General features: G+C 45.2%; 1 protein-coding gene across 1 annotated transcript; it reads right to left on the bottom strand.

Annotated features, from left to right (window-relative positions):
- Positions 1-21399: 21399 nt before the first annotated feature.
- Positions 21400-107527, bottom strand: NPTXR (neuronal pentraxin receptor). Its single transcript, XM_075833559.1, has 5 exons — positions 106751-107527; positions 64205-64436; positions 35460-35701; positions 25029-25208; positions 21400-24819 (listed from the first exon to the last, which is right to left on the bottom strand). Exons 1-5 carry the CDS (start codon positions 107309-107311, stop codon positions 24595-24597), a joined length of 1440 nt encoding a protein of 479 aa, XP_075689674.1. The 5' UTR covers positions 107312-107527; the 3' UTR covers positions 21400-24594.
- Between the last annotated feature and the right edge of the window lie 35550 nt (positions 107528-143077).

Here is a 143077-nt window from a genome sequence, read left to right as displayed (position 1 = left end):
GGTCAAGAGTTTGCTATGGGGTGCTGTCTTTCCTGGTTACGCCCCTGAGCAGCGCTTACATGCCGACTTTGAGGAGATCTGTGATAGAGCTGGTTAGCAGCAATTTCTCACATTTTCAAGAAAATTTCAAAAGGCTATTTTTTCACAGACCAGTTCAGTTGTGAAGTGGCTTTGAGGGCCTTATATATTAGAAACCCCCAATAAGTGTTAGGGATCTGCCAGGTACTACGTCTAGGTATACTCCTGGGATTAATCAATCCACACCTGAGGCCAGACCTGTTAGACTGACACCGTCTCCCACCAACCAGGGTGGCAGGCTCAGGAGTGGGAGAGCCTATCGCGGCCTGGTCAGTCGGAGTTAGCTCCGCCCCTGTCCTTTATTACCTGCCGTGTTCTCTTCCTCAGTGCTTGTAATTCTTCTGGATTCCTGGCCCCACTGCTGCTTGCTCCAGCCTGCTTCTGCCGTGCTTCTGCCTTGCTGCAGCTCTGCTTAACCTGCTTCGCTTTGCCCCTAGCTTGCTTCCTTCTCCGTGCTCACGTTGGTATACTCCATTCAATCCTGGTCCTGACTACTCATTCCCCGCTCCGTTTCCTCGCGGCGTTCCTTGGGCTACTGCCCCTTCCCTTGCGTGTTCCCTGTTTGTTCTCCCGTGCACTTAGACAGCGTAGGGACCGCCGCCCAGTTGTACCCCGTCGCCTAGGGCGGGTCGTTGCAAGTAGGCAGGGACAGGGCGGTGGGTAGATTAGGGCTCACTTTCCCTTCACCTCCTTCCTGCCATTACAATAAGTCACCCCATTTTAAAAACTTCTCCCCTCAAAGTATTCAAAACAGCATTTAGAACGTTTCTTAACCCTTTAGACGTTTCACAGGAATTGAAGCAAATTAGAGGTGATCTTTACAAATTTCATTTTTCTTTGCAGAAATTCATTATTAATCCATTTTTTTTTTTGTAACATAGAAGATTTTACCAGAGAAACGCAACTCAATATATATTGCTCAGGTTCTGCAGTTTTTATAAATATCCCACATGTGGCCCTATTGTGGTAATAGACTGAAGCACCGGCCTCAGAAGCAAAGGAGCACCTAGTGTATTTTGGGGCCTTCTTTTTATTAGAATATATTTTAGGCCCCATGTCAGGTTTGAAGAGGTCTTGCGGTGCCAAAACAGTGGAAACCCCCCACAAGTGATCCCATTTGGGAAACTACACACATCAATGAATTTATCTAGGGGTGTAGTGAGCATTTTGACCCCACAGGTTTATTGCAGAAATTATTGGAATTAGTCTGTGAAAATTAAAATCTACATTTTTTCAAAGAAAATGTAGGTTTAGCTAATTTTTTCTCATTTCCACAAGGACTAAAGTAGAAAAAGCACCGTAAAATGTGTAAAGAAATTCCTCCCGAGTAAAACAATATACCACATGTGGTTATAAATGGCTGTTTGGACACACGGCAGGGCTTAGAAGGGAAAGAGCGCCATTTGGCTTTTGGAGCTCAAATTTAGCAGGAATGGGTTGCGGAGGCCATGTCACATTTGCAAAGTCCCTGAGGGGACATAACAATGAAAACGCTCCAAAAAGTGACTCCATTTAGGAAACTACACCCCTTGAGGAATTCATCTAGGGGTGTAGTGAGCATTTTGACCCCACATGTGCAATCCCTTTTCTTCAATAAGACGTAGCTTTAGCTCCAAATTTTTCATTTTCTCAAAAAATAAAGGAAAAAAAGAACCCCAACATTTGTAAAGCAATTTCTCCTGAGTACGGTAATACCCTATTTGTGGTTATAAACTGTTTTTTGGGCACATAGTAGGGCTCAGAAGGGAAGGAGCACCATTTGGCTTTTGGAGTGCAGATTTTACTGGATTGGTTTCTGGTCGCTATGTCGCATTTGCAAAGCCCCTGTAGGACCAAAACTGTGGAAACCCCCCAGAAGTGACTACATTTTGGAATCTACACCCGTCAAGGTATTCACCTAGGTGAGCATGTTAACCCTGCAGGTGTTTTGCAGAAATTAGTGTGCACTCGATTTTGCAGAGTGAAAATGGGATTTTTTTTCCATAGATATGCCAATATGTGGTGCCCAGCTTGCGCCACCATAACAAGACAGCTGTCTAATTATTATGCTGTGGTTCCCGGTTTTAGAATCACCCTACATGTGGCCCTAATATTTTCCCTGGACATTTGACAGGGCTGAGGAGTGAAAGAGTACCATGTAAAATTGAGGCCTAATTTGGCGATTTACAAAGTATTGGTTCACAATTGCAGAAGCTCTGAGGTAAAATAATAAAAAATAACCTGAGAAGTGACCCCATTTTGGAAAATGCACCCCTCAAGGTATTTATTAAGGGTGTAGTGAGCATTTTCACCCCACAGGACCTTTCCATAAATGAATGCGCTGCGGATGGTGCAAAGTAAAAATTAAAATTTTTCACTATATATGCCATTTCAGTGGCAAATATGTTGTGCCCAGCTTGTGCCACTGGAGACACACATCCCAAAAATTGTTAAAAGGGTTCTCCCGGGTATGCCGATGCCACACATGTGGAAGTAAACAGCTGTTTGGGCACGCTGTAGGGTTCAGAGGGGAGGGAGCACCATTTGGCTTTTGGAGCGCGGATTTTGCTTGGTAGTAGCTTTGTTTGGAGTTTTACTGGTATTTCAGTTTATAATGTGGGGCATATGTAAGATGTGTAGAGTACATCAGGGGCATAGTCAGATGGTATAATAATGGGGTAAAAAAAAGTAAAATAATCCATAGATGTGTGTTACGCTGTGAAGCAATTCTTTATGCACAGGCCGGTGTCTCACTGATAAATGTCCTTCCTTATCCTCCTTTGGTCCAAACTCGGTACCTTTGCAGTTTGGGTAATTTTGCTGGGAAAGCATTGTCCTGGTATAATACGGGCGCCCACGCTTCCAGCAGATATGTTTGGGCCCTCTCCTTCCTGGTTCCCTAATTTTAGGGCCTTGATAATTCGCCTCTTGAAACAGAAGAAATGTTGCCCTCGGGCCGGCACAACTGCATATTTTTTAATTTCCTGACTAATTTTATTTTTTCATAGACGTAGTGGTATGAGGGCTGTTTTTTTGTGGGACGAGCTGTAGTTATTATTGGTACCATTTTGGGGTACATTCAACTTTTTGATCACTTTTATCCTATTTTTTGGGAGGTCAGGTGACCAAAAAACTTCAATACTGGCCCCGTTTTTTTCTTTTTTTCTTAAACAACATTCACCATGCGTTATAAATTACATGTTAACTTTATCCTGCGGGTCTGTATGATTCCGGCGATACCTAATTTTTAGCGCTATTTCATGTTTTCCAACTTTTTGCACAATAAAATAACTTTTTTTAAAATAATGTCTTTTTTCCGTCGCCAAGTTGTGAGAACCATAATGTTTTAATTTTTTTGCCAACGAAGCTGTATGAGGGCTTGTTTTTTGCGAGTCGAGCTATAGTTTTTATAGTTACCATTTTTGGATACATTCGACTTTTTGATCACTTTTTATTCCAATATTTCAAGGGCAAAGTGACCAAAAAACTCTGCTATAGTTTGTTACCTTTTTGTTTTTACTCTGTTCACCACGTGGAATAAATAACATAATATTTTTATAGTTCAGGACGTTACGGTCACGGCGATACCAAATATGTATGTTTTATTTATTTTTTTCATTAATAAAGGAAAAAGGCGATTGTATTTTATTTTATTACTTGAAACTTTTATTATGTTTTAAAACTTTTTTTTTCCACTTGTTTTTCCACTTTTTTTTATACTGTTTTTACGCTTTTTTTCTAGTCCCACTATGGGACTTGAAGGTCCACTGTCTGTTTTTTTTTTCTAATACATTGCACTACCTATGTAGTGCAATGTATTAGCTCTGTCAGTCATTCACTGACAGCAAGCCGATTAGGCTTTGCCTCACAGCGGGGCCTAATCGGCTTTCGTAATGGCAGAGCAGGAGGCGATTGTTAGGCCTCCTGTTGCCATAGTAGCAGTCGGCAGCCCTGCTATCGCATGGCAGGGCTGCCGATCTGCTAGCAACCTCTAAGATGCAGTGATCGCTTTCGATCGCTGCAATTGAGGGGTTAATGGCGGGGATCAGAGCTAGGTCTGGTTTCTGCCATTACACGTGGATGTCACGTGGATGTCAGCTGTAACATACAGCTGATATCCACCTCTGATGACGCCGGCTCAGCTCCTGAGCTGGCGCCATCTTACCTTCGGCTGCGGAAGCCTTTCAGGCTTCACCTCCGGGCGTGGCTCTCGAATGCTTCCATGCTAGCCAGATCGGGAGGCCAGTATTAGGCCTCTGGTTGCCATTTCAGCCACCGGAAACCCGGCAATTTCATTGCTGGGGTGCCGATGAGCTGCAAACAACTTAAATGCAGCGATCGCTTTTGATTGCTGCATTTAAGGGGTTAATCGTGGGGGTTAATTTCGGTCCCCACCATTACAGCCGGATGTCAGTTGTAATACACCGCTGACATCTGGCGGTGATGGCACCGACTTTGTTTCTGCGCCGGTGTCCACCATTTGTCGTATGGATAAGGGAAGCACTAGCTTTTCATGACGTATCCTTACGACAAATGTCGGGAAGGGGTTAAGATAGCCATGCACATTATTTAGCTGTCACCCAACTATCATTTGCCTGCCAGCTACCAGCCCTGATTCACTAATAGCATGCATGTTAAGTTCAGCCAAATGTGCGTGTTATGTCAATGGAACAGCTCTGGCGCTACTTCTCTTCTAAGGCCTCATGCCCACTTCAGTTTTTTTCGTCAGGGTGCTATCCATTTTTTTAACTGATAGCACCCTGACACATTCATTACAATGGGGCCATGCACACTTATGTTGTTTTAACAAAACCGTGTAGCCGTTCCGTCAAAAGTAGTCCAGGTCCTACTCCTGCCTGTTTTTGATGGAACAGTCTTGACCTTTGCATCGATTTGGTCCGTGAAACAACGGGCTGCACACGGAAGCCATCCGTGTGAGGTCCGTTATTACGGAACCGTCATTAGCGGCCGTTCAACGGCACCCGGAAGTGTGCATGAGGCCTTAGGATTATCAATCCACCTCCAGCATCTACTGTCCCATAGGCTGCGGCTTCTGCAACCCACGCCTACCTATTCTTACAGTGATCCTCCTTCTGCTGCCACCTCATTATGATTGGAACCCCAAGGTTTGCCGTTGATTCATGAATCAGTGCCAGAGCCATTTCTGGGCTGTATGCCCACCACTTCCCCACCAACTAGTCCAAAATCGCATTCAGGTCTCTCTCCTGTCGGGTCTCAGGGACCAGAGAACTCGAGTCTGCAAAGTTTTCTGGAGACATTCAGAACTGTGTTCGAGGAGCCTGGTTGAACCTCGTTGGCATCAGCTGACATCCTGTATATCCACCAGTGCAGTTCTACGGTGGGTCAATATGCTGTAGATCGTGAATTGCCTTCCTCTCTGGATATACTCATCACGCTGGTCATGAGAATTTACTTCTGATTCAGAGAGTGTACCCAGGTGCGCTCACAGGAAGCGGTACATGAAAGAAGGGTTCCCAGACTCGCTCTGTCCTTCCAGAGACCTCTGCTAACCCATGTTTTTGAGTAACCTATGCAGGTTGTTAGAGTCGGACTCACGGAACAAGAACGTCAAACTAGGCGTAAAGAAAATCTCTGTGTGTATTGTGGTGAGAATAACCATTTTGTGTGCAACTGCCTGGAGAACTCGGGAAGGGGTTAGGAGGGATGATCCTAGGTGGAAAGGACCTCTCTCCAAAGTTGACTATGCCCGTGAAGTTGTGCTGTGGTAATACATCTGCCACCGCACAAGCCTTTCTCGACTCTGAGTCCACAGGAAACTTCATTTATCAAGACCTGGTGACTCTTCTTAGCCTACCAGTTGTTCGTCTGAGAGACGCCAGGCAGTGGCATTCATAAATGACCAGTGCCTTCCGGACCCCATTTTGTTTGTCACACAGCCTCTGACTCTGCAGGTGGGGTGCGTCACTCAGAGCAGATCTCCGTCTAAATGTTGCCGGCCTCATTAATCCCCTGCTTCTGGGCCTTCTCTAGCCCCAATCTTTGATTGTAACTCTGGTCAAGTCCTTCATTGGGGTTCAAGTTGCTGTACTGAATTCCTGGCACGGATCGAACCTGCCTCTGCACCACCTGTACCACAGAACTTGTCTGGCCTGCCTCCTTGACCTATGCAGATGTCTTCAGCAAAAAGGAGGCAGAGGCGTTGCCGCCACATCAACTCTATGACTGTCCTGTTTATCTCTTGCCAGGGTCAACTCCTCCTCGGGGGTCGAGTTTATCTGTTGTTTCTGTTAGAGACTCAAGCCATGTTGGAGTACATCAGAGAAAACCTTGAGAGGGGATTTATTAGAAAGTCTTCTTCAACGGCCGGAGCTGGGTTCTTCTTTGTCCAGAAGGATGGTTTTCTTCGTTCATGCATAGATTACCGTTGTCTCAACAAGATCAGGGTAAAAAACAATTAACCACTACGGTTGATTGCAGAACTCTTTGACATGATCCGTGGAGCCAAGATCTTCGCCAAACTAGATCTACATGGAGCATACAACCTGATCCGCATCCGTGAAGGCGATGAGTGTAAGACAGCCTTTAATACTCGTGACGGCCACTATGTATTTAAAGAGTTTATGAATTACATTTTACGGGATCTGTTATACTTCAATGTGGTGGTATATCTAGATAACTTCCTGATTTTCTCGCCTGATTTCACCACTCACCAGAAACATGTTTGTCAAGTCTTTCAGCAGTTGCAGTAGAACAATTTCTATGCAAAGTTGGAGAAGCGTGTCTTCGAGAGATCCTCCCTTCCCTTTCTGGGTTATATAGACTCTGATCAGGAATTAAAGATGGTTCCTGACAAATTGTCTACCGTGTTAAACTGGCCTCGTCCCTGTCACGATTTGAGGGTATGTGGACCCATCAGGCCATACCACAGTAGCGGGATAGCAGCTGGCCAACAGAGTACCAAGTCAATATATAAATAGTCGAAGCACAGGGGTACTTGTAGTGGTTCAGACCGTGGCAACGGCTAGGCACAGGTGGGACCTTGACAGCAGACACCAGATGTGGTGTAACACAGCAGGCAGAACCAGTGGCACAACACCACTCCAACAGGTTTAAGGCACAGGAACAAATAGCACGGGATACAGGGTACAGGTAGCAGGGCATGGGAACAACGGGAACAGGACAATACTAAGGAACTATTTGCAAGACTAACATAGGAAAACACAACAACGCTCAGGCAATGAGTAAAGGGGCATCCAGGGCGATCATGGGCTAATTAATGATAATTCCCATGTGCGCTGGCCTTTTTAAGGACGGGCATGAGCGTACGCGCGCACCCTACTGGACACAGCGGACCGAAGCGCAAGTGATCGCTGGCGTCTCCTGGGGAGGAGATGCGGGCCAGCGCTCGCAGATCCATGGCTGCGGCCGTCGGGGGGTGAGTAATCCCGACGGCCTGCGGCCATGGACGCTACAGTCCCCAAGGTCTTCCTGCAATTTAGAGCTTCCTTGGATTTACGAACGTTTACCGGCAATATTTCTCCACTTCTCCTCATTGCTGGCATCTGTAACAGTCATAACGATGAAAGGCGTAAATGCCAAGAGCTGGATCCCGCAGGCCTCATCAGCTTTTGTTCAATTAAAAGAATATTTTTTCACCGCCCCTATATTGTAACATCCAGACGTGTCCCAGCAATTCTTCCCTGAGGTGGATGCCTCTTCTGCATCCCCCCTTCACATTTTCCCCTTGAAAGCTGCAGTCGGGTTTGATCACAACAATCAAGGAAATAGCGGCGGAGATGAGAGGTTTCTCTGATCTCCGTCGTCAGAGCGGGGCTGTGGCTGTGTAATACAGCCGTTGCCCTGCACCTGACAACAAGTGCACGCAGTCAGCATAAGGTGATGTGGCCGGCGCTGTACTAATGAGTGGCAGCGCAGGCACTGAAGACAGAACATGGGGGTGTTTTGTAGTGCGCCCGGCATGTTCTGTCTTCAGTGGCATCGATCATTAGTGCAAAGTCAACCGCATCACATCATTCTGACCATGCACGCACACTTGTCAGGACTCAGGAGCGGTGCAATGGATGTATTACACAGCCGCATCCCCGCTCTAACAACATTCTTGTGTTACAATACTAAGCTGTGCGGCCGCACACGGCATACTCAGCCGGATATACTATTTTGATACCGTGCACCCTCAAACGGTTCAATACCCTTAATGCTTGTATTTCGATACTAAGCTAGTATTGAAATACATACATTAACGGTATTGAACCGTTTGAGGGTGCACGGTATCTAAATATTATTGAAATTTAGATGCATTGTGCAACCCTAGCCCTGTCACGATCCGTGGGTATGAGGACTGGGCCGTACTGCCGTAGCGGGATAGCACGTGGCCAAACAGTGCACCAAGTCAATTTCTATATAGTCCAACCACAAGGGTACCTGTATCAGTTCAGACAGTAGCAACGGCTAGGCACAGGTGGGACCTTCACAGCAGACACCAGACGTGGTGTAACACAGCAGGCAGAACCAGTGGCACAACACGACTCCAACAGGTTGAAGGCACAGGAACAAATAGCACAGGATACAGGGTACAAGTAGCAGGTACGGGAACACTGGGAACAGGATAACACTAAGGGACCATTTGCAAGACTAACACAAGTAAACACAACGCTCAGGCCATGAGTGAAAGGGCAGAGCCCTTTTTATAGCCCAGGGTGATCATGGGTTAATTGATGATTATTTTCCCTTCAAGGCCGGGCACGAGCATGTGCGCACACCCTACGGGACACAGCAGAAAGGAGCGGAAGTGTGCTCTGGCATCTCCTGGGGAGGAGATGCGGGCCAGCGCTCACAGATCCATGGCTGCGGCCGTCGGGGGGTGAGCAATCCCGACGGTCCGCGGCCGTGGACGCTACAGTTTCCCCCCTCTTACGCCCCCTCTTCGTGGGACCAGAGCATTGAGGTTCACTTCTGGCTCACAGGACCTCTCCTTTGGATGAAACCCCTTCCAATCCACCAAATAAAACGTTCTTCCTCCTACTTTTTTGAAGTCCAGGATCTCCTTAACCTTGAATACATTGGAAGAACCGCTGGGTGCAACTGCAGGGCTAGGCGTTTTTGTTTAGCGGTTCAGGACCACAGGCTTCAGGAGGGATACATGAAAGGAGTTGGGGATCCTGAGGGTAGCAGGCAGCCGAAGCCTGTAAAAAATCTCAAAATGCAGAGTCAGCTGCGGGTACCAGGGATGTAGCCGGAACAGGAAGAGGAAACACAACAACGCTCAGGCCATGAGTGAAAGAGCAGAGCCCTTTTTATAGTCCAGGGTGATCATGGGTTAATTGATGATTACTTTCCCTTTAAGGCCGGGTACGAGCATGCGCGTGCACCTTACGGGACACAGCAGAGCGGAGAGGAAGTGAGCACTGGCGTCTCCTGGGGAGGAGATGTGGGCCAGCGCTCACAGATTAATGGCTGCGGCCGTCGGGAGGTGAATAATCCCGACGCTCCGCGGCTGTGGGCGCTACAAGCCCCAAGTCAATCCCGTACTATGATAATGTTGCCATTCAATAAATTACATGAAGAGTATTCTCTGTTAAAGAGTATTGTTGAATTACACAAGACTTCTTAAAAAGGTGATTCTACTCAACATGTATAATTCCCTGGTAACTGCATGTTATCCATTGTTTTCCTGTACAGATACTTTCATACAGAGTGGGCCATGAAAAACAGAACCCTGTTTCCCTTGTGTGGCTTGGAAAGCATAATGCTTAGCGTCAGGGTCGTATTTGCCACTAGGCACTGGGGGTGCAGTGCCTAGGGTGTCGAGCACGGGGGCTGCATTATTGTGTTAGTAGTCCAGGGTGATCATGGGCTAATTAGTGATATTTTACATGTGTTCGCACTGGCCTTTTAAGGCTGGGCACGAGCGTGCACGCACACCCTGCGGGACACAGCTGAGCGGAGCAGAAGTGAGCGCTGGTGTCTCCAGGGGAGGAGATGTGGACCTGCGCTTACAAGTCCATCGCTGCGGCCGTCGAGGGTTGAGTAGTCACGATGGTCAGTGGCCGTGGATGTTACAGACTGTAAGACGCCCTCTGTTATTGGATTGGCCAGAGCTGCTTACGTGAGTGTGTCTTAGACTCAGTCTAAGAAGCGCTGTGGGGAACGGACGGCAGAGCAGGAGGGCACCGCAGTAGGTCCAGGGCGGATATGTATAATTTATGTACTGTCTAATGCAGTGGTTCCCAACCGGGGTGACCCGGCACCCTGGGGTGCTGTAAGAACCCTTCAGGCGCGCTGCAACACTCGTCTGAACCACTGCCACGGCCGTGCTTTCTCTCCTCCTCACAGCGTGATGTGCATGTGAGGAGAAGGAGATTTTTTTGCAGCCCCTTGTAGGTAGCACCCCTCTTCCTCCCCCTTCCTGTATATAGCGCCACTGTAGCTCCCTGAAAAAGTGGAATCCCCCTGTGGCCAGGGATTCCGCTCCTGGGGGGAGCGCTTGATGTCTCATCAAGGGCAACTCCTGAAGCGGAATCCCCGTCTACAGCGTTGCCAGCGTGGTGGCCGGTGATTCGGCTCCAGGAGAAGGCCCTGGCGTCACTGTCCATAAATGGACAGAGACGTCAGGGGCTTCTCCTGGAGTGGAATCCCCGGTCACAGTGTCGGCAACGCTGTGGTCGGGGATTCCACTACAACTGGGCTATGTAGCACTACCTACAAGGGGGCTGCGTGGCACTACCTACAAGGGGGCTGTGCGGCACTACCTACAAGGGGGCTGTGTGGAACTTACCTACAAGGGGGCTTTGTGGCACTATCTACAGGGGTTATCTGTGAGTGTCAGGCTGATGGTTATTTTACTATGAGTGGGGGCTGATGGTCTTTGTTAGGGATCTGCCAGGTACTTCATCTAGCTATACTCCTGGGATTAATCAATCCACACCTGAGGCCAGACCTGCTCGACTGACACCATCTCCCACCAACCAGGGTGGCAGGCTCAGGAGTGGGAGAGCCTATCGCGGCCTGGTCTCTCGGAGTTAGCTCCGCCCCCTGCCCTTTATTACCTGCCCTGTGCTCTCCCTCAGTGCTTGTAATTCTTTTGGATTCCTGGCCCCACTGCTGCTTGCTCCAGCCTGCTTCTGCAGTGCTTCTGCCTTGCTGCAGTTCTGCTTGACCTGCTTGCTTGCCCTGGCTTGCTTCTGTCTCCGTGCCTGCTCGGGTGTACTCACTTCGTCCTGGTCCTGACTGTTCGTTCGCCGCCCCGTTTCCTCGTGGCGTTCCGTGGCTACTGCCCCTTCCCTTGCGTGTTCCCTGTTTGTCTTCCTGTGCACTTAGCCAGCGTAGGGACCGCCGCCCAGTTGTACCTCGTCGCCTAGGGCGGGTCGTTGCAAGTAGGCAGGGACAGGGCGGTGGGTAGATTAGGGCTCACTTTCCCTTCACCTCCTTCCTGCCATTACATAATTACAAGCCCTTACCTAGTCTACCATTTCTCCTACGCTGACGCTATCATGGACCCCCTTGAGACCCTGACCCAGCAGATGCAGGGCCTCTCCCTACAGGTCCAGGCCCTGGCCCAAAGGGTCAATCAGGGTGACGCTGCTTTAGTAGTACCCCTCACCTCACCTCTAGAACCCGACCTCAAGTTACCTGACCGGTTTTCAGGGGACCGTAAGACTGTAGAGAGACCGGGAGAGTTGCAGACTGTATTTCCGCCTAAAGCCCCACTCCTCAGGTTCCGAGAACCAGCGGGTGGGTATCATCATATCCCGACTCCAGGAAGGGCCCCAAGAGTGGGCCTTCTCCTTGGCTCCTGACGCCCCTGAACTTTCCTCTGTTGATCGTTTTTTCTCTGCCCTCGGACTCATTTACGACGAGACTGACAGGACTGCTTTAGCCGAGAGTCAGCTGGTGACCTTACGTCAGGGTAGGAGACCGGTTGAGGAATACTGTTCTGATTTTAGGAAGTGGTGCGTAGCTTCTCAGTGGAACGATCCGGCCCTAAGGTGCCAGTTTAGGTTAGGATTATCTGACGCCCTGAAGGATCTGCTGGTTAGCTACCCCTCGCCTGACTCCCTTGACCAGGTTATGGCCCTAGCAGTACGACTTGACCGACGTCTCAGGGAACGTCAGCTAGAACGCTTCAGTGTGCTCCCCTCTGACTTTTCTGCGATTCCCCCCGAGGTCCCGTCTCCTCGCCCCTCCACGGAGGACTCGGAGGTACCTATGCAACTCGGGGCCTCCATGTCCCCTCGACAACGTAGGGAGTTTCGCAGAATGAATGGTCTCTGCTTCTACTGTGGGGACGACAAGCATCTACTGAACACCTGTCCCAGGCGCAAGAATAAGAAGCCGGAAAACTTCCGCGCCTAAGTGATCATCGGGGAGGTCACTTGGGCGCACAGGTATTTCCCGTTAATGTGAAACGCAATAAAATTTTGCTTCCCTTTCAGGTCTCGTTTGCTGGCCGGTCTGCCACGGGCAGTGCTTTCGTGGATTCTGGCTCATCTGCTAATATCATGTCTGTGGAATTTGCTATGTCTCTAAAGATGCCTTGTATTGATTTACCTTATCCCATCCCTGTAGTAGGAATCGACTCAACCCCCCTTGCTAATGGTTATTTTACTCAGCATACTCCTGTTTTTGAACTCCTGGTTGGCTCCATGCATTTGGAGCAGTGCTCTGTACTGGTGATGCAGGGATTATCGTCTGATCTGGTATTAGGTCTTCCCTGGTTGCAGTTGCATAATCCCACATTTGATTGGAATACTGGGGATCTCACCAAATGGGGTAATGAATGTCTTATGTCATGTCTTTCTGTTAACTCTATTTCTCCCCGGGAGGAGGTAAACACGCTTCCTGAGTTTGTTCAGGACTTCGCCGATGTGTTTTCTAAGGAGGCCTCCGAGGTGTTGCCCCCCCATAGAGATTACGATTGCGCTATCGATTTGGTGCCTGGTGCCAAGCTTCCTAAGGGTAGGATATTTAATCTTTCATGTCCTGAACGTGAAGCGATGAGGGTGTATATCCAAGAATGCCTGGCCAAGGGTTTCATTCGCCCCTCGACTTCTCCTGTAGGTGCTGGCTTCTTCTTCGTGGGGAAGAAGGATGGTGGTCTTAGGCCGTGCATTGATTATCGTAACCTGAATAAGGTCACCGTAAGGAACCAGTACCCACTTCCTTTGATTCCGGATCTTTTTAATCAGGTTCAGGGAGCCCAATGGTTTTCTAAGTTCGATCTACGGGGGGCATATAACCTTATCCGCATCAAAGAGGGGGATGAGTGGAAAACTGCGTTCAACACACCCGAGGGTCATTTAGAATACCTGGTCATGCCCTTTGGGTTGTGTAATGCCCCTGCTGTCTTCCAGAATTTTATTAATGAAATCCTGAGAGAGTACCTGGGTAATTTTCTTGTTGTGTACCTTGATGACATACTGGTGTTTTCCAAGGACTGGTCCTCCCACGTGGAGCATGTCAGGAAGGTGCTCCAGGTCCTTCGGGAGAATAATCTGTTTGCTAAGACTGAAAAATGTGTCTTTGGGGTACAGGAGATACCATTTTTAGGGCAAATCCTCACTCCTCATGAATTCCGCATGGACCCTGCCAAGGTTCAAGCTGTGGCGGAATGGGTCCAACCTGCCTCCCTTAAGGCGTTACAGTGTTTTTTAGGGTTCGCCAACTATTACAGGAGATTTATTGCCAACTTCTCGGTCGTCGCTAAGCCTCTTACGGACCTTACCCGCAAGGGTGCCGATGTCCTCCATTGGCCCCCTGAGGCCGTCCAGGCCTTTGAGACTCTCAAGAAGTGCTTTATCTCGGCCCCCGTGCTGATTCAGCCCAACCAAGAGGAGCCATTTATTGTGGAGGTTGACGCTTCCGAGGTGGGAGTGGGGGCTGTCTTGTCCCAGGGTACCAGCTCCCTCACCCATCTCCGCCCCTGTGCTTACTTCTCTAGGAAGTTTTCGCCCACGGAGAGTAACTATGATATTGGTAACCGCGAACTTCTAGCCATTAAATGGGCTTTTGAGGAGTGGCGGCACTTCCTGGAGGGGGCCAGACACCAGGTAACGGTCCTTACGGATCACAAGAATCTGGTTTTCCTAGAATCGGCCCGGAGGCTTAATCCTAGACAAGCTCGGTGGGCACTATTCTTTACCAGATTTAATTTCTTGGTTACCTATAGGGCTGGGTCCAAGAATATTAAGGCTGACGCTCTGTCACGTAGTTTCATGGCCAATCCTCCTTCCGAGAAGGATCCCGCTTGTATTTTACCCCCTGGTATAATCGTCTCTGCCACGGATTCTGATTTAGCTTCTGATATCGCGGCTGATCAGGGTGCAGCTCCCGGGAACGTCCCTGGGGACAAACTGTTTGTTCCCCTGCAATACCGGCTGAGGGTACTCAGGGAAAACCATGACTCCGCTCTATCTGGTCATCCTGGCATCTTGGGCACCAAACACCTCATTACCAGAAACTATTGGTGGCCTGGGTTGCCCAAAGATGTTAGGGCTTACGTCGCTGCTTGTGAGGTTTGCGCTAGGTCCAAAACCCCTAGGTCCCGACCTGCGGGCCTACTACGTTCCTTGCCCATTCCCCAGAGACCTTGGACCCATATCTCCATGGATTTTATCACCGATTTGCCTCCATCTCAGGGCAAGTCGGTGGTGTGGGTGGTAGTCGACCGCTTCAGCAAGATGTGCCACTTTGTGCCCCTTAAGAAGCTACCTAACGCCAAGACGTTAGCTTCTTTGTTTGTGAAACACATCCTGCGTCTCCATGGGGCCCCAGTCAATATCGTTTCTGACAGAGGGGTACAATTTGTTTCCTTATTTTGGAGAGCTTTTTGTAAAAAGTTGGAGATTGATCTGTCCTTCTCCTCCGCCTTCCATCCCGAAACTAATGGCCAAACGGAAAGGACCAACCAATCCCTGGAACAATATTTAAGGTGTTTCATCTCTGACTGTCAATTCGATTGGGTCTCATTCCTTCCCCTTGCTGAATTTTCCCTGAATAACCGGGTCAGTAACTCGTCAGGGGTCTCCCCGTTTTTCTGTAATTTCGGGTTTAACCCAAGGTTCTCCTCCGTCTCCCCTGGTTGTTCCAATAATCCTGAGGTAGAGGAGGTTCATCGGGAACTGTGCACTGTCTGGGCCCAGGTTCAGAAGAACCTAGAGGCGTCCCAGAGCGCACAAAAGATTCAGGCGGATAGTAGACGTTCTGCTAACCCCCGGTTTGTCGTCGGGGATTTGGTCTGGTTGTCGTCCAGGAACTTGCGCCTTAAGGTCCCGTCCAGGAAGTTTGCTCCCCGATTTATTGGACCTTATAAGATCATTGAAGTCCTCAACCCTGTATCCTTCCGTCTGGAGCTCCCCCCATCCTTTCGCATACATGACGTCTTCCATGCCTCCCTCCTTAAACGCTGCTCCCCGTCCTGGTCCCCCTCGAGGATACCTCCTGTTCCCGTTCTCACCCCTGAGGGGGTGGAATTCGAGGTGGCCAAGATTATGGACAGTAGGATGGTCCAGGGCTCCCTCCAGTACCTGGTCCATTGGAGAGGATACGGGCCGGAGGAGAGGACTTGGGTACCTGCCCGTGATGTTCACGCTGGGGTATTGATCAGGAGGTTCCACCTCCTCTTCCCCACTAAACCGGGTCCCCTTAGTAAGGGTCCGGTGGCCACTCATAAAAGGGGGAGTACTGTTAGGGATCTGCCAGGTACTTCATCTAGCTATACTCCTGGGATTAATCAATCCACACCTGAGGCCAGACCTGCTCGACTGACACCATCTCCCACCAACCAGGGTGGCAGGCTCAGGAGTGGGAGAGCCTATCGCGGCCTGGTCTCTCGGAGTTAGCTCCGCCCCCTGCCCTTTATTACCTGCCCTGTGCTCTCCCTCAGTGTAATTCTTTTGGATTCCTGGCCCCACTGCTGCTTGCTCCAGCCTGCTTCTGCAGTGCTTCTGTCTTGCTGCAGTTCTGCTTGACCTGCTTGCTTGCCCTGGCTTGCTTCTGTCTCCGTGCCTGCTCGGGTGTACTCACTTCGTCCTGGTCCTGACTGTTCGTTCGCCGCCCCGTTTCCTCGTGGCGTTCCGTGGCTACTGCCCCTTCCCTTGCGTGTTCCCTGTTTGTCTTCCTGTGCACTTAGCCAGCGTAGGGACCGCCGCCCAGTTGTACCTCGTCGCCTAGGGCGGGTCGTTGCAAGTAGGCAGGGACAGGGCGGTGGGTAGATTAGGGCTCACTTTCCCTTCACCTCCTTCCTGCCATTACAGTCTTCAAGTGTTTTCCACCTCTGACCTGCAATTGAAATTAATAGGGGGCAGAAAATACCTTCGGCGCCCATTTGGAGTGCTATTTTGAACACAAAAAATACCACGTCAAATAATGCTGACAATTCAAATTCTGCCTCAAAATTCCTGAAATCAATGGGAGGCGGAAGCTTTTTTTTCCCACGAGCGGAAAAAACGCTAGCGGGAAAAAGAAACGTCGTGCCCTTTCTTCAGGCGTTTCTGACTCTGATCACTTTTGGCAGAGAAACTGGTTTTCGCTGCGCTTTTTGGTTGTGGTGCTTAATAGCCACGTCCGAAAAAACATGCCAAAGTGAGTGCAGACAGGCAGGTTCCTTGAGGAATTTTGAGGCAGATTTTTCTGCCTGCACAAAACTCTGTGTGAACATACGCTTATAATGCTTTTTGTAGCGTCCATGCCCACAGGCCATCGGGTTTACTCACTTCCCGACGCCCGCAGCCATGGATCAGTGAGCACCAAGGAGACGCCAGCGCTCACTTCCGCTTTGGTCCGCTGTGTCCCGCACATGTGAACAATCATCATCATCAACTACACATGATTTCCTGGACTATAAGGGGGGCCCTGCCCTTCTGATCCTTGTCTGGTCGTTGTTAGTGTATCCCAAGTCTGTCTTGCAAATGGTCCCTTAGTGTTTTCCCGTTCCTGGTCCCTTAGTGTTGGTGTCATGCCATACTGCATCTGCTGTCGTTTGCCACGTGCCGTGTAATTTGCCACGTCCAGTGTCCTCTGCCACAACCAGTGTCTTCTTCCACCTCCAGTGTAGTCTGCACGTCTAGTACTCTTTGCCACGACTGGCGCAACCTGCTGTACCTACCTCTATCCGTGCTGAAGCCACAGCCACTGTCTGGAATAGTTCAGGTACCCGTGTGTTACGTACTGCTATAGACTTTTGTATAGACTGTGACTAGGCCAGATGCCTCTCCGCTATGGCGGAGCGGCCTAGTGGGTCCACATACCCTGTGATCGTGACAGTTTTTCTTTTTTTCGTTATTAGTGTTCCAAATTAATTTTTTTGTGTCTCTATTTTTTTACAGGTTCGGTCATTGGACTACGTCGGATTCGATGACAGCGTTTTTATTTTCAATAAATTGGTTAACGATGGGTGTTGGGGGAGTTTTATCTCAATAAAATATTTTTTCTATTTGTCTGTGTTTTTTTTAACTTTATTACTACTGCCTTAGTAATGGTGGCTGTCTGAGGTGGGGGGACCCCATGTCGATTTCTTTTTTTTTTTTTAAATGAAAAAAACAACATGGGGTTCCCCCATTTTTCATAACCAGACAGATACAACATAGCAGCAGGCTAGCATTACCAGGGTGGGAAGGCCCATTGTTTTTGGGCTCTCTGGGCAGTCATTGAATTAGTCCTCGAATCTGTAGTAGTCCAATAACTGAACCTGTGAAAAAACACACAAAAAAAATTATTAACGCTAATAGCTCAAAAAGCAAAACAATTATTATACTTACCTTCCTGTGTCTGTGACAGTAAACGGCTCGCGGCTGTCATTGGTTAGTTTACATAACATTGTCTCAGGTTACCTCAGTTCATTGGCCTACTTTAAATAGCAGGACAATGTACTGATGTAGCCGTGGGGGGTAATTTGCTCCAGTCGAGAAGGGCGGCCGCTGCAGGAGTGTTTTAAAAAAAATAGAAATAAACTGTGACCTGATCAATATAGGGGAAATGGGCCCCAGTGTTCATGTGGGGGCAGGGGAGGGAATGTTAATGGGGTAGCACTGAGCATGATAAGACAGGCACAACATTCCATAGCCGCTGGCGGAAACCACTTCCAGCATCTCCTGTAATGGGTGAGTATGTCGTTCTTCCTTTATTCTCTACGAACCACGCTCTATTTTTGTGGCCCATCCTCTTTTCAAATGAGGTTCAATGTGGATAAATGTAAAGTTATGCTTCTGGGTACTAATAATTTGCATGCATCTTTTGTCCTAGGGGGGGTTAAACTGGGAGAGTCACTTGTTGAGAAGGATTTGGGTGTATATGTAGATCAGCTGAAACTTGCTATGTACAGAGCAGAATCTCCCGACTATGACGTTAAATGTCTGGAAGGGGTTAAATAAACAGTAACTTTTCAAATAACTTATCCTAATCTAATAGTATGCCATTGTGTATGTATATATATATATATATATATATATATATATATATAGCAGATATAAAAAATGGCGACAGCACCCTGCGACACTAATGCCACCTAAACCACTAAATATAAATAAATATGCACTAAAGCTAAATCTACTTACAAATAGGGAGGTTCTTAGTGCACATTTTGATCAAAAAGTGTTAGCCCACCTGCCACGACAAGGCGACCTCTGTAAGGTGGGAACCTACGCTGTACATACACCCAGAACTGGGACTAAGCCTACATATATACCTGGGGATGGTAGGATCCAGCATTGAACTGAGTAAAATCACCCAGGGCAGAATGGGAGGATATATATATATATATATATCCAAAAAAGAGAACGTGAAGCAGCACTCAAATAAAGTGAATTTATTCATCCAACATGGAACCACAACGTTTCACCTCCTCTATGAAGGCTTCACGTTCTCTTTTTTGGATATCTAACACATAAGGAGTGGTCACTCCTTTATTTTTGAAGCTTTGCACCAGCCTAGTCAGGCATTTGTTCACAGTGCTGTTCCAATCCTCTGCTGAAGGGCAACAGCACTCACAATACAATTCCAAGATGGTCTCGGGTGCAAGCAGGTGATCCCGATCCAGGGGATGTAGGGAAATATAGAAGAAAATCCCACAGCACTCTGTAAAGGTGAAAAAATTGGTGGTTTATTAAGCCTGATGCTTGAGAAAGGTCCTATAGCAGGACAGAAACGTTGCAGCTTGTGCTGGCTTAATAAACCACCATTTTTTTCACCATTATGGAGCGCTGTGGGATTTTCTTTTATATATATATATATATATATATATATATATACACTACCGTTCAAAAGTTTAGGGTTACTTAGACATGTCCTTATTTTTGCAAGAAAAGCACAGTTTTTTTCAATGAAGATAACATTCAATTAATCAGAAATACACTCTATACATTGTTAATGTGCTAAATGACTATTCTAGCTGCAAACGTCTGGTTTTTAATGCAATATCTACATAGGTGTATAGAGGCCCATTTCCAGCAACCATCACTCCAGTGTTCTAATGGTACATTGTGTTTGCTAACTGTGTTAGAAGGCTAATGGATGATTAGATAACACTTGAAAACCCTTGCTCTGGCCGGGGACTAGATAGTTGAAAGTCCGACATAACTGTTCATATATGGCCTCGACGAATGGACAGTGAATGCTGAAGCAGGGAGCTTATGGTTCCTAGTTCAGCATTAGATTCAACGGTATCTACGTCCTGAGGACTCCTGAGGATGCAGATACAGTTGACAGTGGGACATACCACCAGCTGCCTGGAGCAGCGGGACTCTGCTGGGAATCCAGGACTGTCCCGCTGAATCCGGGACGATTGGCAGGTATGATGTTTCTCCAAACTGATGTATTGTATATAATGCTCTTACCTACTGATGTATATAATGCTTCTCCCTACTGATATATATAATGTTTCTTCCACTGATGTATTGTATATAATGCTCTTACCTACTGATATATATAATGCTTCTTCTACTGATGTATTGTATATAATGCTTCTTCTACTGATGTATTGTATATAATGCTCCTCCTCATTGATGTATTGTATAGAATGCTCCTAATCATTAATGTATTGTTTATAATGTTCCTCCCCACTGATGTATTGTATATACAGTAATTCTCCTACCTACTGATGTATACAATGCTCATCCCCACTGATGTATCGTATATAATGCTTCTCCCCACTGATGTATTGTATATAATGCTCTTACATACTGATATATATAATACTTCTTCCACTGATGTATTGTATATAATGCTCTTACCTACTGATGTATCTAATGCTTCTCCCTACTGATATATATGCTTCTTCCACTGATATATATAATGCTTCTTCCCACTGATGTATTGTATATAATTCTTTTTCCCACCGATGTATTGTATATAATGCTTCTTCCCACTGATGTATTGTATATAATTCTTTTTCCCACCGATGTATTGTATATAATGCTTCTTCCCACTGATGTATTGTATATAATGCTCTTACCTACTGATGTATCTAATGCTTCTCCCTACTGATATATATGCTTCTTCCACTGATATATATAATGCTTCTTCCCACCGATGTATTGTATATAATTCTTCTTCCCACCGATGTATTGTATATAATGCTTCTTCCCACTGATGTATTGTATATAATGCTCTTACCTACTGATGTATCTAATGCTTCTCCCTACTGATATATATGCTTCTTCCACTGATATATATAATGCTTCTTCCCACCGATGTATTGTATATAATGCTTCTTCCCACTGATGTATTGTATATAATGCTTCTTCCCACTGATGTATTGTATATAATGCTCTTACCTACTGATGTATCTAATGCTTCTCCCTACTGATATATATGCTTCTTCCACTGATATATATAATGCTTCTTCCCACCGATGTATTGTATATAATGCTTCTTCCCACTGATGTATTGTATATAATGCTTCTTCCCACCGATGTATTGTATATAATGCTTCTTCCCACTGATGTATTGTATATAATGCTCTTACCTACTGATGTATCTAATTCTTCTCCCTACTGATATATATGCTTCTTCCACTGATATATATAATGCTTCTTCCCACCGATGTATTGTATATAATGCTTCTTCCCACTGATGTATTGTATATAATGCTTCTTCCCACTGATGTATTGTATATAATGCTTCTTCCCACCGATGTATTGTATATAATGCTTCTTCCCACTGATGTATTGTATATAATGCTTCTTCCCACCGATGTATTGTATATAATGCTTCTTCCCACTGATGTATTGTATAGAATTCTCCTCCTTATTGATGTATTGTATATAATGCTCCTCCTCACTAATGTATTATATATAACGCTTCTCCCATTCAGAACAGCTGCAATGAAGTAGGCATTCCTCTCCAAGCCAATGTAAACAAACACAACTCCATCTTTATTTCCAACAGTGATATTTTACAAAATAAATACAATTCATATCACAAATGTACCAAAAGAGCAAGCGAGGTGAATGTTTTGCAGAAGGAATTTATGATGATATATCTAGAATTGAAAGAGAGGAAAGAACCAGAATAGTAAGAAACAAGCAGATATCCGCTGTTAAATAAACTGAAAAGATAAAGGGAAACTTTTAAGGCTAAAGTAAGACATAAAAAGTAAGTGAGAGAATGGCGCGATATGGCAGTGATATCTGATGTCACAGTGTGTCAAAATAGTGAATGCACAATACAGAAACACAGAAATGGGATGATTAAAAACCCCTGAACCTCATCCTTAATAAATGGGATTCAATTTACAGAATTCGTCCAATCACTTCCGTCTTTCCCTCAAGTACCACCACTTCTGTGGTCCAAAGACCTATCCTGCTCAGTGAAGGAAAATTAAGATGAATGTTAAATGTTTAAATCTCATATCAACAATCTTCAAAAATAAATAGAGCAATATTTATTATTAAGTTTTGATCTAAAATACTCCAGGATACAGAAATATTAATCTATATAATATAAATATACCATATAGCTTTTTCACAGTGACTTGTATTTTCACTATCTATAGCTGACACTGAGGCTAAAATAAAAGATGGCTTACATAACAGAGCTAATAATAACAATCACAAGTGGATAGAGCAGTGGCCTCCAACCTGTGGCTCACCGGCTGTTTTGGAACTACAACTTCCCGCATGTGGCTGTCAGGGAATGTTGAGAGTTGTAATTTCACAGCAGCTGGAAAGCCACAGGTTAGAGACCACTGGTAACAAGTATATGGAAAAGTTCTGTCTATTAAACCCATTGAAGGACTCTGCATAACAAGAATAATTTGTGTTCAGACATACAGAAAAAGGTTAATACAGTAGAACATGGAATATCCCAGTTCAATCAATGTAAGTGGACCTTTACATACTGTATATCTGTGAATGCTATTTATAACCTATTTATAATCTAAGACAATATGTTTCAATTTGAATGGTTAGGGGCAATTTTGGGGCTTTTAGTTTACTTTGGGGGTATATAAAGCATTAAGCTAATTTGGTGACAATTATCACCCCTGACTCCACCAAAAGCATGAAAGTTTTGCTTGTCTGGACATACTCATTACTTTATTAGAGCAGAGGAGATAAACAAAGAATCGTCAGGTTGTATTTTTGATCCCTCTGCTTTTGCGGGCCGGTCTGACAGTTCTCTGTGATACTGCCTGATGAAGGAGCCGGTACGGTTCCGAAACGCGTTGCTTTTATGATCACAATTAAAACCCTTTATTTGTACAACCTCAACGTTACTTTTGGATATTCATTACTGGGTACCATTCAAAGGATTTTTACGAGTAGGGAAAAGCGCCGCACCAAGGTTTCTTTTTAGGTATAGCTTCCTAGGAATATACCTACACAACTTTTTTCCCATCTTTGACATGTAGGCCAAGTATTCTTCTAGTAGCATGGAGTAAAGCTGGCCATACACTAGAGATTTTAGATGGCCAAAAAAAACCCCAAACAATTTAGACCATATTATATTGACTGTTGAAGCCTTTTCATGGACGCCGATTGAAGACACATATGTATGAAATTTGCCATCTTTGATTTTTTAAGCTGTTATCGGGTGCAGTCTTTGGAAAGTCCTCCATGCCATATGACAGATCTGCATCTCATAAATAGAAGCCCAGACCAGATTGTCCAGAATCTCTTTCTTCACAGACCAACCAGAAAAGACATGTTGTTCATAAAACGGCCGTCAAATCAGTAATGAATGGCCAGCTTCAGCAGGGATGTCAGTCAGTAGAAATCTGTGAAGCTGTACTTACACACCTGCTTCTTATTGTACCGTCTAATCATTACAAGCCACGGTCCTTCTTAAACTGATAGTTTATGGCTGACTCCAGTTGCAATCCCCCCCAAATGTTTGCAACAACGTTCTACCAGTTTATATTGATCTTAACTGAAGAAAATCAATTTGGAGTACTTAGTACAGGGTTAGGTATGGTAGACACGTACAGTTTCAACAAGATGCATTGAAAATTGTTTATCCTTAAAGAGGCTCTGTCTCCACCGTATAAGTGCCCTAACTCCTACATAAAATTATCGGCGCTGTAATGTAGGTAACAGCAGTGTTTTTTATTTAGAAAAGCGATCTATTTTCACCAAGTTATGAGTGATTTTAGCTTTATGCTAATGACTTTCTTTTCCGATCTCATTATGTAGGAGATAGGTCACTTATAATGTGGTGACAGAGCCTCTTTAAGTTCATGTACGTATACCATAGTTATGATTTTTTCCCTATTCTGCAATTTAACATGTGATGTAAATTTATGGACGTTATCTAAATGTGTCTACTACATTCTGAATAATCCTTAATACTTAATGGACAGAACATGTGGATTAGGGAGCCTGTTCTATAAGAAGCTAGCAGAGTATATGTCACATGGGTGGCTTGGCATAGTTGATCTAGTACTCAACATCTACAGACTTGGTACCCCTGCATGCTGACAGGAGGGTAAATACTGAATATCTATCAGAGATGATGCAGTTTATAAATGATATATGAAGAGGTACCAGAGTATATCTGTTTTAGTATGACAGGGATGAGAGTCTTACAATGTGTCCATTGTAGACATACCTAATGTCTAAGTGATGATCCTTGTGCAGTAGTTTGTTGGGCATTAAAGTGGACTGTGTCGCATAGCCCTTAAGGTTTTAGTATACATATAAGATGTAATAGTTGGTCGTATTAGTTCCCCTATATGTAAGGTGTTATAAAAGTTTACAAAATGTTAAAATTTGTTCAAATTTATTTCTTAAAATTGTAACACTTAAGTACATTTATATCACTTTTGTGCTTGACTTTTCCATATAGTACTAACTACATAATCATATGTTCCCCTATTTTAAGTGTGTTCAGAAAATGTGTACATATTTCGAAATATAGTGATTGATGAACGTAATTAATTCTAAAAATCTGTAAAATTACCCCAAACACAATTTTGTATTTATCTTTTGATGAATAACACAAGCTTGTGCTGGTTTTATAACCAGATTTTGGAAAGCTGTGAAATCCTGCAGTGGTGAAACTGTGAATAAAATAAGGGTGTAGTAGACTTGTATGCTGGTAAATGTTTTAGTGACCCAAGCGCTCTTCACAGTTCTCAAATGGACTCTTTGTTGTTCCACCGAAAACATCAACCTGACGGTCATCCCACTGGATAAGGTTACCGGACAAAGGGATGGTGCAGTTGGCAAGTCCCTCTATTTCACTGAGAGTCAGAACACGATCCCACATATTGAATTGTGCCACCTCTCCCACAAATGCCTGGGTTGCATCAAAACGTCCACCAACAGCATCCTGTGAAAAGAGTAACCCTTATTGAATGTACTATACAGGTTTATTCTCTGGTGTGACAGTTTGCTAAAGCTGAACTTGAAAACAAGAGATAATAAAGGGCAGATACATACATAAAAAGATACATTACGCTAAAACCAGCGCAAGAAAAATAAAAAAATATAAGTAAGAAGAGAAATTAATGATGTGCTAGATTACCAACCAAAACCTACCTGTTCCTGACCAAAAATGATGACACCATTGGGCTTAATTGGGTGCCAGGCAGATAGGTTATCATTGGATCCTTTCTTTTTTCCATCCTGAAAGGCTGTCCACATTCCATCTCTTGTGGTCCAGGCCACACATATGTGGTGCCACATCCCATCTTTAAGATTGACTGGCAGTTGAGTAACCTGCCAAGAAAACATTCAAGAATTTGAACATGCACATATTATAAGAAGATGCATAGGTATGTGTGTACTACTGGTTTGCAAGACACTAAATACAGATATCTATGCAGAAAATACTAATACTAAATATTAATAATATAATAGCTCTATAAAATGATATTATTACATGCAATCTTCTGTAGATAGTGCCACAGTGCCCCCTGTAGATAGTGCCACAGTGCCCCCTGTAGATAGTGCCACAGTGCCCTCTGTAGATAATGCCACAGTGCCCTCTGTTAATACTGCCACAGTGCTCTCTGTAGCTACTGCCACAGTGCCCTCTGTTGATACTGTCACAGTGCCCTCTGTAGATGGTGCCACAGTGCCCTCTGTAGATACTGCCATAGTGCCCTCTATGCATACTGCCACAGTGCCTTCTGTAGATACTGCCACAGTGCCCTCTGTAGATAATGCCACAGTGCCCTCTGTAGATATTGCCACAGTGCCCTCTGTAGATAGTGCCCCAGTGCCCTCTGTAGATAATGCCCCATTGTCCTCTGTAGATAATGCCACAGTGCCCTTTGTTGATACTGCTACAGTGCCCTCTGTAGATACAGCCACAGTGCGCACGGTAGATACTGCCACAGTGCCCTCTGTAGATATTGCCCCAGTGCCTTCTGTTGATACTGCCACAGTGCGCTCTGTACATACTGCCATAGTGCCTTCTATAGAGCCTGCCACAGTGCCCTCTGTAGATAGTGCCACAGTGCCCTCTGTAGATAATGCCACAGTACGATCTGTAGATAATTCCCCTGTGCCCTCTGTAGATAATGCCCCAGTGCCCTCTGTAGATACTGCCACAGTGCCCTCTGTATATAATGGCACAGTGCCCTCGGTAGATACTGCCACACAGCTCCTTTGTAGATGTTGCCACACATTCCCCTTTGTAGATAATGGCACACTCCGCTTTGTGTACACACACACACACACACACAAACACACACACACACACACACACCCTTAACCCATTAGTCACCGCCCCATAGTGTTTTTACGGCGGCCACTAACGGGCTTTATTCCGATGCAGTAGCATTTTTACGGCGCTGCATCAGAATAAATACACAGAGCAGGGAGCCATTAAATCTCCCTGCTCTCAGATACCAGAGGTAGCTGAAGGCCGGGAGCTTCCCTGTTTGAACCAGCGAGATCTATATCAGTATCGATCTCGCTCGTTTAACCCTTCAGATGCGGCGCTCATTAGCGATCGCCGCATCTGAGTGCTTTTGGAGAGAGAGAGAGGGAGGGAGCTCCCTTTCTCACCCTACCGACACCCTGTGTGCGATCGCAGGGTGTTGGTGTCTTCTATGACTGCCGGGTGGCCTAATAAAGGCCCCCAGGTCTGCCCCAGTTAATGCCTCCTAGGCCATGCCAGAGGCATGGCTTAGCAGATGCCTGTCCGTTTTACACGGACAGGCAGTAATACACTGCAATACAGAAGTATTGCAGTGTATTATAATAGCGATTGGATGATTGCATAGTGAAGTCCCCTAGTGGGACTGGTAAAGAAAGTAAAAAAAAAAAGTTTAATAAAGTTAATAAATAAAAAAGTGAATTTTTTTTTAAAAACCCACTTTTTCCCCTAACAAAATTCCTTTTTATTAAAAACACAAAAAAAATGTTACACATATTTAGTATCGCCACGTACGTAATGACCCCAACTATAAAGTTATTACATTATTTAACCCACTCGGCGAACGCCGTAAAAAATAAAATAAAAAACAATGCAAAAATTGCTGTTCTCTGTGAATCCTGCCTTAAATTTTCTCGCAAAAAACAAGACCTTATACAGCTATGTCGACACAAAAACTCTTGGAATGCGATGATGGAAAAACGTAAAAAATAGTTTGGTCATTAAGATTTAAAATAGGCTGGTCATTAAGGCCTCGTGCACACTTCCGACACAGTTTTCACGGCCGTTTGTGACGGATCCGTGTGCCCGTTTTAGCGGCCGTGTGCACTCCCGTGTGCACTCCATGTTTCCGTTTCCGAGCGCCAAGAATGGTACTGCACAGGGTGCTGAAAAAGTTAATGGGCTGCACTGATCGGAGGTAACTCTTTCAGCACCCTGGATAGTACCATGCTCGGCGCTCGGAAAATAAAATTTTAATGTAATAATAAAAAAATAAAAAAAATAAGTTCATACTTACATTCCTCCTGTCCGGCCTCCAGCGATGACGTTTCATATATGTCGCCGCTGCAGCCAATCACAGGCTGTAGTGGCGGTCACGCACGTCAGGATGACGTCAGAAGGCCGGCCTCCAGGGATGACGCTTCATCCCACGTGACCGCCTCTGCAGCCAATCACAGGCTGCAGCGGCCTCTGCATCCAATCACAGGCTGCCGCGTCAGAAAGGAAGGTCGGACTGGAGGAAGAAGAGGGACTCGTCACCAAGACAACGACCGGGTACGTATGAACTGCTTTTTATTTTATTTTTAATCAGCAGCCTCTTTTCTCTATCAGTGAGTGATAGAGACAAGTGGCTGCCGATTAGTGTAATATTTCTGTAATGTATTTCTGCCCGCCAGGCAATGGCTCCGTCACACACGGACCTGTGTGCCTTCAGTTTTTTTGACGGCCCCATTGACTTGCATGGGCCTCATGGTCACGGAATCTCGGACCAAAGTAGGACATGCTATATTTGGATAGGAACGGTGCAACGGGATCGTCAAAAAAAGTGTGCTTGGCCCCATTGAAATGAATGGGTCAGGGTGCTAGCCGTCAGAAAAACGGCTAGCACCCTGAAGGAAAAAACTGAAGTGGACATGAGGCCTTAAGGGTTAATAAAGCTTAAAGAGGCTCTGTCACCAGATTTTGCAACCCCTATCTGCTATTGCAGCAGATCGGCGCTGCAATGTAGATTACAGTAACGTTTTTATTTTTAAAAAACGAGCATTTTTGGCCAAGTTATGACCATTTTTGTATTTATGTAAATGAGTCTTGCTAAAGTCCAACTGGGCATGTTTAAAGTAAAAGTCCAACTGGGCGTGTATTATGTGCGTACATCGGGGCGTTTTTACTTCTTTTACTAGCTGGGCGTTCTGACGAGAAGTATCATCCACTTCTCTTCAGAACGCCCAGCTTCTGGCAGTGCAGACACACAGCGTGTTCTCGAGAAATCACGCTGTGACGTCACTCACTTCCTGCCCCAGGTCCTGCATCGTGTCGGCCACATCGGCACCAGAGACTACAGTTGATTCTGCAGCAGCATCGGCGTTTGCAGGTAAGTCGATGTAGCTACTTACCTGCAAACGCTGATGCTGCTGCAGAATCAACTGTAGCCTCTGGTGCCGATGTGGCCGACACGATGCAGGACCTGGGGCAGGAAGTGAGTGACGTCACAGCGTGATCTCTCGAGAACACGCTGTGTGTCTGCACTGCCAGAAGCTGGGTGTTAACGAACAGAAGTGGATGATGCTGATTCGTCAGCATCATACACTCCCATTCCTAACGCCCAGCTAGTAAAAGAAGTAAAACGCCCCGATGTACGCACATAATACACGCCCAGTTGTACTTTTACTGTAAACACGCCCAGTTGTACTTTTGCAAGCCTCATTTGCATAAATACAAAAATGGTCATAACTTGGCCAAAAATGCTCGTTTTTTAAAAATAAAAACGTTACTGTAATCTACATTGCAGCGCCTATCTGCTGCAATAGTAGATAGGGGTTGCAAAATCTGGTGACAGAGCCTCTTTAATTGCTGTATAAATAAAAGTTTAGACTACTTTCTAATATACTTTTATATGATGTACATTTATACATTTACTTTATATAACATAAATTAACGTACAGCCATTGATACATCCCCCCAATTGTGTTTCAATTCCTCACTATCTTTAAGATTTTTTGCTGTCAGTGAATGAGATCACTTTTGTTTACATTCACAGTCGGTTCTGTCCTCGGCTGAGAAGTGGATATAGTTTTTGCCAGTCTAGGTAATACTCTGTGCCTAAATATATTATCAGCTATACACATTTCTCTAGGGCTGGATTTGACAGGGCGTGGTTATCAAGTAGTTTTAGCATTTTAATTGCAGTTTTACTGCCGTTTTTATGTGCTTTGAAAAGCTCATTTTAAAAACCCCATGAGTTTTACCACAAATTGCTGTCGTTTTTTGGTCATGCGGCTATTACAGGTGAAGCACATTGAAATTGGTGACTGGATTGGGACTAGGACTCTATTATTCTTGTGATTTGTTGATGCTCTAACTGGCAGATCCCAATTTGACTCCTATAATTAAGTTGAATAACAGGACTAACCCATTCCCCCACCACTAGGACTAACTTTCCGAACTTTCTGCACTATACGTATATTTATGCTGTGGTGACAGCGTAGGCACAGAAGCTAAGTTTAAGGGCTCATTCAGACGAGCATGTATCTCGTCCATGTGATGGCCGTTAAAACAACGGCCGTCACACAGACTCCCATAGGGCCGTTCACGCGAGTGTTGTTTCAACGGAGTGTGTGAAGGGTCCGTGAAAAAATAGGACATGTCCTATTTTCCTGCGTGTCTATGGCGGATCCGTGACAACGCGTCACGCACGAGTGCACTTCGGGCGTGACATACTGCAGTTTTTCACGTCTGAGGTTAGCTACGCTCGTCTGAATGTAGCCTTACACTGACAGACAATAATGCTTTGGTAAGTATACCAAAGCATTATAGAAGTGATCAAAAGATCACATTGTGAAGTCCTCTAGTGGGACTAAAAAAATAATTAAATACAGTTTTATGAAGTGAAATAATGAAAAAAAAAACTGTGTTTACCGTACTATAATACCATTTATTTCCATAAAAAGTGGTTTATTTTGCAAAAGAGTTTAAAAAAAATACATATATATGGAATCATAGCGTTTGTAACAACCGATATAATAAAGTTAATGTGTTATTTTCGCCACACGTTGAGCGTCGAAGACCCCTCCAGAGAAAACAATAATGGAATTGCTGTTTTTTCCATTCCCCACAAAAAAGCTAATGAAAGTTAATCACTAATCTATATGTATTCCAAAATGCTTCTATGTTACATAGATTAAAAAAAAAAAAAAATTCTGGCTCCTGGAATGCGACGATGTAGGAACAAAAAAAGATGCTTTATCGCAAAGACCCAAAATAGACTGGTTCTAAAAGGGTTAAGGAAGGACTAAGCTAGTATTACATTGTAAGTTTGGATCTACATTGATAGAACAATATATTGGGGACAGTCGCGGATTAAGCAGACCATAGGCCCTGGTCTGTTCCCCAAACTTGTCCCTCCCCTTCTCCACCGCTGTCCTGCCACACCATGTCGATAGTCAACACCCCCTGTGCTAGCATTGACAAATGGGTGTTATGATTCACCTTGTCAAAGGGCTGTGTATCTACATACTGGCCGTCTCCAACCATCGCTGACAGTATCACACAGTGTAGGGACACATCCTCCTGACAAGGACCCATTTGTCAATTAGTCAGAGGCTAAACTTTTTGTGGTATACAACGATTTTCTATAACAGACATGTCAGGGACATGTCCATCACTGGATTTATAGAGGAGCTGTCACCTCTACTGACATGTCTACAAAACAATGCAAAAATTGCTGTTCTCTGTGAATCCTGCCTTCAATTTTTTTTTATAAAAATGATACCAATAAAAACTACAAGTCGTCCCGAAAAAAAGTTAATCAATAAATTATATGAACCCCAAAATGGTGCTATTAAAAAACACAACTTGTCTCGCAAAAAACAAGACCTTATACAGCTATGTCGACACAAAAACTCTTGGAATGCTACTGACATGTCTGTTTTAGAAAACAGGTGACATCTCCTCTAATGGTAGTCGTTCCCATTTATTTTCTTCTCCACCAAATGCCCTAAATTGTTCCATAGCCCAAACCAGATCCCTAAGTTATTTCAGACCCCAGACCAGACCCCTAAATTATTCCATACCGCAGACCAGACCCCTAAGCAAAATGCGAACCACAGACCTTCTAAACTATTACAGTCCCCAGACCAAACCCCCTAACCAAATACAGACCCCAGAACAAACACCCTAAATAACTACAGACTCTAGACCCCCTAAATACAGACCCCAGACAGGACCCCTAAATATAGACCCCCAGACCTGACCTCCTAAACTAATACAGACCCCAGACCTGACCCCCTAAATACAGACCCCTAGTCTAATACACAACACAGACCTGACCCCCTAAACTAATACAGACCTCATCTCAGACCCCTAAATACAGACCCCTAAACTAACCACTTACCAAAATACGACCCCAGGCTCAAACATTAACTCAGACCAATAAATTCAGACCACGGAGCAGATCCTAGAATACATACAAACACCAGACCTTGTAAACTATTTCAGTCCCCAGACCAGACCCCCCTAACCAAATACAGACCTCAGAACAAACACCCTAAATAACTACAGACCCCCTAATTACAGACCCCGGACAAGATCCCCAAATAGAGACCTCCCGACCTGACCCCTAAACTAATAAAGACCCCCAGACCTGACCCCCTAAATACAGACCCCTTAACTGATACAGACCCCCTAAAGACAGACACCGGACAAGATCCCCAAATAGAGACCTCCCGACCTGACCCCTAAACTAATAAAGACCCCAGACCTGACCCCCTAAATACAGACCCCTTAACTGATACAGACCCCCTAAAGACAGACACCATAACTCTTAAACGAATACAAACCCCAGGCCAGACCCCCTATATACAGACCCCAGACTCCTTAAACTAATACAGACCCCCTAAATACAGACCCCAGAAACCTTAATCTAATACAGACCCCCCCCCCCCACAGACCAGACACCATATACTTACATAGCAGCTCACACTCTTTAGTGTGGAGTCTTGCTGCTCTACACTCTTGTTTCAGGACCTGCCAACATGGTCATGTGACCTTATGTCTGTAGGTCTTTCAACAAGCCCTGCAAACATAGGGTGATCTGACACTAAGGGGGGATTCACACGAGCGTGTATTCGGTCCGTGCGGGCTGCGTGGTTTTCACGCGGCACGCATGGACCAATACAAGTCTATGGGGCAGTACAGACAGTCCGTGCTTTTTGCGCAGCGTTTGTCTGCTGCGCAAAAAGCGCGACAGGTTCAATAACTCTGCGTATTTCGCGCATCACGCACCCATTGAAGTCAATGGGTGCGTGAAAATCACGCGCACCACACGGAAGCACTTCCGTGGGACGAGCGTGATTCGCGCAACAGCAGTGAAAAGGATGAATGAAAACAGAAAAGCACCACGTGCTTTTCTGTTTCCAAGCATCCAAACGGAGTGTCTTTGCGAGGAGCGAACCCCGACAACCGAGGCAAACTTCACCGGGTTCGGCCAAACTCGTTTTGGCCGAACCCGGCAAAAAAATTTCCGGTCCGCGACGTCGGGAGAGATTCACTGTGCATGGTGCTGAAAGAGTTAAACTGTTTCAGCACCATGGACAGTGACTTGCGATCCCAAAATACATGAACCTGTAAAAAAACGAAGTTCTAACTTACCGATTACTCCTGTCTCCTTCCTGCAGTCCGACCTCCCGGGATGACACTTCAGTTCAAGTGACAGCTCCAGCCAATCACAGGCCAAGCACAGGCTGCAGCCAATCACAGGCTGCAGCGGTCACTTGGACTGCCGCGTCATCCAGGGAGGTGGGGCCCGATGTCAAGAGAGGCGCGTCACCAAGGACGCGTCACCAAGGCAACGGCCGGGAAGTTCTCGGTAAGTAGGAACTTTATCTTTTTTTTTTACAGGTTTTTCGCTGTTGTGTTCGGCATTCACTGTCGAGGGTGCTGAAAGAGTTAGCTCTTTCAGCACCTTGGACAGTGACGGGCGTCGACAAGCCTCATCTCTATGATGCCGGCTGCGCGAAAATCACGCAGCCGCGCATCAGACACGCATGACACACGCAGCTGTCAAATGGTTTTTGCGCTCGCAAAACGCCGCGTTGTTTGCGCGCGCAAAAACGCAACGCTCGTGTGAATCTCCCCTAAGTCTGAGGGTACATTTGCCGGTCATACACAAAGCAGTTTTGTTGCATTTTTTACTTGTTACTCTTTGGGCAGCGACTGATTGGGGACTATTTTGTTAAAGAGGTTGTCTGGTTCGGAAAACAGCTTTTTGTTTGATAGGTCCCTTGGTGATAAAATGGGAAGATTGTCTATGCGCCTATGAACATTTTGATAAACTTCTCTATTAGGACATTAGTTGGTAAAATAAACATACATGCAAGATATCCACAAAAATCAAAATTATTTTCCACAAGGCAAATCATTCCAATCATTGCAGCTTTAGGCTACATTCACAAGACAGTGAAAAAAAATGGCTATTAAAAACTGATCAACTGTCAGTTTTTTACGGCCATTTTGCATCAGTCTGTCTCCAAATTCTCATCCATTTCCAGTCCATCTGTCCGTTTTTAATGTCCGTTTGTCATCTGTTTGCCATTAGTTTTTAATGGCCGTTAGAAAAAAGGATGGATTTAATTTGTTAGTTTTTTTTTGTTCCAACTCCCTGAAAACACCACAGTGCCCATGTAGATAGTACTGCAATGTCCCTGTAACTTAGTGCCACAGTGCCCACTGTAGATAATGCACACATAGTACTACAGTGCCCACATAGAAAGTAACATAGTGCCCACATATAATCTGCCAGTGCCCAGAAAGTGCCACAGTGCCCATTATAGATAGTGCCACATTACCCACATAGTACCACAGTGCCCACATATATAGTGACATAGTGCCCACATATAAAGTGCCAGTGCCCACATAGTGCCACAGTACCCATTGTAGATAGTGTGACAGAGCCCACATAGTGCCACAGTGCCCATGTAGATAGCGCCAGTGTCCCCTGTAGATAGTGTCACAGTGCTCATGTAGATAGCGCCATGGTGTCCCATGCAGATAGTGCCACACTTTCCATATAGCACCACCTCCCCTGTAGATAGCACCCCCAGTAGATAGCACGCCCCCTGTAGATAGCACACCCTTGTAGACACCCCCCCTCTCCTGTAGGTAGCGCCACTGTAGCACACTGTAGGAGCGGAATCCCTGTGGCCAGGGATTCCGCTCATAGATGGAGCCCCTGACGCCTCTGTCCATATATGGACAGTGACGTCAGGAGAGCGGAATCCCCTGCAAGAGCGGACTGGGGATTCCGCTCCAGGAGTAACCCCGTGATGTCACTGTCCATATATAGATAGTGACGCTGGGGGCTTCTCCAGGAGCGGAATCCCCTGCCAGAGTGGGGTCTGGTCACTGGGGATTTTGCTCCTACAGGAAGCTACAGTGGCGCTATCTATAGGGGATGGGGGGGTTGCCATCTTCAGGCAGGGGGGAGCTATCTACATGGAGGGGTGCTACCTTCAAGACTGAAGTCCCCGGCCAGAGATCTTGCGATGCTCTGGCCGGGGATTCAATTGTTGAAAGCCCGATATCACTGTCCTTATATGGATAGTGATGTCAAGGGCTTCCCCGGGCTCAGCGCTCAAAGTAGCGCTGTGTGCGGGGAGTCCTCAGCCAGGTAAAAAGCTAGGTAAAAACTGATCCATTGACTTAGTCTGGCCATGAAAACGGTCAAAAATAGGACATGTCCTATATTATGACGGCCGATATTCATGGTGCGTTAAAATAACGGCCATATGAATACACCCATAGAACATCATTGTTCTGAAAACGGCCGTGTGACGGTCGTTAGAAAAACGGCCGTCACACGGCTGTTTTCCACTGTCGTGTGAATGTAGCCTTAATTTGTGTGCATTGGTGCACATTCATTTTTTCAAACGATAACTGATAAACAAAACAATAATCATTTCTTATAGTATTACTGGAAGTATTAGTTATCATTACGTGTATGAGCATCTTTAGACTGAGTTCACATGTTGCGAACTTGTAACGGATTTTACCCTTTGAAATGCAAAGGCTGAGATCCGTGTTAAATCTGCAACAAAATCAGCAACGAACCCACAACGTGTGAACTCAGCCTAAGGCCTTGCAGATTCGTCACAGATTTTAAAGTATTTTAAAAACCAGAGCCTAAACAGAAGAAATATATAAAGGCAAACCTTATATGTCTGCTCTACTGGATACAATTGTTGTTTATAGCATAAAAAAATGCATGCAAAAGCTGCAGCAAATCTGCACTGTGTGAACAAGGCCTAAGAGGGTTTATGTACTGACGCTAGTCACTTGCTCATCTTTATTATGATTATTGACTCCAGTCTCACCTTATCATTGATGAGAAGTTCCATTGTATTATGGCCCCACTCAAGGAGAACAATCTCATTAGGTTGGCCTTGGACAGAATAAGAAAAGGGAGTCCCAGATCCTGAAGTTATTTTGGATTTCAGCCACAAACACATGGTGAAGGCATAGAGTTCCGGTAGAGTTTTCTTCATCCGTCCATACATATAGTTAGTACGAACTGAAAAACTTAGCTTGAAGTTCTCAGGATGGTATCCAGGGTGACCTGAAAAACAACATTTATTATAAAATGAATCTGTTAGCAGAAAGACATATTCAATAAGATTAAAATTTTACATTTGTAAAATATGTAACAGATGTTAATTTTTTTGGTTCAGATTTTCAAATCATTAGTTCAAAAAGATTAAAGACTTGATATTAATTTTGCTAGTCTTTCCCCCAGACAAACATTTCGTATGATAAACATAAGATAGCTTGATGCAATAATGTGAAAACCAAATATTATCTTTGAGACAGGAAATCTATATTAAAGCTCAGGTTTCTGTTACCTCTGCCCGATCCAGTGCAGCTCACACATTCTGCTCAAAGTCACAGGCTGCGCCAGGCTTTCATGGCAACTACTGATCTGAAGATGTGACCTCCCGCGTCAGTTTATATGAAGGTACAGCATTGGATCGATTGCCTGTGTATCAAGGTATATTTCCTTCCCACTAGCCTGTGTCTATTTTATGTTCTGTCCTGATCATTAATACTGGACCATTACTTCATTCTTGTATTTTCGCTTTCATCCGGCTTCCTCTGGTTTTGTCGCCCAGTTGTTGTCAACTTCATGGTTATTAATCTCTCATCTTCTGGTTACGTTTTCATCTGCTTATCTGGTTTTGCTGCTCTGCTAACTGCTCTCCGTGTATCGACCTCTGGCTTTATTCTTAGTTCCTGCATCTCCTTCAGACGCTCCTAGCAACTCACCCCCCACCAGTCATTGACTTCGCAGGGGCCTGCGATCTGGGAATCTGACCATGAAAGACCATAACCCTTTTACAGGGTATCACATTCACACCTTAACAGCACGGGATGTGGGGATGACCGTAAGAGGTTAATCTATTTCCACTTATTCAATCTTGCACTCATTTTCCACTTATGTTGCAAAGGTTGTCCCAGAATAAACAATCATCACTGATCCAAAGGATAGGTGATAATAGTCTGATCACTTGGGGCCCCACTACTGGAACTCACACCGATCACGAGAACGGAGTTACCGAACCACCAGATCCTTCTCACTGCACCCCCCACAGTGAGGAGGAGATTGAATGGAACAGTTTGAGCATCGGTTGCGGATGCCCCCGCAGCTCCATTCAATGTTTATGGGACTGACTGAAACAGCCGCGCACTGTATTCGGCTGTTTCCGTATTTGCCATAGACTTTGAATGGAGCGGCAGTGCGCATGCTCGACCACTGCTCCATTGAATGACCTCCTCATTGCGGTCGAAAAGTGAGGAGGAACTAGGGGTTCAGGACCTCCCTTCTCGCGATCGGTGGGGGTCCCAACGGTGGGGCCACTAGCAATTTAGAGCATTAAAGTTATTAGACTTTTTATCTTTAATATAAAAAATACAGTACTAACAAAAAGAGACAAAATATAATAAAACAAAACAAACAAAACAGTTACATAATAAGAAGAAATAACAGAAAGACCCACACAATGAGTTGTTCTGCTTCCTTGGGGGTAGGGAGAACAAGGGATGACCTTCACAATGTGAACCACCTTTTATTGTCCAAGTCATATTTTTAGTTAAATGAGATGTGTATGTGAACGGACAGTGAGGTGATAATGGCAAGTAAGTACCATGATTATAAAATAGTTAATTGCATTGGCGTATCCTGATAAGGGTGGTTCGGGCGGCCACCCCGGGCCCAAGGCTCCTCAGGACGCAGATACAAATGAATACTATAGGCTGCAGGCCACGTTAGGCCTGCAGCCTATAAGGCGCTGGGAAGACTCCCTGCACAGGCCGGCGTGATGATGTCACTGCATCATGATGGTCTGCGCAAGCATCCCGCCTGGAGGTTGTGCAGCGCTCCGTCCGTCGTGGGAATGGAGCAAGGTAAGTACAATATATTTCTATTTTCAGGGTCTATGTTTCAATATACAGGAGGAGGGATTGCTGTGTAGCACTATATACAAGGGGGGGGCTTGTGTGGCACTATATACAAGGGAGGGGGAGATGTGTTGAACTGTTTAAAAGGAAGGGGGGCTGTATGGCACTATATACAAGGGGGAGCTGTGTGGCGCTGTATACAAGGGAGGGGGGCTGTATGATACTATATACAAGGGGGGAACTGTGTGGCACTGTATACAAGGAGGCGAGATGTGTGGCACTGTATAAAAGGAAGGGGTGCTGGGTGCCACTATATACAAGAGAGGGGGGAGAAGTGTGGCACTATATAAAATGGATGGGGGCTGTATGGCACTATATACAAGGGGAAGCTGTGTGGCGCTGTATACAAGAGAGGGGGGCTGTATGGCGCTATATACAAGGTGGGAGCTGTGTGGCACTGTATACAAGAGAGGGGGGCTGTGTGGCACTATATACAAGGGGTGCGCTGTGTGGCACTATCTAAAAGAGGGGGGCTGTGTGGCACTATATACAAGGAGGGAGCTGTGTGGCACTATATAAAAGGGAGGGGGGCCATATGACGCTATATACAAGGGGGGAGATGTGTGGCACTATATGCAAGGGGGGCTGTGTGTGCACTATACAAGGGAGGGGGCTGTGTGGCACCTTATACAAGGGGGGGCTGTGTGGCACTATATATAAGGGGTGCTGTGTGGCACTATATATAGGGGGCTATGTAGCACTATCTACAAGAGGGGGAGGGCTGAGTGGCGCTATCTACAGGGGGTGTGCACTATCTACAGGGGGTCTGTGTGGCGCAATCTACAGGGGGCTGTATCTGATGCTATCTACAGGGGGGCTGTGTGGCGCTATCTACAGGGGGTGTGTGTGATGCTATCTACAGGGGTTGTGTGTGGCGCTATATATTCCGTGGGGGTTTATGATGCTATCTACAAGGGGGGGGGTGTGATGTTATCTACAGGGGCTGTATGTGGCACTATGCACAGGGACACTGTGTATGTGGTGCTTTACTTTACCGCGTTTGAGCCAATTTTACTCAGGGGCACAGTGTATGGTGCTATTATAGTTAGGGGCACAGTGTGTGGCACCATAATAATTGTATCTTCGTTTATAGGTGTGGAAAATGTTGGAAAAGTGAGGAGCCAGAAACATCTGAGTGGCAAATTCTGCAGAAATGGGTCATAGCCGTGAGAAGTCGCCATTAAGGAGGCTCTGTCACCAGATTTTGCAACCCCTATCTCCTATTGCAGCAGATAGGCGCTGCAATGTAGATTACAGTAACGTTTTTATTTTTTAAAAACGAGCATTTTTGGCCAAGTTATGACCATTTTTGTATTTATGCAAATGAGGCTTGCAAAAGTCCAACTGGGCGTATTTACAGTAAAAGTCCAACTGGGCGTGTATTATGTGCGTACATCGGGGCGTCTTTACTACTTTTACTAGCTGGGCGTTCTAACGAGAAGTATCATCCACTTCCCTTCAGAACGCCCAGCTTCTGGCAGTGCAGACACAGTGTGTTCTCGAGAGATCACGCTATGACGTCACTCACAGGTCCTGCATCGTGTCGGACGAGCGAGGACACATCGGCACCAGAGGCTACAGTTGATTCTGCAGCAGCATCGGCGTTTGCAGGTAAGTCGATGTAGCTACTTACCTGCAAACGCTGATGCTGCTGCAGAATCAACTGTAGCCTCTGGTGCCGATGTGGCCAACACGATGCAGGACCTGGGGCAGGAAGTGAGTGACGTCACAGCGTGATCTCTCGAGAACACGCTGTGTCTGCACTGCCAGAAGCTGGGGATTTCCAGGGGATTTCAAAAAAATTGGTAGAAGAATTTATTGAATATATTGAATATATATTTATTGAAAATATATATGAAATATATTTTAAATATATAACAATTTAAAAAGGAAAGTTTCAGAGGAGTTTGTCAGAGGCCTCAACACGCACATCATAGGTCCTAAATTCACCTCTTGGATGTAGTCATTCGCACCTCCAATGAGGGCGCACTCCTGACGGAAGTCTATAGGAAACCGACGGCCAGTAATTTCCTTCTCAGATGAGACAGTAACCATCCCCTGCCCCTAAAACGTTGTATTCCAAGGGGACATTATCTCCGACTTCAGAGAAACTGCTCATCAAATAGTGGTTTAATACGCCAAGCAAATAAGATGAGGTGGAGTTGAGGGATATATAAGTGGGATAGACAGATGGTGCTACTGAGCGCATATTTTTGAATGGTTTAGTACTGCCTGTCACTACAGGAGTCAGAACTCGCCTGCTGGACTGTGGCTTCCTGGTAACTTGGTTAGCCTGTTGAGTCCTCTGGGACTTGTGGTTCCACAGAATCTTGGCCCATTATTGTTTTACTGCTGGTCTTCTGTTACTCATACTGCAGACCAAATGCTATTAGCATAACCTGGTATTGACTCCATAGAAGAGGCCGTACTGAAAGAAGAAAAAAGGAATAAGGGAAGGCCTCCATGACTAAAATAGATGGGAGGGACACAGAGTTGGCTGGCCTATGAGAGGAAAGGGGGGGGGGACAGCAGGAGGGCTTGAGTGAGAAGGGGTGGGGATTGAAGGGGATGTACCTGTTTCCTGTTTGTGCTCTCTCTCTCTTCGCCAGGACACAGAAGCAGGAACATGTTTGTTACCCCTGCTGCGTCTGATGAGGAGGCTATGGAGCTGTTGCGGGCCGCGGCAGCCTCTCAGGGTCCTGGATGGCTCGGAGCACGAGTAGCGACGCTGCTGCAGGGACAATCGGGCGCTCCGGTCCAGGAGCGAGCAGAGTCGGCTGGAGCAAGCGGGGAGCGCTCTGTCATGCCGGTGGTCGCGGGGCTGCTGGAGCAGGCCGAGGTACAGGACCGGCGTACCAGGGGGTCGGGCAGGAGAAGAGGAGAGCCCGTTTCCCCCATGACTCAGGCCAGGGCTGGCACTCCCGGCGTGACGCGCAGCACGAGGCGCTCGCGCCCGCCCGCAAGGCTGAGTCCTGAAGACATCCCGCGGGCGCGGCGGCGCAAGAGGAGCCCATCAGTGGACCCTGCAGGCCAGACCCCAGGGCGGCCTGCCGCTGCTCTTTCGTCTGGTCCTGGGAGGAATCCCAAAACGCGGCAGCGCCCGGCGGCAGCGGCGAGGAGGACGCGGCCTTCACTTCCGGTCACATCCTCTCCTTCTTCAGCACGTGGCGGAAGGGCAACGGCGACCCTGCATGGTGATGTGCCAGCCAGAGGGTCGGCTCATGGTGTCGTCGAGGTGGAAACGACCAGAGGTCGCAGGATGAGGTCGGTGGTTGGAGTGCCAGGGACGGAACAGCTTGGAGCTGGTTCAGCGGGACGGATGAGGCAGGAACTGGACCTCGGCCAATTGGATGATGCGATGTCACCCCCCCCTTTACTCAGACGAAAATCGGAATTCCCCGTGCACACATTGCCAATGCGGACAGCGCCAGAGGGAGTCCAGAGCATTGGAGGACGGTGAGCGGCGGGCCTCTCCACGTGGACATGGGGGTCCGGCTGACGGGTTCACAGCCCCTGGGCAGCCTGGTGAGTTGACACCTACGTTACCATTTCCAGCTTTATTGATGTCGGGTATCGGTGTAGAGGGTGTCGAGGCGGTGGGCGTCGCGGCGGAGTCGGGGGTCCCGTCGTTACAGGCGGGTGCGGGGGATAGTTTGGCGGAGTTAGTGGGATGTTTAAAAGTGTTAGTGGGGCGGCTAGGTGGTTCCCCTTCCCAAGAATCGTCAGGTGTGGCGCCGGCCGCGGTGTGGGGGGGCAGTGTTGGAAGCGCCCCGGTTCGTCAAAACGGTGGGGGGTTGAATGCCGGGGCAGCGGTGGCAGTGGCGGCGGCGGTTCAAACAGACTCGCAAAAGGAGGTTGATAGGGTGCGTCTTGATGATCGTGCGCGCGGGGAGGTTTATGTTTGTTATGAGGGCCCGTTAGGGGCGCATTTAAAGCAGGAGGTAAATGAAAGGATTTGGAAGGACGAGTATGTGGAGATTTTTTCCTTGCTTCCGCTGGAGAAGTTTAATTTAGATAAGGTGAAGCGGGATGAAACAAAAAAGGATGAGGAGGAAAAGAGACGGTACAGGTTGATTCCAAAAACGTTCGTCAATTGGATGAGGGCTTTTGCAATTTTGGCGAGCGTTATTGGGGAAAAGGCGCCAGATAATTGTTCCGGCTTGTTTTGTTATTTGGATGCAGTGGGGGAGGCGCATCGGGTTTATGGGGGCCAGGCCTGGCTTCGTTACGATGAGCAGTTTCGGCAGAGGAAAGCGGTGCGGCCGAATATACGGTGGGACCATAAGGACATAGCCTTATGGTTGAAAGTGACGGCACTTTATAAGCAGGGGCAGTCCTTTCCCGGGAGCGGGAATGCAGCAGGAACTTCCGGCGGGGGTAGTCAGGCCTCAGGTTCAAAATTTGGGACGTGTTGGCAGTTCAATGAGGGGCAGTGCAAATTTGGAGCGACGTGTAAATTCAAGCATGCGTGTTCACATTGCAGCGGGCAGTCACATGGAGCGTCTAAATGTTTTAAGAAGGGTAAACGACAAGGGGGAGCCAGCGGTGCGTCTGGTTATGGGGGAGACTCCGGTGAAACTCATAAAGATGGCCCCCTTTCTAAGTAGGTACCCCAATAAGGAGGGGGCGCGGTTGATTAGTTTAGGTTTTGGTTACGGTTTCGTTATTCCGCCCCCTTTGCATGAGGTCCCTTTCACGCAGCGCAACCTTAAGTCGGCATATCAGCATGCGGGGGTAGTCTCGGAAAAAATCCGGAAGGAAATTGATCTGGGCAGAATGGCGGGCCCCTTTAGCACGATCCCAGTTCCAGGTTTGGTGGTGTCACCGTTAGGGGTGGTTCCAAAACGAGAAGGTAACAAATTCCGGCTTATTCAGCATTTGTCCTTCCCGAAGGGGGCGTCGGTTAACGATGGCATTGACCAGGATCTCTGTTCTGTGGTCTACACGTCGTTTGATGCGGCGGTAGCGTTGGTACGTGGTTACGGAAGAGGGGCTCTGATGGCAAAAACTGATATTCAAGCGGCGTTTCGTTTGTTGCTGGTTCATCCGGACAGCCAGAGGTTGTTGGGATGTTATTGGGAAGGGGATTATTACATTGATCGATGCCTTCCCATGGGTTGTTCGTTGTCGTGCGCGTACTTTGAGGTGTTTAGTTCTTTTTTGGAATGGGTAGTCAGGGAGGTCGCGGGGGTGGAATCAGTTATTCACTATCTCGACGATTTCTTGTGCGTGGGCCCGTCGTGTTCGGGGGTTTGTGCAAATTTGTTGGAGACGGTCAATTGGGTGTCAAGGGAGTTCGGTGTACCCTTGGCTGTGGAAAAAATTGAGGGTCCGGTGACGACCATTTGTTTTTTGGGAATTACTATCGACTCCGTAGCAATGGAGTGCAGATTGCCGGAGGATAAGTTGGGGGATTTGCGGTTGGTAGTGGAGCGAGCGTGTCGGATTAGGAAAATTACGCTACGTGAATTGCAGTCTTTATTGGGGAAGTTGAATTTTGCTTGCCGCATCATGCCGATGGGCAGGGTTTTTTGTCGGCGGTTGGCAGCGGCGACGGCGGGGGTTCGGGAACCCCATCATTTCATTCGTCTGGCTGCAGAGCACAGGGAAGATTTACAGGTCTGGCTCCATTTTCTGGCACAGTATAATGGGCGCTCTCTTTGGATGTCCCGGGCGTTGGATAGCTTAGATTTGGAATTGTTCACTGACGCGTCTGGGGCGGTGGGGTTCGGGGCGTTCTTTAAAGGTCAATGGTGCGCGGGAAAATGGCCGGTTGCATGGGTGGAGGCGGGACTGACGCGTAACTTGGCCCTACTCGAACTGTTTCCCATCGTGGTGGCGGTCACCATTTGGGGAGACAGGTTCCGGGACAAAAAAGTGCGTTTTCATTGCGACAATTTGGGGGTGGTGATGGCTATAAATAATACGTCGGCGTCGTCCCCTCCAGTGGTTCGCTTGTTGCGTCAGTTGGTGCTTTCCTGTTTGAGTTTAAATGCATGGGTGGTGGCGGTGCATGTTCCTGGGGTAGAGAATTGTATTGCTGACGCGCTTTCTCGCTCGCAGTGGGATCGTTTCCGGCAGCTGGTCCCGGACGCGGAGTTAACAGGGGTGGACTGTCCCAGTCATCTGTGGGAGCTGGTATCCAGGCGGCAGGTGCATTGATTAAACGTTCACTGGCCAGTGCGACGTGGTCGTCGTATGCGGCTGGATGGAGGCAATGGGAGGAGTGGGTGAGATCTTTAGGTGATGTGTGCTCGGATGATGATAGGATGGTGGCCTTGCTGTTTTGGTTGGGGGATGCGTTCGCCCGGGGTTGCACGGTCGCTAAGGTTAATCGCTTCGTGGCGGCCATTGCTTTCGGTTGTAAGTTACGGGGGTTGGCAGATATCACGAAGCGGTTTTTGGTGGGCCAGGCATTGAAAGGGCTGAGACGGGGTGTAGTGGTGAGGGATAAGAGGCTTCCCGTGTCATTTCAATTGTTGTGTTCCCTGGAGGTGGTGGTGCGGCAGGTGTGTCGTTCAGAGTATGAGAGCAAGCTTTTCCGGTTGGCTTTTGCGTTAGCCTTTTTTGGAGCTTTTCGGGTAGGGGAATTGGTTTCCCCCAGTTCGGTGAGAGCGGGGGGCTTGTTGCAGGATAATGTCGATTTGTATGAAGACAGGGTGGAGATAGTGTTGCGTAGGTCCAAAACGGACCAAGGAGGGGCAGGACGTCGAGTGGTTTTGATGGCGGTCCCAAAGAATCCGGTTTGTCCAGTGTTGTGTGTCAAGGAGTACTTGGCGGGTTTAGATCTCTCAGACGGGCCGTTGCTGCGGCACGAGGATGGCTCGTTTCTGTCGCGGTATCAGTTTATTTCGGTTTTCAGAAAGTGTCTGGTGGCTAGCGGGGTGCAGGCAGAGCAATACTCGTCTCATTCTTTCCGTATAGGGGCAGCGACGGAGGCGGTGAGATGGGGTTTAGATGATGCAGGCGTGCAGCGGATAGGGCGTTGGGAGTCGGCGCGTTTCCGTTCTTATGTGCGCTTGAACATGTTGTGATATATTGATGTATAGCATGTTCCGGGTGCGTGCGTTTCCGCCTGAGTATTAATGGTACGCGGCAGCAAGAGGTGGTGCGTGTATGTTCTTCATTTGTTTTTCAGGCCGTGACTCATGCATGGTGTGGATTATGGGACATTCTTTTGTGTACTGGGGTGCCCTTCGCGCGGATGTACGGCCGGACGGTCGACAGCTCAGGATTCCGCGGGACGCGGCGGTTGTGAGGTGGATGGGTATACGGGGAATGACATGGAACAGGGTATTGCCCGAGTTTCACAATTTTGTACTGCTTGACAGGGCGCCGGAGGTACTGGTGTTGCATGTGGGAGGCAACGATTTGGGTATACGCCCTTTCCGGGAGTTGGTACGGGACGTCAAGCATGATTTGCTCTGCTTATGGGCAACTTATCCTAAATTGGTGACGGTGTGGTCTGAGATGGTCCCTAGGAAGAACTGGCGGATGGCCCGTTCTGTGGGAAAAATTAACAAGGCTCGCATTAAGGCTAATAGGGCCATATCGAGCTTCGTGACGCGTAATGGTGGGGTTGCGGTGCGCCACTGGGATCTGGAGGCTGGGACAGGCAGCTACTGGAGAGAGGACGGTGTGCACCTCAATGAGGTGGGGATGGATATGTGGAGTCTGGCTTTGACCGATGGAATTGAGCGAGCGGTGGGAGTGTGGAGGAGCTCGCAGGCGTGAGGTGGTCAAGGCCTGTTTCGCTTTGGCGGGGGGGAGTCCTTGAAGTAGGTCGTAAAAAGTGGTGGGGGGGAATGCATCACGGGATGCACCCCCAATTTGTCGGCTTCTTAGGGTGTTACCCCTTTGGAAAGCTGGGTTATATATATTTATATATATATGGTGGTCATCTGCAAAAAGGTAATTTGGTGCTCCTGGGCCGGGTTACGGCTGGGGGTAAGGTATTTGTGGGCAGATGGCCAAAATTAAGTATCGGTGGCTTCAAGGACTTGCCCCTGTCATTCTGGTTGGTTTATAATGTTATGACCCTGATAGGGTCGCAGTGGGTTATTTGTTGTTATGATGTATCCCCTTTTTTGGGGGATTCAAAAATTATGGTATTTAAAGTTATTGTTATTTAAATAATAAACGGCTGCTGTGGCCATTAAAATCCAACTCTGTTTCAGTGTCTGCTTTGAGAGGGTAGATTTACATAAGGGGAGAAGCGACTCGACTTATTTGAGTCAAGAAGAGGCCGTACTGAAAGAAGAAAAAAGGAATAAGGGAAGGCCTCCATGACTAAAATAGATGGGAGGGACACAGAGTTGGCTGGCCTATGAGAGGAAAGGGGGGGGGGACAGCAGGAGGGCTTGAGTGAGAAGGGGTGGGGATTGAAGGGGATGTACCTGTTTCCTGTTTGTGCTCTCTCTCTCTTCGCCAGGACACAGAAGCAGGAACATGTTCCCGCCCGCCCGCCCTCATGTGGATCGGTTGACCGCGGCAAACGGTTGCTGCGGATGGTGGTTCTTCTCGTCAAAGTTTATTTGCTTATTGACACTTGTCTTTGGGGGAGGTTAAATTTTGTCATTGCAGCTGCGGGGGGGAGTCCTTGAAGTAGGTCGTAAAAAGTGGTGGGGGGGAATGCATCACGGGATGCACCCCCAATTTGTCGGCTTCTTAGGGTGTTACCCCTTTGGAAAGCTGGGTTATATATATTTATATATATATGGTGGTCATCTGCAAAAAGGTAATTTGGTGCTCCTGGGCCGGGTTATGGCTGGGGGTAAGGTATTTGTGGGCAGATGGCCAAAATTAAGTATCGGTGGCTTCAAGGACTTGCCCCTGTCATTCTGGTTGGTTTATAATGTTATGACCCTGATAGGGTCGCAGTGGGTTATTTGTTGTTATGATGTATCCCCTTTTTTGGGGGATTCAAAAATTATGGTATTTAAAGTTATTGTTATTTAAATAATAAACGGCTGCTGTGGCCATTAAAATCCAACTCTGTTTCAGTGTCTGCTTTGAGAGGGTAGATTTACATAAGGGGAGAAGCGACTCGACTTATTTGAGTCATGTCTTGTGTGTCTGAACAGGTACATATACTGCTGTGTAGTATATATATTGCATTATTGTTAGGCTGTTTCTTTAGGAATATTTTCCCCTGTAACGCAAGGATTCCACGTTGTTTCTAAAATTGTCTGTGTAGAATTCCTTTGAAGTGTTGAATTTTTTTGCATGAATTCCTCAGAAACGTTCCTTTTTAAATTATTATATATTTAAAATCTTTACTAATTCTTCTACCAATTTTTTCGATATCCCATGATGTGTCTTCAATGGGTCCGTGATGCATGAAAAACGCACAAATATAGGACATGTCGTGAGTTTTACGCAGCGGACTCACGCTGCGCAAAAATCACTGACTGTCTGCACGACCCCATAGACTAACATAGGTCCGTGCGAGGCGCGTGAAAATCACGCGTGTTGCACGGACGTATATCGCGTTCGTCTGAATAAGCCCTTAGGCCGGATTCACACGAGCGTGTGCGTTTTGCGCACGCAAAAAACGTTGCGTTTTGCGTGCGCAAAAGGCACTTAACAGCTCTGTGTGTCAGCCCCGTGTGATTTTCGCGCAGCCGCCATCATTATGACACTCCGTTTGGATGTTTGTAAACAGAAAAGCACGTGGTGCTTTTCTGTTTTCATTCATAGTTTTACAGCTGTTGCGCAAATCACGCTCGTCCCACGGAAGTGCTTCCGTGTGGTGCGCGTGATTTTCACGCACCCATTGACTTCAATGGGTGCTTGATGCGCGAAATACGCACAAAGAATGGACATGTCGTGAGTTTTTCGCAGCGGACTCACGCTGCGTAAAAATCACGCAACTGTCTGCATGGCCCCATAGACTAATATAGGTCCATGCGACGTGCGTGAAAATCACGCGCGTTGCACGGACGTATATCCCGTTCGTCTGAATAAGCCCTTAGGGTGAGATAGGGATGGCTAAGACTATCTCCTCTTTCCACAGTCCAACACTGGCCAAGCATCTGCGTTTTCTCCATCTAAATGCCTTGAGCACAGACAGCCTTGGTTGATTCTGGTATGATACACCCATTTTTCAGTAAATATTAACTCATTGTGTGCTGATTTTGGTAGATTTCATATGCATCTGATCTCCTTGCTGTGCGTACTACTGTTTTACTGTTGGTGGAATTTTTAGAGGTCTCCACATACCGTTTATTTTTTTTGTTTGTCCTGTGAGTTTATATACCTGATTTTAGGGGTCATCATTAAAGGGTATATATTTTATAGTAGCTACGTATGCTTTTTTTGACTTTCTGTAATATTGGGGTAACTTTGAGGTAACGCATTTTCCATCTGTTGCATGGTATTTTGGACGGGCTTGTCTATTTATCACGGACACAGGACAGAGGATGCAGGAGACTGACTGATCACGGACACAGGATGCAGGATACCGACTGGTTCACGGGAACAGGATGCAGGACACCGACTGGTCACTGACAAAGGACACGGACTGGACATGGACACAGGATACGGAACAGGCTAATACTTGGTTAGTACAATGTTGCTCAGTGACTGGCATAGTGGGCAGATTCCTTAAATAGTGCTAGATGTTCAGGGATAGGCTGGGGGCACAATTCCTGGTGCGTACTCTGGTCTTTTAAGAAATGGCCGGAGTGCACGCACATTCCCAACAGGTCCTGAAGGCAGGGCACGCCGGTGTCCCAGAGAAGGAGGAAGGGGGCGCCGGCGGTAAGCATGTACAGACCGACGGCCACAGCTGCCGGGATGGGGGGAGTTGTCGACAGTCCGCAGCCATTGGCGCTATAGAACACCCCCTTACAGTACCCCCCTTTTTTAGGTCCAGAGCGTAAGACGAATTTCTTGATGAGAGCGGGAGCATCAATGTTCTCTTCAGGTTCCCAGGATCTCTGCTCAGAATTAAAACCCTTCCAGTCCACAAGATAAAAGGTCCTCCCTTCAACCTTCTTGAAATCCAGGATTTCTTTGACTTCACAAACATCAGCCTAATCTCTAGGAGCTGTAGTAGAATTAGGGGACTTACTGTAATGGTTGAGGGCCACATGTTTCAGGAGAGACACATGGAAGGAATTGGGAATTTTGAGAGTAGGAGGCAAACTTAACTTGTATCACACAGGATTGATCTGTTGCAAGACTTCAAAAGGACCAAGAAACCTAGGAGCAAATAAGTAAGAGGGTTTTTTCAGGTGAATATTATTAGAAGATAACAGGACCATGATTCCGGAAAGGAACTGAGGAGGCAGCCTGCTTCTCTTATTAGCGTGTCTCTTAATGCGATCCACCGCCTGCAGGATCGCCTACTTGGTTTGCTGCCAGATCTAGAGAAAACTCCCGTATTAAACATTAGCTGAAGGCGCTTGAGACGTATCATGTAAAGGAAGAGGGACACAAGGATGTTGGCTGTAAACTATGAAGAAGGGAGAAGCAGCAGTAGATTCACTTGTGTGATTATTATAAGAGAATACAGCCAATGGAAGGAGATGTACCCAGTTGTCATGTTGAGCACATATGAAATGGCGGAGATAATTTTCAAGCACTCGGTTAATTTGTTCGACTTGGTTCTTGGACTGCGGGCGGTACGCAGACGAAAAGTCAAATTTCCAATCCAGAAGTTTGCACAGGGCTCTCCAGAATTTATCGCCCCGATCAGACACATTATGGATGAGTAATCCATGCAGACGAAAAACAAGCTGAACAAATAGACTTGCCAGGCAGGAGCTGAGGGGAGGCCAGACAGAGGAACAAAATGTGGAACAAGAGTGGAAGATCTGTAATGAAATCCATGGCAATGTGTTGCCAAGAACTGTTCGGAACTGGCAGGGGTTGTAGTAGGCCCGCAGGATTGGAATGAGTAATTTTAATTAAGAACACTTGTTACAAGAGCATACATAGTCCACAACATCTTTGGGCAACGTGGGCTACCAATAGTGACGAGAGATAAAGTCCAGAGTCTTACAAATGCCAAAATGGCCTGCCAACTTGGAATTGTGACCCCAGACGTGAACTGTTTTCCTGTCCAATGGACGAACAAAAATTTTCCCAGGAGAAATGTCTTTCATCTGCAAAGGGTTAGCAGTAATAATACAGGAAGGGTCAATGATTTGCTGAGGATTCTATTCTAGGTCATCTGTCTCAAACGAATGAGTGCATCAGCTCTAACGTTTTTGGCTGGGCGGAAATGGATTTGGAAATTAAATGTGGTGAAAAAAAAAGTGCACCTGGCTTGACATGGGTTCAGAAGTTGTGCCGACTGTAAGTAGGTGAGATTCTTGTGATCAGTATAGATTTCTATAGGATGTGCAGAACCTTCTAATAAATGTCTCTACTCTTCTAAGGCCAACTTGATCGCAAGAAGCTCACAGCCTCCAATGGAATAGTACCTTTCTGTTGCAGAGAAGAGTTTTGAGAAGAATCCACAGAAGACATCTTTTCCCTTGGAGTTTCTTTGAAAGAGTAGTGCTCCAGCACCAATGGAAGAGGCATCAACTGTCAACGAGAACTGTCAGGAAACATCAGGATCATGAAGAACGAAAGCAGAAGTGAAGGCCCTCTTAAGATTAGTGAATGCAGATTCTGCTTCAGGGGTTCAAACTTTAGCATTCACCCCCTTTTTGGTGAGGGCAGAAAGGGGAGCAGTAAGTGACGAGAAGTTAGGGATGAACAGACAATAGAAATTTGCAAAGCCCAAAAACCTTTGTATAACACGAAGACCTTGAGGACGGGGCCAATCCAGGGCTGACTTTACTTTTTTCAGATCCATCTGGAGTCCATGATCGCACTTTTCTAATTTGGCGTAGAGGTTGTTCCCCCTTAACTGCGACATGACTCCGCGAACATAATTCGAGTATGTCGTCAGATCAGGTGAGTTGATCAAGATATCATCCAGACACACATCCACACAGACATACAGTAGATCCCAAAAATGTTGGTCACAAATTCCTGGAACACAGCCGCAGCATTCCATAATCCAAGGGGCATCGCGAGATACTCATAGTGATCGTCTCTGGTGTTGAATGCGATTTTCCACTCGTCACCTTTACGGATACGGATCAAGTTATAAGCCCCACGTAGATCCAGCTGTGTGAAAATATTGGCTCCATGGATTCTATTGAAGAGGTCGGAGATCAGCAGTAAGGGGCTCTTGTTTTTGACAGTGATGTTATTCAGACCACGAAAGTCTATGCAAGGTACAATTTTTCTTTGTAGAGAAAAAAAGATGCATCCCACTGATGCATCTTTTTTCTCTACAAAGAAAAATCTGACTCCGGCTTGAAAAGCTGACTTCCTTATGAACCCCCTCTCGAGGTTCTCCTTGACATATGCCGACATGGCTTGGGTCTCAGGCAGAGAGAAAGGATATACCCATCCATGAGGAGTTGAAGTCCCAAGAAGCAACTCCTGGATGATGCAGAGGCAAGGTCTGAGCATCCTTGCTGAACACGTCTTTATAGCAGGCATATTGCGGAGGTAGACCAGGGAGTCATTGAGACACTGGAGGTAAGGCAGGATGAATCACAGACAGACAGCTGTGTTCACAATGAGGTCCACACTGAAGAATTTCTCCAGAATTCCAGTCAAAGATGGGAGCATGCTTGCAAAGCCAGGGTAATCTCAGAATGACTGGGTTAAGACTCAGGAAGAATATAGAAGACTATCTGTTCTGTGTGTAGCGTTCCTAATGGTTCAGTGATGGAGAGTATTGGATCCGGCAACGGAAGTCCGCTCACCGAAGCCATGGTTAGAGGTTTCTCTAGTAGGGTAATGGGTAAATGGAGACGGTCTACTAAGGCCTTTTGTATGAACCTCCAGATCCATAAGGAGTCCATGATCAGACGAGACGGAGTGGGAATCTTCCCCCATGAATATAGAGACTGTAATCGAAAGTCTAGGATAGAATTTTGCAGAGAGCTTTGGTTCACCTAGGTTAGTCTCTCCTATCAACCCTAGGTGCTGGAGTTTTCCGGCTTCTGAGGACATTGACGCACAAAGTGACCCTTTCTCCCACAGTACATGCATAGGTTAGCAGGACGTCTATGCTGTCGCTCTTGGTCTGATAGTCTGACCTGGTCAACCTGCATAGGTTCCTCAAAGGTAGTAGTAAAAGAGAGTAGCAGGGATCTCTGAAAATTAGGCACCAGTTTAGCGGACTTTCTCTCTCAAAGGGCTTCTTGAGAGTGTTCTCGGAACCTCAAATCTATGCATGTAGCCAGGAGAAACAGGGCATCTAGAGTGGGAGGGAGATCACGACCTGTCAGCTGATCTTTGAACCTACTGGCTAATGCTTGCCAGAAGGTTGCTACTAGGGCCTCGTTGTTCCAAGCAAGCTCCGCTGCAAGGGTACAAAATTGTATGGTGTATTCTCCTACTGTCTAACCTCCTTGATAAAGGGACAGAAGGGAAGCAGCAGCTCAAGATGTAGCCTGGTTCCTCAAAGACGGTGGGAAAGGTGTCTTTGAAGAGCTGCAAGTTCGAAGACTCTGATCCCTCACATTCCATGAGGGGATTCGCCCTTGCCAAAGCCTTGCCAGACAACAAGAAAAATGATGAAGGCTATTTTAGTCTGGGCTGATGGAAACAGATGAGCATGCAAATTGAAATGGATCCTACACTGGTTGAGGAAGCCTCAGCAGACTTTGGGATCACCATCAAAGTGGGATGGAAGTGGTAACTGAATTCCGGCTCCAGAAGTGGCAGGAGATGCAACTGGCTGAGGGGTAGATGGAGCTCCCAGAGTAGGAACAGGAGAAATGTCCAGGCGTTTTTCTATGGTGTTAACAGCTTGCATTAGCTGATCTTGGCGTAGACGGGGGTCTCGCATATCCTCCTTCGTGACTTGAACAGCAGTCTTCGGCTTGCCAGCGGGGTACATGGCCTGAGCAAACTGTAAAGTCCAATGGGGTTGTGGATCCACTGGGCTACTCCGCCGTAACGGAGTAGCTGCTGGAAATACAGGTGAAAAACAGTCACAGGTAGATGGTACCTTGGTCGCAGCTGGATACAGTCAGATTGAAGGAATCGGATACAGGCTGTTGCCAGATTACTGGAAGCAGACTGGTGCTGGATTACTTGAAGCAGGCTGCTGTCGAATTGCTAGATGTTCAGGGATAGGCTGGGGGCACTAACTGGTGCATGTGCTGTCCCTTTAAGAAAAGGCCAGATTGGACGCTCGCATCCTACAGGTCCCGGAGGCAGGAGGCAGAGAGCGCCGGCATCCCAGGGAAAGAGGAATGGGAAGCCGGTGGTATGTATGTACAGACCAATGGACGCGGCCGCCGGGATGGGGGAGGTGACGATGGTCCACGGCCATCGGCACTACACTTAGTCAATCAGCCCCAATTTCTCCTTCTAGTGACAGCCCCTAAACTCTGGTTATTGCTCTAAACCATTATCCAGTACATCCAGAACTACAATAAAAATTATTGGCCACTCAGGCTAATTCCAAGTGTTTATTATACTTAATGAATAAATTAACCAAGTTGAATCCAGTTATTTGCAGACATATCACCTCTTTCACTACATGGCGTTTTAGTGTAAAGAACAGAAGCATTCCCTAGACTCCGTACCTCACTTCTGCCATCACCAAACCAATTGCGGTTAAAAAATCCACCTCTCTGTTGAAAGTCATAAGAGTTACACTTGAAATATTGTTTAACCCCTTGCCACCGCAGCCATTTTTCAGATTTTCATTTTAGTTTTTTCCTCCCCACATTCCAAAAGCCATAACTTTTTTATTTTTCCGTCGATATAGTCTTATGGTGGCTTGATTTTTGCGGGACGAGTTGTAGTTTTTCGTAGCACCATTTATTGTGTCATATAATGTACTAGGAAACGAGGAAAAATATTATTTGTAGGGTAGAAAATGAAAAAAAACAGCGATTCCTCCATAGTTTGGGGCGCTTGTTTTTACGGAATTCACTGTGCAATTAAAACAACATGTTAACGTTATTCTGTGGGTCAATACGATTATGGGGATACCAAATAAATATAGTTTTTTCTATATTTTACTACTTTTACAAGTAAAAACCTAAGTGTAAAAAATAAAATTTATTTTGTCGCCAAATTCTGAGAACCATAACTTAAGTGGTATGAGGGCTTATTTTTGGCGGGATAAGCTTTAGTTTTTAATGATACCATTTTGGGGTACATACAACGTTTTGATCACTTTTTATTTCATTTTTTGTGGGAGATGAGGTTACCAAAAAATAGAGATACTGGCGTTTCCCTTTTTTTTTTTACGGCGTACACCGTGCAGGTTAAATAAGGATATATTGTAATAGTTCAGACTTTAACGGATGCGGCAATACCAATTATCTTTATTTATTTTTTTACTATGCTCTAGGGGGAAAATGGGAAAAGGGTTTTTTTTTGAACTTTTAATATATATATATTTTTTTTACATAAAAAAAACACTTTAGTTTACAAATTTTTACTTTTATTATTAGTCCCCCTAGGGTACTTCAACCAGCGATCGTTACATCGCTTGCAGTATATCGTGATTCTGACAGGCTTGTATTAAGCCCTGCCGGAGGCAGCGCTTAATAGGAGCACAAAGATGGCAGACCTGGGGGCCTTCATTAGGCCCCCAAGCAGCCATAGCAACCATAGCCACCACGCAATTGCATTGCGGAGGGCGCGATGATCTGTTAGAGGGGGTCGCTATTGACCACGGCATTAAATGAGTTAAATGAGTGGGATCCCACTGGAGCGCGATCCCGCTCGTTACTCTAAAGTGTCGGCTGTAACTTACAGCCGACACCTGCATCGTATGGAGCGGGTTCACTCTGTGAGCCCGTTCCATACTTCCCCTACCCGACTTTGGCGTATGGATACATCAAATGTCAGGAAGGGGTTAAGCGATATTAACAAAGAGGCGCATCACAAAATTGCATGCAGTTATTTTCGACTACTCTGTAGGAGCAAGCTGCACAAACTCAATCTCACATCATGACTTAACTTTCAACCTCTCTCTCAGCCTGATTTCCAGGACATACATGAACTTCTAAAAAAGAATGACGTGTTATAAGCAGACATTTTTTGTGTGGCCAATAACTTGTAAGATTTTTCCTTGATGGCAGTTAGCCAGAAAAGACATTTAAAAGGTTAATCTAAATATCAATTTTTAGGTCTTCTGTAACTCTGAGAGAATCTCTGTGGCTATGTCTTTCTTATTTTTACTTCTCTCTCTCTCTCTCTCTCTCTCTCTCTCTTAAATTATTATTGTAACTTTTATTTCTAATAAAGCTTTAATTTAATTTCACCATGAGACAAGAGAGTTTGTTCAAGATTTCCGTATGAACTGGTGGAGAATGCGGGCATGTCTAGCAGCCTTAGCCTCCATTGCAAGTGACCCGGACAGGAGGATTTTTATGACAGACTAGGTGGCCGCAGGCGAGATTTCTTACCAGTCTCTCCTCCTCCGTTGTGGGTCTGGCTTTGTGCACTCTGACTACAAGCGACAATGCCAATCTCTCTCTCACAGGTGATCTTTTTTTTTACTTGCCCTATTAATTGTTTGTCTTTGTGTCACACTAATTTTGTTGCAAAGTGTATTGTTGGGACAATTCTCACACACTGTGGCTGTCTAGTACAGGCAGTAACGTGTCTCCAGGCTGTGTTTTGGCAAGTGGTCTTGGGCGTTCCTGAGATGTCAGTGAGCACTACAGTCCCATAATGTACTAACGTTAAATAGGTAGCTTTTATCCCAAGGATTGAACTGATGTTTGCACAATAGCTATGTTATCAGCAGCTTTCTAGCATTTAGTCTAAAGAGGGGAACTCGACAGGGGTATCCCCTCTCTCCCTTACTATTCGCATATAGACCGTTAGCGGTCTATATACGTAGAGATAATGATATTGGGGGTTTCAGTAATATGATGCATGAGAATGTGATTTCTTTATTCGCAGATGATATTTTGTTGTGTTTGGGAATACCTTGTGTATCTGTACCTATTATCAAATCCAAGATTGATGTGTTTGCTAGGTTTTCGGGCCTTCAAATTAATTGGGAGAAATCAAAGATGTTACCTCTTGATGATATAAGCTATGAGCTTGAATCTTTGGTCCCAGTATGCCCACATATTAAATATTTGGGGATCCTTGTTTCAAAAGACCCTGCAGATTTTACACAACTTAATTTAAATCCTCATATATTTGGATAGACTTTTTATTCTTTAAAACTCTAGACAGTATTTTAAACAATCTACTATGGGGACAGGGTAAGAAACTTAGAATTAAGCAGGTGTTCCTCCTACACCCTTTGAATGAAGGAGTGGTAAATCTGCTGAACTTCAGACTCTACTACATTGCCTCACAACCTCAGTACCTGTGGGATGGCATTTAATATCCTTTTCACCAGATCTTGGTCTCAATGGATTCTAATAAATACAATAGCTTTATCCAGCTTTTCGAGTCTGGACAGTTCTCTACTTCTTTGTATCTTAAGAATGATGTGGAGACTCTGGGGCTATCATAAGAGGTTGTTTCATGTGGGTTCGTCTCTTAACATCTCTCCAATATGGGGTAATTTAGCTTTAAACCATTGAGTATACTGAACTGTGCGAAGATTATGAAAAGGATAGGGAACACAACAGTGAAGGATCTCTGTTTTGAGGGGGAGCTTAGGCCACTGCCACTTTTAATCCAAGAATATAGGCGTTCTAGAGACCTTGCATATAGATATATACAGATAAAATCTGCGATGTCAAGTAAGAAAAAAATGTAGAGTTGACAGTTTTCCTGTTCTTGATTGCATTATAAAGAAGATGAAGCCAAAAGGAATGCTATCCATATTATACAGGTTGTTAATTAATGAATTCTCTCATCGATCGAAGCTGAAATGGCAAAATGACTTGGGAGGTCTACCAGATGAGAAATGGGAATTATGTCTTAGAAATATACCCAAGCTTTCACCAAGTTTGGCTTACCTACAATCCCAAATTTATATTGTACAGTACATCAGTTGTACTTGACGCCAAAACTTCTCGTCAAAATGAATTGTAGGTTAGATAATAGTTGTCCAAAGTGTTTATTGGAAGAAGCGGATTGGGTACATTTAATTTAAAGATGCTAGAAGCTATATAGATTTTGAGATAGCGTTATATATTTTCTTTAAAAAATTGGGATATTTTGCTTATCCTCTGAAAAGAGAATGATTTTTTTGGCCTAATTTATAGTGTATATATGGGTTAGGATAACAAATTTAATTAATTTATTTATTTATTTTTCTTTTCTTTTTCTCCACTATATATTGTATTTTCTCTTGATATGTAGACTTATATGATTATGCTTAGAAAAAAGACAAAAAGGAAAGAGACGGCGCTCCTCTAAGGTGATAACGTATAGATAAGGTGAAAAATTCAACATAGGCTAATGTGGTAGGGCTCAACTTAACTTTGTTGTTTGTCAGGTGCTTGTCCACCTTTGGTCCTATTCACACTGTGCTTGCCTCTAGAGCTGAACCACGGCGAGTGGATCCAACAAAGGAAACCTCTTCCTCGTGGTTTATTTGAATAAAGGAATTTGGATGAAAAAGATGCTCCTTGGAACGGGCGCTCTGGCGTGAGTGTTTCACTAATTCCACGGAGTCGTGGATATAAATCACAGGTTTATTTCAAATACAGATAAAAAAAGGTCCAGCATGCCTGACGACCTCGGTGTGAGGTTGAAACGCGTTGCAGCACGACCTTTTATCACTTTTTTTATATGTATTTGAAATAAACCTGTGATTTATATCCACGACTCCGTGGAATCAGTGAACCACTCACGCCAGAGCGCCCGTTCCAAGGAGCATCTTTTTCATCCAAATTCCTCTACTTATATGATTATGTAATGAATATATTGCAAAATAAAGTAAAAATTATTATTTATAAAAAAAAGGATATATAAATTTAATACCCTAGTAACCCATGGTCTAAATGAAGTCACAGAGAACATCATCTAATTCCTAAAGCGTAATCTACATCATCAAGATATACCCTCCGCCCAACTGTCCGCAACTAACTACCTTATCAGCCCACCGGGGGAATTTACTAGTTTCAATAAAAGGAACTGCAGTTAAATATAACAATGGAAAAAAAACGTTCACTGAAAAGTAAAATATTGATTTAATATTGATAACAACCACCGTAACCCTCCATTAATCTAACACCCCAGCTGACCAAATGTATAGCTTGGACATGTAAAGCCTGTTTTATACCAATCTTCCAATTTCCCCTTCTCAGACTCAGTTAAGATATACTGATTCCGAACTTATAACCACTCACATGCAGATGTTGGACAGCAGGTCCCCGCTGCTCGCAGCCAAAACCTCCCGACCTTTTTGAGCCCTACAAGTTTAAGAAGTGGAACATCCGGCATCCCTGGTGACCATGGTTACCGCTTTACATCCCATTCTCTGAGGAGATCGCAGATTCTCTAGATGTAGTGTCACAGGGTCAACACATCTTTGACCCTTCTGGTGAACCCAGATTTCCCATATATAGCACCCCATAGCTGTCAGAATCATCAGCCGTTAAGGCCACTGTTTGACACTGGGTCATACAGCACAAGTAGTTGTAGTGTTGATGAACTGATTTTTAGAACAAGTTTTACCATAATCCTATCATCAAGATCAACAGGAATTTTCTTTAAGGGATCCGGCCCCAGTTCATCCCGCTAACAGTACTGCAGCCCTGCCCGCAACCACTTAACCTGTTTTACTAGATTCAATCTGCGCTAGCGAAAGTAGTGAGCGCAACATCTCCAACGGTAAACATCTAGCTACAAACGTTTGGAGAACATTGTAACATATGAACACTTCACACGTTCTTATTGCCAAAAAACAGGGAGGCCAAGATAAAAATAACTGAATGTGTGTTTATCTGCTTCATGCCAAGATTTGGCTTTATTTTATATTCTTCTTTTATAATTGTCTCATATTTTCTTTCTATAAGCACTTTATATACACCTTTTATCATGCTTTTTTATTTGTTTTTATCATAAACATGTAACAACCAATTGGATGACAGTTTGGCAATAAGTTGTGTCAGACTCACACTGTCTTAGTGAGTTGCATACATTTTAACCCTATGACACCTCACCATGACAATGCACTATTTTGGTTGTTTATATATAAGGGGAACCAACACCATTTGTATTTTGCCTGATGAACAAGCCGATTTAATGTGGGGGCATGTGTAAGATGGGCGGAGAGCATCAGGGTATATGTAAGCTGTGAGGAGTACATCAGGGTATATGTAAGCTGGGCAGAGTGCATCAGGGTTTATGTAAGCTGTGCAGAGTACATCAGAATATATGTAAGCTGCGTGGAGTACATCAGGGTATATATAAGCTGGGCGAAGTGCATCAGGGCATAATAGGATGATGTAATAATGGGGTGAATGAATAATGGAATTGATAATCCATGGATTGGTGGGGTACGCTTGGAACCAATCCTTTATGCACAGGCCGGGTTTTTTGGGTATTATACAAAATATATTCGCTCCAGTATTGCCTAATCTTTGACTTCTTCACTAGCCCTATAAGCAGCACAAGGCCCAAAAGTGTCATCTCCGCTGCATCTACAGGATCCACCTGTGCGGTCTAGCAAATGATGATGTAGGGTTTTTAGTGAGAAACTACTGGACCTAAAAAATTAGTCTGGGCTATGATTTAGAATCATTGCGTTTTGAGAGTCATAACCAGTTGCGTAACTACCGCTATAGCAGCTGCTACGGGGCCCACAGCATTAGGGGGCCCGTGCCACCCGCCGGCACAGGCCCCTGATGGCCGGAGGCTCAGCTAGCAGCCGCTATGGCTGCTACAGCGCGACGCCACTGAAGGAGTTGTTCCTACAAAAGACATGCATCCCCTATCCACAGGATAGGGGATGCATGTGTGATCGCTGGGACGCCCAGCGATAAGGAGAACGGGGGACCGAAAGTCCCCTGAAGTTCTCCATGACAAACATCGGACTTCCGGAGTCTGTCTGCAGCTCCATAGAAATGAATTGTGCACTGGTCGCGCTTGTGCGCATGCGTGACCAGTGCACCTTTCATTTTTACTGAACTGCGCAGACTCCGGAAGTCTGAGGTTAGTCATGGAGAACTTGGGGGGACTTTCGGTCCCCCGTTCTCCTTATCGCTGCCAGCGATCACACATGTATCCCCCATGTATACATCTCTTTTGTAGGACAAACTATAGGCTTTTTTTTTTGGGGAGGGGGCTATATGGCGTTATCTACAGGGGGGTCTGTATGGTGTTATCTACAGGGGGGTTCTGTATGGTGTTATCTACAGGGGGAGGGCTGTATGGTGTTATCTACAGGGGGGGTCTGTATGGCGTTATCTACAGGGGGGGTTCTGAATGGCGTTATCTACAGGGGGTCTGTATGGTGTTATCTACAGGGGGGTCTGTATGGCGTTATCTACAGCGGGGGTTCTGCATGGCGTTATCTACAGGGGGGTCTGTATGGCGTTATCTACAGGGGGGTCTGTATGGCGTTATCTACAGGGGGGTCTGTATGGCGTTATCTACAAGGGGTGGGGGTCTGTATGGCATTATCTACAGGGGGTCTGTGTGGCGTTATCTACAGGGGGGGTCTGTATGGTGTTATCTACAGGGGGGACTCTGTATGGCGTTATCTACAGTGGGGACTCTGTATGGCGTTATCTACAGGGGGGTTCTGTATGGCGTTATCTACAGGGGGGTCTGTATGGTGTTATCTACAGGGGGGACTCCGTATGGCGTTTTCTACAGGGGGGACTCTGTATGGCGTTATCTACAGGGGGGACTCTGTATGGCGTTATCTACAGGGGGGACTCTGAATGGCGTTATCTACAGGGGGGACTCTGTATGGTGTTATCTACAGGGGGACTCTGTATGGCGTTATCTACAGGTGGGGTCTGTATGGCGTTATCTACAGCGGGGGTTCTGCATGGCGTTATCTACGGGGGGGTCTGTATGGCGTTATCTACAGGGGGTCTGTATGGCGTTATCTACAGGGGGGTCTGTATGGCGTTATCTACAAGGGGTGGGAGTCTGTATGGCATTATCTACAGGGGGTCTGTATGGCGTTATCTACAGGGGGTCTGTATGGCGTTATCTACAGGGGGTCTGTATGGCGTTATCTAGAGTGGGGGTCTGTATGGTGTTATCTACAGGGGGGGTCTGTATAGCGTTATCTACAGGGGGGTCTGTATGGCGTTATCTACACGGGGGTCTGTATGGTGTTATCTACAGGGGGGTTCTGTATGGTGTTATCTACAGGGGGGGTTCTGTATGGCGTTATCTACAGGGGGGGTTTGTATGGCGTTATCTACAGGGGGGACTCTGTATGGCGTTATTTACAGGGGGGGTTCTGTATGGCATTATCTACAGTGGGGGTCTGTATGGCGTTATCTACAGGGGGGGTCTGTATGGCGTTATCTACAGGGGGGTCTGTATGGCGTTATCTACACGGGGGGTCTGTATGGCGTTATCTACAGGGGGGGTCTGTATAGCGTTATCTACAGGGGGGTCTGTATGGCGTTATCTACAGGGGGGGTTTGTATGGCGTTATCTACAGGGGGGGTCTGTATGGTGTTATCTACAGGGGAGGTCTGTATGGTGTTATCTACAGGGGGGACTCTGTATGGCGTTATCTACAGTGGGGACTCTGTATGGCGTTATCTACAGGGGGGGTTCTGTATGGCGTTATCTACAGGGGGGTCTGTATGGTGTTATCTACAGGGGGGACTCCGTATGGCGTTATCTACAGGGGGGACTCTGTATGGCGTTATCTACAGGGGGGACTCTGTATGGCGTTATCTACAGGGGGGACTCTGAATGGCGTTATCTACAGGGGGGACTCTGTATGGTGTTATCTACAGGGGGACTCTGTATGGCGTTATCTACAGGTGGGGTCAGTATGGTGTTATCTACAGGGGTTCTGTATGGCGTTATCTACAGGGGGGATCTGTATGGTGTTATCTACAGGGGGGATCTGTATGGCGTTCTCTACAGGGGGGACTCTGTATGGCGTTATCTACAGGGGGGACTCTGTATGGCGTTATCTACAGGGGGGACTCTGTATGGCGTTATCTACAGGGGGGACTCTGTATGGCGTTATCTACAGGGGGGACTCTGTATGGCATTATCTACAGCGGGGACTCTGTAAGGCGTTATCTACAGGGGGGACTCTGTATGGTGTTATCTACAGGGGGGACTCTGTATGGCATTATCTACAGGGCGGACTCTGTATGGCGTTATCTACAGGGGGACTCTGTATGGCGTTATTTACAGGGGGGACTCTGCATGGCGTTATCTACAGGGGGGTCTGTATGGCGTTATCTACAGGGGGACTCTGTATGGCGTTATCTACAGGGGGGACTCTGCATGGCGTTATCTACAGGGGGACTCTGCATGGTGTTATCTACATGGGGGTCTGTATGGCGTTATCTACAGGAGGGACTCTGTATGGCGTTATCTACAGGGGCGACTCTGTATGGTGGTATCTACAGGGGGGACTCTGTATGGCGTTATCTACAGGAGGGACTCTGTATGGCGTTATCTACAGGGGGGACTCTGTATGGCGTTATCTACAGGGGGGGTCTGTATGGCGTTATCTACAGGGGGGGTCTGTATGGCGTTATCTACAGGGGGGGTCTGTATGGCGTTATCTGCAGGGGGCTGTGTGGCGTTATCTACAGGGGGGCTGTATGGCGTTATCTACAGGGGGATTGGGGCTGTAAGACGTTATCTACAGGGGGCTGTGTATGGTGCTATCTATAGGGGGCGCTGTGTGGTGGAATCTATAGGGAGGCACTATCTACAAGGGGGGGTTGTGTGATAACTAGTGGAGGGGGGGCCCCAGTCAAAAGTTTGCTATGGGGCCCACTCTTTCCTAGTTACGCCCCTGGTCATAACGTGTTTTTTTTCAGTTGATAGAGCTATGTGAGCGCTAGGTTTATGTGGAACGAGCTATAATTTTTATTGGTTCCATTTTGGGGAACATAAGATTTCTTTTTTATCACTGTTTATTAAATTTTTGGGGATACGAGGAAACCAAAATACAACAACTCTAGCACTGTTTTGTTTCTTCTTTTTTACAGTGTTCACCGTGCAGTATAAACAACATGTTAACTTTATTCTGTGGGTCAACATGATTACCGTTTTTTTTAAAGTTTTACTACTTTTCTACAATAAAAATATTATTAAAAAAAATAATAATCATATTTTAGTATAATTTTCTGACAGCCATACCTTTTGTATTTTTCAGTTGATATCACTGTGGGAGGGCTTGTGTTTTGCGTGACGAACTGTAGTTTTATCGTGTACTATTTTGGGGTACTTGCAAAATTTTGATCACTTTTTAATAAAACATTTTTGAGACAAGGTGAGCAAAAACAGAAATTCTGTCATGGTTTTCTTTGTTTTTTTATTACGATGTTCACTGTGCGCTAAAAATAACATGATATTTTTATAATTAAGGCCATTCCAAAAGCGGCAATAATTTATGTATAGTTAAACGTGAGCTTGTTCACATGTTGTGGTACTGTGTAGTTGTGTCTGTCTCTGTGGTGCTGCACTGATGGGGGGATGTGGCTCAGAGCCATGGAGGCTTGGCGTGGCCTGACAGCATGGGCGCTTTTGGACCTTTGGGCTGCTCCCTCTGCAGGAGCCGTGTTGCAATGGCAGCGACCGCCAGCGGTGCTGCAACCAGTAGAGTAGGGACCTACTTTTTGAGAGGTCGCCGTGAAGTGGCAAGTGGGTTTATACAGTTTGATCAAAATGTTAACAAGGAACCTCGTTCATGCTTATAAATTTTTGCCTAGCTTCTCAATGTATTACAAGTGGATGTGTGGTCCATGTCTAGGTTCTCATATTGATATTGTAACTATTATGTATTGTTTTTTTTCCAAATATAAAGGACATAATCAGGGAAACAGGGCGATTCCTAATTTTATTACTTAAAACTTTTATTTATTTATTTTTCTTAAACATTTTTTTTAAACTTTTTTTTTTACACTTACTAGGGGACTTGAAGACCTGATCTTCTGATCCCCGGTACAATACACTGCACTACTTATGTAGTGTAGTGCAGTGTACTGTAACTGTCATTTTTCAACTGACAGCCTATTAGGTCCTGCCTTGGGCAGGACCTAATAACCTTCCGTACATGGCCGACCGGGAAGCTGTTGCTAGTCTTCTTGGTTGTCATAGCAACCATCGGCACATGCGATCGCTCGCGGGGAGGTGCGGTGGGGGGGGAGTTACAGAGGGAGCCCCCTCCCTCTGTCAACCACTTAAATGTGACGGTCGCTATTGACTGCCGTATTTAAGGGGGTTAAACGGGTGCAATCCGAGGTAACTGTTATCGCCGCCGTTGCAACAGGATGTCAGCTGTATATTACAGTTGACACCCGCTGAAGATGAAGCGAGCACAGCTCCTGTGACCGCTTCCTCTTCAGGACGTGGCTGGTGCGTCGGATTGCACTAAATTACTTGCAATACCAACAGAAATGTTTATCTTTTAGTACAGTGCTCCCATCTTGAAAAAATGTCTCTTAATATGTTGTGTTTCTTATATATTATTTCTTACCTTGTTCCAACTCTGCAATGCGGTTTTGCAAGATACTCAGCTCCTTCTCTATGTCCTGCTTGTCTCTTTCCCCTGAAGCTGTTGTCTGTTCTTTTTCAAGCTCTAACAGTTTGGCCAGAAGTTGAGCCTCTAACTCAAGTAGCTTAGATTGTAAGGAGTCCCGTCCATGGAGGGGTGAAGGAGAAGTGGATGTTGGAGTGGTCATATTGTTTACTCGCTGCTGAATTTCCAACTACAAAGACAAATACAATATTGTAAAAAAAATAATCTTATTCTATCTGTCATCTGTTAATAATTATCATTAGGTATTAATTGTTATTATGATCTAGAAGGTTCAAATATATTTAACTTTACTGAACTACTGATTTTAAAGACATGGTTGTATTTCTGTTTATTGTTCAGACCATAAAGTAGATAGCATACCTGTCAGGATAAGGTTTTGTCAAAATAATATAACATTATGTATTACAGTATGCAAGAGAGTATGTACTTTATAGGCAGCCCATTCATCTGCTATGGGGCCCCTGGAGATAGGAGGCCCCAGGGACTGTATCCTTTATTTTAATTGGTAGCAAAAACTTGTGCAGGGTTTTTCTCTTCACAGGCCCTACATCGTTAATAAACAAGGGCACGGTAAATCAACTCTATGATCATGGAAAGGAGAAGTGGTGGTGTTAACCTTCACCAAAACGGTGCCCCTTTTAATTACTGCCCCCTCACACTTATGTACGTCTCTGACACTAAGTTTGGTAGCTATGATCAACATGTCTTTTTAGTTTCACAGCATTAGACATCTGCCTGCTCTGTACATGTCACACTAAATGTACTTATGTGTTGAATGCAACCTCCAATGAAGGTAGACCACACCACTGCTATGGGGTTCAGGGGGCTGTTAAATACTGTATATTATGTTATAATATAAATGCTTTTCAATAGAACTAAAGATACATTATGCTGACACTGCAAAACATATATCAGCTATTTCAGTACCATAGGAATGCACGAGTAATGACAATTATAGGTCTTCCAAATGTAGACACAAATGCCACCTAAATGTTAAAACATGACTATATTCTGGGGTATTTAAGACAGCCAGAGTTAGACATGGGTGGGTGGTCATCCAGGGAGATGCCCAGGGACATACATTGATTCCAAGAATGAAGATACACATCCACGGCTAAGCAAGATGTGTCACGGCTATGGGGTATGTGGGCCCACTGTGCTGCTTCGCCGTAACAGAGTAGCAGCTGGTCAAACAAAATGTCAATGACAGTCACTAGGGAGAAAGTACCTGGGTTTCTGGCTTGTGTATCTGTTAATAAAGAAGTTTTTCTATCACATATTACCTTGAGCGTACTTGACCTCTTTTCTCTATAGGTTTCTTAGTAATGCTATGGTCGGAGTACCAGGTCATATTGGGTTATATGTGTGTGTTCTCCTCAGTCTATAATTATAGCTATTTTTGTTACTTTGACTTGTATAGACATATAAAGATATATATTCTTCGAGTTCACACTATTCCTGCTTGTGTACATGTTGGTTATCTATACTAATTCTCTCTGTGTTCCACACAGAATCAGGTACCGTGGGTCCCATGGACTACAAAGCCAGAGATGGCGCCTGGCGATCCTTGATGGATCAAGTTTTTTCAAGATGAGTCTACAGTGTCTGGTTTTAGTGGTTCAGAGAATGTGAGCGAACTTCAGCATAAATACAAAAATTTACTCCATAGACGAATGAAAGTCTGGTGGAACAAAGTATTCTTAGAAAATTACATTCAGAGATGTCTTATTCCTAGGGGTCTTAGGATCCAAATTTTCCCCTCATTTCCAATCAGTGATGAAAATTTCATCACTGGATGGGAAGCTGTTTGCAATAGTAGCTCCAAAAGGTTTATGGAACTTTTGGTGGGACTCAATCAAGACACACTTGTTTTATTGGACGCAGAAATTGAAGATGTTCAATCTCAGTTGATTGCACTTCTATCTGCAGAGAATATGTCTAGATTTAAATTGGGCCTTGAAGCTCAATTTTCTGAGTGGGAGAAAGAGATACAAGCCACAAAATCTAAAAAGTTCACTAGAGATATTGGAGATTTCAAACAAAATCGGGTCTATAGATGGAGGAGGAATAAAATAGGTGGACGGAGTCGCACACCCTCCATATCTTCCATATCCTCCCTTAGTGAAACAGAAAATGCATTCTCTCGCTATAACCAGTCATCTGGCTCACGTCCTAAAAGAAAACTCACGCAGAGACAAATGGCAAATAAGAAAAGACCAGACACGCAGGATCCCACCCATCGCCTGAAGGTGATTAACCTATCCACGCATATTTTTTCAGATACAGACAGAGAAGTCATTGCTAAGGGTCTTACGTTCTCACCTTGTAATCGTTTTGATGCTTTCTCTGCAGTGAAAGATCTCAATATGTTCGGTCGGTCACTTATACACAAAAAATGGTTCCATAAATCCAATCATGCGGACCTTTTTCCAACCGCAGAAGAGCAACAAGCATTAGGGATTCTGGAGGACTTATTGGAAGAACAGGATATTACTGTACCAGGTAAAATCCCAGTGTGTGTCCGTATGAAATCTAAGAAATTTCCCCCACTTAGCTTGTGCCCGGCTGTGGACTCATTTGTTAAGGCGGTCACATTAGTATTTCAAAACATTCCCGCCAATATCAGACATGACAATCTAACTACAGCACAATGGGAAAGCCTTAACAATTTGCAAAAATGTAAGGATGTAGTATTTAAGGCTGCCGACTAAGGCGGGAATGTGGTGGTATGGCCATGTCACATGTACGAGGCTGAGGCCTATAAACAATTACGAGATAGACAGTGTTATAAAAAACTCACATTCAATCCCTCGTCCTCTTTTAGATCTAAACTGCAGCAGATATTATCAAAAGCTTTGCAAGAAGATGTTATCAACAAGGATTTACTAACCGCACTTACAACGACTGAACCCATTGTCCCTACGCTGTATTTGCTCCCTAAAGTGCATAAGAATGACACGATACCACCAGGAAGACCAATAATCTCAGGTAGGGGCAGTATCACAGAGAAGTGCTGTAGATATATTGATCATCATCTTAAGGATTTGGTTATAAACCTCCCTTCATATATTCGTGACTCTGCGGATCTCCTCCAGAAAGTCAGTGGCATCAGCATTGATGATGATATGCTACTAGTCACGATTGATGTTGAATCTCTCTATACTAGTATTAGGCATGCTGATGGCATCAGGGCCACAAAATTCTTTTTGTCTACAACCAATTTAGAAAAACCCATGTGTGATTTCCTTGTTGAGTTGCTTGAATACACATTGACGCATAACTTTTTTACCTTCAATGGTAATTTTTACTTACAGCTCCAGGGAACGGCGATGGGGGCAGCCTGTGCGCCCTCATATGCCAATTTGTTCCTTGGACTGTGGGAAAGGGACCTTTTTTCAGATGGCCAGGATGATTCAATGGACCGGGTCATATTTTGGGCACGGTTCATTGATGACATCCTGGTCATCTGGAAGGGCACCCACTCGGATTTGGATAAATTTATGTTGGATCTCAACAACAATCAAATCAATCTTAAATTCACATACAAATCAAACAGCCAGCATATTGATTTTTTGGACATCAAATTAACCAAGGATTCTGATGGATTTCTGCAGAGTGACGTATTTCGAAAAGAGACTTCCGTTAATTCTCTACTGCACTTCTCATCCTCTCACCCACCACAGACCCTACAGGCAATCCCTATTGGGCAATTCTTGAGGATAAGGAGGATATGTTCCTCTGATATCATATTTGAGGAACAAGCCAAGGATCTAAAAACCCGCTTCATTGAACGAGGCTACATCATGCGGTCCATTAAGAAAGCATATCATAGAGCCAAACATGCTAAAAGAGATGATCTCCTATTCACCAAAAGGAAAAAAGATACACAGACCAAGGTGAGATTTATAACCAACTATCACTCGAGGTGGCCACAAATGAAGGAAATTGTTAAAAGGTTTTGGCCAATCCTGCTCACGGACCCAATTCTGACTAATTATGTGACTAGGTATCCCAGTATAACAGCAAGACGGGGGAAAAATTTAAAAGATCACACTGTGCTGTGGATTAAGCTGGACATGAATGAAGATAAGTGTATGATGCTGATTGGTCAGCATCATACACTTCTCTTTACTATGCCCACTTGATCAAGAGTAAAAAACCGCCCACTTGGGCATTAAGAACAAATTTGCATAACACATAAAATGCTCATAACTTTTTCAAATATAAACGTGTTTTAAAAAAAAAACAAAAAAACACATTACTTATCTACATTAAAGCGCCTATTAGATTAGGTAGAAGATAGGGCAGTTATAAGCTGGTGATAGAGCCTCTTAAAGACTACAGGAGCCAAGTGTTAAGTATATCTCAATACAATGAGTTGACAGCATGTTTACATCAATATTAAATAGCAATGAATGAGAAAATTTTCCAAAAACATATTGTACAGTGCAGAGTAGGTAGTGTTCTAGGCCTACAAGGAGAGCTCACAGTGTATATGTGTATAAAAACAGCCATAACATAAAAAACACAGGCGGGTGAAGTGAATAAGATTGATTATCCTGTTACAATGGCACCTGTAAAGGGGTGGGATATATTAAGCACCGCGGAGACAGTCAGTTCTTGAAGTTGATCTGTTGGCAGCAGGAAAAATGAGTACGTGAATCTGAGCAAATTTGACAAGGGCCAAATTGTGATGGCTATATAACTGGATCAGATCATCTCCAAAAGGTCTTTGAAGTGGTCCAACAAAGGACAACCGGTGTACTGGCGACAGGGTCGCCAAGGCTAGTTCATGCATGTGGGGAGTGCCCATGCTGAACCCAGTCCACCGCTGAAAGTGTCTTCAATGACCATCAGAATTGAACCGTGGAGCAATGGAAGAAGTGGGTTGGTCTGATGAATCATGTTTTCTTGTAAATCATGTGGACGGTCAGGTGCATGAGCGTTCCTTATCTGGGGAAGAGACTGCACAAGCATGCACTATAGGAAGAAAGCAAGCCTTCAGAGGCCGTGTGATGCTCTGGGCAATGTTCTGCTGGGAAACCTTGGGTTCTTCATTCCTGTGAATGTTACTTTGACATGTACCACCTACCTAAACATTGTTGCAGACTAAGTACACCCTTCATGGCAACGGTATTCCCTACTGCGTCCTGCCAAACTGCAAAAATTGTTCAGAAATGATTTGAGAAACACGGACAAAAGTTAAAGGTGTTGATTTTGCCGCCAAATTCCCCGGATCTCAATCTAATTGAGCATCTGTGGGTCGTGCTGGAAAAACAAGTCTTGTCCATGGAGGTCCCACCTCGCTACTTATATGAGGTCCATGACTGGACAAGTCAGAGAAGTTCTGGCAGCACAAGGGGCCTAGACAATATTAGGCAGGTTGTTTTAGTGTTATCAGCGTTCATCAGCGTTTCTGACCTGGCTGTGTCCATTTGTAAGTATGGCCTTTTTCGGTGTTTTTGCATAAATGTCCTTGTTTTTATCTGTTTTGTCTGTACATCAGGAGCTTTTCGCTCCAGTTAGGGACTCGCAAGTCTGGGGATCCTTGTCGTGGATTGCGAGCTTGCGTCCTTTTGGCCAAAATGATCACTAATACCCCAGGTATTTTTCATTATTACTTATATTCGCTTCTTTTGGACACAGCCAGGTCTTTGATGCTGGGAGAGCATGGTGTGTTGTTGTTTGGCCTAGCAAGCAGGGTAGCCCGCTCTATGAATTATCAAGGCGTCACAAATAGGCTTCTACCTGGCTAGTCATGTTGCGCCTCATGACTTACACACTATCCCTCCATGTTTCACACACTTGCATTCCATTATTCATTTATTTTTTAGGCACTTTACTCATTACTGCCCCCTATATTTCACTTACATTATTACACTTGCACATACACTATTCATTTATTATTTCTTACTACACATCCCATGCACCACATACCACTCCCCTCAAGACTAGTGGGAGTGGCTATTATTATTTAAAGCACCTGCTCACTCGCCTTCATCAGCGTTTCTGACCTGGCTGTGTCCATTTGTAAGTATGGCCTTTTTCTGTGTTTTTGCATAAATGTCCTTGTTTTTATCTGTTTTGTTTTAGTGTTAGGGTATGGGCACACACACTAATTACGTCCGTAATTGACGGACGTATTTCGGCCGCAAGTCCCGGACCGAACACAGTGCAGGGAGCCGGGCTCCTAGCATCATACTTATGTACGATGCTAGGAGTCCCTGCCTCGCTGCAGGACAACTGTCCCGTACTGTAATCATGTTTTCAGTACAGGACAGTTGTCTTGCAGCGAGGCAGGGACTCCTAGCATCGTACATAAGTATGATGCTAGGAGCCCGGCTCCCTGCACTGTGTTCGGTCCGGGACTTGCGGCCGAAATACGTCCGTCAATTACGGACGTAATTAGTGTGTGTGCACATACCCTTATGGCTGATTGGTGTGTATGTATATATATATATATATATATATATATATATATATATACACACACACACAGTATATACATATTTAATTTGAACTTTAGCAAAATCTATGTACTGCTATTTTCATACATATCATTTGCTAACACATTGATTTATATTATCTATTTGCCTTAGGTCTACTTGAAAACAACTATACGTACTATATGGAAAAGGTTGATGTAATTTCTTTTAATGTTGGATATTTATCCAGAAACAATATAATTGATTTTCTGGTAAGCATCTGTGACCTTATGCATTGCTGGGTGTATGCTGCCTATGCTGAGAGCGTAACAGCTATACAAATTGTTAAAGTGAGTCAATAGCAGCCTGTGTTGTACTGACTAAGCTCTTTAACAGCAATTGTCATAAATATTTTTCTGGCTGAATCAATGAATATTACAAACCCTTCCCCTAAAACAGTATGCTATGTTCAGGTTTGTGTGCATCTATCCCACTAGCTGTGAGTTATTGATTAATGGAAAACCTAACTAGAATAAATGCAGACATTTATGTATTTGTGATGTAATTCTCGAACGTAGGCAGATACTGGCTTCCAACAAATTGCATTGACTGTTACGTACCGTGGGGAGATTTATCAAAACTTGTCCAAGGGGAGAGTGGAGCTGTTGCCTTTGGCAACCAATTAAATTCTAGATTTTTCAGAGACCCTTTGGAGGATGAAAGCAGCGATCTGAGTTTTCGCTCCACTTCTTTTGCTCTATTTTTGATAAATCTCCTCCACATGTGTCTTTCAGTGTGGTTTTTGAGGCAATACCGCATGGTTGTTTTTTTGAGTGGTTTCCGGGCACACGGCAGGGACGTAGTTTGTACGTTTCAGATATGCAACATATTTATCATTATCTCAAAGCAGAACATTTTCTAACAAAACTTTCCTAACACACTGTAGTATTAGGCTATGTTCACACGGAGTATTTTGGGGGAGGAATATCTGCCTCAAAATTCAGTTTGGAACTTTGAGGCAGATATTCCTCTCCCTGCACGCCGATTTTTGCGGCAATTATCGCGCCGTTTTTCGCCCGCGGCCATTGAGCGCCGCGGGCATAAAACAGCGAGAAATACGCTTTCTCCTGCCTCCCATTGAAGTCAATGGGAGGTCGGAGGCGGAAGCGCCCGAAGATAGGGCATGTCGCTTCTTTTTCCCGCGAGGCAGTTTTACTGCTCGCGGGAAAAAGACGCTGACGCCTCCCATTGAAATCAATGGGAGGCGTTCTCGGGCCGTTTCTGCCGAGTTTTGCGACGCGGTTTCCGCGTCAAAAAACTCGGCAAAATACCCCGTGTGAACATAGCCTTAGACATTTATTATGAGCTGTGCAATGTTTAAACAATACATCACAGACAAGAGACATTACTTGAGACTCTTGGGACCAAATGCAAAATCTGCAACAGTGCTACCATGTGTCATTAATAATAGCAATCCCTTCTATAGTGGCAGGGGGGCCTTTAGACCCCCCTCAGGCACCAAGGTATGGTAGTAACTGCTACCTTTGCACCTTGTCCCAGACATTGTTTAACCTGATAAGCGTTTGAACATAGTTCATTTTCATAAACCTCCCTGTTGTGCCTTAGTTTGGCTTTTTTTTTTTAATTCCCACCCATCTGCTGAAGGCAAACATCAATTCAGTGACATGTAATTCCTTCCCTGCCACTCACGAATGATGGAGAATATGGGCACGAGTGTTCTTATTGCCATGGATAGATGCAGCCATTTACATCATTCATTGACTCTCTAATAGTAGATAACAGCTTTTAATGTTTATAATGTACCATGTACACAATATGTGTAAACATTAGCCACCCTTCAATAGAAACATTAGCTACCCTCAAATTTTGAGGCATCCCTGTGACAACACTGAAATTCTTTGCAAGTTTTTTTTAGAGCATGTATAAAGCAGATAAAGAGGCACTCCTATAGGATTTAAGGATGTCCGGCTACTAGGACCCCCAGTATTGAGCTGTAATCTGTGGGGGAACCCAGCAGCAAGTGATTATTTTCCTTGAAGTGCAAACTCAGGGAAAAATGAAGCCCCTAACTTCATTGTAAGGTAGACAAAGTCCTAAAGTATTCTGTTTGAGAATATTTTAAAGTATGCCATAACACGTCATTGTTTCTTGTTTTCACGGGTTAGCAGCTATAGGATATTGTTATTCCAACTGTATGGTCCTACGGTTGTTGCATAAATATAATGTGCTTGTGTATTACCTTTAACAATGTAGACTAAAGCCTAACATAGATTAATTAAATTTGACAATATCTTGTAGTGTGCCAGAATGGATTGGGGGCACAGCATTGGTGTAGTCTCAAACAAACAAGTGCCAAGGCTCTAGGGTTTGAGGCAGCTTAGGCAAAGCTATAAATTTAGGCGGAGCTATCAGCGTATTTGGGGTAATCAGCATAGGTGTTTCCAGCAATAGAGGTGGGGATAGCAATGGAGGCGGAGCTATTCATTTAGTGTCATATTTGTGGGCGTACTGATGAAAATAAAGGGTGTGGTTGTATAAACAGACACTCTGGTAAGGTATTATATGAATTCTTTGCTGTGTGTTTGAGCCTTTCTAGCTCACAATCAAGGGGGTACATACTTAAGACTTTGGCCATTAATGTAGTAATAAATGTTGCAAAAAGTATGGTTTAAACCTACATATACAGTACTGTGCAAAAGTTTTAGGTTGTGAAAAAATGCTGCAAAGTAAGTATGCTTTCAAAAATAGAAATGTTAATAGTTTTTTTTTTATCAATTAACAAAATGCAAAGTGTATAAACAGAAGCGAAATCTAAATCAAATCAATATTTGGTGTGACCACCCTTTGACTTCAAAACAGCATCAATTCTTCTAAGTACACGTGAACAAAATTTTTGAAGGAACTCGGTGGGGAGGTTGTTCCAAACATCTTGGAAAACTAACCACAGATCTTCTGTGGATGTAGGCTTCCTCAAATCCTTCTGTCTCTTCATGTAACCCCAGACAGACTCAATGAGGTTGAGATCAGGGCTCTGTGAGGGCCATATCATCACTTCCAGGGTTCCTCATTCTTCTTTACACTGAAGATAGCTCTTAATAACATTGGGTGTATGTTTGGGGTCGTAGTCCTGCTGCAGAATAAATTTGGAGTCAGTCAGATGCCTTCCTGATGGTATTTCAAGATGGCTAAGTGTCACGTTAGGTATGTGGCCCTACTGGGCCATACCACCTTGACGGTATGGCAGCTGGCCAACAGGACACAGGTCACAGTCTATAGTTTGTATAGTGTACCTGTGGTAGCTCAGGCAGCAAGACAGGCTCGGCTGGGACTTGGCAGCAGGCGCCAGGCGTGGTGTAGCAGGACAGGCGTGGTACACAGCACAGCATGACTTCAGCTCAACAAGGCACTTGACCAGGATAGCACGGGGATACAGGTTACAGGTAGCACAAACGGGGAACACTGGGAACTGGAAAACACTTAGGAGACCATTTGCATAGACATACTAGGATAACAACAACAAGGCTCACACAAGGCAGGAAGGGGCTGAGCACCTCTTATAGTCCAGGGTGCACATGGGCTAATTTTGTACTTGAATTCAGGTGCGCGATGGCCCTTTAAGAGTGGACACGAGCCTGCGTGCGCACCCTATGGGACCCGGCCGGGAGAAGCGGAAGTGAGCACTGGCTTCTCCTGAGGAGGAGATGGAGGCCAGCGCTCACAGATCCATGGCTGCAGGCATCAGGAGGTGAGTGAACCTGATGGTCCGCGGCCGTGGGCATGACAGTATCCCCCCTCTTACGCCCCCTCCTCTTGGGGCCAGAACGAGAGAGAAACTTCTTCAGGAAGGTAGGGGCATTGAGGTTCTCTTCTGGCTCCCAGGACCTCTCTTCAGGACCAAACCCCCTCCAATCCACCAAATAAAAGGTTCTTCCACCCACTCTCTTGGTGTCTAGGATCTCCTTTACCTCAAAAGTTTCTGATGAACCGCTGGGAACCACTACAGGAGTGGAAGTCTTGGAATAGCGGTTCAAGATTACTGGCTTCAGCAGGGAGACATGAAAGAAGTTGGGGATCTTGAAGGTAGGAGGCAGCCGAAGCTTGTAGGAGACAGGGTTAATTCGTTGCAAAATCTCGAAGGGTCCAAGGAACATGGGAGCAAACTTGTACGATGGCACCCTCAGCTGGATATTCCTAGAGGACAGCCAGACCTTAGTACCTGGAAGAAACTGGGGAGGCTCTCGTCTTCTTGTGTCTGCCTTTCTTTTCATGCGGTTGACCGCCAGCAGAATAGAAGATCGGGTCTGCTGTTAAATTTGCAGAAAGTCCCTGAATGCAGAGTCAGCTGCAGGCACCTGGGATGTAATGGAAACAGGGAGAGGTATTCAAGAGTGTTGTCCATAGACAATGAATAATGGACTCTTAGCGGTGGACTCACTAGTGTGGTTGTTGTAGGAGAACTCAACCCAAGGAAGCAGCTGCACCCAGTCATCATGCTGCCTGGAGATAAAGTGTGGTAGATAATTCTTCATAATCTGATTTATTCTCTCGACTTGACCACTGGACTGGGGATGGTAGGCAGAGGAAAAGTCCAACTTCACACCGAGGCATACGCAGAGGGTTCTCCAGAACTTTGAGGTGAACTGAACCCACCGATCCGACAAAATACACATAGGCAAGCCGTGCAGACGGAAGACGTGTTGGACGAAGAGATTGTCTAGTCGAGAAGCGGACAGTAGGCTGGTCAGTGGAACGAAATGAGCCATCTTGGAGAATCGGTCCACCACCACCCAGACCGTACTGCAGCCAGCAGAGAGAGGCAGGTCCGTGACAAAGTCCTTAGCAATATGCTGCCAGGGGGCATCGGGCACAGGCAGTGGCTGGAGCAGGCTCGCCGGTTTGGAGTGGGCAACTTTATTTGCTGCGCACACCGTGTAGGAGAAGACAAAGTCTGTGATGTCTTTGGGCAGCGTGGGCCACCAGAATTGACGAGCGATCAAGTCTCAGGTCTTACGGATGCCCGCGCGCCCTGCCAGTTTAGAACTGTGTCCCCAGTGGAGAATTCTTCTTCTGTCTGCCAGATGCACAAAAGTCCTCCCCAGGGGAATGTCTCTAACTTGCAGAGGGTTGACAGGGATGATGCAGGACGGATTAATGATATTCTGTGGAGACTCCATAGTGTCCTCTGTCTCGAAACGACCTGGACAAGGCATCGGCCCTCACATTCTTGTCGGCCGGACGGTAGTGGAGCTCAAACTGGAACTGAGCAAAGAACAGTGACCACCTGGCCTGACGGGGATTCAGTCGTTGGGCCGTCTGGAGATAAGTGAGGTGCTTGTTGTCCGTAAATATCAAGATGAGATGTACTGCGCCATCTAATAGATATCTCCACTCCTCCAGAGCCAATTTGATGGCCAGTAACGCCCGATCCCCAATCAAGTAGTTGCGTTCTGCGGAAGAGAAGAGCTTGGAGTAATAACCACATACCATTGACTTGCCCTTGGAACCTCTCTGGAACGGAAGTGCACCAGCACCAACAGAGGAGGCATCCACCTCCAACGAGAACTGTCGAGAAACATCTGGATGATGGAGGATAGAGGCTGACGTGAAGGCGCTCTACAGGCTATTAAATGCGGCTTCCGCCTCTGGAGTCCACAGCTTGGCGTTCATGCCTTTCTTGGTGATGTTAGAGATAGGAGATGTCAGTGTGGAAAGTTTGGAATGAACTGTCTGTAGAAATTGGCGAATCCCAGGAAGCGCTGTATGGCCCTCAAGCCTTGAGCATCTCTCTAAAACACGCACTTCTCCAACTTGGTGTACAGACGATTCTCCCTTAAACGTAGCAAAGCTTGATGGACATGTCTCCAATGAGTCATTGGATCTGGAGAAAAAAATCAAGATGTCATCAAGATAGACCACAACACAAACATAGAGGAGGTCACGGAAGATGTCGCTAACGAACACCTGGAAGACCGCGGGAGCATTACGCAGACCGAAGGGCATTACTAGATATTCATAGTGTCAGTCACGGGTGTTAAATGCCGTTTTCCATTCGTCACCCCGGTGAATCTGGATTAGGTTGTAAGATCCACGCAGGTCTAGTTTTGAAAAAATCTTGGCTCCACGTATGTGATCAAACAGTTCAGAAATCAATGGCAACAGATACCTATTTTTTACCGTGACCTGGTTGAGACCCCGGTAGTCGATGCAAGGACGCAGAGAACCATCCTTTTTATTGACGAAGCAGAACCCGGCCGGGGAGAAAGTCTTCCGTATGAAGCCCCTCTCCAAGTTCTCCTTAACATAGGCAGACATGGACAGAGTCTCTGGCATGGAGAGAGGATATACCCTACCACGGGGAAGGGATTCGCTAGGAACTAGGTCGATAGGACAGTCATACGCCCGACTCTGCCTCTTTCTTGCTGAAGACATCCGAGAATGCAGAATAATGACCAGACTTTTTTTTTCTCCATCTGGCCCAGGCTGCTGTGACGACTTATTCCAGCCATGACTTGTCTCTGCAGAATGTGACACACAGACATGTTGGTTTCTCGCTTTTCCAGCATCCTCCTTGTAGATAGCGCCACACAGCTCCCCCTTGTAGGTAGCCACACAGCTCCCCCTTGTAGATAGCCACATAGCTCCCCATTGTAGATAGCGAAACAGCGCCCCATGTAGATAGCCAAACAGCGCCCCCATGTAGATAGCCAAACAGCGTCCCATGTAGCTAGCCAAACAGCGACCCGTTGTAGATAGCCAAACAGCGCCGCCTTGTAGATAGCCAAACAGCGCCCCCTTGTAGATAGCCAAACAGCCCCCTTGTAGATAGCCACGCAGCGCCCCCTTGTAGATCGCGCCACACAGCTCCCCCTTGTAGACAGCCACACAGCTCCCCATTGTACATAGCAAAAACAGTGCCCCCTTGTAGATAGCCAAACAGCGCCCAGTTGTAGATAGCCAAACAGCGCCCCCTTGTAGATAGCCAAACAACACCCCTTGTAGATAGCCCCACAGCTCCCCCTTATAGATAGCCACACAGCTCCCCTTTGTAGAAAGCAAAACAGCTCCCCATTGTACATAGCCCAACAGCGCCCCCTGGTAGATAGCCAAACTTCGCCCCATTGTAGATAGCCAAACAGCGCCCCCTTGTAGATAGCCACACACAGCTCCCCCTTGTAGATAGCCAGACAGTCCCACCCTTGTAGATAGCCACACACAGTCCCCCCTTGTAGATTGCCACACAGTCCCATCCTTGTAGATAGCCACACATCTCCCCCCTTGTAGATAGCCACACACATCCCCCCTTGTAGAGAGCCACCCAGTGCCCCCTTCCCTTGAAAGTAGTGCCCCCCCCCCGTGCAAACAGAGCGGAGAGCAGTAGCCTACTGCTACCACTCTCCACTCTGCCTGACACCACTCACCGTCAGGAGGAAGAGGTGGTCATGCGGCGAAGCGGCGGAGGATCACTTTTGACTGGGGTCGGTGACGGCACAGGACTGGACCAGTCCAGTCACCTGACCTCATGTCATGTGACTGGATTGGTCCACTCTCGGCACCGAATTCACGTGGCAGCGGCCGGCCTGCATATTTTCAGATTTTGCACAATCTGAAAATATGCCCGACTACAGCCTACTATTCTTTTGCACTGTACATGTACATTTTGGCGCATGCGCAGTGCAAAGTACCGGGAGACTGCCGAAAATCCTGGACTGTGCTTTTTTCTGCCGGATGCTACGGACGGCAGAAAAAAACACCCATTTTTGCAGACTGTCTGTGAATTTTCGGATGGTTGGAAACCCTGCCTGCCAGTGAGGAGAGAGACGATGAATGCAACCCTTGTACCATCAGACGAAAATGCCCTTGCATACAGGCTAAAGTGGATCTAAATAAAAAACACTGCTGTAATCTACATTACAGCGCCGATCATATTATGTAGAAGATAGGGCATTTATAATGTGTTGACAGAGCCTCTTTAAGGAGATCTTGGACACCAAGAAAGTAAGAGGAAAGACTTTTTATTTGGTGGATTGGAGGGGGTTTGGTACTGAAGAGAGGTCCTGGGAGCCAGAGGAGAACCTCAGTGCTCCTACCCTTCTGAAGAAGTTTCTCTCTCGCTCTGGTCTCAAGAAGGGGGGGCGTAAGAGGGGGGATACTGTCATGTCCATGGTCGTGAGCCGTTAGGCTCACTCACCTCCTGACGGCCGCAGACATGGGTCTGCGAGCGCTGGCCCCAGTCTCCTCCTCAAGAGACGCCAGCGCTCAAAACCGCTCACCTCGGCCGGGTCCCGTAGGGTGCGCGAGCATGAAGGGGCAGCGTGCGCACCAGACTTTAATGTAAAATTAGCCCATGAGTACCCTGGACTATAAGTAGGGCCCAGCCCCTTGATTCCTTGCCTGAGTGTTGTTGTCATACCTAAAGTTTGTCTATGCAAATGGTCTCCTAGTGTTTTCCAGTTCCCAGTGTTTCCCATTCCTGTATCCTGTCTCCTGTTTCCCGTGCTATCCAGGTCAAGTGCCGTGCTGAGCTGTAGTCGTGCTGTGCTGCATACCACGCCTGTCCTGCTACACCACGCCTGACGTCTGCCTGCTGCCTAGTCCCAGCCGAGTCTGCCTTGCTATTGTCCGAGCTGCCACATTTACACTATACGAACTATAGACTGTTACCTGCGACCTATTGGCCAACTGCCATACCGTCAAGGCGGTGGAGCCCAGTGGGTCCACGAACCCAACGTGACACTGCCACTGGTTCCAAAATACACGGCAGGTCCTCGCATCTCCATCATAGCGGTCAGGAAGCGGCAAAGAAAAGCGTGGATCAGCACTGCCAGGAGGTGTAGTCAGAGGATCAGTACTGCCAGGAGGTGTAGTAGGAGGAACATCAGCTTGCACCTTCAGTCAACGAGAAATAATGTTCAATGCCTGGAGGAGTTGGTCCTCTCAAGACCAGAGGTCTAGCATATCCGCCCGCATCTCCTGTGACGTCGTAATGGTCTTGGATTGACCAGCGGGGTCCATGGCCTGAGCCTACTGTCATGTTGGGTATGTGGACCCACTGGGCCATACCGCCTTGACGGTATGACACCTGGCCAACAGGACACAGGTCACAGTCTATAGTTCGTATAGTGTACCTGTGGTAGCTCAGAATCTGGGACTAGGCAGCAGGCAGGCGCTATGCGTGGTGTAGCAGGACAAGTGTGATACACAGCACAGCACGACTTCAGCTCAACACAGGACTTGAACAGGATAGCACGGGATACAGGTTACAGGTAGCAGGAACGGGGAACACTTGGAACTGGAAAACACTTAGGAGACCATTTGCTTATATATAGGATAACGACAACAAGGCTAAGGCAAGGCAGGAAGGGGCTGAGCCCCTCTTATATTCCAGGGTGCTCATGGGCTAATTTTATACTTGAATTCAGGTGTGCGTGCTGGCCGGGAGAAGCGGAAGTGAGCACTGGCATCTCCTGAGGAAGAGATGGGGGCCAGTGCTTACAGATCCATGGCTGCGGGCATCAGGAGGTGAGTGAACCTGACGGTCCGTGGCCAAGGGCATGACAGTAAGTAATTGCCTTCTGTTACACCCAAATATTTCAACTTTTTACTCTTTATTTTTTCTGCACCCTAGTTCCTATTTTTTCATGCATAGTTGAGTTGCTTGGTCTTGTTTCCATGTGGAAGCTATGGCTTTTTGGACGCAATTCTTCTATGAAGACCGCTTCTGGCCAGACTTCTCAGAACAGTAGATGGGTGTACCAGTGTCTCATTGGTTTCTGCCAGTTCTGAACTGATGGCACTCCTGCAAATCTTCCAATTATGAAGGGAAGTAACTATGATGTATCTGTGATATGCTGATCTAAGTTTCCTTTGCTGACCACTGTGTCTATGGTCCTCAACGTTGCTTATTTCTTTGCGCTTATTCAAATTGGCTTGAACAGCACATCTTGAAACCCCAGTCTGCTTTGAAATCTTTGTCTGGGAGACACCTTGCTGATGCAGTATAATTACCTTGTATCTTGTTGCTGTGCTCAGTCTTGCCATGGTGGACCTGTGACATGAAACTGTCTTCCACAACCTCATCTTTGTAGAAGAGTTTGGCTGTTCCTCACCCAGCTAGCAAAGTTCCAGCTGATTCACCATCTGTCCCATCCCAAGGGGCGGTCGGTGTACGACGGGATTGACAGTGATTTGGCAACGGTCTCGTATGTTTCATTTGATCGGGCGGTTGAATTGGTGTGTCGGGAGGGGGCGGGCGCCCTTATGGCCAAGTCTGATATTGCGTCAGCTTTTCGTTTGTTGCCTGTTCATGTGGATTGTTTTCACCTGTTGGGCTGTGCGTTGGAAGGGCTTTTCTATTATGATATGTGTTTGCCGATGGGCTGTTCAATTTCTTGTTCGTATTTTGAGGTGTTCAGCTCATTTCTAGAATGGGCGGTGCGGGATCTCACCGGTTCTGGGTCGGTGACTCATTATCTGGACGATTTTTTGTTTGTGGGGCCTGGGTCCTCGGGGCAGTGTCAGTTTTTGTTGAGGTCCTTTCAGTTTCTCGCCCAGCGCTTTGGGATCCCCCTTTCTGAAGAAAAAACGGAGGGGCCGGTGACGGTATTGAGTTTTTTGGGTATTGAAATTGATTCGGTTGCCATGATCTTTCGCCTCCCGGCGGAGAAGGTGGTGAAATTGCGCGCTGCATTGGACATGGCTCTGGCTGCGCGTAAGTTGGAGTTGCGGCAGATTCAATCGTTGTTAGGTCTGTTGGTCTTTGCGGGTTGTGTTATGCCCATGGGGCGAGTGTTTGCCAGGAGGTTGTCCTTAGCTACAGTGGGCGTTTCGGTGCCTTCTCATCATGTTCGGATTTCTAGTTCTGTTAAGGCGGATCTGCGCGTCTGGCGCACTTTCTTGGAGGACTACAATGGGCGGACGTGTTGGAGGACGCCTTCCATTTCCAGCGTGGACTTGGAATGGTTTACGGACGCGGCTGGCGTGACAGGGTCTGGGGCGTTGCTGGGTTCGGCCTGGTGCGTGGAAGCTTGGCCTGATTCCTGGAAAGACAAGGGTTGGTGCGCAAATTTGACGCTGTTGGAACTTTTCCCCATAGTGGTCGCCGTTGAATTGTGGGGGGCACGCCTCTCCAACAGGCCTGTGGAGTTTTGGTCGGATAATATGAGTGTTGTTTTTGCTGTTAACCACCTTACTTCTTCCTCAGGTCCGGTGTTGTCTTTGCTCCGTCATTTGGTGTTGCGGTGTTTGCAGTGTAACATCAGTTTTCGTGCTCGGCATATTCCAGGTATTCATAATGTTGTTGCTGATGCTTTATCTCGTTTTCGTTGGCAGGTTTTTCGCTCTCTTGGCCCGCTGGCAGAGCTGGAGGGAGCCAGCTGCCCCGAGTTCATGTGAAGGATGCTGGATCGGAGCTAGTGCCCTTGGTGAGGTCGTCCCTGGCGCCCTCGACTTGGACCACTTACGGTAATGCGTGGAAGGAATGGTTGAGCGCTGCGGGGGATAGACTGGTTGGAGAGGATCCGGTGCTGCGCACGACGGTGATGCTGGAATATCTGACGGCTTTGCGCGGGTGGGGGGTTTCGGGGGTGGTGGCGCAGCGGCGTCTGGCCGGGTGGCTTTTTTTTTCTAAGTTGAGGGGGTGGTCGGATGTGACTAAGTCCTTTTTTATTTTGCAAGCCTTGAAGGGGTGGAAGAAGATGGCTTCTAGGCGGGAGTCGCGGCGGCCGGTGTCTTTTTCTTTGTTGCAGGAACTTATAGGGGCGCTTCCGTCGGTGTGTTCTTCTCCATATGAATCTGTTTTGTTTTCTGTGGCTTTTTCGTTGTGTTTTTTCGGGGCTTTGCGGATTTCGGAGTTAGTTCCGATGGGGGCGGCGCGGCCGGGGGGTTTGCTTTTGGAGGACGCCGTAGTCTCCTCGGTGGGGGTTCGGTTGCGGATTCGTCGCTCTAAAATGGATGTGTTTGGGCAGGGTTGTTAGGTGGCGCTTCGGGCAGTCCCGGGTTCGGCCTGTCCGGTGGCGGCGGTGTCGGCTTTCTTGTGGGTGCGTAGTTCCAGGGCCCAATTTTTGTCACACTCGGATGGGCGGCCGCTTACTAGGTTTCAGTTTTCTGCTATTTTTCGGAACGCTTTGGTTCAGGTTGGACAACCGCCAGGGGATTACGGTACTCATTTGTTCCATATTGGGGCGGCCACGATGGCCAGTGAATTGGGGTTATCGGATGCGGCTGTGGGGCGCATAGGGAGATTGAAGTCGGATTGTTTTGCTGATTATGTTCGCCCGGACCTTATTTTGCACTAATTTCAGTTTTCATTTTAGGTACCAGACCAGCGGTGTGGATAGTCGGGCACTCTTATGTGTTTTGGGCTGAGAGGAGGGCTGCCATACGCCCTGGGGGACGTTCGTTGGGCTTTGCAAGTGCTGAAGTCTACTGGAGAGGCATCCGGGGCCTGCGCTGGTTGCAGGCACTGCCCGAAGTGGTCGACATCAGCCGGCATCGCATGGTTCCAACTGTTTTACTGTTTCATCTAGGAGGCAATGATCTGTGTTCGGTTCGGTTGGGGGAGTTGATCTCACTGATCCAGTCAGATTTAGAAAGGTTCGCCAGCTTTTTCCCCCGGGTAGTTTTGGTCTGGTCAGAAATTGTTCCCAGGTTGGTTTGGCATGGAGCGCGGGACGTGAATGCCATTGAGCGTGCGAGGCGCCTATTAAACACCAGGGTGTCTAGCTTTGTCCGAGCTAGAGGCGGGGTGGTGGTGCGTCATCGGGAGTTAGAGGGTGACAATAGAGGTTTGTTGTTGCCAGACGGGGTGCACCTAACGGAGATTGGGCTGGATATTTTCCTGTCAGGGTTGCAGGATGGGGTTGAGCAAGGTCTATTTTTGTTGGGGGTCGGTGAGCCGTGTAGTTGAGGAATACACGGTCAACTGGTGGCGGTAGTAGAAGGGGATTTACCTACATGTCCTTGGTAAGGCAGGCATACAGGTTGTTATTGACCTATGTTAAGGTCATTGCGTTTTATATTTGGTAAATTTGTTATTTACATTTATTGTGTTAACAAAGCTGTGGCCGACCCCTGGGCCAACCCCACTTTAAAAGAGAGTTATGTGTCGGTGTGATGTTAATTTTAGTATGGGGAGGGGAGACTTATGGGTTAAATGTTGCTATATGCATACAGTCTATGAAATATAGTGCTTCCAAAAGTTGTAATATTTTCCCCTTATCTCCATACATTTTATCAACAGATAGAATATGTGCTGTGAGCAAAGAGAGAATAGTAGCATTACTGTGCAATCCATTCACATTTGACATGCTGCCTGCTGAGATCTTATTTCACTGCTCTAGGGCGAGCAGAGCCCCCTTTTACTAAGACCACCATTCACCTAGCCTCCATTTACAGATGGAGCAGACAAGAATATAGACCCCTATGTTTCATGTGTTTACAGAAAGTCTTGAGGACTGACAAATAGTTGTTTTGTTCATCTTTTATATTAATGTCAAACTTTAGTGTTCCTTTAAATTTTGCAATGCATTGTGTTTAATCAGGCATAAGATTTTGAGACAGCCCTGGACATTATGCTCTCATATTCTTTTGCTACAAGTCAGGGATATTCATTTCTCACATGAAGCTGCAGAATTGACAGCCTCTGTGAAAATTGTACCAGACACGCAATAAGGCCTCCCTTTTTTGTCTCATCGTTTACCGACCCTTTGTTTTCGTTATTTGTTATGTTTTATGCTTCCCCTGATTGTAAAGCACTGCAGAATATATGCTCTTTAAATAGTAAAGGTTAAAGTTGTTATTACTACTGTCTCCTGCTGCTATATCACTGTAGCCGGGGTCCACTGACTGCCAAAAACGACATGTGACAACCTCTATTTTTAAGCGAGTTGCAGAACACAGAGTATGGTGCTTAAAGTACTAAAGGCTTGATGCACCAGTTTGATTAAAAAATATCTCCTTTACAACCAGATAATTAAATCTGTGTGAAGCCTCTGTGCACATATCATCTATAAAGTATAGGAAAAAACTCAACATTTACTCGATCCTCCAAAGATTAGAATGCACTGGTTCACCCATGCAGGATAAATGTTATGAATAGACACACTGTCAAATGTATTTTCCATTTTAATATATCGGATGGACAAAAAACATTGGATCAACTCTTGCTTTTATAGCTAAGAGAAGATTTTCTATTAATTTCTTCAATAAATGATTCAATAGCACAGAGCCTCCAAATGTCCCTCTTGGTTTTACCTATAAAGTTAGTAGTTGACATTCTGCACTCCGAGACAATCATGTGGACGTCTATGCATAAATACACCAACTCATGTTAATGAGACAGAAGGCTCCACAGAAGGCCGGAAGCTCAGCAGAGCATTACACGCCAGTAATAAAACACACCCAGGAAAGATGTGGAAAGATGTGACTTGTGACTCCAGTGATGCTTAATTATTAAAGGGAGAACAAGGCAGAAAGAGGAGAGCGGTAGTAGTGATAGATGTAGAGCTTATAACAGAAAATGGCTGTAAAATATATCAGAGAAAGCCACTGCCACATGTGATTAATGTGTTGGTCCTGTACTATGTATTTTATATATATATATATATATATATATATATATATATATATATATATATATATATATATATATATATATGTATACAGTCCAGCAATAGATGAACACAGCACTCCACAATCACAAAAAAAATCAGGCCATGTGCTCGTCACCAGGGGATGAATCAATTCCCCTTTTTTTAAAGATAGAAGAAAACGTAGTGACGGCACCAGGACTTCCAGGCAGATGAAAGCAAAGTGGATTTATTCACCTCAAAAAACAGCAGCAACGTTTCGGTTCAACAGGAACTTTTCTCAAGCCATGATAAACTAACAGTGGTGCCAAGTATATATAGGGAGGACGTACATCAATTGGCAATAAAAAAAAATTGACTATACAATTCTCATTAAATACATCAAAGATGTGATTATCACAGTGTATTACAGACATTATAGATAAAGTGCAGCAATGAGTCTTCAAAAAGACATCCATAAGTAATAATATATTTAAAAAGATAAGATACACACATCATAAATAATAAGTATACCAGGATTAATTGGGAGGACAGCAAATATTAAAGGGAATGTGTTGCCAGAAAAACATGTTTTTTTTTTTAAAATTAAACATTTAGTGTGTGGGTGATTAAACATTGTTCAAATTTTTTTTATTTTTTTGCACGAGTCCAGGAAATATTATAAATTATTTCTAATTTATAATACTACCCATTTTTGGTCACTAGATGGAGCTGTTCCCAAAATTGCAGCATTGCAACATTGGGTTAAAAGCCCTCGCTCTAGTGAGCTCTCAGCATCCCCCCCTCCTTTATCCTAGCTAGTGCCGGGATAAACGAGGGGTTTGAACGATGTAACCTCCTACACTGTGTGTCGCCATTTTTTGAGCTAACCCACAGTGTAGTAGGTTTACATACAGTAGTAAACACACACAAACACGAACATACATTGAAATCTCTTACCTGCTCCTGCCGCCGCGGCTCCCTCCGGCCCGTCCGCTCCGTTTGCTGTCGCTGGTGCAAGTGCACAAATCCGGAAGCCGCGACCGGAAGTAGTAATATTACTGTCCGGCCGCGACTTCCGGTCCACAGGAAAATGGCGCCGGACGGCGCCAATTTCGAATAGGACTGTGTGGGAGCGGCGCATGCGCAGTTCCCACACAGACGCCGTACACTGCAGTCAATGGGACGGGAGCCGTTCGCAGTCCCTATGGGACTGTGGCTGCCGTATTCCATGTCTGTATGTGTCGTTAATCGACACACACAGAAATGGAACAAAAAATGGCAGCCCCCATAGGGAAGAAAAAGTGTAAAAATAAGAAAAAGTAAAGCACAAACACACAAATGAATATAAACGTTTTTAATAAAGCACTAACATCTTTAACATATAAAAAAATAATTTGTGATGACACTGTTCCTTTAAATCCGGTGGAACGCATCATGCAGCGCAATCGCTACTGCACATGCGCCGAGACAGAACTTGCGTTCCAGTCCCATTGCGCAGGCGCAAGTGGCGAAATAGATAGAAAATATAGAATATATTGATTGTGCAGAATTTAACCCTGTATGCAGTCTGGAGGATCACATTAAAGCTGCACTGCACAGATCGAAATATTTAGAGATTATTAATAGGAATAGGCATGAGCTTACAAACAAAAAGGTTTATATACTATTAACGTCCCATTGAGAAATAATGTGACTGTAGTCACCAATGGGATTAATATAATGGCCATATTAAATAAAGATTAATGATCCCAGACAACAATGTCCAATTTGTCAAACATCTCATGCTAGGAAAAAAACACATACCACATATATATAGATATGTGTTCTTTATTGATTCATGAGGTGCTAGTCAATAAAAAAAAGTGGCAGATACACATCTGGAGTATGGTCTTATTGTATCGTGTATCTGCCACTTTTTTATTGATTAGCGCAGTAGCGATTGCGCTGCATGATGCGTTCCACCGGATTTAATATCCGGTTTCAACGCCATTTTGGAGCATGAGCAGTCGATGCGTGCTAAACACTACACGCTGCTTACATGGAGAGATCGTAAAATGTAAGTTTATGGATCTAAACTAATTAATAATTGGCCTCTGCTGTCCTCCCAATTAATCCTGGTATACTTATTATTCACTATTTATGATGTGTGTATCTTAGCTTTTTAAATTTATTATAACTTATGGATGTCTTTTTGAAGACTCATTGCTGCACTTTATCTATAATGTCTGTAATACACTGTGATAATCACATGTTTGATGTATTTAATGAGAATTGTATAGTCAATTTTTTTATTGCCAATTGATGTACGTCCTCCATATATATATTTGGCACCACTGTTAGTTTATCATGGCTTGAGACAGGTTCCTGTTGAACCGAAACGTTGCTGCTGTTTTTTGAGGTGGATAGATCCACTTTGCTTTCAACTGCCTTGACGTCCTGGTGCCGTCACTGTGTTCTACGTTTTCTTCTATATATTTATATATATATATATATATATATATATATATATATATATATATATATATATATATATATATATATATATATATATATATATATATATATATATATATATATATATATATATATATATATATATATATATATATATATATATATATATATATATATATATATATATATATATATATAAAAATGTATATATATATATATATATATATATATATATTAGTCTAGACATTAATAACTATATTAATAAATAACTTAGATTGTTCTCCTGAATGTTATCTGTATTGTAATAAATTTGTATGGATACTCGCAAATGTTATTAGGGGTTCTAATCTGTTCCGGACCTGCCATCCCATAATACATGATTTACCATGACTAGCATGTCAGAATACCATTAGATACACTGCTTACTAATATTGAACATTTTCAACCCATGTTCATAACTATAGGGGGCAGAGGTTGCAGCTTCATTTGGGCCCTGGTGCCATAGGGCGCCCATCAGCTTTCTGATACTGGTATAACACATGGCACATGATAGTTGGAGGCCCCGTTACAGATTTGGCATGGAGGCGAAGGAAATTCAAGTTTTTACGTATAATGTCCAGGAAAGCAGCACATTGGAGCATAGAATATATGAAATATACTTTTCATGGCTATTGGGACTGTGGACCCACTGGGCCATTCCGCCGTAACGAAGTAGCAGCTGGCCATACAAATGTCAAACCTGTCACTAGGACTAGAGTACCTGGATAGCTGGCTTGTGCTAGTTTATCGGAAGCTGGCCTGTACTGGAAAATTGGAAGCTGTCTTGTGCTGAATAATTTCAAGCTGACTTGTGCTGGCTAATCGGAGGCAGGCTTGTGCTGGATAATCGGAAGCTGGCTTGTGCCTAGACTAGAGGAAACTGGCTTGTGCTAGACTATCGGAAGCTGGCTTGTGCCGGACTATCAGAAGCTGGCTTGTGCTGGACAATCGGACTTGTCTCGGAGGCAGGACATGGAAACTGTAGACGTTATGGACACTGGACATGGATACAGAAGTCATCACAGACACTGGACTTGACACGGACACCGAAGTCGTCACGAACACTGGACCTGGCATGCACACCGGACATGGATACAGGATAACGCTATGGAACCTTTGCAGACTAACACAGGGTTAGACACAACATTGCTCAGGCAATGAGGAATTGTGCAGAGTTCCTTTTAAAGTCCAGGGAGTGCTGGAATTGGATTGGATCGATATTCCTGGTGCACAGGCCGGAGGAGAGAGCAGTGCGCGTCGGCGTCCCTTGGGAAGTAGACACCGGCGAAGGTTCGGAGTCCTGCGATCGCAGCTGCCGATAAGAGGGGGATACCAGCAGTCAGCGACCACGGGATTTACATTACCCAAACTTACAACCCCCTCTTCTTAGGTCCAGAGCGTAGAAGGAACTTCTTGATGAGAGCTGGGGCATCAACATTTTCTTCAGGCTCCCAAGACCTCTCCTCAGGACCAAAACCCTTCCAATCCACTCGGTAAAATGTCTTCCCTCCTACTCTCTTGTAGTCCAGGATCTCCTTGACCTCGAAGACATCAGAAGAACAGCTGGGAGCAGTTGCAGAGCCAGGAGACTTACTGTACTGGTTGAGGACAACAGGCTTCAGGAGGGACACATGGAAGGAGTTGGGAATCTTGAGAGTAGGAGGTAGACATAGCTTGTATGACAAAGAATTCATCTATTGCAGGAATTCAAAGGGACCAAGAAATCTAGGAGCGAATTTGTAGGAGGGAATTTTCAGACAAATATTTGTTGAAGACAACAAGACCTTAACTCAGGGAAGAAACTGAAGAGAAGGCCTTCTCTTCTTATTGGCATATTTCTTCATGTGATTCACTGCCTGCAGGATCACAGACTTGGTTTTCTGCCAGACCTGAAAAAAACTTCAGATTTTTTTTTTAGCTGCAGGCAATTGAGATGTAGCCGGTACAGGAAGAGGGACACGTGGTTGTTGGCTGTAAACAAAAAAAAATGGATATGTAACAGTAGACTCACTTGTGTGATTATTGTATGAGAATTTGGCCCATCGAAGGAGATGCACCCAGTTGTTGTGTTGAACACATACAAAATGAAGAAGACAATTTTCAAGCACTTAGTTAATCCTTTCATCTTGGCCATTGGATTGCTGGTGATATGCATAAGAAAAGTCCAATTTCACATCCTGAAGCTTACACAGGGCTCTCCAGAACTTAGACGTGAATTGCACACCCTGATCACACACGATATGGAGGGGCAATCCGTGCAAACGAAAAATATGCTGAACAAATAAATTTGCCAGGGGAGGAACTGATGGAAGGCCAGACAGAGGAACGAAATGTACCATCTTGGAGAAACGATCCACCACGACCCAGACAGTGGTACATCCAGCAGAAGGAGGAAGATCTGTAATAAAATCCATGGTAATATGTTGCCAGGGACTATCAGTAACAGGCAGAGTAGACCCGCAGCCTTGGAATGGGTAGATTTGTTTTGTGCACGGTTGATGCACGAGGAAACCTAGTCCTCAACATCTTTGGGCAGCGTGGGCCACCAGTAGTGGCGAGAAATAAAGTCCCGAGTCTTACGAATACCAGAATGCCCTGCCAGCTTGGAATTATAACCGCAGATGAGAATTTTCTTCCTGTCAATAGGACAAACAAAAATTTTCCCAGGAGGAATGTCTTTAATCTGCAGAGCGTTTAGGGTATGTTCACACGATGTGTTTTCAGACGTGATTCGGGCGTTTTACGCCTCGAATTACGCCTGAAAAAAACGGCTCCATTACGCCTACAAACATCTGCCCGTTGCTTGCAATGGGTTTCAGGGTGTTCTGTTCCGTTCCCACGAGGTGTAATTTTACGCGTCGCTGTCAAAATACGGCGCGTAAAAAGAGCCTGCGAAAAAGTCATGTCACTTCTTGGGACGTTTTTGGAGCCGTTTTTCATTGACTCCATTGAAAAATAGCTCCAATAATGGCCATAAAATACGCCGCAAAAAACGTGAGTTGCTACAAAAACGTCTGAAAATCAGGAGCTACATTCGCCTGAAAACAGCTCCGTATTTTCAGACTTTTTGGTCACTGCGTGCGAACATACCCTAACAGGAATAATCCCGGAAGGGTCAATGATATGCTGAGGATCATTTTCAGCATCATCTGTATCAAATGAACGTGCAAAAGCCTTTCTATTTTTATCAGCAGGACAGAAATTAAGTGGGAATTTTAATTTTTCAAAGAATAGCGACCGTCTGGCTTGACGAGGGTTCAGGCGTTGTGCGGACTGTAAATAAGTGAGGTTCTTGTGATAAGTGTAGATGATAATAGGATGAGCAGCCCCTCTAGCAAATGCCTCCATTCTTCTAAGGCTAACTTGATGGCAAGTAACTCACGGTCCCCAATGGAATAGTTTCTTTCTGCAGTAGAGAAGAGTTTTGAGAATAAGCCACAGGAAACCACCTTACCTTTGTTGTTTCTCTGATAGAGAAGTGCTCCAGCACCAATGGAAGAGCCGACAACCTCCATCGAGAACTGCAGAGAAACATCAGGATGGTGTAGAACGGAGGCAGAAGTGAAGGCCCTCTTGAGGTTAATGAATGCTGACTCTGCCTCAGGGGTCCAGACTTTAGCGTTCATTCCCTTCTTGGTGAGAGCAGAGATAGGGGCGGTAAGTGAAGAGAAATTTAGGATGAACTGGCGATAGAAATTTGCGAAGCCAAGAAATCTTTGTATGGCACGGAGAACTTGAGGACGTGGCCACTCTCAGACAGATTTCACTTTTTCCGGATCCATCTGGAGTCCATGATCGAAAACCATATAACCCAGAAAGGGCAAGGATTTCCTTTTGAATACACACTTTTCAAGTTTAGCATTATTTAGAATCCGGCTCCGGCTGGAGAAGTAGATTTTCTGATAAACTCCCTCTCGGGGTTCGCCTTGATGTACGCTGACATGGTTTGGGTTTCAGGCAGTGAGAGAGGATAAACCCATCCATGAGCAGGTGACATTTCATAAAAAACTCAATCAGACAATCGTAAGGACGATCTGGAGGCAGGACCTCAGCCTCCTTCTTGCTGAAGACATACGCATAACAGGCATACTGTGGAGGCAGACCAGAGAGTGACTGAGGTATCGAGTTTGGACAGGACAAACCTGAGGCGGGCAGCAGTGTAGACTTTGGGATCCCCACTGGAGAATTTTTCCGGAATTCCAGTCGAGGAAAGGAGCGTGTTTTGGCAAAGCCATGGTTGTTCCAGCAGGATTGGGTTAACAGCCTTAGGCTGAACATAAAAGGCTACTTGTTACGAATGTAAAACACCCACTTGTAACCTCAAAGGCTCTGTAATGGAGAGAATTGGGTCTGGCAGAGGTTGACCATTCACAGAAGCTACTGCTAGAGGTTTCTCCAGAGGAGTTGTGGGTAAGTGGATACGGTCTACTAAGGCATGATGGATGATGTTCGCAGCCGCTCCAGAGTCCAGATAAGCGGAAAGAGTCTGATTCTTCACCAGAGGAGATAGTTACAGGGATGGAGAGTTTAGAAGTAAATTTTGTAGAAGGCATTGGTCCATCTAGGGTAGCCTCTCCTATCAACCCTAGGTGCTGGAGTTTCCTGGCTTCTGGGGACATTGGTGGACAAAATGAGCTTTGCCGCCACAGTACAAACATAGGCTAGCGGAACGTCTGAGCTGCCGCTCCTGGTCAGACAATCTTACTCGGTCCACCTGCATAGGCTTTTCAGGCACGACAACTGAAGGAGGTAGCAGAAGACTCTGAAACTTAGGCGCCAGTCTGTAGGATCCTTTTTCTCAATGAACTTCCTGGGCGCGTTCTTGGAACCTCATGTCGATACATGTAGCCAGAAGAATCAGAGCATTCAAGGTAGAAGGGAGATCATGATCCACCAGCTCATCTTTGATTTTACTGGCTAATCCCTGACAGAAGGTTGCCACCAAGGCTTTGTTGTTCCAGGCAAGCTCCACTGCCAAAGTACGGAACTGAATGACTTCAACCCGGTCCCTCAAACAGAGTGAGAAAAGTTTCTAAGAACAACTGCAGGTTGGAAGATTCCGGCCCCTCACGTTCGCCCATGCCAAAGCTTTGCCAGACAGTAGGGAGACAATGAAGACAACTTTGGTCAGATCGGAAGGGAATAGATGTGCATGCAGCTGGAAATGGATCTTGCACTGGTTGACGAAGCTTCGGCAGGTTCTTACATCTCCATCATAACGAGGTGGAAGTGGTAAACAAATTCCGGCCGGAGGGGAGGGGACAGAAGCAAGATCTAATCGTGTGGCAATAGAGTTGATTACTTGTAGAAAATGATCCTGGCGTCCTCGGAGATCTTGCATGTCCGCTTGCATTGCTTGGACCGGCGTCTTGAGTTGACCAGTGGGATCCATGGCTTGGACTTGACACAGACACAGGACACAGATACTAAAGTGGTCACAGACACTGGACTTGGCACGGACACCGGATACGGATCCTGAAGTCGGCATGGACACTGGACTTGGCACGGACACCGGACACGGATACAGGATAACCCTATGGAACCTTTTCAGACTAACACAGGGTTAGACACAACATTGCTCAGGCAATAAGGAAGTGGGCAGAATTCCTTTTAAAGAGTTCCTTGTGCTGGGATTTGATTGAAGCAATATTCCTGGTGCACGTGCTGGCCCTTTAAGACACCTGTGGGCACAGGCTGGAGGAGAGAGCAGTGTGCACCGGCGTCCCAGTGGAAGGTTTAGAGTCCTACGGTCGCAGCTGCCGGTAAGAGGGCAATGGCGGCGGTCAGCGACTGCATGTGTAATGACCGGGGGGTAGGGAAACGGACAAGTGAGCCCTAATCTACCCGCCACTCTGTCCCTGCCTACTTGCAACGACCTGCCCTAGGCGACGGGGTACAACTGGGCGGCGGTCTCTGCACTCAGTAAGTGCACGACAAACACGACAAACATACAAGGGAATACAAGCAAGGGAAAGGGGCAGTTGCCCACGGCAACACTGTGAGCAACCAGAGTGGTGAACGAGCCGAGTCAAGCCAGGAGGGTGCGAGGTACCAAACGAAGAGCAGAAGAGTAGTCAGTAAGCCAGGGTCAGTATGGAGCAGGAACAAAATAGAAGGAGCTGTAGCTGGGCCAGGAAACCACACGAAAAAGAATAACAAGCAAGGAGGAACAGGAAATGCAGGTATAAATAGACAGAGGGCGGGAGCTAGCTGAGTCTGGCCAGGCTGCGATAGGCTCTCCCACTCCTAAGCCTGCCAGCCTGAGTGGTGGAAGCTGGAGTCAGTCTCAGGGATGTAGATTCAGGTGCTGACTGATTAATTAAGGGCGTTAACCCCGAAGCTGTGCCTGGCAGATCCTTTACAGTACCCCCCCTTTTATGAGGGGCCACCGGACCCTTTCTAAGTGGACCTGGCTTACTGGGGAAACGCAGGTGGAACCTCCTTACCAATACCCCAGCGTGAACATCCCGGGCGGGTACCCAAGTCCTCTCCTCGGGCCCGTAACCTCTCCAATGGACCAGGTAATGGAGGGAGCCTTGGACCATCTTGCTGTCCACAATCCTGGCCACCTCTAATTCCACCCCCTCAGGGGTGAGGACGGGAACCGGAGGTCTCCTCGAGGGAGCCAAGGACGGGGAGCAGCGTTTAAGGAGGGAGGCATGAAACACGTCGTGTATACGAAAAGACGGGGGTAATTCCAGCCGGAAGGAGACAGGATTGAGGACCTCAATGACCTTATACGGCCCAATAAACCGGGGAGCAAACTTCTTGGACGGAACCTTGAGACGAAAGTTCCTAGACGACAACCACACCAGATCCCCGACCATACACAGGGGGTTAGCAGAACGTTTTCTATCAGCCTGAGTTTTTTGTACGCTCTGGGACGCCTCTAGGTTCTTCTGAACCTGGGCCCAGACTGTGCACAGTTCCCGATGGACGACCTCTACCTCGGGATTGTTGGAACTACCAGGTGAAACGGAGGAGAACCGTGGATTAAACCCAAAATTACAGAAAAAGGGAGAGACCCCTGACGAGTTACTGACCCGGTTATTAAGGGAAAATTCGGCAAGGGGAATGAATGAGACCCAATCATATTGACAGTCAGAGACAAAACACCTTAAGTATTGTTCTAGAGATTGATTAGTCCTCTCCGTTTGACCATTGGTTTCAGGATGGAAGGCAGAGGAGAAGGACAGATCAATCCCCAACTTCATACAGAAGGCTCTCCAAAACAATGAAACAAATTGTACCCCTCTGTCCGAAACAATATTGACAGGGACCCCATGGAGACGCAGGATGTGTTTGACAAACAAGGTAGTCAACGTCTTGGCGTTGGGTAGTTTCTTGAGGGGCACAAAGTGGCACATCTTACTGAAGCGGTCTACCACCACCCACACCACCGACTTGCCTTGGGATGGAGGCAAATCGGTGATAAAATCCATGGAGATATGTGTCCAAGGTCTCTGGGGAATGGGCAACGAACGCAGTAAGCCCGCTGGTCGGGACCTGGGAGTCTTGGACCTAGCACAAACCTCACAAGCGGCGACGTAGGCCTTAACGTCTTTAGGCAACCCAGGCCACCAATAATTTCTGGTAATGAGGTGTTTGGTACCCAGGATGCCTGGATGACCAGATAGTGCGGAGTCATGATTTTCCCTAAGTACCCTTAGCCGGAATTGCAGGGGAACAAACAGCTTGTTCTCAGGAAGGTTCCCGGGAGCTGAACCTTGATCAGCAGCAATTTCAGAGACTAAATCAGAATCGATCGAGGAAATGATTATACCTGGAGGCAAAATACAAGCAGGATCTTCCTCCGAAGGAGGGCTGGCCATGAAGCTACGCGACAGTGCATCAGCCTTAATATTTTTAGACCCAGCCCTATAGGTAACCAAAAAATTTAATCTGGTAAAAAATAACGCCCATCGAGCTTGTCTCGGGTTTAGCCTCCGGGCAGATTCTAGGAAAACCAGATTCTTGTGGTCGGTAAGGACCGTTACCTGGTGTCTAGCCCCCTCCAGGAAGTGGCGCCACTCTTCAAATGCACATTTAATGGCTAAGAGTTCGCGGTTGCCAATATCATAGTTACTCTCAGTTGGCGAAAACTTCCTGGAGAAGTAGGCACAGGGGCGGAGATGGGTGAGGGACCTGGTACCCTGGGACAAGACAGCCCCCACTCCCACCTCAGATGCGTCAACTTCCACGATAAATGGCTCCTTTTGGTTGGGCTGAACCAGCACCGGGGCCGAGATAAAGCACTTCTTAAAGACCTCAAAAGCCTGGACAGCCTCAGGAGGCCAGTGGAGGAGATCAGCACCTTTGCGAGTGAGGTCCGTAAGAGGCTTAGCGATGACCGAGAAGTTAGCAATAAATCTCCTGTAATAATTAGCGAACCCCAAAAAACACTGTAACGCCTTCAGGGAGGCAGGTTGGACCCATTCCGCCACAGCCTGAACCTTGGCGGGGTCCATGCGGAATTCATGAGGAGTGAGGATTTGACCCAAAAATGGTATCTCCTGTACCCCAAACACACATTTTTCGGTTTTTGCAAACAGTTTGTTTTCCCGAAGGACCTGGAGCACCTTCCTGACATGCTCAATGTGGGAGGACCAGTCCTTGGAAAACACCAGTATGTCATCAAGGTACACTACAAGAAATATCCCCAGGTAATTTCTCAAAATCTCATTTATGAAATTCTGGAAGACCGCAGGGGCATTACACAACCCAAAGGGCATGACGAGGTATTCGAAATGGCCTTCGGGCGTGTTAAACGCAGTCTTCCACTCATCCCCCTCTTTGATGCGAATAAGGTTATACGCCCCCCGTAGATCCAATTTAGAGAACCATTGGGCCCCCTGAACCTGATTAAAGAGATCAGGAATCAAAGGAAGGGGATACTGGTTCCTTACCGTGACCTTATTCAGGCTACGGTAGTCAATGCATGGCCTAAGACTACCATCCTTCTTCCCCACGAAGAAGAAGCCAGCACCTACCGGAGAAGAAGAGGGACGAATGTAACCCTTGGCCAGGGATTCCTGGATAAACTCTCTCATGGCTTCACGTTCGGGACAAGAAAGATTAAATATCCTACCCTTAGGAAGCTTAGCTCCTGGTACCAATTCGATAGCGCAATCGTATTCTCTATGAGGAGGTAACACTTCGGAGGCCTCCCTAGAGAAAACATCAGCGAAGTCCTGAACAAACTCGGGTAGCGTATTCACCTCCTCAGGGGGAGAAATAGAATTAACAGAAAAACATGACGTACAACATTCATTACCCCATTTGGTTAGCTCCCCAGTATTCCAGTCAAACGTGGGATTATGCAACTGCAACCAGGGAAGGCCTAGAACCAAATCGTACGATAATCCCTGCATCAACAGTACAGAGCATTGCTCCAAATGCATGGAGCCAACAAGGAGTTCAAAAACAGGGGTATGCTGTGTAAAATAACCATTAGCAAGAGGAGTGGAGTCGATACCCACTACCGGGACAAGTTTAGGCAAATCAATCAGAGGCATAGCAAGAGACATAGCAAATTCCACAGACATAATATTAGTAGCAGACCTACCACCAAAAGAGACCTGAAAGGGAAGCAAGATCTTAGTACGTTTCATATTTACGGGAAATACCTGTGCGCCCAAGTGACCTCCCCGATGATCACTTAGGCGCGGAAGTTCTCTGGCTGCATTCTTACGCTTAGGACAGTTGTTCACTTGATGCTTGTCATCCCCACAGTAGAAGCAAAGACCATTCTTCCTGCGGAATTCTCTACGTTGTTGGGGGGACACGGAGGCCCCGAGTTGCATAGGTATCTCTGAGTCTTTCGGGGAGGAACGAAGCAACGGAACTACGGGAGGCATCATGGGGGAGTCGGAGGAGAAAACACATAAACGTTCATGTTGTCGTTCCCTGAGACGTCGGTCAAGTCGTACCGCTAAAGCCATAGCCTGGTCTAGGGAGTCAGAAGAGGGATAGCTAACTAGCAGGTCTTTCAGGGCATTCGACAGACCCAACCTAAACTGGCACCTTAAGGCAGGGTCATTCCACCGAGAAGCTACGCACCACTTCCTAAAGTCAGAGCAATACTCCTCAACAGGTCTCTTACCCTGACGTAAGGTCACCAGCTGACTCTCAGCAAAGGCAGTCCTGTCAGTCTCGTCATAAATAAGTCCGAGAGCAGAAAAGAAACAATCAACGGAGGAAAGTTCAGGGGCGTCAGGAGCCAAGGAGAAGGCCCACTCTTGGGGCCCTTCCTGGAGCCGGGACATAATTATACCCACCCGCTGGCTCTCAGAACCTGAGGAATGAGGCTTTAAACGAAAGTAAAGCCTACAACTCTCCCGAAAGGAGAGAAAAGCCCTCCGGTCCCCTGAGAACTGGTCGGGCAACTTGAGGTGGGGTTCAAGAGGTGCGGTGAGGGGAACTACCAAGGTAGCATCAGGCTGGTTGACCCTCTGAGCCAGGGACTGGACTTGTAGGGAGAGACCCTGCATTTGCTGAGCCAGGGTCTCACGGGGGTCCATAGTGGTGTCAGGGACCAGGGTAGACTAGGTATGGGCTTGTTATTATGTAATGACCGGGGGGTAGGGAAACGGACAAGTGAGCCCTAATCTACCCGCCACTCTGTCCCTGCCTACTTGCAACGACCCGCCCTAGGCGACGGGGTACAACTGGGCGGCGGTCCCTGCACTCAGTAAGTGCACAACAAACATACAAGGGAATACAAGCAAGGGAAAGGGGCAGTTGCACACGGGAACACCGTGAGCAACCAGAGTGGTGAACGAGCCGAGTCAAGCCAGGAGTGTGCGAGGTACCAAACGAAGAGCAGAAGAGTAGTCAGTAAGCCAGGGTCAGTATGGAGCAGGAACAAAATAGAAGGAGCTGTAGCTGGGCCAGGAAACCACACGAAAAAGAATAACAAGCAAGGAGGAACAGGAAATGCAGGTATAAATAGACAGAGGGCGGGAGCTAGCTGAGTCTGGCCAGGCTGCGATAGGCTCTCCCACTCCTAAGCCTGCCAGCCTGAGTGGTGGAAGCTGGAGTCAGTCTCAGGGATGTAGATTCAGGTGCTGACTGATTAATTAAGGGCGTTAACCCCGAAGCTGTGCCTGGCAGATCCTTTACAGCATGCTTTACAATGCTGCTCAAAAAAACTAAGGTAAGACTTAAGAATCACAGTATAACCACATGTCAAATAAACTTCAGAGATAGAAATTTGTTCATCTAGGAAGCATTGGCGATTGTGAATCAAATAAAAGTTACAACAGGTGCACTGGAGAGGCATTAGCAAGACAACCACCAAAAAAGGAATTGTTTTCAGATGGTAGCCACAGACAATTCCTCTTTCCCTATCCTTCCTGATTGATTCTTTTCTTTTGTGTTTTGCTATTGTCCTTATCACTACTGGTTGCATTAGGCGATACCTGCAGCCCATTTAGGTTGCATAGGTAGTCCGGCTCCTTCAGGATGGCTAATCTATACATTCAGTTATAAGAAAATTTTCTGTGTCTCCCAGCACAGTCTCAAGGGCATGGAGCAGATATTAGGACATGGGCCATTACACAAGGAGAGCTGGACAGGGCCGTAGAAGGACATCAACCCATCAAAAGGACTGGTGGTATCGGCTCCTTTGGTACATGAGGAGCACGGCCAGAGGCCTACTGGTGTTCATGTTTTTTACAAACTGTCAGAAACAGACTTCATGAGGGTGGTATGAGGGCCCAGCGTTCTGTAGTGGGACCTTGTGCAGCTCGATTGGCATTCACCAGAGAACTTCAGAATTGGCTGGTCTGCCATTGTCGCCCTGTTTTCTTCACAGGTGAGAGTAGCTTCACACTGAGCACATCATGCTGCATGCAGCATCATCCAGCATGACTGGTTTGGCAGTGGGCCAGTGATGGTCTGGGGAGGCATTTGCTTGGAGGGTTGCACAAACCTCCATGTGATAGCCAACAGTACCCTGACCGCTTTTAGGTATTGGGATGAAATACCATTGTCTGTCCTTATGCTGGAACCATAGGCCCTGGGTTCCTCATAGTGCAGGACAATGCCCAGCCTGATGTTGCCCAAGTGTGGAGGCAGAACATGGATAATGAAGCCATTGATGCCATTGATTGACCCTGACATTGCCCAGACCGGAATCCAATTGAGAAACTCTGGGATATTATGAATAAGTGCATCGAGACTGCCAAGTAGCACCGCAGGCTGTCTAGGAGCACACTGATGCCCTGATCCAGGTCTGGAAGGCGTGCCCCCAGGACACCATCCACCGTCTCATCAGGAGCATGTGGGGGCAATATATACACTTCTGAACCACATTATGAGTTGCCATGATGAAATTTATGCAAATTAAATCCGCCTGTGATCTAATTTTTTATTTGATTTTTAGGGTCATTTGGAATCCAGCCCTCAACTGGTTAATACTTTTGGTTGCCATTGACTGTTGATATGTCATTTTCTTCTCAATTAATTACACAATTTATATCAGTAAAGATTTTCCACTTGAATCTTTTGTTTATCCAGATTCGATGTGTGATTTAAGGGTTCCCTTATTTTTTTTTTAGCAGTGTACATGATTTCATTAAATACTCTCAAGAGTATATATACATTTAGAAACTTACTGCTCTAATTCTAATAGATGATCTTTGTCCGCAAAATAATTCTAGGTTTCTGAACTGTGGAGTAAACAAACCTCTGTCTGTCATACAAACACAACTACTGATTTGATTATAATAGGGAATTAACTGCTTTTACATTTATTTCGTTACTTTGCTGCCAAAAATAATGCAAATAAAGATTATTAAAGATAGTTTATGTTAATTTACATAGTTACATACTGAAGTGTAACCAGCTATTAACAGTTAATGTCAACACAATGCCATTCAGATCACAACTGGCATGAAAATAAGACAATCAATATTTAACAGTAATAAAACACAAGTAAATTAGGTGCCATTTTCCTAGGGTTTCTAAACCGAAGTAATTTTTCGCTAGGACCGATTGTGTTATTATATTTTCTTAGATTATGTCACCTGTTCCCTACAGTGAGGGCTGGGGCTTAGAAGCTAGGTAAGATTCAGATAGCTCTATCCTTTTTGATCTAATCATTGTAGTCCATTTTTTTTTAAGGGGGTTTCCAAATTCCTTATTTGCAAACAGCGGAGATCGCAAAATGGCCTTCCCCCATTATGCTCACTTGCAAACATACACTTGTTCCCGATCATCAGCATCATTGTGTAACCCAGCGATCAGCCAACAAAACAGCAAATGTTCATTGTCTGCTGATCGGATCTTTTATGTAGGCATTAAAATCATCGGTTGTCAGCAGCACATCTCCCAGTGTAAACAGGGATGTGCTGCGAACAATAAGAAAATGATGTGCCAAACTATCGCATTAACGATCGGGCACATACAGTACTGAAGATTGCTCCATGTAAATGGAGATAAACGAGCACTGAACCACTTATATATTGTCGATCAGCGCTTGTTATAGGCAGAAAATCTGCCCGTTTAAAAGGAACTTAATAAACCTAATATCCCTGGATTTATAAAATCTAAAGGTCATGAAATCTTGTTAAATAATCCCCTGCTTTCCTTTAACAGATATAAAGTTAAAGAGGCTCTGCCACCACATTATAAGTGCCCTATCTCCTACATAAGGAGATCAGCGCTATAACGTAGGTGACAGTAATGCTTTTTATTTATAAAAATGATCTATTTTTACCACTTTATGAGCGATTTTTAGCTTTATGCTAATTAGTTTCTTAATGCCCAAGTGGGCGTGTTTTTACTTTAGAACAAGTGGGCGTTGTACAGAGGAGTGTATGATGCTGACCAATCAGCGACCAATCAGCGTCATGCACTTCTCTTCATTAATTTACACTGCACTAGCGATATAGCTATATCGCTATGTGCAGCTACATACACACACTATAACGTTACTGCAGTGTCCTGACAATGAATATACATTACCTCCAGCCAGGACGTGATGTGTATTCAGAATCCTGACACGTCTGAATCTTTTCTGTGAGATTTACAGCAAGGCAAACGTAATCTCGTTTTAAATGACAGTTTACATCGTAATCTCGCGAGATTACGTTTGACTTGCTGGAAATCTCACAGAAAAGATTCAGACGTGTCAGGATTCTGAATACACATGATGTCCTGGCTGGAGGTGATGCATATTCATTGTCAGGACACTGCAGTAATGTTAGTGTTTGTGTATGTGGCTGCACATAGCGATATAGCTATATCGCTAGTGCAGTGTAAATGAATGGACAGACGTGTATGACGCTGATTGGTCAGCGTCATACACTCCTCTGTACAACGCCTACTTGGTCTAAAGTAAAAACCCGGCCACTTGGGCATTAAGAAACTAATTAGCATAAAGCTAAAAATCGCTCATAAAGTGGTAAAAATAGATCGTTTTTCTAAATAAAAAACACTGCTGTCACCTACATTATAGCGCTGATCTCCTTATGTATGAGATAGGGCACTTATAATGTGGTGACAGAGTCTCTTTAAATGTTAAAATTCTAGCTAAATGCAGCCACCACTAGGATAAACTCATTGTCTATGGATTTATGTAGCTCCCATTCAATTCGATACTGAATATCTAAATCCTTAATATATGTAAGAAACTCCCCATGGTAGCAACAGGCAGAAAACATATTATTGTTTAAATTTTTGTTTGTGGTTCCCTTTCCCAAGAGGGTTTTTTGGGGCTCTAGAAGACCCCCACTAGGTGTACCACTTTACATAGTATATCTGCTTTTGGGGTCCTTAATATATTACAGGATTGCATAAAATTCCCTCAAATATTGTTGTTATTAATGGATGGACTTCTGTTGGTATGGGGAGTGAGTAAAAAAGAAAATTAGTGAGGCATTCCTTAGACCCATCATTAACCAATACAATCTAGCTTATTGCAGTCTATAGTCTATAACTGGGATGCAGGCTATAGAATGGTTTAAAACAGTTTACACATTGCTGATGCGCTGTTGCAAAAGGGAAGCTCTAGGAGTGTCTTATATATTACCAAAATAATACTATTTTCTGAACAGATTGAAACGAAAACATTAGATTACATGTAAAGGAGTGAAAAACCTCTCTTGTAGGTCAATTAAAGCCAGGAAAGTCCAGACGATGTAAGATATAATCTTCCATTGAGCAACCAATCAATGTTTTTACAACTCTTTTATAACACTAGAATCCTGGATTTTAACTGCATTGTATGTAGGAAAATATATGTATTGTCACAATGACTAGACATAGTTTAGAGGGTATTGAAAATAGAGCTGTACAAGTTTACATGTAGTAATAATTCTGCCACCTGTTAATTTCCGTCTTTTAAAACATTATTGTATGATCCGAATTTCATTTGGTGTTGGAAATAGAGATCTCCATTGTCCCATATTACTGTAATGTAATATTGACCTGCTCTGAAGCTGTCCATTACATATACTAATCTGGCTAAAAAACACATCACATCACTCTGTCAGCGCCTTTGGGTGACCATAATATTCATGGCGGTATTATTGTTGATTACCACCCCATACAAATCCATTTTGCTGAATGGGTCAACACGTTAGTAATATTAATTATAAAAAGGGTTCCTCTACAATGGGAGGTGTCGCTTACAATGAAAGGCTAGAAAAATTGGGCTTGTTCAGCTTGGAAAAAAGACGTCTTAGAGGTGATGTTGTTAACATGTATAAGTATATGTGTGGTCAATACAGAAAACTAGCACATGATCTGTTCCTTCCAGGGATTCTACAAAAGACAAGTGGACATTCATTGCGTGTGGAAGAAAGACGTTTCAGACATCAACATAGGAAAGGGTTCTTTACAGTTAGAGAAGTAAAACTGTGGAATGCACTACCCCAAGAGGTAGAATTGGCAGATACTATGTCAGCATTTAAAAAAAAGGTAGATGTTTATTTACTGACAAATGTCATTGAGGGTAATAACTAATCTCGCAATGAATGATGTGTAATTTATTGAGAATGGTTGAACTTGATGGACCTGTGTCTTTTTTCAACCTATGTAACAATGTAATTCACTAATATCAGACAGCTGAACAATTTTCATACAGCATAGTCTCCTAAATGTTGAGAAATGAGAGCTGCATGTGTAAATCCACTGCATATTGACAGCATGCTATACAATCCTCCATTCAGTTTTCATAGACACAAGTAACTGCATTTCAGGAAGGCACTTCTCAGCATCATTTTACTCAATTGATTCTCCAGGTTATAATGGAAAGACTATTGGGCTCCTGTGAGAAAGGACGTCTTCTCTATTGGAAGATGAAGATTGAGGAGATGTGTTAATGAGACGACCTAGAGAGCATGCTGGAGGGAGGCCGGAAAAGGATGTGGAATTCATTAGATCTATTCAAGCATAATGTACAGATGTCCAACATATAATGCTGGCTAGGAATTGTCAGACAGAAACTCAACAGATATTAATACAATTTTCCACTCTTATGAATACAGAAATGGTACATGATATGAAAAAGAGAAGCATCCAGTAAATATTAGACGATTAGTAGGAAAGTAAATATATCATGTTTCACATTACGGTATATTTTAAAAAATTATGTGTATTAAGCAATGGATCATTTATACTGGCAAGTTAAAGGGAATCTGTCACCAGCATTTCACCTATTGAGCTCTACTCATCCCTCGCTGGCCGCTGCTGTCAAAAATTCATTGCCGGTATCCCCTCTCCTAAACTCCTCCTCCGACCGTAAATAACGGTCTGCAAACAGACCTTTTATGGTAATAATCTGGCAGTTTCGTTCGTTCCTCTTCTTATGCCCACCCACCGCCGAAAACTGTCTCACTCTGAATGACGAAATCTTGTCTGAGATAGCGCGCATGCGTCCGTCATGTATGGTCCGTCTCCCTTCCCTGCTTCGTCTGGGCCTCAACTCGTATTACTGCGCATGCGCCGCTATGATGTCCCGTTGTGTGCACGCACCAGAACAGGACATCGATGCGCATGCGCGGGATTTTGTGTGTGCTGGGGGGAGGCAAGGAGCTATCAATCAAAAGTAAGGAGGCGGGGTTAACTCAGAAAGGTTTGAAGATATGAAGATATGATTCTTTTATGTTCATTAGCATGCGGCACAGGAACACTCAAACACTGAACACTAAAGGTACAGAACCTACATAGAAGATAATTATAGATTACATAAAAATGATTTTTCACCCACGTCCACCAAGTATTGCTGGTTTAATAGGTGAAATGCTGGTGACCGGTTCCCTTTAATCTGTCAAGTCTCATAAACATTGTTTCTAGGGTGTTGTCTGTCCAAATTCAGTTATCTATCTATAGTTTATCTATCTATCTATCTATCTATCTATCTATCTATCTATCTATCTATCTATCTATCTATCTATCTATCTATCTATCTATCTATCTATCTATCTATCTATCTATCTATCTATCTATCTATCTATCTATCGCATATCTATCGCATATCTATCTATCTATCTATAAAAATTCCAAATAATTGTGTATCGCTTTATTAACCCTTGCAATGTTTCAGGTCTAGCAAGCCATTGTCAATACTTTTTTTTTTTTTTATCTATCTATCTATATAGTTAAAATAATGTGTAATATGCAATGGATCATTTATACTGGCAAGTTAATCTGTCAAGTCTCAAAAACATTGTTTCTGGGGTGTTGTCTGTCCAGATTCAGTTATCTATCTATAGTTTATCTATCTATCCATCTAATTATCTAATTATCCATATATCCAAATATTGTATTATTGCTATGCTACCTTTCATATCTGTTGAATCTCATTACAATGTAATAGTTATTAGATACTCTCTTGTGTGACTTTTGAGATTCATGATTGTTCACTGTGACTGAAGTCCCTTATTGTCTGGTATGTATTATCAGTGAATTTGTTGAATTATTTATCCCTCCTACGTACATTTCCCGTAATAGAAATGATTATATTTTACTTCTAGCACTGGAGATACCTATTATATGTTACTTAGGCTTATCAATCTGAATATATATTTACACATATCGGACTAGTCATAGCAAAATGTGCATAAAAACAGAGAAGTAAAAAACTAGCTTAAAAAAACTGACACTTGAAAGCACCATAAGGCTAAAGAATATGCATTCACAGATTTCTGCATTAGCTCATGTATATACAGATGTAGCAGAGCTGATTTGTCAATGCTGTAGGGATGAGTTTGGCATTTGGCACAAAATGCTGTGTATACCAGTGCACAAATGGAACAGTTAGCTGGGCTAAATGAGTATTATTTTAGAAAAATACTACACATAATGTAGTGAGTCCTGTTGATCATTGTATGTACACTTTATAAATACAAGAATAACTCACCCTTGCAATAAATGACTTGGTTATTAGCATCAGATTAAGCAAGTTACTGCCCATGTCAGGCAAATCACAGTCATTGAGGAATTTGTACAATGGTTTTGCGTCAGCCGCCTTTATTCTGCTGCAACATGTCAAATATTTAGACTCACAATAGGAGCCTAGCATTGGAAATCTAGAGACTTGTTATGAAATTATGTAAATTTAAAAACTGGGGAACAGTGCTGACATAACTTTAATCATTTACTTACTGTCTGTCACTCCAGTATACACTCATGTGAATACTGAGATGTAGCAAATTCAGGTTTTGGCTTTTAATATTGAGTCATCTCCAGATGATATAAATCAACTATTATTAAATACAATACCGTTGTTATTTTTATGTTGACTACATTATACAAAACACCAATGCAATGAAGGCATTGCCCACTAATCAATAGATCTGTCTATATGGCCTTTGTGTCTCGCTGTATGGCTGTTCTTTCAGATAGTACTTTTGTCATACAATCTACATACTGCCATGGAGACTTGAAAATCAATGACATCTCAGGAGTCAGTGTGTAGCTGGTGATTGACACATGAACCTGTAGATGAATGTGTATTTATTCCTTCTTACCTCAATCTTTTCAATGCGATCTTTCAGTGTCCTGACTGCCTCCTCCAGTTCCTGTACTGCTTGGGGCGAATCAAGGGGCAGGTCTCCCATTGCTCCTTCCTTGGTTCCCCATCCATCAGCTCCTTCTTGGTAGCCCTTATCCAGCCCATTCTCACAACGACTTAGCTTTCCTGTGAGCTCTCTGATCGCCTCTTGATCAGTAAGGATCTGCTTTTTCTGCTGCAGCACTGTCTGCCTCAGCTGTTCTGCTGTGTTCTGTAAGGAAAGCACCTCTTCCCCTGCAGGCTGTGGGGAATCTCTCTGCACATCAGAGGGGCACTCCATGGCCAAAGGTGTACAAAGGAGCCTGCTGAAGCTTGGAGCACCCTGGGACTTGGATCCGGAGAGCTCAAGAAATGCATCTTTTGATCCATACAGTGTCTTAACACCATGGAGAGCTCCCAGGCTCTTCTCAATTGGAGCGGCTGGAGCAGACTCATTTTCAGCACCAAGGACAGGTCCCTTGGCTGCTGGGTGGACACTGGCTATAATGCATATGATGGCACCAAGGAATGCAAGCATTCCTGCCACCAGTAATACAGCCAGAAACTTCAGGGTGACAGCTAAAGCAGGACCCCTTTGCAGAGAAAATAGACCAACACCCCTTGAATAAATAGGGCTGTCTGTGCAAAGTAGAAGCCTTTATTCTGGTTGCAGAGAGTATGTCTAAGCAGATGGATGAAGAGCAAGCCCTACTCTCTCTAGTGCACAGTCAGTTGCTTGGTCTCTGACTTAGGAAGGGAGGAGAAGTCTTGACGTCATTGCTCCCTCCTCCTCTTCATTTTTTTATTTCCCCAGTGAGTTAGCAATGCTCCATTTAACTCTTAACTGTTCAGTATAGTATCAGTTTACCAATTGAATACAAAGCCGGAGATATTCCTGATATGCAGGAAAAAAATAATTGACATTTTATTCATTTTGGAAAACAATATGATGCAAATGTGAGCAAAAAATGTAGCCTGCCATTCATAGAAAAATAAACCACATTGAAAATCTATACACGCAGATACACCAATGCTGTGTAATAGCACATTGTGAAATCAGCCATTGATAGAAACAGTTTTCTGTCCAGTAACAAAACTATTAATGGGATTTTTTTGGTTTTATGCAAAGTGTTAGCATTTTCTGATATACAATTACTCACCTTTTTAATATGGTTTTGCTTGCTGTCAGTGAATGGAAACTTTGTTGTTCACATCTTGAGGCTGAAATCCATACCGACCTATTATTTCACAGAAAAGCTTTGCTAAATTTGCCTGTGCAGCATGTCCAGCTGCACAGTGGCCCTGGAGACAAAAAAACCCACCATCTTTGGTGTAACGGTTACTAGAAAAGGCTCCCATTGTACATAGGCATGTTTAAAAAGTCCATACAACATCACTGCACTCCTTGTTTCTATCACTAATTACCACACTGAGGCCGTTGCATAGCAACAGTCTGAATCAAACTTCGGTGACTTCCTGTATGATGAAACTGCATGGGCCGTTCCATACAAGCACTTCACAGAGGAGGACAGAAATTCCTATAAGGGCGCATGCACACGACCGTAGTGGTGTGTATGGCCGGTGATTTGCGGCTCGGATGGCCGCGGAGTGTCATCCGCGGGCCACCCGCAAATCACGGGCCTTGCACATGGCCGTGTACATTCATTTCAATGAGCCTGGACCGCAAAACGCGGCCATAATAAGACATGTCCAATTTTTTTTAAGTCCTGGCTCAAGTGCAATGCATAGAATGCATAAAAATAGAAAGGGCAATGCATAGAAATAAATGGGACTGCATGCAGCCGCAGATTTGCGGGTGAATTGCGGCTGCAAAAACACGTTCGTGTGTATGAGGCCTTAGAGTTATTGCTGATGAATAGACAGTCTCCCGTCACACAGGTAAAATGAAGATCACAGCTCAGTCCCCCTATATCTATACACTAAAAAAAGTTGGATTGAATCTCATAGGAATCCCAAAAAATGCAGTGAATATACTGCACGGTGCCGTTTCAGGGAAAAATTTATAGAAAAACAAAAAAAGAAAAAAACTCCAGAAATATTACAAGCACTCTTGGGAATAAAGAATTTTCTATGTATATTTATTATTTAAATTATTGAATATTAATATCCATAACTCATCCGTATATACGGTCTGTATTGCAACCGTATTTGGTCCGTATATACGGATCCGTAAAAAAGAAAAGAGGGAGACTGCAGATGATGTTACCAGCATGTTGCATAGCAATGCTTCCGTAAATACGGACAGTTTATGGATGCACATCCGTAGCCGTACGTATTTACGGAAGCACCAATAAGCTTCTAGGACAGGTTCTATAATTTTTTCAGCACGGACACCCATCAGTAAAAATACTGAAAGGTGTCCGTGGCCAATAGAAATGAATTGGTCCGTAATTACGGATGAAAAATATGGTCATGTGCATGGGGCCTAACGCTATAGAAAAGCTATAGAAACCAGCAGACGAAAAAAGCTATAGAGACCTTTGGAGCCATTTTTTTTTTTTTTTTTTTATTGCATTGACTGCATTATGTGCTAAAAAAAAACAGTTATTGCTATTAAACATTTTGTTTTGTTCAACTTTTTGCAGCCTGTATGAATGCCGTTCCCAGTTAAATCCATCTGTCTGTCTGATGGCTCGTTCTTTAGCTGCTTTCTCTCCTCTCCTTAACGATCTTCTAAGCTGATACCAAATAAAAGTTTGATTTGGACATAAATCAGGTTAGGCCCCATTCGCATGACCGTAATTTTGGGCCGCAATTACGGACCGTAATTGCAGATCAAAATACAGTTCCATTAATTTCTATGGCCCACGGACACCTTCCCGTATATTTACGGGATGTTGTCCGGGCCGTAGAAAGCTTCTGTAAAAAGCAGGACACTATTTTTTTATTTTACTGACTGTGCTCCCATACTTTATAATGGGAGCACAGCCCACAAATGCGGGTGACTGTTGGTGACAATGTGGTGTGGCTTTCGGACAGAATGTACAGCGGGTTCCAGGTCTGATACGCCGCAGATCCGTCCCGTGGGAACCCGGCCTAAAACTGCACCTATTTCCATATCAAAATGTAAAAAAAGCACCTAAAAACACCTAAAAAAAGATTTTACTTGCAGAATTACCTGCGGTTTTGATGCAGATTTTCTGCACAAAATTCTGCAACGTCTGCATGTAGCCTTTGGCCGGGTTCCTATGGGTCGACCTGGAACCCGCAGCACCTCCCGGGCGAAAAATTGCACCACATTGAGGTGCGTTTTTTGGGACAGAATTTTTACTGCATAAAAATTTGCTCATACTCACCCCCTCCCTCCTTTGACGTCTTCTCGGTCTCCTACGATGACGCTGCGGGCCATGTGATGCTGCAGCCTCTGATTGGCTGCAGCGGTCACATGGCTTGAAACGTCATCCCAGGAGGCCGGACTGCAGGAAGAATGAGGGCGTTCTGGGTAAGTATGATTTTTTTTTCCGGTGTTGAGAATTTTGCAGCATAATCGCTGCGATTAAGCCACAAAAGTTGCAACATTTGGCTTTCTGTTGCACGATGTGCAACCCCATTAAATTCAATGGGAAAAATTCGCAACAGAAAATCGACAAAAATGCAGCATAAATTGACATGCTGTGGAAATAAATTCCGCACCACAGGTCAATTTATTAACGTTTACTAAATCTTATCCACTTTGCTGCTACTGTAGATGGTGTGGAATTTCCGTACACGATTCCGTTGAGGAAATTCTGCAGCGTAAACAATGTAAACTTATTCAGATGGTAAACATCACGCAGCATATCCAACCTGGAAGCCACAGCACCTTCTGTCCGAAAAATGGCACCACGTCGTGGTGTGCTTTTTTTGGACGGAATTTCCGCTGCGTAAAAAAGTGCTCATACTTACCCCCTCCCTCCTTTGCATTTTTTTTCTGCAGCGTGGGCATGAGATTTGCTAAATCTCATCCACTTTGCTGCTACTGTAAATACTGCGAAAATTGCGCACACAATTCCGTTGCGGAAATTCCGCAGCATTTTTGATAAGTTTTTTCACTGTCAATGGCATTCATGCAGGCTGCAGAAGCTTAATGGAGCAACATTTTAATAACAATCAATTGTAAGGCCAAGTTCACACGCACAGTTTATATGCAGCTTTTGTGTCAGTTTTTTAACTTTGTTTTTTAAACCAAAGCCAGTAGTGAATCCAAAAGGAAGGAAAAATATGAAGAAAAGTCTGATGCATCCCCTTCTTTAGGCAGGGTTCCCATGGGTCAGATACGCTGCGTAAAAATCATGCAGCGTATCCGACCTGGAATCGCAGTACCTTCCGTCCAAAAAACTGCACCACATTGTGGAAAGCAGCGCTGGGAGAAAATAAAAATGCTCATGTTTACCCCCTCCCCCTCTTCTGCGCGTAGTCCGGCCTCCTAAGATGCTGTTGCAGGCCATGTGACGCTGCAGCCTGTGATTGGAGGCTGGACTGCAGAAGGCCAGACTGCAGGAAGAAAGAGAGAGTTCTGGGTAAGTATGATGTTTTTTTTCCTGAGTCGCGAATTTGTGGAGGAATCGATGTGATTCCGCCGCAAATGCAGCAACACATGGCTTTCAGTTGCGGGTTTTGCATCTCCATTGAATTCAATGGGGAAAACCCGCAACAGAAAAGCAATGAAAACTCAGCATAAATTGACCTGCTGCGGATTTAAATTCCGTATCGCAGGTCAAATTATTAACGTTTACTCTGCGGTTTTTTTCTGCATCGTGGGCGTGAGATTTTATAAATCTGATCCACTTCGCTGCTACTGTAAATGCTGCAGAATTTCCTCACAGAATTCGATTCCTTATTCAGGCGAACGTGGGGAAACTTGGATGTGAAAAACGGAAGTATTTCACATCCGCGTTGCCCCCGTGCGGTCCCGTTTTCACGGATACCCATAGATTCGAGTATATATCACGGAGGAAAATAGGACATGCTCTATTACTCAATGAACCCTTTACATATTCCGTTGAAACAACGGCCGTGTGAATGGTCCCATTGAAATACATGCATCCGTGTGAAGGCCGTTGTAAAAGTATCTACAACCTGTGTTTGGATAAAAATAACTGAGCTAAAAACTGCTACAAAAACTGCATCAAAACTGAGTGGGTGATCCTGGCCTTAGGGCGGTTTAACACACAGCGTCTTTCTGCGTTTTTTTTGTGCCGTTTTTTCATGCAGTTTTAAGGCCTGGATCACACACACAGTTTTGATGCAGTTTTTGTGGCAGTTCATCACTTTTGGCCAATCATTGGATCCAATTCTGGCTTTGGCTCAAAAAACTGACACATAAGGGCATGACCACACATGGCGGAATTCCTCCGCAACTGTCCCATCAATGCCGCACCTAATCCGGGTTGCGGATTACGGCTGCGGATCTGCACAAAATGTGCAGAAAATTGATGCGGACTAGCTGCTGCGGACTGCGGGAAAAGTGCTTCCCTTCTCCCTATCAGTGCAGGATAGAGAGAAGGGACAGCACTTTCCCTAGTGAAAGTAAAAGAAATTCATACTTACCGCCCGTTGTCTTGATGACGCGTCCCTCCTTCGGCATCCAGCCCGACCTCCCTGGATGACGCGCCAGTCCATGTGACCGCTGCAGCCTGTGCTTGGCCTGTGATTGGCTGCAGCCGTCACTTACACTGAAACGTCATCCTGGGAGGCCGGACTGGAGACAGAAACAGGGAGTTCTCGGTAAGTATGAACTTATATGTTTTTTTACAGATACATGTATATTGGGATCGGTAGTCACTGTCCCGGGTGCAGAAACAGTTACTGCCGATCGCTTAACTCTTTCAGCACCCTGGACAGTGACTATTTACTGACGTCTCCTAGCAACGCTCCCGTCATTACGGGAGCCCCATTGACTTCCTCAGTCTGGCTGTAGACCTAGAAATACATAGGTCCAGCCAGAATGAAGAAATGTCATGTTAAAAAACCAATACGCTCCGCACCACACATAACATGTGCATGACAGCTGCGGACTTCATTGCGGAACTTAGAATCTCCATTGAAGTCAATGGAGAAATTCCGCCATGAGTCCGCAACCAGTCCGCCACTGCTCCGCAACAGACAGAGCATGCTGCGGACACCACATTCCGCTCCGCAGCCTATGCTCCGCAGCGGAATTGTACGCATCGTGTAAACGAACACTGCTAAATTAAAGTGAAAGTCAATGGAGAAACGGCTCCGCTGCGGATTAACGCTGCGGAGTGTCCGCAGCGGAATTTAAGTGAAAATCCGCCATGTGTGAACCCGCCCTAAAACTGCATAAAAACTGTGTGTGTGTGATCCTGACCTGTGTGCGGCCAGATGTTACATGAAAATCTATAGTAAAATATCAAATGCACTACACACAACGTTTTAATTTGTGGCATTTTTAAAGCAGTTTTGTGGTCAGTGGCATTTTTTTCCAAACGCAGCATGCTTTGGGTATGGCGTCTTTATTTTAACAGTTTTTCCCATAGGCTTCTCTATGGGACCTCAAAAACGCCAGACAAAAAGTAAGTACAAAATGACACCAAATGAAAAACGCCACTAAAACGCCATAAAGAACGTACATTTAATTTCAAAACTGCTAGCGTTTTTAGAATGTTTCCTTGGTTTAATTGCCAGAACTATTCTGCGTGCTTTTAAAGTGTCTTTTTTAGCACATAACGCAGTCAATGCAATAAAAAAAAAAAAAGTCCCCAAAGGTGTTCAAAGCCTTTAACACATAAGTGACTACCAATACGCCTCTTCACGGCGGCCACTAACAGCGCTGCATCAGAATAAATAAGCGGCATAGTGAGGAGTTAGGCTGGGTTCACACGACCTATTTTCAGGCGTAAACGCGGCGTATTATGCCTCGATTTTCGCCTGAAAATACGGCTCCAATAAGTCGGCAAACATCTGCCCATTCATTTGAATGGGTTTGCCGACGTACTGTGCCGACGACCTGTCATTTACGCGTCGTCGTTTGACAGCTGTCAAACGACGACGCGTAAATTGACTGCCTTGTCAAAGAAGTGCAGGGCACTTCTTTGCAACGTAATTTAAGCCGTTCTTCATTGAAGTCAATGAAGAGCAGCTCAAGATTACAGGCGTCAAAGACGCCTCGCATAATGCGAGGAGGAGCTTTTACGTCTGAAACGACGCAGCTGTTTTCTCCTGAAAACAGTCTGTCTTTTCAGACGTAAAAGACAGTTCTCGTGTGCACATACCCTAAAAACTCTATGCTCTCAGCTCCCTCTGGTATTTGAGGGCTTGGAGCAGCGCTGCTCGAGCCGGCGGATCGAAATCCATACGTTTAACCCCTTAGATGCGGCGCTCAATAGCGAGCGCCGCATCTAAGTGGGTTGGAGGGGGGTGGGGGTTCCCCCTCTCACCCCTTTGGCACCCTGCATGCGATCGCAATGTGCCAGTCGTTTCTATGTCAGCTGGGGTCTGCCACTAGTTAATGCCAGAGGCATGGCCTAGCAGGTGCCAGTCAGTTTTACACTGACAGGCAATAATACGCTGCAATACAGAAGTATTGCAGTGTATTATAAAAGTGATCAAACGATTGCATAGTGAAGTCCCCTAGACTAATAAAAAAGTAAAAAAAAAGTTTAATAAAGTTAAATAAATAAAAACCCAATGAAAATAAAATGAAAAACCCACATTTTCCCGTAACTAAATGGTTTATTATGGAAGAAAAAAATTAAAGTTACACATATTTGGTATTGTCGCGTCCGTAACAACCCCAACTATAAAGCTATTATGTTATTTAACGCGCTCGGCAAATGCTGTAAAAAATAAAATAAAAAACAATGCCAGAATTACTGTTTTCAGTGCATCCTGCCTTCAAAAAATGTGATAAAAAGTGATTAAAAAGTCGCACGTGCTCCAAAATGGTACCGATAAAAACTACAAGTCGTCACGCTAAAAAAGGCCCTCATACAGCTGAATCGGCAGAAAACAAGTTATGACTCTTCAAATATGAAGACACAAAAAGAATAATTTTGAAAAAAAACTGTGTTTTTACTGTGTAAAAGTGGTAAAACATAAGAAAACGATATAAATTTGGTATAGTCGCAATCATAATGACCTGCTGAACAAAGTTATTATGTTATTTATACCACATGGTAAACAGCGTAAATTTAAGACGCAAAAAAGTGGCGAAATTGCTGTGTTTCTTTCTATTACTCCGAAAAAAAGTTAATAAAAGTTAATCAATAAAACATATGCACCCCAAAATGGTGCTATTAAAAATTAGAACTTGTCCTACAGAAAAAAGTCCTTATACGGCTATGTCAACGCAAAAATAAAAAAGTTATAGCTCTTGGAATGCGACGATGGAAAAACGTAAGAAATAGCTTGGTCATTAGCGTTTAAAATAGGCTGGCCATTAAGAAGTTAAGGAGTATGCGACAGAGAACAATAATATAAGCAATAGTTAACATGGTTAACATGAATGAGACAGAAGGTGTCATCATAAGGACTGTAATGGCAGGAAGGAGGTGAAGGGAAAGTGAGCCCTAATCTACCCACGGCCCTGTCACTGCCTACTTGCAACGACCCGCCCTAGGCGACGGGGTACAACTTGCCGGTGGTCCCTACGCTGTCTAGGTGCACGGGAAAACAAACAGGGAACACGCAAGGGAAGGGGCAGTAGCCCACGGAACGCCGGAAACGGAGCGGTGAATGAGTAGTCAGGACCAGGATAAGGTGGAGTATACCCAAGTGAGCACGGAGGAGGAAGCAAGCCGGAGGCAAAGCAAAGCAGGTTAAGCAGAACAGCAGCAAGGCAGAAACACGGCAGAAGCAGGCTGGAGCAAGCAGCAGTGGGGCCAGGAATCCAAAAGAATTACAAGCACTGAGGAGGAGAACACAGCAGGTAATAAAGGACAGGGGGCGGAGCTAACTCCGACTAACCAGGCCGCGATAGGCTCTCCCACTCCTGAGCCTGCCACCCTGGTTGGTGGGAGAGGGTGTCAGTCGAACAGGTCTGGCCTCAGGTGTGGATTGATTAATCCCAGGAGTATACCTAGACGTAGTACCTGGCAGATCCCTAACAGTACTCCCCCTTTTATGAGCGGCCACCGGACCCTTACTAAGAGGACCCGGTTTAGTAGGGAAGAGAAGGTGGAACCTCCTGATCAATACCCCAGCGTGAACATCACGGGCATGTACCCAAGTCCTCTCCTCCGGCCCGTACCCTCTCCAATGGACCAGGTACTGGACGGAGCCCTGGACCATCCTACTGTCCATAATCTTGGCCACCTCGAATTCCACCCCCTCAGGGGTGAGAACGGGAACAGGAGGTTTCCTCGAGGGAGACCAGGACGGGGAGCAGCGTTTAAGGAGGGAGGCATGGAAGACGTCATGTATGCGAAAGGATGGGGGCAGCTCCAGACAGAAGGATACAGGGTTGAGGACTTCAATGATCTTATAAGGCCCAATAAATCGGGGAGCAAACTTCCTGGACGGGACCTTAAGGCGCAAGTTCCTGGACGACAACCAGACCAAATCCCCGACGACAAACCGGGGGTTAGCAGAACGTCTACTATCCGCCTGAATCTTTTGTGCGCTCTGTGACGCCTCTAGGTTCTTCTGAACCTGGGCCCAGACAGTGCACAGTTCCCGATGAACATCCTCTACCTCAGGATTATTGGAACAACCAGGGGAAACGGAGGAGAACCTTGGGTTAAACCCGAAATTACAGAAAAACGGGGAGACCCCTGACGAGTTACTGACCCGGTTATTCAGGGAAAATTCAGCAAGGGGAAGGAATGAGACCCAATCAAATTGACAGTCAGAGATGAAACACCTTAAATATTGTTCCAGGGACTGGTTAGTCCTCTCCGTTTGGCCATTAGTTTCGGGATGGAAGGCGGAGGAGAAGGACAGATCAATCTCCAACTTTTTACAAAAGGCTCTCCAAAATAAGGAAACAAATTGTACCCCTCTGTCAGAAACGATATTGACTGGGGCCCCATGGAGACGCAGGATGTGTTTCACAAACAAAGAAGCTAACGTCTTGGCGTTAGGTAGCTTCTTAAGGGGCACAAAGTGGCACATCTTGCTGAAGCGGTCTACTACCACCCACACCACCGACTTGCCCTGAGATGGAGGCAAATCGGTGATAAAATCCATGGAGATATGGGTCCAAGGTCTCTGGGGAATGGGCAAGGAACGTAGTAGGCCCGCAGGTCGGGACCTAGGGGTTTTGGACCTAGCGCAAACCTCACAAGCGGCGACGTAAGCCCTAACGTCTTTAGGCAACCCAGGCCACCAATAGTTTCTGGTAATGAGGTGTTTGGTGCCCAAGATGCCAGGATGACCAGATAGAGCGGAGTCATGGTTTTCCCTGAGTACCCTTAGCCGGTATTGCAGGGGAACAAACAGTTTGTCCCCAGGGACGTTCCCGGGAGCTGCACCCTGATCAGCCGCGATATCAGAAGCTAAATCAGAATCCGTGGCAGAAATGATTATACCAGGGGGTAAAATACAAGCAGGATTTTTCTCGGAAGGAGGATTGGCCATGAAACTACGTGACAGGGCATCAGCCTTAATATTCTTGGACCCAGCCCTATAGGTAACCAAGAAATTAAATCTGGTAAAGAATAGTGCCCACCGAGCTTGTCTAGGATTAAGCCTCCGGGCCGATTCTAGGAAAACCAGATTCTTGTGATCCGTAAGGACCGTTACCTGGTGTCTGGCCCCCTCCAGGAAGTGCCGCCACTCTTCAAAAGCCCATTTAATGGCTAGAAGTTCGCGGTTGCCAATATCATAGTTACTCTCCGTGGGCGAAAACTTCCTAGAGAAGTAAGCACAGGGGCGGAGATGTGTGAGGGAGCTGCTACCCTGGGACAAGACGGCCCCCACTCCCACCTCGGATGCGTCAACCTCCACAATAAATGGCTCCTCTTGGTTGGGCTGAATCAGCACGGGGGCCGAGATAAAGCACTTCTTGAGGGTCTCAAAGGCCTGGACGGCCTCGGGGGGCCAATGGAGGACATCAGCATCCTTGCGAGTAAGGTCCGTAAGAGGCTTAGCGACGACCGAGAAGTTGGCAATAAATCTCCTGTAATAGTTGGCGAACCCTAAAAAACACTGTAACGCCTTAAGGGAGGCAGGTTGGACCCATTCCGCCACAGCCTGAACCTTGGCAGGGTCCATGCGGAATTCATGAGGAGTGAGGATTTGCCCTAAAAATGGTATCTCCTGTACCCCAAAGACACATTTTTCAGTCTTAGCAAACAGATTATTCTCCCGAAGGACCTGGAGCACCTTCCTGACATGCTCCACGTGGGAGGACCAGTCCTTGGAAAACACCAGTATGTCATCAAGGTACACAACAAGAAAATTACCCAGGTAATCTCTCAGGATTTCATTAATAAAATTCTGGAAGACAGCAGGGGCATTACACAACCCAAAGGGCATGACCAGGTATTCGAAATGACCCTCGGGTGTGTTGAACGCAGTTTTCCACTCATCCCCCTCTTTGATGCGGATAAGGTTATATGCCCCCCGTAGATCGAACTTAGAAAACCATTGGGCTCCCTGAACCTGATTAAAAAGATCCGGAATCAAAGGAAGTGGGTACTGGTTCCTTACGGTGACCTTATTCAGGTTACGATAATCAATGCACGGCCTAAGACCACCATCCTTCTTCCCCACAAAGAAGAAGCCAGCACCTACAGGAGAAGTCGAGGGGCGAATGAAACCCTTGGCCAGGCATTCTTGGATATACACCCTCATAGCTTCACGTTCAGGACATGAAAGATTAAATATCCTACCCTTAGGAAGCTTGGCACCAGGCACCAAATCGATGGCGCAATCGTAATCTCTATGAGGGGGCAACACCTCGGAGGCCTCCTTAGAAAACACATCGGCGAAGTCCTGAACAAACTCAGGAAGCGTGTTTACCTCCTCCCGGGGAGAAATAGAGTTAACAGAAAGACATGACATAAGACATTCATTACCCCATTTGGTGAGATCCCCAGTATTCCAATCAAACGTGGGATTATGCAACTGCAACCAGGGAAGACCTAATACCAGATCAGACGATAGTCCCTGCATCACCAGTACAGAGCACTGCTCCAAATGCATGGAGCCAACCAGGAGTTCAAAAACAGGAGTATGCTGAGTAAAATAACCATTAGCAAGGGGAGTTGAGTCGATACCTACTACAGGGATAGGATAAGGTAAATCAATAAAAGGCATTTTTAGAGACATAGCAAATTCCACAGACATGATATTAGCAGATGAGCCAGAATCCACGAAGGCACTGCCAGTGGCAGACCGGCCAGCAAACGAGACCTGAAAGGGAAGCAAAATTTTATTGCGTTTCACATTAACGGGAAATACCTGTGCGCCCAAGTGACCTCCCCGATGATCACTTAGGCGCGGAAGTTTTCCGGCTTTTTATTCTTGCGCCTGGGACAGGTGTTCAGGTCGTCCCCACAGTAGAAGCAGAGACCCTTCATTCTGCGAAACTCCCTACGTTGTCGAGGGGACATGGAGGCCCCGAGTTGCATAGGTACCTCCGAGTCCTCCGTGGAGGGGCGAGGAGACGGGACCTCGGGGGGGATCGCAGAAAAATCAGAGGGGGGCACATTGAAGCGTTCAAGCTGACGTTCCCTGAGACGTCGGTCAAGTCGTACTGCTAGGGCCATAACCTGGTCAAGGGAGTCAGAAGAGGGGTAGCTAACCAGCAGATCCTTCAGGGCGTCAGATAATCCTAACCTAAACTGGCACCTTAGGGCCGGATCGTTCCACCGAGAAGCTACGCACCACTTTCTAAAATCAGAACAGTACTCCTCAACCGGTCTCCTACCCTGACGTAAGGTCACCAGCTGACTCTCGGCTAAAGCAGTCCTGTCAGTCTCGTCGTAAATGAGTCCGAGGGCAGAGAAAAAGCGATCAACAGAGGAAAGTTCAGGGGCGTCAGGAGCCAAGGAGAAGGCCCACACTTGGGGCCCTTCCTGGAGTCGGGATATGATGATACCCACCCGCTGGTTCTCGGAACCTGAGGAGTGGGGTTTAAGGCGGAAATACAGTCTGCAACTCTCCCGGAAGGAGAGAAACGTCTTACGGTCCCCTGAGAACCGGTCAGGTAACTTGAGGTCGGTTTCTAGAGGTGAGGTGAGGGGAACTACTACGGCAGCGTCACCCTGGTTGACCCTCTGGGCCAGGGCCTGGACCTGTAGGGAGAGGCCCTGCATCTGCTGGGTCAGGGTCTCAAGGGGGTCCATGGTAGCGTCAGCGTAGGGGAAATGGTAGACTAGGTAAGGGGCTTGTAATTATGTAATGGCAGGAAGGAGGTGAAAGGAAAGTGAGCCCTAATCTACCCACCGCCCTGTCCCTGCCTACTTGCAACGACCTGCCCTAGGCGACGGGGTACAACTGGGCGGCGGTCCCTACGCTGTCTAGGTGCACGGGAAAACAAACAGGGAACACGCAAGGGAAGGGGCAGTAGCCCACGGAACGCCGCGAGGAAACGGAGCGGTGAATGAGTAGTCAGGACCAGGATAAGGTGGAGTATACCCAAGTGAGCACGGAGGAGGAAGCAAGCCGTAGGCAAAGCAAAGCAGGTTAAGCAGAACAGCAGCAAGGCAGAAGCACGGCAGAAGCAGGCTGGAGCAAGCAGCAGTGGGGCCAGGAATCCAAAAGAATTACAAGCACTGAGGAGGAGAACACAGCAGGTAATAAAGGACAGGGGGCGGAGCTAACTCCGACTGACCAGGCCGCGATAGGCTCTCCCACTCCTGAGCCTGCCACCCTGGTTGGTGGGAGAGGGTGTCAGTCGAACAGGTCTGGCCTCAGGTGTGGATTGATTAATCCCAGGAGTATACCTAGACGTAGTACCTGGCAGATCCCTAACAAGGACCGTCCGGGTGGCTGCTCGGGGGCCCAAGGCTCCCAGGGGGACCATGGCTGCCTGGCCCATACCATTTATGGGCCGGGCAGCACGGGCCCCCTCATGCCCGGTGGGGTCGCTAGCACCAGAGGGGGCCCCGGCGCTAGCGACAGCCACATTAATTTGTATCTGCATCCTCAGGACGCAAATACAAATGAATACTATAACTGCAGGCCACGTTAGGCCTGCAGCCTACAAGGCACAGGAAAGACTCCCTGCTCAGTCAGGCGTGATGACGTCACTGCATCACGCTGGTCTGCACAAGCGTCCCGCCCGCAAGGCTGTGCAGCGCTCCGTCCGTAGTGGGAAAAGGGCAAGGTAAGTAAAAAATTTTTGGGGGGGTCTATGTGGCAATATACACGTGGGGATTGCTGTGTAGCGCGAGCTACACGAGGGGACTGCTGTGTAGCACTATATACAAGGAAGGAGCTGTGTGGCACTATATACAAGGAGGGGAGCTGTGTGGCACTATATACAAGAGAGCGGGGCTGTATGGCACTCTATACAAGGAGAGGTGTGGCACTATTTCCAAGAGGGGGAGGGCTGTGTGGAGCTATCTACAGGGGGTCTGTGTGTGCCGCTATCCAGGGCCGCCATTAGGGCAGTACGCCTAATACTGCCGTCAGGGGCCTGGACACAATGATGAAAAAAGGGGGCCTGCCCGCCTCTCAGCTGCTTTACACATTTGAATGAGGGCCCCAGCGTTAGTTACTTGGAAAAAGGAACGGACCCTGCAATGTAATCGGGCCATTTCCTTACTATGAACTAACTAACGCTGGGGCCCTGAGAGGACTTACAGAAGAGGAAGATGCTGCATGAGAGCAGAAGCTGCGTGTAGAGAGAGCCACCCACCAGACACAACCTTCTCTACACAGCCGACTGGACCCTGCAGGCCGGTGAGGGATTCCCACCTTTCCATCCTGCTTCCCATTCCTCCTGACTACACTTGAAGATTATATAAAGCACGAAATGTAAAAAAAAAAATGTCCCTAGCGTATTTTTGCCACGATTTTTGTAATTGCGGCAAAAATGGCGCATTTATGCTGCGTTTTTTTAAAAATGTCGGCAAAACCACGTGATTTGTGCAAAAATTATGAAAATTGCATTTAAAAAACAAGGTACAAAACATGATAAAACAGTGCTGTTAAGCTATACTCGAAGTGCGGTAATATCAAGTTTTCACCGCGATTTAGTAAAAAATGGAATTTGACCGCACTGTGTAAATAGACTAAGGCCTTATTCAGATGGCCGTGCTCGGTCTGTTTTATATGGACCGTGTAACTGCCATATTTCCTGGACTGACCACAGTTCAGGAAGCCGGAATTCTAGCAACATAGTTATCTATGGCGCTAGGAGTCCCTGTCCCTACGCGGGAATACTGTCCCGTACTCTAATCATGTTTTAGCATATCAATAGCAACAGCAGATAGCAGAGTTAACAAATATCATCCACGTGTGTAAAATTTCCGATGCCGAAATTGACCTGCGGTGTTTATTTTTCGGACCGCAGCATGTCAATTCCTGCTGCGGATTGTATCCAGAATTGCTGCGTTTTTTAGAGGAGATGTTTTCATCTCCTAACATTGGGAAAAACGCAGCAATTTACGCACTATTATCTACTGAAAAAAAACGCAGGAAATGGTGCAGTTTTGCCGCAGCAGAAAGCCTTTGACCTTCAACGGCATTTCTGCAGAGATTTTCTGCAACAATTCCGTTGTGTGTGGACAAGCCCTAATGCTACATGCACACGTTGAGGAATTTGGTGCAGAAAATCTGCATCAAAACCGCAGGTAAATGCCGGTTAGGGCCTGTTCAAATCACCGTTCACTTTCCGTTCCGGGGTTCTGTCGGAGGTTTCCGTCGGGTGAACCCCGCAACGGAAAGTGAAAGTGACAGCACAGCTTCCGTTTCAGTCACCATTGATCTCAATGGTGACGGAAACATCGCTAATGATTTCCGTTCGTCACCATTCTGGCTGGTTTCCGGAAACCAGCCGGAATGGTGACGAACGGAAAACAAAGCGATGTTTCCGTCACCATTGAGATCAATGGTGACTGAAATGGAAGCTGTGCTGTCACTTTCACTTTCCGTTGCGGGGTTCACCCGACGGAAACCTCAGACGGAACCCCGGAACGGAAAGCGAACGGTGATGTGAACAGGCCCTTATTCTGCATGTAAAATCTGCACCTAAGGACTTGTCCACACAGAATGAAATTCTGTTGAAAGTAGCAGACTTTCCGCTGCGAAAAAAACACTGCACCATTTCCGGCGTTTTTGACTGCAGAAAATGGTGTGTATTTTGCTGCGTTTTTCCCAATGTTGGGACATCTCCCCTGAAAAACGCGGCAATTCTTGCCACTTTCCACAGCAGGAGAGTTTATGCTCGGAATTTTTATGCAGCGAGTAGATGAGATTTGTTAGTATTCTGCTGCATTTTTTCCGTCCGCAATTCTGGACGGAAAAAACGCAGCGATTCCACTAAGTGTGGACAAGCCCTAATAGTGCATTATTAGGTGCAGTTTTTACATTTTGATGTGGAAATACAGTAGGTGCAGGTTTTATGCTGCGGATTTGTTATTTTTGAAATTTTTTTTTTAACTGGTCAGATACAATTTTCAAGCGGAAACGCAAGATATATTGACATGCTGCAGATTTTCAAATACGCACCGCAGGTCAATTTAAATGCAGAAAAAAATCTGCGACGTGTAGATGAGATTTCTTGAGGTCTCATTTACTTTGCTGGTACTGTATTATGCTGCAGATTTGCCGCACAAAAATATATGCAGCAAATCCGCACGTAATACACATCGTGTGCATTTTGCCTAACAGCCCCGTACACACGTGTTGGATTTGATACGGATTCCGATGACAATCTGCATCCCATGCATATGAGGTTTCCGCAAGCCAGTTCACATGCTAAGAAAAATTTTCCACGTGTATTTTTGTCCACACCATGGAAAGAAATCCAGCACGGCAAAACACATAGCATGCTACTTATTTTGCATGGAAAAGCAAAGGATAACCCTCTTAGAATAACCATAGGACTAGTTCTCGTGCGTATTTGCTACACACCGGTGGCACATCTGCCGCAGAAATCCCAGGGTAAGCTCTGATTTTTGCTGCGTAAAAACACATTGGACTTTAAAGAGACTCTGTCACCACATTATAAGTGGCCTATCTCCTACATAAGGAGTTGGGCGCTATAATGTAGGTGACAGCAGTGTTTTTTATTTAGAAAAACAATCTATTTTTACCACTTTATGAGCGATTTTTGCGTTATGCTAATTAGTTTCTTAATGCCCAAGTGGGCGTGTTTTTACTTTAGACCAAGTGGGCGTTGTACAGAGGAGTGTATGACGATGACCAATCAGTGAACAATCAGCGTCATACACTTCTCTCCATTCATTTACACAGCACATAGCAATATAGCTATATCGCTATGTGCAGCCCCTTAAACACACTATAACATTACTGCAGTGTCCTGATAATGAATATACATTACCTCCAGCCAGGATGTGATGTGTATTCAGAATCCTGACACGTCTGAATCTTTTCTGTGAGATTTCCAGCAAGGCAAACGTAATCTCGCGAGATTACGATGTAAACTGTCATTTAAAACGAGATTATGTTTGCCTTGCTGGAAATCTCACAGAAAAGATTCAGAAGTGTCAGGATTCTGAATAAACATCACGTCCTGGCTGGAGGTAATGTAATTTCATTGTCAGGACACTGCAGTAACGTTAATGTGTGTATATGTAGCTGCACATAGCTATATAGCTATATCGCTAGTGCAGTGTAAATGAATGGAGAGAAGTGCATGACGCTAATTGGTCACTGATTTGTCAGCGTCATACACTCCTCTGTACAACGCCCACTTGGTCTAAAGTAAAAACACGCCCACTTGGGCATTAAGAAACAAATTAGCATAAAGCTAAACATCGCTCATAAAGTGGTAAAAATAGATCGTTTTTCTAAATAAAAAGCACTGCTGTCACCTACATTATAGCGGCCATCTATTTATGTAGGAGATAGGGCACTTATAATGAGATGACAGGGTCTCTTTAATGGCAACTTAAAGGAAGTTAGTGCTCCTTATATCCTCGCAAGTGCTTTCCCCTCTCTTAAAGCCCCCTTCACATTGTGTTATTGCCCTATATTTATCGTAGAGAAAATCCCCGAACGTACACTATAAATAACGTAAACAAAATTCACAGGGCTCCATTATGTCTTTTTAGCCTACATCAGGCAGGTAGACGTCAGTATACCTTATTTTTGAAGGATGGAATAGCATATTAGACTATGCTACTCCATCCTGAGAGATCTCACAAAAAAACGTATACCCCTCCAGCAAGGGACCTAATGTCAGACAGAGCCAGTAATGGTGGGCCGCCATGACAGGTGTTGACAGGGGAGTTAGGAGTTAAATTAATGGTTGTTTTGAGTTGAGGGAGTAGAAGGTAAACATAGAGGGGTGAGGTAGAGGTCAGTGTTAGGTGAGAGAGAGAGCCAAAGGGAGGAGTTAGCATAGGGAGATAGAATGGGAGAGGGGGGAGTAAGTAGTACCTTATAAAAGTTAGGAACCATCCTGGGTCACTCTCTTGGCGCCTTCAATTCCAGGAGACATCGCAGAGATCCTCCTGTCATCACCAACACAGCCCCTGCTCCAGCTCCTGCTCCAGCGATGTCCAGCTCTGGTTCCAGTGATGACTTCCTCCGTCGGCTCCAGGAGGCTGTGGCTGAACGGGGGGCAGATTGGCTCCAGGCCCAGCTACATCTTATCACACTAATAAAGCAGCTGCCCGGCTGCCCCCTCTGTCCCCCTAAGTCCACCGCGCCCCCGCCGCTCTTACCTGCCAGGACACACTGCCGCTGCCTCCCCCTCTTCGGTTAGACGCCGTCACATGTTAGCAATTCAATCAGGGCCAATGCCGTTTTGGAACTTCATGCCGGTTTAAGCATGAACGTTCCTTGTGTGGGGGATCCCATAGTCATGCCAGATGTTTTAAACGCGGAAAGGCTCATCCCGCTGACCCTGCGAAAAAAGGGGAAAACTCCAGTGAGAGTAGACAGGATGCTCCCGTACCCTAATATGTGTCACATTGGGTTCGTGGACCCACTGGGCCGTACCACCTTGGCGGTATGGCAGCTGGCCAACAGGGCGCAGGTAACAGTTTATAGTTCGTATAGGGTACCTCTGGCAGCTTGGAAGGTAGCAAGGCAGGCTCGGCTGAGACTAGGCAGCAGGAAGATGACAGGCGTAGTGTAGCATAACAGGCGTGGTATGCAGCACAGCACGGCACTTGACCAGGATAGCACAGGATTCAGGTACGGGAAACACTGGGAACTGGAAAACACTAAGAGACCATTTGCATAGACATACTAGGATAATGACAACAACACTCAGGCATGGGAGGAATGGGATGGGTCCTTCTTATAGCCCAGGGTGCTCTGGGAGAAATCAGCTCAATCTCCCACCTGAATGCGCTTTGGCTTCTTAAGTCTGGACTGAGCTCGCAAGCTCACCCTGGTGGTCACTGTGGAACAGGACGGCCGTATGTGCAGACATCTCTGGAGAGAAGGGAGTCGACTGGATGGAAGGATTTCATGGTCAGTGACCACGGACGTTACAATAGGTATTATGATACGGAGGCAGCAAATCTTCTCCGTGAGGGTTTCACCAGAGGCTTTAAAATCCCCTTTTCCTCTCATGTTTCGTTGCAGTGTCCCCATAATTTAAGATCAGCTAGGGACCATCCAGATATAGTTGCTGAAAAGTTAGCCAAAGAAATTGCCTTGGGTCCCTTTTATGACCCCCCTTGGTCGTATCTGCGGGTTTCTCCTCTGTGCGTGGTGCCGAAGAAAGAGCCAAATAAGTTTTGCCTCTTATCCTTCCTGGTGGGTCAGTCGGTAAATGATGGCATAGGGAAGGAATTATGTTCAGTCATGTATTTTTCTTTTGACAAGGCAATTGACTGGGTGCGTCGGTATGAGTCTGCGGCCCTAATGGCCAAAACGGATATTGAATCCGCGTTCCGACTCCTACCGGTGCACCCAGATTCATTCCATTTTTCATGTCCTATTTTTGGTAGTTTTCACGGCCTGATGGCCTCCATAGAACTCAATGGATCCGTTTTTAACGGCTGTTTTTCCAGGAATCAATCCTTGTGATGGCCGTTAAAACTGATCCTAGCCCTCACAAGAGGACTGAAGGCGCACAGCGCTACTTTAAGCACTGAGTACGGGGAAGCCCTTGATGTCACTGTCATATATGGACAGTGATGTCAAGGCTTTCAACTATGGAGTCCCCGGCCAGAGAGCTTGTCTTGGGAAAACCCTTGACGTCACTGTCCATATATGGACAGTGACATTAGGGGCTTTGAGATGTGGGAATCCCAAGCCAGAGCATTGCCGATGCTCTGCCTGGGGATTCCGGCATCTCACAGCCCCTAGCGTCACTGTCCATATATGGACATCCCCAGTCATGCATCGGCAACACTCTAGTCGGGGATTCCGCTCTAGGAGGAGCCCCTGGTGTCACTGTCCATATATGAACAGTGACGTCACGGGCTCCCTCTAGGAGCGGAATCACCGGTCAGAGCGCTGGCAACTTTCTGGCTGGGTATTCCGCTCCTAGAGGAAGCCCCAATGACGCTATCTACTGGGTGGAGCGTGGATGGCACTATTTGGGGGGTGGCGCTATCATCAAGGGAGGGTGGTACTAACTACATGGGCACTGCGGCACTATCTATATGGGCACTGTGGCACTATGTGGGCACTGGCACTTTTTTGTGGCCACTGTGGCACTATGTGGGCACTAGAACTATTTATGTGGACACTATCTACAGTGGGCATTATCTACATGGCCACTGTGGTTTAGGGAGTTTAAACAAAAATAACCCTGACAAATTAAATCTATCCATTTTTTTTTAACTGCCATGATAAACGGATGACAAATGGCCATTAAAAACGGACAGATGGACTGGAAACGGATGACATTTTGGAGCCACACTGATGCAAAATGGCCATGAAAAACTTACAGTTGATCAGTTTTTAATGGCCATTTTTTTTTCACTGTCGTTTAAATGTAGCCCAAGGCTACATTCACACGACAGTGAAAAAAAAATGTCCATTAAAAACTGATCAACTGTCAGTTTTTCATGGCCATTTTGCATCAGTGTGTCTCTAAATTTTCACCCATTTCCAGGCCGTCTGTCCATTTTTAACCCCTTCCTCCTGCTTGCATTCTGGGCCCTAATGACCATGCCATTTTTTACATTTTTCCATCGTCACATTCGAAGAGCTATAACTTTTTTATTTTTGCGTCAACATAGCTGTATATGGTCTTGTTTTTTTGCGGGACATGTTGTACTTTTTAATAGCACCATTTTGGGGTACATATAATTTATTCATGAACTTTTATTAACTTTTTTTTGGGGGGGGGGGGAATAGAAGAAAACCTGAAAATTTGCCACTCTTTTTTTGCGTCCTAAATCTACGTCGCTTACCGTGTGGTATAAATAACACAATAACTTTATTCAACGGGTTGTTACGATTGCAAAGATACCAAATTTGTATAGATTTTGTATGTTTTACTACTTACACAGTAAAAACACTTTTTTTTTTCAAAATTATTTGTTTTTGTGTCTCCATATTTGAAGAGCCATAACTTTTTTATTGTTCCGCCGATGCAGTTGTATGAGAGCCTTTATTTTGCGGGACGACTTGTAGTTTTTATTGGTACCATTTTGGAGTAGATGCGACTTTTTGATCACTTTTTATCACATTTTTTTAAGTCAAGATTAACAGAAAACAGCAAATTTTCCATTGTTTTTTATTTTATTTTTTACAGCGTTCACCGTGCAGTTTAAATAATGTAACAGCTTTATAGTCGGGGTCATTACGGTCGTGGCGATACCAAATATGTGTAACTTTTTTGCTTTATTGTGTTTTTTTTAATAGTAAAGCATTTTGTAAGGGGGAAAAAGTGGGTTTTTCAATTATTTATTTTTTAAATATTTTTTTATTAACTTTATTCAACTTTTTTTTACTTTTTTACTAGTCCCACTAGGGGACTATAATATGTGATCATCTGATCGCTTTTATAATACACTGCAATACGTTTGTATTGCAGTGTATTACTGCCTGTCCGTTTAAAACGGACAGGCATCTGCTAGGACATGCCTCCGGCATGACCTAGCAGGCATTTACTACAGGCAGACCTGGGGGCTTTTATCAGGCCCCCGGCTGCCATCGGAGACACAGACACTCGGCGATCTTATCCCCGGGTGTCAGTGGGATGAGAGGGAGCTCCGTCCCTCTCTCTAAAACAGCAGGGACTCCCAGCAACACTGATAACTATGATGCTAGGAGTCCGGCTCCATGAATTGTGGTCAGCCTGGGAAATACGGCCGATACATGCTCCGTATGTCACGGACCGAACGCGGCCGTCTGAATAAGGCCTTGGTCTAGTTACACAGTGCGGTGAAATCCCATTTTTTAGCCACAATTTTTGCAAAATCGCGGCAAAAACGTGATTTGACCGCACTGTGTGAATATAGCCTAACAGCACTTTTCATGTCTTGAATCCTTTTTTTATGCAATTTTCGTAATTGCGGCACAAATCACGCGGTTTTGCCGCGATTTTTATATAATCGCAGCAAAACGGCGCCATTTTTGTAGCACAGACTCCAAAATGTCATAGTTTCCACTGCATTTACAGGGCCTACCAGTGGGGGCTAGCAAATGATGATGTGGGGTGTTAGGTGAAGAACTGCTGCACATGTAAATTAGTCTGGGTTGTTGTTTTGCATTATTGCGTTCAGAGAGTCCTAACTTTTTATTTTTCCATTGACAAGCTGTGTGAGTGCTTGATTTTTATGGGATGAGCTGTCGTTTTTATTAGTATCATTTTGGGGTACATGCGATATTTTGATCAGTTTTTATTACATTTTTTGGGAGGTAAAAAGACAGAAAAACAGAAATTCTCTCACTGTTTTTCATAAATTTTTAACGGCATTCTCTGTGCAGTATAAACAACATGTTTACTTTATTCTGCGGTTTGATATGATTATGGCAATACCACATTTATACAGTTTTTATATGTTTTACTACTTTTACACAATAAAAACACTTTTTTCTAAATAAAATAATGTTTTAGTGTTACCATAACTTTTTTATTTTTTTTGTCCATGGAGCTGTGTGGGGGTTTGTTTTTTGCATGACAAACTGTAGTTTTTATTGGTATCATTTTGGGGTACTTGAGGCTTTTTGATCACTTTTTATTCCATTTTTTAGGAAACAACTTGACCAAAAATTTAATTTCTGCCATTGTTTTTTATTTTATTTTTTTACGGTGTTCACCATGTGGGATAAATAATATATTTTTATAGTTGAGGCCAATATGAATTTGGTGATACCTATTATGTATAGTTTTTTTCTTTTTTTCTTATTATAAAGGACTTGATGAGGGAAACAGGGCGATTATTGCTTTTATTATATAAAACTTTTATTTATTTATTTTTCTAAAACTTTTTTTTTACACTTACTTAGGGACATGAAGATCTGATCAACTGATCACCTGTACAATAGACTGCACTACTTATGTAGTGTAGTGTAGTCTAACTGCCTTCGGCAGGACCTAATAGGCTTCCGTACCTGGCCGACCATGAAGCTGTTGCTAGGCTTCCTGGTTGCCATAGCAACCATCGGCACCCCGCCATTTTTTCGCGCGGGGGCAACAGGGTACAGAGGGAGCCCCTATTGACAGCTGCATTTAAGGGGTTAAACGGCGGCGATCAGAGATAACTGTGATCGCCACCATTGCAGTGGGATGTCGGCTGTATATTACAGCCGACACCCGCTAAAGATGAAGCGAGCACAGCTCCTGTGCACGCTTCATCAGCAGGGCGTTACTGTACGCCCATTTGCGGGAACGTACCGCTAAAAACGACATACAGTAACGCCCCTTTGCAGGAAGGGGTTAAACAGCAGTAGTATCTTGAATAGAAAGTAGCTATGGATATAGTATTTTAGGACCGCTAAGGAGTTTCATGCTGTTAATAGAGTCATAATCTGAAAGTTAAAGGCTATAAAAACCTTTCATAGCGTTTTTGTCTTGTATATGTAATGTACCGGATATTTTGGACTATAAGACGCACGTGACTATAAGACGCACCCAGGTTTTAGACAACAGAAAATATAAAAAATGGCTTCATATTTTACTACTTTTACAAAGAAAAAACAATTTGTTAAAAAAAAAATGGTTCTGTTTAACCGCTTCCCGACCGCCCACTGTATATTCACGTCGGCATTTGCTGGGCTCTGTGCAGTGTCGACGTGAATTCACGGTGGGCGTTAAAAGCGCAATCTGGGTGTCTCAGAGTAGCGCTGACACCCGGATCGCGCTGTTAACCCCTGCCTCTGGTCCCGGAGACATGACCGGGACCTAATTGGTTCAGGTCCCGGTCATGTGATCGCAGGGAAAGTCTGTTGTAGCAACGAACTGGAAAGTTTGTTACTACAACAAACTGGAAAGTTTGTTGCTACAACAAACTTTCCTGGGGACCGATTGCGGGTGCTGCAGTCAGTTATAAGGCAGAACCGGGGGCCACACAACGGCCCCCGGGTCTACCATGCATAGCAGCCTATGAGAACCAGCCGGAGGCCGGTCCTCATAAGCTTCCTGTCAGTGTGACTCTCAGCGTCACACTGACAGTTTATAATACGTTACACTACCTAGGTAGTATAATGTATTACAGCAGCGATCAGTGCTGCCAGTCTTCAAGTAAAACAAGTAAAAAGTAAAAAATAAAGTAATAAAAATGTTTTATAAAAGTGTAAAACTAAGTTATAAAAGTTACAAAAACAAAAAATGCTTTTTTTCCTATAATAAGCCTTTTATTATAGGAAAAAAATGAAAATGTTAAAAAAAGTACACACATTTAGTATCACCGCGTTCGTAACGACCCAAACTATAAAACTATAATATTATTTTACCCGCACAGTGAACAGCGCAAAAAAAATAATTAAAAAACAATGTCAGAATCACTATTTTTTTGGTCATCAACCCTCCAAAAATATAGAATAAAAAGTCATCAAAAAGTCGCATGTACCCTAAAATAGTACCAATAAAAACGACAACCCGTCCCGCAAAAACTAGCCCTTACACAGCTTTTTTGACTGAAAAATAAAAAAGTTATGGCTCTCAGAATATGGTGACACAAAAAAAAAATTATTTTATCGAAAAGTGATTTTATTGCGCAAATGCCACAAAACATAAAAAAAACTATATACATCTGGTATCGCCGTAATCGTATCGACCCGCAGAATAAAGTAAAATGTCATTTATAGCGCACGGTGAAAAGTGTAAATAAAAAAAGACAAAAAACATTGTCAGAATTTGGTTTTTTGTCACTTTGCTTGCCAAAAATATCTAATAAAAAGTGATAAAAAAATCATACGTACCCTAAAATGGTACCAATGAAAACTACAGATTGTCCCGCAACAAATAAGTCCTCGCACGGCTCTGGTGAAGAAAAAATAAAAAAAGTTCTGGCTCTCAGAATGTAGTGACAGAAATTGTGCAGTGTCCAAAAGCTGATAAGATCTGGTGCCATTTATCAGTGTGACATCGGCCACATATCTGCGGATTATTATTTATTTACCAAATTGTTATACCCTCTTATTATGTCCTGATGTACTCTGCCCAATTTACACATACCCCCCACATCATAAACTGAAATACCAGCAAAACCCCAAACAGAACAGTTACCAAGCAAACTCTGCGCTCCAAAAGCCAAATGGCGCTCCCTCCCTTCTGAGCCCCACAGCGTGCCCAAACACCAGCTTACGTCCACATATATGATATTTTATATCCGGGAGAACCCGCTCAACATTGTATGAGGTATTTGTCTTCAGTGGCACAAACTGGGCACAACATATTGTGCGTTAAAATGGCATATCAGTGGAACATTAAAATTTTCACTTTGCACCATCCGCTGCGCATTAACGCCTTCGCGCACCATGACTTAATAGCATGTCGTGGTGCGGGGGGGTTATATATGGAGCGGGCTCATGCGTTGCGCCCGCGCCATATTCTGCAGGTGTTCGCTGTGTATTACAGCTGACACCCTGGACTAATGGACAGGAACAGCGATCGCGCTGTTACAGGAGCCTGTAAAAATGATATTATACTGCAATACATTAATACTGCAGTGTATTGTACCAGCGACCTAATGATCGCTCGTTCCAGTCCCCTAAAGGGACTTTTGGGAGGTTTCCACTGTTTTGGTACCTCAGGGGCTTTGCAAATGTGACATGACACCCGAAAACCATTCCAGCTAAATTTGAGCTCCAAAAGCCAAATATTGTTCCTTCTCTTCTGAGTCTTGCCGTGGGTCCAAACAGCAGTTTATTACCACATATGGCGTATTGCTGTAATCAGGACAAATTGCTTTACAAATTTTGGGGTGATTTTTCTCCTTTATTCAATGTAAAAATGAAACATTTCTATGTTTTTTCAGAAAAAAGTAGATTTTAATTTTTACGGCCTAATTCCACGAGATTCAGCTTATGGCGTTTGGAAGGCGGGGAGTGAAAAACTAAAATGGAAAAGCAAAAAAGGATCAGCCCTGCAAAGGTTCATTTCGAATAAAAGAAACCATTATTACCACATATGGCGTATTGTCATACTCGGGAGAGATAGCGTTAAAAATTTTGGGTGGCTTTTTCTCCCTTGTGAGAATGAAAAAATTCAACATTTTAATGGACAAAAATTTATATATTTATTTATTTCACGGCATAATTCTGCTAAATTCTGCAAAAAATCTGTGGCGTCAAAATGCCCCCTATACCCCTAGAAATGGAGTCACTTTTGGGGGGTTTCCACTGTTTTGGTTCCTCCAGTGCATTGCAAACGCGACATGGCACTGTAAACCAATCCAGCAAAAGCTGCGCTTCAAAATCCAAATGGCGCTCCTTCCCTTCTGAGCTCTACCGTGGGTCCAAACAGCAGTTTAGTACCACATATGGGGTATTGCTGTAATCGGGAGAAGTAGCTTTACAAGTTTTGGGGTGCTTTTTATTCTTTATCCCTTGCAAATATCTTTTTTTTTTATATTTTTTCAGAAAAAAAGTAGATTTTCACTTTCACAGGCAAACGCCAATAAATATAGCAGAAGACCTGTGGGGTCAAGGTGCTAACTATACCCCCAGAAAAATTCCTTGAGGGGTGCAGTTTCCAAAACCGTGTCACTTTTGGGGGATTTCCACTGTTTTGGCACTACAAGACCTCTTCAAACCCGACATGGTGCCTAAAATATATTCTAAAAAAAGGAGGCCACAAAATCCACTAGGTGCTTCTTTGCTTCTGAGGCTGGTATTTCAGTCCATTTTCACACTAGGGCCACATGTGGGATATTTCTAAAAACTGCAGAATCTGGGCAATATATATTGTGTTGCGTTTCTCTGGTAAAACCTTGTGTGTTACAGAATTTTTTTTATTACAAATGAATTGCAGCAAAAAAAATAAAATTTGTCAATTTCCCCTCTACATTGCTTTAATTAATGTGAAACGCCTAAAGGGTTAAGAAACTTTCTGAATGCTGTATTGAATACTTTGAGGGGTGCAGTTTTTAATATGGGGTGATTTATGGGGTCTATCTAGTACATAAGGCCCTCAAAGCCGCTTTAGAACTGAACTGGTCCCTGTAAAAATCGCCTTTTGAAATTTTCTTGAAAATGTGAGAAATTGCTGGTAAAGTTCTAAGCCTTTTAACGTCCTAGAAAACTAAAATAATGTTCAAAAAACGATGCAAATATAAAGTAGACATATGGAATATGTGAAATAGTAACTATTTTGTGTGGTATTACTATCTATTTTACAAGCAGATACATTTAAAATTAGAAAAATCATAATTTTTGCAAATTTTCTCAAAATGTTGGTGTTTTTCACAAATAAGCAATGAATTTATTGACCAAATTTTTCCACTAATATAAAGTACAATATGTCACGAGAAAACAATCTCAGAATCGCTTGGATAGGCAAAAGCATTCCGGAGTTATTACCACATAAAGTAACACATGTCAGATTTGAAAAAAATGGGGCTGGTCCTGAAGGCCAAAATGAGCTCGGTCTTGAAAGGGTTAACCACATTCTGAGAGACATAACTTTTATACTTTTTCATCGATTGAGCGGTGTGAAGGCTTATTTTTTGCAGAACGAGCTGTATATTTTATTGGCACCATTTTTTTGGTACATACTTTTTTTTATCATTTTTTAATTAATTACTTTTTAGCGTTAATGTGTCCAAAAAAATAAAGATTCTGGTGTTTTAATTTTTTTACTCCATTCACCGTGCGAGTTAAATAATGGTATTTTGTAATATTCCTGACTTTTAGCGGCCCAGCGATACCAATTATTAATTTTTTTTACATTGTGCTTTGGGAAAAATGGGAAAAGGTTTTCTTGTTATGAACTTTTAGGCCGTGTGCACACGAGGCGGATTCGCTGTGTAAAAGCACGCAGTGTATCCGCCCTGTGAGCCATAGGGAATTCCGGGCAAAAAAGCGCACCATGCTGTGGTGCAATTTTTTGCCCGGAATGTCCGCTGCGGAAAACTGTTGCATTAACCGACGTTTCATCCCAGGAGACCAATGCAGCCTGTGATTGGCTTCAGCGGCAGTCAAAGGGGATGAAGCGTCATCCCGGGAGGCCAGCCGTCTAATGTCATCCAGGCCGGCCTCCTGCTTGACGTTTCATCCATGTGACCGCCACTACAGCCAGTGATTGGCTGCAGCTTTTTTTTATTCAAAGTTGCGTTTTTTGCGGCAGAATCGTTAGATCGCTGGTACAATACACTGCAATACAAATGTATTGCAGTATGTTGTCATTTTTACAGTCTTCTGCTAAGCCCTGCCAAAGGCATGGCTTAGCAGAGGCAGACAAAAGGCAGACCTTCGGGCCTTCATTAGGCCCCTGGGCTGCCATGACAACCATCTGCACCCCAGCAACGTCCCTGTTGGGCTGTCGGAGGGGCCCGTCCCCCTCCTAACTGTTTAAATGCCACGGTCACTATGGACCCGCAGCATGGGGTTTTCCCATAAGGGACATTTATGACATATCCACAGGATATTCCAACAAAGTAGTAAGACAACAGCACTGTTATAAAACCAGCTGATTGATGCTAATTAAACGAATGTATAATTCACCTGGGAGACTTTGATCACAAGGTTGGGGCCCCCTAAACCCCGTTCTAGATTTTTGTGCTCACGCTGCCTACTGGCCACTTCCTGATTACTTGGTCGGGAGTTACAGAAACAGCGCAATACGCTGAGCTATGCTGTTTCCGTAACTTCCATAGAACTGAATAGTAGTTACGGAAACAGCGTAGCTTGCATGCTACGCTATTTCTGTAACTGCCATTCACTACTATGGGAGATACGGAAACAGCGTAGTTCAGCGAGCTACGCTGTTTCCGTATCTACTATTCCGTTCTATGGGAGTTACAGAAACAGTACAAAAAGCTAGAACGGAGTTTAGGGGCCCCCGTTCTAGAGATAGGTGCGGGTTCCAGAGGTGGCACACGCATTTATTTGACATTTACGACATATCCTGTGGATATGTCATAAATGTGCCTCATGGGAACACCCCTTTAACTAGTTAAACGGCCAGGAACAGCGCGATCGCTGTTCATTGCCGTTAGAGCAGCGTGTCAGCTGTAAAACACAGCTGACACCTGCAGTGTATCAAGCGGGCTCCGCGCTTGAGCCTGCTCCAAACATCACCACGGCACATCATGGGTCGGGAAGGGTTTAAGGAAATGGTCAGGGGGTCTGGCGCAACCGGGCCCCTTAACTGTGTACCATAAGATGCAGGGACTTTTTATTCTTGCTAAAAAAAAGTGCGTCTTATAGTCTTAAAGGGAATGTGTTGCTAGAATTTTTTTTTTATTTTTTTTTGTTAAACAGTTAGTGAATACGTGATTTCACATTGTTTTAATTTTTTCTGAAGTCAGGAAATATTATAAATTAGATTATAATTTATAACATTTCCCAGTGCTGGTCACTAGATGGAGCAATTCCCAAAATTGCAGAATTGGCATGTGGTAAAGCAACCACATTGCTTTATGCTGCAAAATTTGAGAAAACACACTCACTCTAGTGAGCTCACAGAATCCCCCCTCCCTTATCCTGGCTAGTGCCAGGAGAAAGGAGGGGATTGAACGGTCAAACCTCCTACACTGTGTGTCGCCATTTTTTGAGCTAACACACAGTGTAGTAGGTTTACATACAGTAGTAATCAAACACTAAAACACGTACATACACAGAAATAACTTACCTGCTCCTGCCGCCGCCGCTCCCTCTGGTCCGTACGCTCCATCTGCTCCCTCCGCTCCAAGTGCTTGCATTAGAACACAAGTCCGGAAGCCGCGACCGGAAGTAGTGATCTTACTGTCCGGCCGCGGCTTCCGGTCCACAAGAAAATGGCGCTGGACGTCGCTCGGCCGAAGACCTTCCATTTGGACTGTGTGGGAACGGCGCATGTGCCGTTCCCACACAGACCGCGTGCGCTATAGTGGATGGAACGGCTCCCGTTCGCATTCTCTATGGGCATGTGTGTGCCGTATTCCATCACTGTATGTGTCGTTAACACACAGAGATGGAAAAAAAAATGGCAGCCCCCATAGAGAAGTAAAAGAAATAAAAACGTAAAAAGTACAACACAACAACAGAAATAAATAAAATTTATTTAAATATCAAACTAAAACCAATATAATATAAAAAAAAAATTTCCGCGACACTCGTCCTTTAACATCAAATGATTGGACAACGTTTGTGTATCATCCCTATAACAATGAACCATTAAGGGCTAGTCCACACAACGAAATTGCTGCAGAAAATTTCTGCAGCATTTGCGTTGAAACTAGCAGACAATCCGCTGCGGAAAAACTGCACCATTTCCTGCATTTTTTTACTGCAGAAAATGGTGCGGATTTTCCTGCGCTTTTCAATGCTGGGAGATGGTGATATCTCCTCTGAAAAATGCAGCAATTCAATCCACATTCTGCAGCTGGAATTGACATGCTGCAGTACGAAAAATACGCAACGCAGGTGAATTTCTGGTCATAAATTTTTATGCAGTGTGTGAATAAGCGTGTTAAATCTCACCCACGTTAGTGCTACTGTATTCTGCTGTGCATTTTCTGTCCGCAATTCCAGACGGAAAATACGCAGCAATTCCGTTACATGTGAACAACCCTACGGCTATAAATCATTGACCATGATTCTTTGGAGATGGTCTTTACAGTTTACAAACAATGCCTGTGTAACCAATAGACTTTAAAGGCTATGTAAACCTTTTGAAGCATTGTTTTTTTATGTAATGTATGTGTATTGTGATCCTTGACATTTTTCTAATATACATTTATTACAAATTGGATTCCGTTTTTTTCAGAGGCGGACACAGACTGCAGAGGGCCCCTGTGCAAAGAATGTGCCTGGATCCCCCATAACCAAACCACGCCCGTGCGTATATAAAACGATACAAATCTATAGTGCACATTTTTTAAAACACAAATAACAAACATAAATAATGTTACTGAATACCCACACAATACCCACATAGTAACTGAATAATACCCCCATACTGTTACTGAACAATACCGCCACATCATAACCACATAGTGACTGAATAATACCCCCATACAGTTACTGAACAATACCGCCACACCATAACCACATAGTGACTGAATAATACTCTCATACTGTTACTGACTAATAGGGACTGAATAATATCCCCGTACAGCTACTGAATAATACCGTGACACCATAACCACATAGTGACTGAATAATACCACCATACTGTTACTGAATAATACTGCCACACCATAACCACACAGTGACTGAATAATATTCCCACACTGTTACTGAATAATACCACCACATCATAACCACATAATTATTGAATAATAACCCCACACTGTTACTGAATAATACCACCACACCATAACCATATTGTGACTGAATAATACCCCATACTGTTACTGAATAATACCGCCACACCGTAACCACATAGTGACTGAATAATAGCCCATAGTGTGACTGAATAATACCACCACACCATAACCACATAGTGACTGAATGATGCCCCCAAATGATAATAATGATCCCTCAGTGCTCAACACAATAAAAGTGCCCCATCAGTAACCGTGCCCCCTTTGTTACTGAATAATACCGCCACACCATAACCACATAGTGACTCAATAATACCCCCATACTATTACTGAATAATAGCGCCACACCATAACCACAGTGACTGAATAATACCCCCATACTGTTACTGAATAACACCGCCACACCATAACCACATAGTGACTGAATAATACCCCCACACTGTTACTGAATAACACTGCCACACCATAAACCCATAGTGACCGAATAATACCCCCGTACTGTTACTGAATAATACTGCCACACCATAACCACATAGTGACCGAATAATACCCCCAAACTGTTACTGAATAATACTACCACACTATGACCACATAGTGACTAAATAATAACCCCATACTGTTACTGAATAATACCACCACACCATAACCACATAGTGACTCAATAATACCACCATACTGTTACTAAATAATCCCCCCACACCATAACCACATCATGACTGAATAATACCCCATACTATTACTGCATAATACCATCACACCATAGCCACATAGTAATTGAATAACACCCCCATACTATTACTGAAAAATACCGCCCCACCATAACCACATATTGACAATCCGCTGCGGAAAAACGGCACCATTTCCTGCATTTTTTTACTGCAGAAAATGGTGCCAATTTTCAAGCAGCTTTTCAATGCTGGGAGATGGTGATATCTCCTCTGAAAAACGCAGCAATTCAGTTCACATTCTGCAGCTGAAATTGACATGCTGCGGTACGAAAAATACGCAACGCAGGTGAGTTTCTGGTCGAAAATTTTTATGCAGTGTGGATCAGCGTGATAAATCTCCCTGGCTGGGTTCCCACGACCTATTTTCAGACGTAAACGAGGCGTATTATGCCTCGTTTTACGTCTGAAAATAGGGCTACAATACGTCGGCAAACATCTGCCCATTCATTTGAATGGGTTTGCCGACGTACTGTGCAGACGACCTGTAATTTACGCATCGTCGTTTGACAGCTGTCAAACGACGACGTGTAAATTGACTGCCTCGGCAAAGAAGTGCAGGGCACTTCTTTGCAACGTAATTTGAGCCGTTCTTCATTGAAGTCAATGAAGAGCAGCTCAAGATTTACGAGCGTCACAGACGCCTTGCATAATGCGAGGAGGAGCTTTTACGTCTGAAACAAGGCAGCTGTTTTCTCCTGAAAACAGTCTGTCTTTTCAGACGTAAAAGCCTCTCATCGTGTGCCCATACCCATAGACTTTAAAGGCTATGTAAACCTTTTGAAGCATCGTTTTTTGTTTTTTTATGTAATGTATGTGTATTGTGATCCTTGCCATTTTTCTAATATACATTTATTACAAATTGTATTCCGTTTTTGTCAGAGGCGGATACCGACTACAGAGGGCCCCTGTGCAAAGAATGTGCCTGGATCCCCCATAACCTAACCATGCGCGCGCGTATATAAACTATACAAGTCTATAGTTCACATTTTATTACTAGTTTAAAACACAAATAACAAACTTAAATAATGCAAATACTGTTACTGAATAATACCACCACACAATAACCACATCGTAACTGAATAATACCCCCATACTGTTACTGAACAATACCGCCACACCATAACCACAGTGACTGAGTAATACTCTCATACTGTTACTGAATAATACCACTACATCATAACCACATAGTGACTGAATAATACCCACATACAGTTACTGAATAATACCGCCACACGATAACCACATAGTGACAGAATAATACCCCCATACTGTTACTGGATAATACCCCCATACTGTTACTGAATAATAACTCCACACCATAACCACAAAGTAAATGAATAATACCCCCATAGTGTTACTGAATAAAAACACTATACAAAGACCAATCTTACCACCATATAGTGACCATATAGTGGTAGATGGCAGTTATACACAGAAGCTCTGCAGACCATATACTAGTAAGTGGTTATAGCACATTTATATCTAGTGACTCACAGGTGATGCTTCCTCTGATTAGAGTCGTTCACTTTCCCTTTTCTTCTCCATCCGACCCAGATCATTCTGATGATTTATTCCAGCTACAACTCAGCTCTGCAGAATTTGACAGACATGTTGGTTTCTCGCTTTTCCAGCATCCTCCCCACCTATACCCCATCCTCTAAACCAGGGGTCTCAAGCACGCGGCCCACGGGCCGCATGCGGCCCCTGGGGCTGTCATCTGCAGCCCGCGGGACACAGAGCCGCTAGTATCGGCTCTGCTCTGAGACTCAGGAATTCCCTGACACTCGCTGTCCACATATGAACAGCGATGTCTGGGGCTTCCCCAAAGCCGGAGTACCGTGCAGAGCGCTAGTATCGGCTCTGCTCCGGGACTCTGTGGAATTCCCTGACATCGCTGTCCATATATGGACAGTGTGTCAGGGTCTTCCCCAGAGCGGAGTCCCGAGCAGAGCGCTAGTACAGGCTCTGCTCCGGGACTCTGTGGAATTCCCTGACATCACTGTCCATATATGGACAGTGTGTCAGGGTCTTTCCCAGAGCGGAGTCCCGGGCAGAGTGCTAGTACAGGCTCTGCTCCAGGACTCTGTGCAATTCCGTGACATCGCTGTCCATATATGGACAGTGTGTCAGGGTCTTCCCAGAGCCGAGTCCCGGACAGAGCGCTAGTACAGGCTCTGCTCCGGGACTCTGTGGAAATCCCTGACATCGCTGTCCATATATGGACAGTGTGTCAGGGTCTTCCCCAGAGCGGAGTCCTGAGCAGAGCGCTAGTATCGGCTCTGCTCCGGGACTCTGTGGAATTCCCTGACATCGCTGTCCATATATGGACAGTGTGCAGGGTCTTCCCCAGAGCGGAGTCCCGGGCTGAGCGTTAGTATAGGCTCTGCTCTGGGACTCTGTGGAATACCCTGACATCACTGTCCATACATCGACAATAATGTCAGGGGCTTCCCCAGAGCAGGAGTCCCAGTGATGTCAGGACCACAGCTGGAGTCCCAGGAAGAGCCTACTAGTGCTCTGCCCGGGACTCCAGCTCTGGAGTTGCCCCTGACATCTCTGTCCATATATGGACAGTGATGTCAGGAGGAGAGCTGGAATCCCATGCAGAGTGCTAGAAGCGGCTCTGCTCCGGGACTCTAGCTCTGGGCAAGCCCCTGACATCACTGTGGCAGCATCTGCGGAGGGCACTGTGGCAGCATCTGCGGAGGGCACTGTGGCAGTATCTGCGGAGGGCACTGCGGCAGCATCTGCGGAGGGCACTGCGGCAGCATCTACGGAGGGCACTGTGGCAGCATCTGCGGAGGGCAATGCGGCATTATCTACGGAGGGCGCTGCGGCAGCATCCACAGAGGGCGCTGCGGCAGCATCCACAGAGGGCGCTGCGGCAGCATCTACAGAGGGCATTGTGGCAGCATCTACAGAGGGCACTGTGGCACTATCTAAAAAGGGGCTCCCCAATCTTGACATGTGTGTCTGCCAAACGCTGCCAACTGAGCCGCCGGACTGCATTTAGCGACACTTAAACTGGAAAACTGGATTGTTGAAATAAGCACGTGGAGAAAGATCTCAAATTTTAAACCTAGCGGTATTATTATAGTAATGTAGTATTAATTTTATAGTAATGTATTATTATTATTATTATTATTATTATTATTATTATAGTGTTATAGTAGTTCAAATAAGTAATTTATTAGCAATAATTTTGTATTGTATCAAATTTGAAAGTAATGCGGCCCGTCAACTTCCCATTTTTTCTATATGCGGCCCACTTACCCTGCCGAGTTTGAGACCCCTGCTCTAAACGAACTTGTAATCCACAGTGCCCCAGATGATAATAATGATCCCTCAGTGCTCGACACAATAAAAGTGCCCCATCAGTAACCGTGCCCCCTTTGTGCCCTCATAGTAATAATTTCCCCTTTGTTACATAGTTACATAGTTAGTATGGCTGAAAAAAGACACATGTCATCAAGTTCAACCAAGGGACGGGAAAAGGGAAGGTAAAAATTTCTACACATAGGAGCTAATATTTTTTTGTTCTAGGAAATTATCTAACCCTTTTTTAAAGCCATCTACTGTCCCTGCTGTGACCAGTTCTCACAGTAAAGAAGGCTTGTCGCCTCTGCAGGTTGAACAGGAGTGCCCTCTTGTTTTTTGAGGGGGTTTTACATGGAACAGGATTTCACCATATTTTTTGTATGTGCCATT

This window comes from Rhinoderma darwinii, chromosome 7, assembly GCF_050947455.1.
Source record: "Rhinoderma darwinii isolate aRhiDar2 chromosome 7, aRhiDar2.hap1, whole genome shotgun sequence".
Taxonomy (NCBI): Eukaryota; Metazoa; Chordata; class Amphibia; order Anura; family Rhinodermatidae; genus Rhinoderma; species Rhinoderma darwinii.
Note: the sequence above shows the minus strand (reverse complement) of the source record. Positions and strands in the feature narration are given on the sequence as shown.

Coding starts and splice junctions, on each gene's coding strand:
- NPTXR (XM_075833559.1), bottom strand. CDS start 107,311: ATGCTTGCATTCCTTGGTGCCATCATATGCATTATAGCCAGTGTCCAC. Junction 64,437..106,750: donor ATCGCATTGAAAAGATTGAG/GTAAGAAGGAAT, acceptor TTGTCTTTGTAG/TTGGAAATTCAGCAGCGAGT. Junction 25,209..35,459: donor AACTTCTCATCAATGATAAG/GTGAGACTGGAG, acceptor TTTTCTTGGCAG/GTTACTCAACTGCCAGTCAA.